Below are 144,179 nucleotides of genomic sequence, written 5' to 3' on the forward strand. Positions count from 1 at the left end.
GGGGAAGGCTTGTTTTTCAGACTGAAGGAAGGTGTATAGTGGTGTTCCCAGGGGTCAATGTTGTGGCCCCTGGTTTACTTGGGATACATTCATGATCTAGACTTGGGTGTGCAGGACAGAATTCCAACATTTGTGGAAAACACCGAATTTGAATATTGCCAAACATGAGGAGGATAGTGATACACTTCAAGAGGATATAGACAAGATGGTGGAATATAAAGATAATTGGAAGATGAAATTTAAAGCACTGTGTAGCGGCACAATGACACAGTGGTTAGCACCGCAGCCTCACAGCTCCAGCGACCCGGGTTCAATTCTGGGGACTGCCTGTGTGGAGTTTGCAAGTTCTCCCTGTGTCTGCGTGGGTTTCCTCCGTGTACTCCGGTTTCCTCCCACGTGCCAAAGACTTCCAGGTTGATAGGTAAATTGGCTGTTATAAATTGCCCCTCGTATAGGTAGGTGGTAGGGAAATAGAGGGACAGGTGGGGATGTGGTAGGAATATGGAATTAGTGTAGGATTAGTATAAATGGGTGGCTGACGGTAGGCACAGACTCTGTGGGCCGAAGGGCCTGTTTCAGTGCTGTATCTCTAAACTAAACTAAACAATTGTGAACTGTTTTATTTTGGCATGAAGAACGAGGAGAAGCAGTATGCGGTGCAGTTCGAAAGCGGGTGCATGAGCAGAGGGAACTGGGTTATATTTTTTAGTCCTTCATGGGATGAGGGCGACGCTGGCTGGGCTAGAAATTAATCCCTGAACCGCCGCCGTCCTTGCAGTGTAGTTGCAACAACTGTTCAGTTAAGGATAGACTTCCAGGATTTTGGACCAGCGACTGTGAGGAATAACGATTTTGTTCCAAGTCAGGATGGTGTGTGATTTGGAGGACGACTTCCACGTGTTGGTGTTCCCATGCATCAGCTGCTCTTCACCTTCTCGCTGGTAGAGGTCGGGGGTTTGGATTTATTGTCGAAGAAACCTTTGTGATTTGATAAATAACATCTTGCAAATTGTATAGAGTGCTGCCACTGTTGGTGGTGAATGGATTGAATGTTGAAGGTGGTGGTTGGGGTGAACTTCAAGCAGGCTGCTTTGTCCTGGATTGCGTCTAACCTCTTGAATGTTGTTGGAACTGTACCCATTCAGACAAGTGGAGAGCATTGCATCACACTCCTGACCTGTGCCTTGTAGATGTTGTAGAGGTATTACGGAGACAGGAGGGTGTTACTCGCTGCAGAATTCCTTGCCTCGGACCTGCTCTTGTAGCCACAGTATTTACATAGCTGTTCCAGATCAGTTGCTGGTCAAAGGTACCCCACAAGATGTTTATAGTGGGTGGGGGCCGGGGGGGTGCGGTGGTTCAGACACCGTAATGTCATTGAAGGTCACGTCGTAATGGTTAAATTCTCACTGGCTTGAACCACATGGCATATTGCCCTTTGTGTGGATGACGTGCCTTTCATTCAGTACAGGACCGCAAACACATTCTGTCTGAGTTGTTCTGCAAAGATTCAGTTCATGTATTTAGTGCAGCAAAGTATTTCAAGCTTCCATAGTAGGGTATGCAGTGGTGTAGTGGTATTATCACTGGAATAGTAACCCAGAGACCCAGGGTATTTCTCTGGGAACATGGGTTCGAATCCCACCACAGCAGAAGGTGTAACTTGAATTTAATTAATAAAGCTGGAATTAAAATCTAGTCCAACGATGGCCATGAAACCATTGTCAATTGTTGTAAAATCCCATCTGGTTCACTAATGCCCTTCAGGGAAGGAAATCTGCTGTCCTTACATGCTCTGGCCTACATGTGACTCCAGACCCACAGCAATGTGGGTAACGCTTACATGCCCACTGGAATGGCCTAGCAAGTCACTCAATTGCATCTAGCCGCTTAAAAGTCAATAAAAATGGTGAAACCGGACGGACCCCGCGGCAATGACCTAGGCACCGGAAACGACAACGGCAAACCCAGCCCTGCCGACCCTGCAACGTCATCCTTACTAACATCTGGGGGCTTGTGCCAAAGTTGGGAGAGCTGTCCCACACACTAGTCAAGCAACAGCCTGACATAGACATACTCACGGAATCATACCTGACAATGTCCCAGACACCGTCATCATCATCCACGGGTATATCCTGTCCCATCGGCAGGACAGACCCACCAGAGGTGGTGGTACAGTGGTATGCAGTCGGGAGGGAGTTGCACTGGGAGTCCTCAACAGCGACTTCGGACCCCATGATGTCTCATGGCATCAGGTCAAACATGGGCAAGGTAAACTCCAACTGATTACCTCCTACCGCCCTCCCTCAACTGATGAGTCAGTACTCCTCCATGTTGAACACCACTTGGATTAGATTAGATTAGAACATTACAGCGCAGTACAGGCCCTACGGCCCTCGATGTTGCGCAGACATGTGAAACCATCTGACCTACACTATTCCATTTTCATCCATATGTCTATCCAATGACCACTTAAATGCCCTTAAAGTTGGCGAGTCTACTACTGTTGCTGGCAGGGCGTTCCATGCCCCTACTACTCTCTGAGTAGCACTGAGGGTGGCAAGGGTACAAAATGTACTCTGGGTGGGGTAGCAATGTCCATCACCAAGAGTGGTTCGGTAGCACCACTACTGTCCGAGCTGGCCGAGTCCCAAAGGACATAGCTGCTGGAATGGGTCTGCGACAGGTGAGGGGGGAATCAACACGAGGGAAAAACATAACTGACCTCGTCCGCACCAATCTGCCTGCCACAGATGCTTCTGTCCATGACAGTATTGGTAGAAGTGACTACCGCACAGTACTTGTGGAGACGAAGTCCCGCCTTCACATTGAGGATACCATCCATTGTGTTGTGTGGCACTATCATCGTGCTAAATGGGATCGATTTCGATCAGATCTAGCAATGCAAAAATGGGCATCCATGAGGCGCTGTGAGCCATCAGCAGCAGCAGAATTGTACTCAATCACAATCTGTAACCTCATGGCCCGGCATATCCCCCACTCTTCCATTACCATCAAGCCAGGAGTCCAACCCTGGTTCAATGAAGAGTCCAGGAGCAGCGCCAGGCATACCTCAAAATGAGGTGCCAACCTGGTGAAACTACAACTCACTACTACTAGCATGTCAAACTGCGTAAGCACATTGCGATAGATAGAGCTAAGCAATCCCACAACCAACGGATCAGATCTAAGATCTGCAGTCTTCCCACATCCAGCCGTGAATGGTGGTGGAGAATCAAACAACTAATTGGAGGAGGTGGCTCCACAAATAACCCCATCCTCAATGATGGGGGAGCCCACCACATCAGTGCGAAAGATAAGGCAGAAGCATTTGCAACAATCTTCAGCCAGAAGTGCCGAGGTGATGATTCATCTCGGCCTCCTCCTGAAGTCCCCAGCATCACAGATGCCAGATTTCTGCCAATTCAATTCTCTCCGTGTGATATCTAGAAACGACCAAACGCACCGGATACTGCAAAAGCTATGGGCCCTGACAATATTCCGGCAATAGTACTGAAAACCTGTGCTCCAGAACTTGCCAGGCACCTAGCCAAGCTGTTCCAGTACAGCTACAACACTAACATCTGGCCTGCAATGTGGAAAATTGCCCAGGTATGTCCTGTACACAAAAAGAGCAAAGGAAGATAGTTGTCGTTCTTGAAGGTCAATCATCTGAGCTCCAGGACATCACTGCTGGAGTTCCTCAGGGTAGTGTCCTAGGCCCAACCATCTTCAGCTGCTTCACCAATGACCTTCCTTCAGTCATAAGGTCAGAAGTGGGAATGTTCGCTGATGATTGCACAATGTTCAGCACCATTCATGACTCCTCAGATACTGAAGCAGTCGTGTAGAAATGCAGGCTTGGGCTGTTAAGTGGCAAGTAAAATTCGCTCCACACAAATGCCAGTCAATGACCATCTCCAACAAGAGAGAATCCAACCAGCTCCCCTTGACATTCAACGGCATTACCATCCCTTAATCCCCCAGTATCAACATCCTAAGGGCTACCATTGAGCAGAAACTGAACGACAGTAGCCATATAAATACCGTGGCTACAAGAGCAGGTCAGAGGCTAGGAATCTTGAGGCGAGTAACTCACCTCCTGACTCCCCAAAACTGTCCATCATCTGCAAGGCACAAGTCAGGAGTGTGATGGAATACTCTCCACTTGCCTTGATGGGTGCAGCTCCAACAACACTCAAGAAGCTCGACACCATCCAGGACAAAGCAGCCCGCTTTATTGGCGCACCATCTACAAACATTCACTCCCTCCACCACCGATGCACAGTAGCAGCAGTGCGTACCATCTACAAGATGCACTGCAGCAATGCACCAAGGCTCCTTAGACAGCACCTTACAAACCCGCGACCTCTACCAACTAGAAGGACAAGGGCAGCAAATACATGGGGACACCACCACCTGCAATTTCCCCTCCAAGTCACACACCATCCTGACTTGGAACTATATCACCGGTTCTTCACTGTCGCTGGGTCAAAATCCTGGAACTCCCTTCCTAACAGCACTGTGGGTCTACCTACCGCAAATGGACTGCAGCGGTTCAAGAAGGCAGCTCACCACCACCTTCTCAAGGGCAATTAGGGATGGGCAATAAATGCTGGCATAGCCAGTGATGCCCAGATCCCATGAATGAATAAAAAAAATAGTAAAACATAATTAGACAGACTGAGTTGTATTTTAGGAGTCACGTTACATAGCACACAAACAAACGATTTGGAGCATCTTTTGCATTCATTCAGTTGATGTGAGCGTCGCTGGCAAGGGCAAAATTTATTGTCCACTTCAATTGACTTGGTGAGGTGGTGATGAGCTGCCTTCTTGAAATGCAGTGTGCATACGGTTTTCATGCAGTGCACCAGTTTCTTCCATTGCATCTTCCTGATCTCAGTCTGTTAGCGCAGATTTCTACTGCTTGTTCTCTCATGTTCTCGTCCAATTTCTATTAAATAGCAGGTTAGCTATTTGTCTGAATAACTTCGTATGAAGGAGCGTTCCATATTTTAATCTGTTCTCTGAAATATACATCCCTCAACATTTTTTCTCCAAGGTTTATTATTAAACACTTGTCGTTTATGTCCCTTGGCGTTTGGTCTCCCATAAGTGGAACTTTCTCTCCTCATGTACCTTGTCTATGTTTCATAACCGTAAAACAACAATCGAATCTCCTGTAAGTGTTCTCTCTTCATTAGAAAAGAAAAGGTTTCCCCTGTTCATATGTCCCAATTGCTGGAGCTTTTTAATTCTAGTGCGAGCCAACCAATGTTTCGGACTGCAGATAATGTAGTCTTCTATTCCGCCAAAACCGCTGTTCCTTAGCCATGAACTAGATTCCTCTCCCTGGCAACAGCCTGTGTTTGAACCAGGTTTTGAAATGCTTCTGTCATATTTGATCTCGAGATGAGCTACCAACCATCTATCCATTCCATCCCCAGGACAGCGTAATTCCACCACCGTCTCCGTGTTAATTTCCATCTGACATGTGGCTGCCCATTTGACCAGTCAAACCATATTCTCATGAAATCTGTTACCATCCACCACATTGTTTATTTTACTTCCACGTTTCCTATCATCTGCAAATTTTAAAATGATTTTCTGCATACCATCGTCCAGTACATCTAATACTTGTGATGCACCATAATATACATGCCTCCAGACTGAAAGGAAGCAGCATTTAATCACTATGCCCTACTTGCTATTCGTTAGACATTTTGTTTTCTGTTACTGCTATCACTATCCCTTTAACCGCTCGCCCTTCAATTTTGCACACGTGTCTTTGATTAGATATTTTGTGAAGCCGCCTTTGAATGTCACAATACACAATTCAAAATGTACTACAATCAAAATGTGGCAAATGTCATCGGAAATTGCATCACTGCCCATTAATCTTTGTTGACAGTGACATATCACCCAACTGCCTAGTCCGAAAATTTCTCGTATTTAATGTGGGATGGAGTTTAGAGATACATGTTTTCAATAGTTGAGACAATATATCATAAACGTCGGATATTTATATATAAACGGCAGGTGTGTATCTTAGATGATTTGGAGGCGTGTGAAAGTTATATGTAATGTGTGGATGTTGACTCTATGATTGTAATATCGTGTCTGACTGATGCGAGAACTTCTGTTATACGTGGAGAGGAGTGCAAGTGAATTAATAAGCATCGCACTGTTAGTTATCTGGATGTCACTGTTTTACTTCTCAATAAATGTAACTATGTTATTTTAAATGACTTCATGGGTGCCTTTCTTCGAGTTATTAATGTACTTATCTCTGTGTGCTATTTATAATTACATTTGTGCTTATATTAATCAGTTATGGATGTAATCACATACACAGCTGCAATGATCTAATTGAATGGCAGTACAGGCTTGCAAGATTGAATGATTATATCCTCTTGCTATGTTCCACACAGAATTAATAATCTATATTCTTCAGCGATGTTTAATGTGTGTGTGTGTGCATGTGTGCATAGATCTATTATATCTACATGTGTCTTTACATATCTGTTCGAATTGTATCTGCGTTGCTACAACTAAGTGGGATGAGAAAAATCAGTCCACTCTGCAAGAGCTGTCATCCGATGCCCGCTGTATCTTCCCCATACCCGTAACATGATCTATCTTGGGCAAGAGGAATGCTCAGCAACAGGTAACATATGTATTGGGTGCTGCTGGTCAGAAGGTGCATCCAGTTGCGGTGCAGCTGCTGGCTGATGAGCATACCTGATTTCTAAACTTGTGGGCATTAGGAGCGTTTCTATTGGTGCCATTTGTATTATTACCGTACCAACTGCATACAACTCCTGTGTTTCTATTTGTGTCTGCCTAAGATACCTTGCCGCATTGTGATTGGGATGTGTCAGCTGTGCATCAGTCAAGGCACCAGGAAGATTACGAATAGAAAGGACTAGCTGCCGAGAAAGAGTTCTTGTCATGCCCGCAACTTCTGAAAAAGACTTGTTTTCAACTCCCTCACCTCCTGACTGATTAAGTACAGAGAGTTTAGTTGCCTGTCATGTTGAGCAACTAGTGCATTTCTCACTGCCACAAAGCGAATCGCTTTCTCAGAAGTGGCAACATGGAATGATGTGGCAATTGTAACGCTGAAGACTGCGGAACAAGGACTGGAAGTGTTGCTGAAACGTCCCATCAGTTTGTTATGGTCTATCACACATGATGCTCATGACACCTTGTCTTCAGCTTCAGGGCTGCCCATTAGGCACCTCATTCTGTTTGCTTCAGAGAAAGAGGCACCGTAGAACTATAGAAAAATTACAGCACAGAAGGGGGTCACTCAGCCCGCCGTGTCCATGCTGGCTGAAAAAAAAGCTGCGCAATCTTGTCCCACGTTTCAGTACCTGATCCATAGCCTTGCAGCTTTCAGCACTTCAGATGCATTTCCAGGTATATTTTGAAACAATTGCTGGTTTCAGCATCCAGTACCGTTCCTGGAAGTGATTTCCAAAGACCCATCCCCATCTTGGTGAAAAATGTTTTCCTCATGCCCCCTTTAATCCTTCTACTTATTGCTTTCCCATCCTGGTATTTGACCTCAACGCTGGGCGAAACATGTCCTTCCTATCTACTCTACCTAGGCCCATCATAATTTTGTACACCTCAATTAAGTCACCCCTCAGCCTCCTCTGTTCTAAGGAAAACAGCCAATCTTTCTTCATAGTTGTATATTTCAAGCCCTGGCATTACTCTTGTAAATCTCCTTTGCAATCTCTCAAGAACAATGATGTACTTTCTGTAATGTAGTGACGAGAACTGTATGCAGTACGTCAGCTGCTGCTAACTAGCGTTTTCTCCAGTTCCAGCATTATATCCCTGCTTTTGTATTCCATACCTCGGCCAGTAAAGGAAACCATTCCATGTGCCTTCATCACCACTCTCTCTACCTGCCCTGCCACCTGCAGGAACGTTTGGACATGCACTTATCACTTCTTCTGCACACCTCAATATCCTCCCGTTTATTGTGTATTCCCTCGCTTTATTTGGCCTCTCCAAATGCAATGCCTCACACTTCTGTGGATTGAATTCCATTTGCTACTTTTATCGCCCACACAGCAAAACCATAGTTATCATTCTTGAATCTATGGCTAACCTAGTCACTATCAACTACACGGCCAATTTTTGTGTTATCTGCAAATTACCCAATCATGCCTCCCACATTTAAGTCGAAATCATTAGCATATACAACGAACAGCAAAAAACCTAACAATGAGCACTGTGGAACGCGACGAGAAAAAGGTTCCATTCACAAAAAAATAAAATCCGTCAAATACTACCCTTTGTTTCCTGTCCCTGACCCAATCCTAGATCCAACCTGTTACATTCCGCTATGTAACGTATGCTTCCATCTTACGGATCAGTCTGCCATGCAGGACATTGTCAAGTGCCTTCCTAAAATCCATGTAGACCACATCCACTGCACTACTCTGATCAATCCTCCTTATTACTTCCTTAAAAATAAAAACTCAGTTAAGTGAGAAAGGCATGACCTTCCCCCAACAAATCCATACGGACTATCCCTGATTCATCTGCGCCTTTCTAAGTGGCAGTTTATTCTGCCGTTCAGAATTCTTTCTAACAATTTACCCACCACCGAGGTCAGACTGTCCGGCCTATAATTATTTGCCTATCCCTCGCACCCTTCTTAAACAATGGTGCAACGGTCGCAGACCTCCAATAATCTGGTACCTCTCCTGTACCTATTAAGGATTTTAAGATAATGCTCAGTGCATCTGCTATTTCCTTCCTGGCTTCCTTTAACAACCTGGGATGCAATAAATCTTGTCCTGTCGATTTCGAGGATGTAAGACCCTCGAGCATTTCTCCCTCTTTATGCTTATCGCATCTTATATTCCATACTCCTCCTCTTTAACTACAAAGCCTTCATCAATACTCTGTTTGTGAAAACAGAGACAAAACAATCATTAGGAACCCTGCCCACATCTTCTGCACCAGTGCATAAGTTCCCTTGTACATCTCAGAAAGGCCCAACCCTTCTGTTAATCATTCTCTTGATGTTAATGTACTGATGAAACATCTTCAGATATTCCTGGGTTTTACCTGCCGATGATTTTTCATCTCCTCTCTTTGTTTTTTTTTTTCTAATTTCCCGTGTTTACTTCATCCCAGCACTTTGTTTGCTTCTCTAGGCTTTCTAAAGTGTTAATATTTTTGTGATCATCATGCGCTTCCTTTTCTCTCTTTACCTTACCATGCAAGCTTCTTGATATCCATGGAGCTCTAGATTTGGTAGTACTACCCTTTTTCTTTGTGGGGACAAGCCTACACTGTGCCTGTAGCCAGGCCACTTTCACCAGGCCACCTCTCAGTTTCCTAACATTAGCTTCCCTCAATTTAGAATCTGTACTCCTGTTTTGTCTTTCTCCTGGTCCAAGATTATGCTAAAACTACATGCATTATGGTCTCCATCTCCAAAATGGTCACCACTGCTACTTCATCCACTTTCTCAGCTTTATTACCAAAGACTAAATCGAGAATTGTGCCACCTCGCATGGGCTTGTTACTTGCTGTGGGGAAAAAAAAGTTCTCTTAAATGCAGTCCAAGAATTATATTCCTGCTGTGCCCTTCGCACAGTTTGTAGCCCAGCTGATATTTGGGTAATTGAAATCCCTAATTATTATTGGCCTACAGTTGTTGCACTCAGCAATTTGCCTCTGTATTTCCTCTTCTATCTCCATCTCAGTATTTGGGGCTCGATAGTACTCTCGTTGCAGTGTTGCTGCCCGTTTTTTTAAATTTCTGAGCTCCAGCCATGTGTCCTCGTGTGATAATTCATTTAGCATTTCAACCCTCCTCAAAGCTGTTAATGATGCCTTCACTAATAATGCTACACCCCCTCATCTTTTCTCTCGCTCCCTCCCTCCCTCCACCCTCCTGAACTCTATATCCAGAGATGTTGTGCTGCCCTCTTAAAGCCAAGTTTCCATTACAGCAACAATACCGCGTTTGCGATATGTGTCCACCTTTGCCCTCAGCTCATCGGCTTTGTTTGATATACCCCTTGCATTTAACTAAATACCCCTTAACAATTCCAAATTCCCGTGCTCGACACATTTTAACCATTGCTTCTTCTGTCTTTCAGAATCATTCGTTAATGTTCTGCCTCCTGTTCCCTGCCCTGAAATTTCCTGATCTAAGACTGGGCTCAGGTTCTCCCCCCACTCCCCCACCCCACGCACCCCCCGCTACGATCTTTAAACCATCAGCAACAGTGCTAGAAAACCTTCCTGCAAGGACATTCCTCCCAGTCCTGTTCAGATGCAGACCATTCAGCTTACTCAGTGCCCACATTCCCCAGAATCGGACCCAATGCCCCTGAAATCTGACATCTACCTCCTGCACCATTTCTCTTGCCAGGCATTTATCTGGTCTATTTTCCTATTTCTATATTTATTAGCACGTGGCCTTGGGAGTAAGCCAGAGATTTCTACCTTTGAGGTCCTGCTTGCTAATCTCGCACCTAATTCCCTAAACTCAGCCTGCAGAAGCTCATCGCTCATTTTTCCGATATTGCTGGTAGAAATGTGGATCACAACTTCTGGTTGTGCACAATCACCCTCCAGAATTCTCTGTTCAATCCATGACCCTTACTCCAGGGTGGCAGCATACCATTCTGGAATTAAGTATGCGACCATCGAAAAGCCTATCCGTCCCCCTAACTCTAGAATACCCTGTCACTATTGCCCTCTTGTACTTTCTCATCTCTCCTTGTACAGCTGAGCCACCCGTTGTGCTCTGGCCATGACTCTCACTGCATCCTGAGAGGAAACCTCTCTCAATCCTGGTTAGAACGTGGGATGCCCTCCGGAGACTCCAGTATTACCTGCCGTGACCGTTTTTTCTGTCTGACAGCCATCCAGTCCCTCGCTGCCTGTGCTCTCGTAAGCTCCGTGGTGCCTACCTGCTGAAGCAACGTATCCACATAATTCTTTGCCTTGTGGATGCACCAGAGTGACTCCATTCACTAGTCGAGTTCCAGAAACTAGAGTTCAAGCTTCTGCAGGCGGTGACACTTCCTGCAGATGTGTTCCTCCAGGACACATGGTGCTTCCACGACTTCCCACATGCCACAGGGGCCCATTCCACTTGGTCAAGTTTCCGTCAGTTATTATCTTGACAAACTAATTATTTTTAGCGTAACAAGTGGAATAACATACCACTTAATCGCCATTCTGCTTCTTTCTTGTACCATGGAGGCTGAAAAGGAATAAAAGAAAAGATAGATACCAAAGAGTACAGCTCTGGGCTCCACACTATAAGACGAATGTGATTGCACTGGAGAGGGTGCAGAAGAGATTCACCAGTGTGTTTCCTGAACTGGAGCATTTCAGCTATGAAGACTAACGTTGCTGTTTCTTGGAACAGATAAGGATTATAGGGGACATGATTAAGGTATACAAAATTATGAGGGACATTTACAGGATAGATAGCAAGGGACGTTTATCCCTTAGTGGACGTGTCAATAACCAGGGGGCATAGATTTAAGGTAACGGACAGGAGGTTTAGAAGGAATTTGCGGATTTTCTTTTCACCCAGAGGGTGGTTGGAATCTGGAATACACTGCCTGAAGTGGTGGTAGAGGCAGGAACCCTCATAACATTGAAGACGTATTTAGAAAAGCACTTGAAACGCCATAGCATAAAAGGCTACGGGCCAGGTGCTGCGAAAATGGGACGAGAATAGTAAGGTGCTTGATAGCCTGCACAGACATGATGGGACAAAGGGCCTGTTTCTGTGCTGTATACCTCTTTGACTCGATGACCTCCTTCCCCGAGTAAGGGAAATCTATCGCACACAACTCATAGACTCACTCTGTCCAAACAGCACTATTCTAACTAGTAATTATTAATAAATTACAATAATTAAAAAAAAGTTAATCGTACTAACCTTCTCACTTGCAAGTAGTTACTTGTTAGTTAAAAAAAAAACGTTTGTCACTCTGATTTATAAGGTATTTAGAGCCAACAACAGCCGTTACTTATCAAACAATCAGCTTACAAATTCTGCGTGATGTCAGTGGTAATATTTTCCCCCACTTTACAAACCAAGTACGCGCCGACACAGATACTGCCGGCTGCTGCTCCTCAGCTCTGATCTAAGTTAGGTAAGTGCCTCGAGCCCCGCTCTTTATTTCTACAGGTCCCGTCCTGGATCCGCCTTCTCCCCCGTCCACCGCCGAGTGCCGCTGCTGCTCCGGTCTAAGGGAAGAACACTGGCTGGAGCGGTTGTGATCAGTGCATTGTCAGAGGATCACAAACCCATCACCAATATCACCCGCGCCACCCCCGCCCCTCCCCCCCACGCCCACCCCACTTCAGCTTCCAGAAGGTGCAACGTGGGAACATGAGTGAAAGCACACCTTTCTTCCACTCCCACCCAGGTTGTGCACCGTCCTACCTACCTGAATGAAACTCCTTTTCGTCCTCTAAAGCATTGACCTGTCAGAAGAAAAAAAACAATGATGTTTCAGGTTAATTGGACACTTTGCAAGTGTTTATCTGCTCGTACATGGTTTAAACATACAGCTAGTGACACTCACCTCCCTCTCTCCAAAAGCTATTTGGCTACCAGTCATTTAAGATGCAATCTCCTGGCCCTGACTTTGTAATCGATGTCTGTCGTCAGCAAGGCCAGACAACCCCAGTGAATGAAGACTCCAGGAGATGATGCTGCTTGAAGAGAAATGCAAATATATATCTTAAACCCCATGAATAACTCCAGAAACCCTGGCAGATCGCATTTTTTTTCTGACAGTTTCGTGATCCATGATACATTGCCGTTAGCAGAGACATCCTCTGCGATCTCCTACCACATCAACGTGCGAACTTTCCAAAGTGCCTTGTACGTATCATTACCGATAATGTGGTGCCACCTCGCTTCCATCTAACCTAGATGTATGTTAAGGTCTGCATCACTAAAATTCTCAGACCTCTTCTTCTCATCTGCTTTCTGCAATTCCGTCTTCTTTGCACTAAGCAATTAAATGAATGCTTTTCAATATACTTTATTTTTACTCATTTTACTTAGCTCGCCTTTCCTATTTATTTTTAAAGTTTTTACATTTTTATTAAAGTATAGGAAATGTTGCACAAAATTTTGAAACATTTACAAGAGCTTAGAAGAGTTCAGAAGTGCAGAAAACCATTCTATTATAGAGGAGTTCCCGGTCTATGAGCTGAATACTAACTGAATGACTAATTGACCTGAAGGAGCATGCCTTGATCGATTGACATCGTATGGCGTCGTGGTTTCTCCAGCAATGTGCCTCGTTGCGGGGCCTTACAGATCGAGTCAGTGGACAATGCTACAGCAGTAGTGGAAGTTTTAACTGCAGCCAACGAACCAGGTATGTTCATATCTTTCTGTGCAGTCCGTGTTGCATGCAACCGCTTCACCACTGACCACAGATTCCAAACCACTTTCTCTACACTCTCTTGTATCTCTCGTTATCATTGTACACATATCTATAGCTCTATCTACCTCTATTTTTACATACGTATTTTTCCATCTCTCTCTCTCTCTCGTTCTCCTGTTATCTCTCTGTACCACTCTCTCCATTTATTTTAATCTTTCTGCACCTGTCACTCATCATGTTTCTCCACCTCCGCATCGATCTTGCTCCATTACATCCCTGACCATATTTTTGTACTGTTGGTTCACTTACTGGTTTGCGCTCTGCCTGGCTCTGTCATTGTCTGTTTGTGTACTCCTCTCGTTCCTCTATCTTTCTGCTTCTCTGATTTCTCCCTCTCACCGCAATGGTTCTTACTTTCTTAGGATGACCATTTCTTTATCTCGGTAAGTTTCTCTCACTTTACATCAGAATCTTTCACCACTTCATCTTCTGTCTCTTGCTCGTTTTCGCAGTTTATTGTGTTTTCTCTTCAATCTCGGTACCTTGCAGGTGTGGGGCAGCCATGTCCTGCATTTCTGGCTTCTGGTTCTCGGACTCTGCATCTGGTTCCAGCTCTCCCTCTTGTTGTTTTCTTCTATCAATTTCTTTTTTAAAAAGTCTATCTCTCATTTCATGATCACAGAAGAACATATAACATAGAACATTACAGCGCAGTACAGGCCCTTCAGCCCTCGATGTTGCGCCGACCTGTGAAACCATCTAAACATACACTATTCCATTTTCATCCATATGTCTATCCAATGACCACTTAAATGCCCTTTGTGGCACAATGCGTAGGGCTCTCTCCTCTGAATCACAAGATTGTTGATGGAGCATAGAATCTTAGCACCTTTGAGCACATTCTTCCACTCAGAAAAAATGTTGGGTCCCGACCCCAGTTTTCCATGTTGCCCGACATCTATGCAATCTTCCCAGAGGCAACCAATTAAGATCACTTGCCGAATAAAAGGAAGCAATGGCCAAAGGGGTTAGCGTCCTCGGCCAGAAGGCAGAAAACCTCCCACAAAAACGTACCCTGCCGCGAAAGGCCATCCCCGTTGAATGGAGCTTCTGGCTCTGAAGGCTGCCTGGCCTGCTGCTGGAAGGCCGCCACTTATTACCGACGCACTTCTGGCCCGAGGAGCACCCTGCACGCAGACTGAAAACTCCAGACCGAGTCGGGAGAGTGCACTTAAATAACCCTTCAAGGGCCCGACCTTCATCCCAGTCCTGCAATCACTGCACTTTTCGTGGTATCCTGTGGTTGTCCAACCTGCTACAGCACCGTTTTGACGTGATATCTCTCGCGTTTTCGAATCCGCACCCAGCTCGGGCTCCAGACCACCTTTCACGGGTCCGTGAATATCTGGCCCAAGTTTCCTGGACACACTCGACATGAAGCTGAGTGGAAACGGGAGAAACAGAGACAGTGGAAGCAAGGGATGGTCCTAGTGGCATGTGTCTGAAGTTTACCAGTTCTCGGATGGTGGAGATGATGCCAGTGGGCAGGTGAAACAGCAGACATAGCAGGGAAGTGCGTTGGGACGCCTGCACAATGTGCTCCACCAGAGAGGTTATCCAGTAACGGACTGTGAGGCAGTTAGGTTGGCCGCCATACGGAGGCACACAACGGATTATAATTCATAAAACCCTCCTAAGGATTATTGTAGAGATCCGCAGGCAATCTTTCAGAGGGCAGAATGGGCCACACCACGTGCGGAGGCTGCACGCTGAACGAAGGGTGCATCCATGCTGCCGCCCAAGCAACCATACACTAAAGAGCGGGTGGCGAGCATGAATGCCAGCTTCAACGGCACCAGTAATGCACGCAGATGGGTGTCACCTCCATACCACGGGGATTATCACCCCTGGTAAGTAAAGTGGGTTGTGCTTACCGTTCTGCATCTCTCTGAGGTTTCTGACCACCCTATCAGCCCTGATTGCTGCCAGTGGTTCTATTGGGGCCTCAGAGCTGCCAGGCCTCTAATTGGCCAGGCAGCGTCAGAGCCTTATATTATTGGGTGTCGGACCCACAGGTGGCCTAATAGGAGTCCACTCGAGGCAGGGGTTGGCTCGGGACCACTTTTTCGCTCAGCATTAGGGCCAATAAGCCCGTGATAAAATCCAGCCTGCCAGGCACTGAGCTCAGCGGTGGCCACGGGCGACGCAGGTGCAATATGAGCAGGAGACACGGTCGGCAGACATACTGGGCTTGGAGCACAGTGTGGAAGCAGGAGGAGGAGGTGCAGCATTAAATAGAGCAGGGGACAGGGACCTAGGACATATATAGCGTCGAGCTCGGTGGTGGTGCACCAATTAACAGAGCGGGAGATAGGGACTCGGCACTCACAGAGCTCAGCAATGGTAGCAGTAGCAACAACAGCAATAAGTAATGTGGGGCACCGTGCCCCCGGCCATATAGAGCACGAAACGCAGTGTTGGCAGCAGCAATGCATAGTCTAGAAGACATGGACCCCAGACACACAAAGCAGAAACATGACCCAAAGGACGTGAGTGAGATGTATTTGAGTGGCACTACCAGACGTGTTGGACACCAAGCATGGCCACTTCACCGATGTGTTTATTTACATCATGACATAATCGTGAAATTACTTCACCACGCTATTAACGTGCTATATAAATACATTACACTTCCTCCCTTTTCAAACAAAAGTAATTCTCTATACAATGAACGACCTTTATCAATCAAGGTTAGTAATAGATCCATGAAATCTTTCTGCTATCCTTGCAGATTTTGTGTAGAGTCAGGTTTTGGACAGATTGGTATAGGTTCGGAACGTAGACAAGATCGACTTCCTTTCTTTTAAAAAATTACTTCAGGCACTTAAGTCTGATCTCATGATCAAGTGACCCGTGTTCATGCTAAGTTTCATCCTTTACAGTGATCATGTCATCTACATGGAGAATTCGAAATGGATGGTTCGACCATGACCACAATTGTTTCTATATTTCTGGCAGATAATAGATGGCTAACAATTGATTCTAGGTCCTTGGCTAGACCAGGCCAATGAGCACAATGTCTAGCTGTCTGGTTCGTACGACCTATTTATGTGTGTTCAGTATGGAGTTCTGCCAGAATCCTATCTGCCAGAGCACTTGCAATCTGTACAAACAAGCCACACACCTAAAATGCTCACTCTATTTTTAGCTGCACAGATGCTCCCTGACCTGTTGACTATTTCCTGCATTTTCTTCAGTTTCCTTCAGATGCACCATTAGCATCACTTGCACTGCAACTCCACATCCAGATATATCAATAGATAACCTCAATTTTATCTTAAATACGCATGTGCGATCTTCAGGACACTTCGCATGGTGTGGAGGACAGCATATGCGGAAGTCTTGCGAGCCAGAGCAACTTGGATTACGGGTTTTTATGCTTGAACGCTGGCTGGAGTTACTATGGACCTCCGCCATGCCGAGAACTAAATGGACGCTCATTCCTGGAGGTAGCCATGCCACAGCTTAAAAATGTGCAGGCTGAGAGGAAATAGGTCAGTGCTGGAAGGGCAAGGAAACACTGCAGTCAAGCCAGGGATCCCATGACTGCATATCGCTCTCCACCTATTTTTCAGTTCTGGTTACTTGTGAGCACAATGGCTTCTCTGTTCTGCCACGATGGTATGTTGCAGGCCCTGCGCGAGGATTACGGATGGCATTTTGCTGCAAAAGTATATTCCGCGGGCAAGGATTAACGGTTCGATGCCGTGGTCCAAATTGGTGCCAATAATGGAGGTGGTTAGAGCGATGAAAATCTGCAGGCATAATGTAGGTTGCTAGAAGAGGGAAGTAAAAGCAAACCATCAAAGGTATAAATCTCCCGATTACTCACAGTACCACGCATGAGTAAATAGAGAAATAGGAAGATAGAGCTGAGGAGAGATTGTGAGGGGGTGGGGGTGGAGGCTTTAGATTTGTAATGCATTGAGACAGCTTCTGGGGGGAGGGGGGTGGGAGGAGAGCTGGGACCTGTACAATGTAAATAGGTTGTCCATCGGCAGGACCAGGACCAATATCCTCAAAGAAAGTTTTGCTGCTGCATTTGGAGAGGGTCCAAACTAACTTGAAAAGTGGAAGATTACCTGAGAGTAAATTAAGAAAGGAGAGAGAAAAAGTTGGAATTAGAAAGCTGAAAATTAGCCAGCGTGTATGGTAGGCTGATGAAAAAAAGGCTATAGAATAGAAAACAAGTGAATTTGAAAGTGCTAATCGGTATATGTTTCAATTACTTGATTGTACGCAATAAGACAGATGAGCTTAGAGCACAGTTTGAGATGTGGGAGAAAGATATTATTACTATTACTGAGAAATAGCTGAAAGAAGAACATGAAAAACTTTTCAACATTCCTGGTCACACGCTTTTCAGACTGGATGTTGTGGTTTATTTAGAGGTGCAGCACTGAAACAGGCCCTTCGGCCCAACGGGTCTGTGCCTACCAACAACCACCCATTTATACTAACCCTGCAGTAATCCCATATTCCCTACCATCTAACTACACTAATGGCAATTTACAATGGCCAATGTACCTATTACCTGCAAGTCTTTGGTGGTGGGAGGAAACCGGAGCTCCCGGCGAAAACCCACGCGGTCACAGGGAGAAATTGCAAACTCCGCACAGGCAGTACCTAGAATTTAACCCGGGTCCCAGGAGCTGTGTGGCTGCGGTGCTAACCACTGTGCCACTGTTCTGGTTGTTAAAAACAAAGGAGGCTATGCAGTGATAATAATAATAAATAAAAACAAGAAATGCTGGAAATACTCAGCTGAAGAAGGGTCACTGACCTGAAGCGTTAACTCTGCTTCTCTCTCCACAGATGCTGCCAGACCTGCTGAGTATTTCCAGCATTTCTTGTTTTTGGTTCACATTTCCAGCATCCGCAATATTTTGCTTTTATCACAGTAATAATAAACATGTTTTATGTATTAAAGAAACAACTAAAGCTGTGAGGAAAGATGATATGGTAGAAGGATCATCAAATCAGGCCCCATGGGATCACGAAGATCACAAAAATCAAAACATGACAATCACACTACTGGAAGTATGCTGTGGACCCACAAACAGTACAAGGGATCTAGAAGAGCAAATGTGTGGGTAATTATTTGAATTGTGCGAAAATCATAAAGATTATAACGACACTAATATTAATGGAATATAATTAGTTGAAAGGCACAGAGGGTGCATAATACTTAAACTGCATGCAGGAGAACATTTAGCTCGTACGTAGAAAATCCAACAAGAGGGGTGGGGAGGGTGCGGGTGGGGTGGGGCGGGTGGGGCGGTTTTGGACTGAGTTTCAGGGACTGAAGTTGGGCAGCTGGAAGTAGTATCCGCCGGTGGACATTTTGATGGACGTGATCATAATTCAGTTAGATTCAGGTTAGTTATGGAAAGCGACAAAAACAGACAGCAATAAAAGTTCTTCATTGATGAAACGCAATTTTAACATAGCTACAATTTGATTTGCGTGAAGTACTCTGGAAACCTCAACTTGAAGGCAAACTGTGCCAGGTAAATTTGAGGCGATCAAAGAAGAGATAATGAGTGTTCAGAGAATCTATATTCCCTTGAAGTAAAAAGGGTGTCCTCTGGATGTCAGGGTATTAAATAAGAGGACAACATGAAAAAAGAAAAGCTGTTGAGAAATATCGAGGGCCCAGTGGTGCAGAAGAGTGAGAAGTATGAAATGCACAGGGGTGAAATTAGCAAGGAAATTAGAAAAGATTATCTTTATGCTTCCACACCGTTACCTCTGGTGCCCTCAAGTATCTGTCATAGAAAATTGAAACATAGAAAATAGGAGCAGGAGTAGGCCATTCTACCCATCAGGCGGCTGCGCCATTCAAAAAAGATCATGGCTGATCGTCTAATTCAGTACTCTGTTCTTGTTTTCTCCCCATATCCCTTGATTCCTTTGGCATTAAGAAGCATATCTATCGATTTTTTTGAATATCCTTATTGACTTGGCCTCCGTTGCTTTCTGCAGTAGAGAATTCCACAGGTTCGCCTCCTTCTGTGTGAAGAATTTTCTCCTCATCTCGGTTCTAAATGGCATACCCGTATGCTGAGGATGTGACCATTGGTTCTTGACCAGCCATCGGAAACATCCTCTCTCCACCAGCCAGTCTCGTCCAGTTAGACATTTCTAGGTTTCTATGAGACACCCTGCCATTCTTCTGAACTCCAGTGAAAATAGGCCGAGTCGACCCAATCTCTCCTTATATGTCAATGCTGCCATCCATGGAAGCAACCTACTAAATTTTCGTTGCACTCCCTCCATGGTAAGAACATCCTTTCTCAGATAAGGAGACAGAAACTGCACACTCTACTCCGGATGTGGCCTCATCAAGGCACTACAACTGCAGTAAGACATCCTTGCTCCTCTACTAAAATCATTTTGCAATGAAGGTCAACATACCATTCGCCTTCCCAACTGCTTACTGCACCAGAATGTTTTCCATCAGCCAACGGTGTACAAGGACACCCAGGTCTCGTTGCACCTTCCACTTTACCAATCTTTCACCAGTCAGATAATAATCTACCTTTCTGTTTTTACAACCAAAGTCGATAACCTTACTTTTACCCACTTTATACTGCATCTGCCATGCATTTGTCCACTCGCCAAACTTTTCCAAATCAAATTGGAGCCGCTTTGCATCCTCCTCACAGCTCACAGTCCCAACATCACCCCCCCCCCACGCCCCCGCAACTCCACCCCCCCCCTCCCCCCCACTTCCGCCCATCTTTCTCTCATCTGGAAACTTGGAAATGTTGCATTTAGTTCAATTACCGAAGTCATTCATACATAATGTGACTAGCTGTGGCCTAAGCACTGATCCCTGCAGTCACCCACTAGTCACTGCCTGCCACCCAGAAGAAAGGCCTGTTTATTCCTAGTCTCTGTTTCCTGTCTGTCAGCCAATTCGCAATCCATTCCAGTATATTACACCCAATCCCATGTGCTTTAAGTTTGCACACTAACCTCTTATGTGGGATCTTATTAAAAGCCTTCTGAAAATCCAATTACACCGCATCCACTGCTTCTCCCTTATCTATACTAGTACTTACATCCTCAAAAAACTCCAGTAGATTTGTTCAGCATGATGGCCTTTCGTAAACGCATGCTGACTTTGTCCAATCCCGTTTATGCTTTCCAGGTGTAGTGCTATCACATCCTTTTTAATAGATTCTATCTTATTCCCCACAACTGATGTAAGGCTAACTGGACTGTAATCCTCTGTATTTATTTTTTTCTCTCCCTCCTTTGCTTTTTTAAATAGTGGGGTTACATTTCCCACCCTCCAATCTCTAGAAACTGCTCAATATTCTATAGAATTTTGGAAGATGACAACCAATGCATCGAGTAATTCCAGGCCGGCTTTCTTTAGTACTCTGGGATGCTGATTATCAGGCCCTGGGGATTTGTCAGCCTTTAACCCCATTAATTTCCCCAGCACGATTTTTTTACTAGTACAGATTTCCATCAGTTCCTCGCTCTCCTTAGACCCTGGGTTTGCTAACATTTCTGGGAGATTATTTGTGTCCTCCTTTGTGAAGACAGAACCAAAGTATATGTTTAATTGTTTTGCCATTTCTTTGTTCGCCATTATAATTTCCCCCGTTTCTGTCTGTAAGGGACCGACATTTATGCTCACCAATCTTTTTCTCTTCACATATTTATAGAAGCATTTAGAGACAGTTACTATGTTCCTCGCAAGTTTACCCTCATACTCGATTTTCCCCTGCTTAATCAACCTCTTTGTCCTCCTTTGCTGACTTTTAAGCTGCTCCCAATCGTCTGACTTGCTACTTGACAACACAAAGGTTGGTGGAGTTGCGGATAGTGATGAGGATTGTCAAAGGATACCGCAGGATATACATCGATTGGAGACATGGGTGGAGAAATGGCAGATGGAGTTTAATCCAGAAAAATGTGAGGTAATGCATTTTGGAAGATCTTATACAGGTGGGAAGTATACAGTAAATGGCAGAACCCTTAGGAGTATTGACAGGCAGAGAGATCTGGGCGTACAGGTCCACAGGTCACTGAAAGTGGCAATGCAGGTGGATAAGGTAGTCAAGAAGGCATACGGCATGCTTGCCTTCATCGGTCGGGGCATAGAGTATAAAAAAAAAGAAAGTCATGCTGCAGCTGTACAGAAACTTAGTTAGGCCACACTTAGAATATTGCATGCAATTCTGGTCGCTATACTACCAGAAGGACGTGGAGCCTTTTGAAATTGTACAGAAGAGGTTTACCAGGATGTTGCCTGGTCTGGACGGCATTAGGTATGAGGAGAGGTTGGATAAACTCGGATTGTTTTCACTGGAACGACGGAGGTGGAGGGGCGACATGATAGAGGTTTACATGGACAGAGATAGTCTGAAGCTTTTTCCCAGGGTGGATGAGTCAGTTACTGGGAGGCATAGGTTTAAGGTGCGAGGGGCAAAGTTTAGAGGGGATGTGCGAGGCAATTTCTTTACCTGGAGGGTTGTGAGTGCCTGGAACTTGCTGCCGGGGGAGGTGGTGGAAGCAGGTACGATGGCGGCATTGAAGAGGCATCTTGCCAAATACGTGAATGGGATGGGAATAGAGGGATACAGTCCCCATAAGAGCAGAAGGTTTAGTTTATGCAGGCATCAAGATCGGCGCAGGCTTGGAGGGCCCAATGGCCTGTTCCTGTGCTGTACTGTTCTTTGTTCTTTGTTCTTGATCTTGCAATATTATATGCCTCCCCTTTGGATCTAATATTTCCCTTGATTTCTTTTGCAAGCCACGGTTCAGCCACCTATTTCGTTTATTTTTTTTTTCGCCAAACAGGAATGAATAATTGGTGCAATTCATGCACACGTTCTCTAAATATTATGCGTTGCCCATCCGCCATCAATCCTTTATATAAAGTTCCCCTATCTACCGTAGCCAACTCGCACTTCATACCTTCGTAGTTTCCTTTATTTAGATTCAGGACCCTAGTTTCGGATACATCTACTTCACTCTCCATCTTCATGAAGAATTCGATCATGTTATGGTCTCTCCTACCCAACAAGATTGTTTATTAATTCCTTCTCATTGCACAGTACCCAGTCCAGGATAGCCTGTTCTCCAGTTGGTTTCTCAACGTATTGGTCTAAAAATACATCACGTACACACTCCAGGAAATCTTCCTCCACAGTATAATTGTTAATTTGCCTTGACCAATCTATGTGGAGATTAAAGTGACCCATGATTACATTTGTACTTTTATTGCATGTGCCTCTAATTTGCTGTTTAATGCCATCCCTTACATCTTCACTACTCTTTGGGCCCTATGAAAACCCCACCAACGTTGTCTGCCCCTTGGCTGTTCTTTGCTCCACCCATACAGATTCTGCATCATGACCTTTCTGAGCCAATATTCTTCCTCACTATTGCAGTGATTTCCTCCGCTAATAACAACACTATCCCACCTCCTTTCCCTTTTACTCTGTCCTTCATAAATATTAAATACCCCTGGATGTTCAGTTCATATCCTTGGTCACACTGCAGTCGTGTCTCCATAATCGCAAATATATCAGAACCGTTTATATCTATGTGCACGGTTAATTCATCTACCTCATCGTGAATGCTCCGCACATTAAGACACATTGCATTTTCACTTGTCTGTTTAACATTATTAGTCATCTTACCTTTATTTTGCACTATGGCACCATTTGTTTCTCGCCCTTGTTTTCTCTGCCTTCCACTTTTGCTTCTTACCTTTCTGTCTTTCATTTCTATCCATGTTTGCCCCTCTCCCATCTCTCTGCTCGGATTCCCATCCCCCTGTCAGACCAGTTTAAACTCTCCCCGACAGTACTAGCAAACACCCACCTCCTCCCCCCCGCCACCTCCCAGAGGAAATTCGTCCCGGTCCTGCCCAGATGCAACCCGTCCAACTTTGCACTGGTCCCACCTTCCCCAGAACCAGCCCCATTGTCCCAGGAATCTGAATCCCTCCCCACTACATCATTTCTCCAGCAACGAATTCATCTGACATAGCCTTCTCTCACTAGCTCTTGGCACTGGTAGTAATCCTGATATTACTACCTTTGATGTCCGACTTATTAATTTATGTCCTAACTCCCTATCTTCAGCTTGTACGACCTCATCCCCTTTTATTTATGTCGTTGGTACCGATATGTACCACGACAACTGACTGCTCGCCCTTCCCCCTCAGAATGCCCTGCTCAGAGACATCCTTAACCCAAACACCAGGGAGGCAACATACCAACGTGGAGTCTCTTTTGCTGTCACAGAAATGCCTGTCTGTTCCCCTTACGATTGAATTCCTGATCACTATAGCCCTACCAATCTTCTTCCCCCACTCCTGTGCATCAGAGTGACCCATTGTGCCATGAACTTGGCTCTTTCTGATCTGCCCTGAGTCATCTCCCTCAACAGTATTCTAAGCAGTATATCTGTCGAGAGGGGGATGGCCACAGGGAACTCCTGCACACCTGCGTTCCTCAACTCTGCCTGGTGGTCACATATTCCCTTTCTGCCTTTGCAGCATTTGCCTGCGGTGGGAACACCTCGCTAAACGTGCTAGCCACGACCATCTCAACATCGTGGATGCTCCACAGATAAATCACCCGCAGCAACATCTCCGTAATGTGGTTAGCCAGTAGTGCAGATGGACACAGTCCCTGCACACATGGTCGTGAGGGACACTGGAAGCGTCCCTGATTTTCCACATAGCGCAGGAGGAGCATATTACGGATGAGAGCTCCCCTGCCATGACTTACCTTCATATTACTCAGTTACTCCCTTTAATTATCCAATACTAATTAAGCTATGGGCCTTGTTCGATTCCAAACTCTACCCACAGCAATCAAAAGTCCTTACCTTTGCTTTTGAAGCTAATGAACTGCAGTAATATAAATTGTAGAACAAGTAGAAAAAAACTGACCTGAACCTACTTAATAATCAGCTGCTTCCCTACACGCCGCGTCCTGCTCCCCTGAGTCAGTACAATCCTTCACAATCACATGACAGCCTCATTATGTTCGAAAAACACTATTCGAATTAGTAATTATTACTAAATTACACTAATTAAAGCAAAACATTAGTCGTACTAACCTTATCACTTACAAGGTAGCCATTTGAGAGTTTAAAAAAAAATTCCCCCTGATGTTTAACCTGTTCTTTTACCCCTCTTATTTCTTGCCTACATGCTGCCTCAACGACATCATGAAAATATACAGCACTACTTTTCACACTTCCGCTGACAGCAATCAAGTCTGTCACATCACCACTTCTGTCAACTCATGTAATGTTGCTGAAACGTCAGACGACTTATCTGGCATCCAGTACTTGATGAGCAGGGATGTCTTCCAATTTAATATTGGAAAGGCTGAAGCCATAGTTTTTGTCCCTGCTCCAAACTCTGTTCTGTAGCTACCTACCCCATTCCTCTCCCCGGCAACAATCTGAGGTTAAGCCTTTCTATTTGCAACGTTGGTATCACAATAGACCCGGAGATGAGCTTCTGAAGTGATACTTGCTCCATCGCGAAGCCAACATATTTTCAGCTTCATAAAATTGCCCTAATTTTCCTCTGTCTCATCTAAACTGCTGCTGCACCCCTCATTCACCATTCATTCATCCCGTCCTTATTCCGAGATTTGACTAATGTGGACAGAGACTCAAAGCATACACATGCAAAACAAAATACAGCGGGCAGGCTAATGGTAAAAAAAAAGACTGATGGGACAAACTGAAATAAATCAATAAGAAAGAAAGAAAAAAAAAGAAAAATAAATAAAATGAAAAAGCGGGGCCGTGATGTAGCAGCGAGAGCGGCGGCAGCGAGAGCGGGAACAGGCTAGAAGAGCCGGGAGATAAAAGGAGCCGAAGCTGGAGACCAGAAGCAGCAGCGAGAGCGACCGCAGCGAGAGTGGGAACAGGCGAGAGGAGCCAGGAGATAAAAGGAGCCGAAGCCAGAGACCAGAAGCAGCAGCGAGAGCGCTCCGTTCTGTTCTGTTCTGTGGACCTGCTTCACCAGCAAAAATTGAAGTGTGACGTCACATGAAACCTGGTAAGTGATTGGTGGGTATTTCTTTCTTCCATGAGAGCAGCGGGAGCGGTGAGAGCGCGAGCCAGGGGCAGCCGGGCAGGTAAGTTGAGGTAGAATGTATTTACCTCGTGATTCGGCAGACGCGGACACGGGGACTGCAGGGTAAGTGAACTTAAATACTCGGGCAGTGGCTAAACCCAAAACACTACACTTGTAGTGTCTCCCACCCATCCTCCTCCTCTACCACCAAAAAAGGGAATCTTGTGTGGAGGGTTTGGTAAGGTAAGGTTTTCCTTTATTTTTCTTTTAATATCTTTTATCAATTTAGAGCGGAGAGGATGGTAGCTAGGACAGTTGCATGCTCCTCTTGCAGGATGTGGGAGGTAAGGGTCACTACTTGTGTCCCTGCTGACGTCACCTGTGAGAAGTGCACCCAACTCCAGCTCCTCACAGACCGCGTTAGGGAACTGAAGCTGAAGCTGGATGAACTTCGGATCATTCAGGAGGCTGAGCGGGTAATAGAGAACAGTTATACGGAGGTAGTGACGCCTAGGTTACAGGATAAAGGGAGCTGGGTGACCGTCAGGGAGGGAAAGGGAATAGACGCACAGTGCAGGGATCCCCAGTGGCCGTTCCCCTCAATAATAAGTATACCGTTTTGGATATGGTTGAGGGGTACGACCTACCAGGGGAAAGCCACAGCGGCCAGGTCTCTGGCACTGAGCCTGTCTCTGTGGCTCAGAAGGGAAGGGGGGAGAATAGGAGAGCGATAGTGATGGGAGATTCAATGGTTAGAGGAACAGACAGGAGATTCTGTGGTCGCGAACGAGACTCCCGGATGGTATGTTGCCACCCGGGAGCCAGGGTCAGGGATGTCTCGGATCGAGTCTTCAGGATTCGGAAGGGGGAGGGGGAGCAGCCAGAAATCGTGGTACACATCGGTAACAATGATATAGACAGGAAAAGGGATGACGACCTGAAAAGCGAATATAGGGAGCTAGGTTGGAAGCTAAAAGGCAGGACGAGCAGAGTAGTAATCTCAGGATTCATAACGGTGCCACGTGCTAGTGAGGCTAGAAACAGAGAGCGAGTGCAGCTGAACACGTGGCTACAGAGCTGGTGTCGGAGGGAGGGCTTCAGATATGTGTCTCATTAGATTACCTTCTGGGGAAGGTAGGACCTGTACAAGAAGGATGGGTTGGATCTGAACTGGAGGGGCACCAATATACTGGGAGGGAGGTTTGCTAGAGCTCTTCTGAGGGTTTGAACTAGTTTGGCAGGAGGATGGGAACCGGAGCTACAGATCAGTGGATGGGGTAGCTGTTGAACAGGCAGATACAGAGTGCAGAGAGTCTGTGAGGAAGGTTAGACAGTTGACAGGGCAAAGTTGCAGCCAGTATGATGGGTTGAAGTGTGTCTATTTTAACGCAAGAAGTGTCAGGAATATGGGTGATGAACTTGGAGCATGGATCAGTACTTGGAGCTACGATGTTGTGGCCATTCAGGAGATTTGGATATCACAGGGGCACGATGGGATTTTGTATGTTCCGGGGTTTAGATGTTTCAAAAGGAATAGGGAGGCAGGTAAAAGAGGTGGGGGAGTGGCATTGCTAATTAGGGATCGTATCACAGCTGCAGAAAGGGAGGTCGTCGAGGAGGGCTTGTCAATTGAGTCAGTATGGGTGGAAGTCAGAAAGACGAAAGGAGTGGTCACTTTATTGGGAGTTTTCTATAGACCCCCCCAATAGCAACAGAGACACGGAGGAACAGATTGGGAGGCAGATTTTGGAAAGGTGCAGAAGGAACAGGGTTGTTGTCATGGGTGACTTCAACTTCCCTAATATTGATTGGAACCTCTTTAGTGCAAATACTTTGAATGGAGCAGATTTTGTCAGGTGTGTCCAGGAAGGTTTCCTGACTCAATATGTAGATCTGGCGACTGGAGGGGAGGCTATGTTGGACTTGGTGCTTGGCAACGAACCAGGTCAGGTGGCAGATCTATCGGTGGGAGAGCATTTTGGTGATAGTGATCACAACTCCCTGACCTTTACTATAGTCATGGAGAGGGATAGGAGCAGACGAGATGGGAAAATATTTAATTGGGGATGGGGAATTACAATGCTGTTCGACAGGAATTGGGGAGCTTAAATTGGGAACAGATGTTCTCAGGGAAATGCACGACAGAAATGTGGATGTTGTTTAGGGAGCACTGGCTGCGACTGCTGGATGGGTTTGTCCCGATGAGGCAAGGAAGGGATGGTAGGGTGAAGAAACCTTGGATGAAAAGAGATGTGGAACAGCTAGTCAAGAGGAAGAAGGAAGCTTATTTAAGGTTGAGGAAGCAAGGATCAGACAGGGCTCCAGAGGGTTACAAGGTAGCCAGGAAGGAACTGACGAATGGACTCAGGAGAGCTAGAAGGGGACATGAAAACATCTTGGCGGGTAGGATTAAGGAAAATCCCAAGGCGTTCTACACTTATGTGAGGAACAAGAGGATGGCCAGAGTGAGGGTAGGGCCGATCAGGGTTACTGGAGGGAACTTGTGCCTGGAGTCGGAGGAGGTAGGGCAGGTCCTTAATGAATAGTTTGCTTCAGTATTCACTAGTGAGAGGGACCTTGTCGTTTGTGAGGACAGCGTGAAACAGGCTCATATGCTCGAACAGGTTGATGTAAAGAAGGAGGATGGAGAGTGTCAGAGAGTGTCAGAGAGTGTTAGAGAGTGTCAGAGAGTGTCAGAGAGTGTCAGAGAGAGTGATAGAGAGACTCTGAGAGTGATAGAGAGTGTCAGAGAGTGTCAGAGAGTGATAGAGAGTGATAGAGAGTGATAGAGAGAGTCTGAGAGAGTCAGAGAGTGATAGAGAGTGTCTGAGAGTGTCAGAGAGTGACAGAGAGTGATAGAGTGTGTCTGAGAGTGTCTGAGAGACAGGATTTATGATTATTTGGAAAAGCATGGTTTGATTAGAGACAGTCAGCATGGCTTTGTGAGGGGCAGGTCAAGCCTCACAAGCCTTATTGAATTATTTGAGGATGTGTCAAAACACATCGATGAAGGAAGAGCAGTGGATGTGGTGTATATGGATTTTAGCAAGGCGTTTGATAAGGTTCCCCATGGTAGGCTCATTCAGAAAGTAAGGAGGCATGGGATCCGGGGAAATTTGGCTGTCTGGATACAAAATTGGATGGCACATAGAAGACAGAGGGTGGTAGTAGATGGAAATTATTCAGCCTGGAGCTCGGTGGCCAGTGGTGTTCCGCAGGGATCTGTTCTGGGACCTCTGCTCTTTGTGATTTTTATAAATGTCATGGATGAGGAAGTGGAAGGCTGGGTTAGTAAATTTGCCGATGACGCAAAGGTTGCTGGAGTTGTGGATAGTGTGGAGGGCTGTTGTAGGTTGCAACGGGTCATTGACAGGATGCAGAGCTTGGCTGAGAAGTGGCAGCTGGCGTTCAACCTGGAAAAGTATGAAGTGATTCATTTTGGAAGGTCGAATTTGAATGCAGAATACAGGCTTAAAGACAGGATTCTTGGCAGTGTGGAGGGACAGAGGGATCTTGGGGTCCACGTCCATAGATCCCTCAAAGTTACCACCCAAGTTGATAGGGTTGTTAAGAAGGCATATGGGAGTTGGCTTTCATTAACAGGGGATTGTGTTTAAGAGCCGCGAGGCTATGCTGCAGCTCTGTAAGGCCCTGGTTCGACCACGCTTTGAATATTGTGTTCAGTTCTTGTCGCCTCATTATAGGAAGGACGTGGAAGCTTTAGAGAGGGTGCAGAGGAGATTTACAAGGTTGCTGCCTGGACTGGGGGGCTAGTCTTATGAAAAGGCTGAGGGAGCTCGGGCTTTTCTCATTGGAGCGAAGAAGGATGGGAGGTGACTTGATGGAGGCGTACAAGTTGATGAAAGGCATAGATAGAGAGGATAGCGACAGACTCTTTCCCATGGCGGAAAGGGCTATCACCAGGGGGCATAATTTTAAGGTGATTGGAGGAAGGTTTCGGGGAGATGTCGCAGGTAGCTTCTTTACACAGAGAGTGGTGGGTGCGTGGAATGCACTGCCAGCGGTGGTAGTAGAAGCAGATATATTAGGGACATTTAAGCGACTCTTGGATAGGTACATGGATGATAGTAGAATGAAGGGTATGCAGGTAGTTTGATCTTAGAGTAGGTTAAAGTGTCGCCACAACATCGTGGGCCGAAGGGCCTGTACTGTGCTGTACTGTTCTATGTTCTATGTTCTATGTTCTATGCTCTGAAATTATTAATCTCAGTGTTCAGTCCGGCACGCTGTTGTGTGCCTAACCAGTTAATCAGATACTGTTCCTCGAGATTGCATTGATGTTCACTGGAAAACTGCAGCAAGTCCAGGACAGATGGGAAGGTGTGTGTGTGTGTGTGTGTGTGTGTGTGTGTGTGTGTGTGTGTGTGTGTGTGTGTGTGTGTGTGTGTGTGTGTGTGTGTGTGTGTGTGTGTGTGTGTGTGTGTGTTCGAATGGAAAGCAAAATAAATCCCACGGTCATGAGCATTCCCTTCTCATGTTTAGTTATTTTTCTTTTTCTTATTTTTTTCATTTTGTTTTATTTTAGTTTGATGCATTATGCTATTGTTTAGCCATGTGCCTGCCCAGTGTTATTTTTTCTGTTTGTGCTTTGGGCCACAGCTATTCATTTTTTGTCCATTAACAACCCCTCTGCAATAACGCTCTGTCTTTCACCGCACCGTTAACGTACCGTTTGTCTTTGCTCCATGTCCTTCTGGTCAGTTATGAGCTGTGACACTGTCCTATCAACTCCTTTCCTTGTGTTATCTCGTGCCCCACCCCTGCTTTATTTGCTTAAAGCCTATTACATTTCTAACCTTTGCCTCTTCTTATCAAAGGTCACAGATCTGAAACGGTAACTCTGCTTGTCTCTCCTCATATGCTGCCAGTCCTGCAGAGTATTTCCAACATTTCTTCTTTTTATTTCTTTGCCGCCCCACCTCACTTTGTTTCTTGAAGATACTGTTACAGTCTACCTCTTTGATCAAGCTCTTAGCCGTCTGACTTAATAGTTCCTTTTGTGGCTCAGTGTCACATGCCAGTTTATAATGCTTCTGCAAAACACCTTGGGACGTTTTACCACAATAAAGTCAATGTATAGTTATAAGTTGTTGTCATTGTTATGAAATTAAAAAGGTCATTAGGAAAGCAAATGGAAGGCAGGAAATATTGGCAAGTAAAATGAGGCAAACACAAAAATTGTTTATTGATACTTGAAGTGCAAGAGGGAAAATAAAGAAAAAGTTGGGCCAATTAGTGACCAACACGTTAATCTCTGCGTGGTTGAGGAACAGGATGTCATTGCCGTGCGTAATGAATACATCACTGTTCACAATAAAGAATAGAGACATTGCAACCAGAGAATTGGAGTGAGAAATATTAGATCGAATTAACAAAGTGGGACAACAAACATTAAGAGTGTTAACATCTTGGAAAGTAGCCAAATCTCCAGGCCCTGAACATTTGTAACACAGCTGATAAGGAAAGCAAATGAAGAAACAACAGAGGAGTTTTGCATCATTTAGAATTCTAATTGGCGAGAGCTGCAAGGTCAGAGGACTTCAGAACAGCTAATATTTTACCAATATTTAAGAATGGAGACATTGATAGAATGACTAATTATAGGCACGTCAGCCGAATCTGGGTGATAGGCAAATTCTTGAAAAAATTCTGCGAGGCGTGATAAATCTTCATTTAGAAAGCGATGGTTGAAACAAAAACAGTCAGCGTGGATTTTCCAAGGAAAAATCATGACAGACTAAGAAGGTTGATTTTTGTTTTTGAAGAGGTAGCAGGGAAGGTTCATGGGAATAATGCATGCGATGCAGACTATGTGTTTTCAGCAAGGCTTTTGATAACATAGAACATAGAACAGCACAGCACAGTACAGGCCCTTCGGTCCACGATGTTGTGCCGAACCTTTAACCTACTCTAAGTTCAAACTAACTACCTAACCTTCATTCTACTATTATCCATGCACCTATCCAAGAGTCGCATAAATGCCCCTAATGTATCTGCTTCTACTTCTGCCGCTGGCAGCGCATTCCACGCACCCACCACTCTTTGTGTAAAGAACCTACCTCTGACATCTCCCCGAAACCTTCCTCCAATCGCCTTAAAATTATGCCCCCTGGTGATAGCCATTTCCACCCTGGTAAAAAGACTCTGGCTATCCACTCGATCTATGCCTCTCATCATCTTATACCCCTCTATCAAGTCACCTCTCATCCTTCTTCGCTCCAATGAGAAAAACCCGAGCTCCCACAATTTTTCTTCGTAGGACATGCCTTCCAGTCCAGGCAGCATCCTGGTAAATCCCCTCTGCACCCTCTCTAAAGCTTCCACATCCTTCCTATAATAAGGCGACCAGAACTGAACACAATATTCCAAGTGTCGTCGAACCAGGGCCTGATAGAGCTGCAGCATAATCTCGTGGCTCATAAACTCAATCCCCCTGTTAATGAACGGCAATAATACGCCTTCTTAACAACCCTATCAACTTGGGTGGCAACTTTGAGTGATCTATGTACATGGACCCCAAGATACCTCTGCTCCTCCACACTACCAAGAATCCTATCTTTAAGCCTGTATTCTACATTCAAATTCGACCTTCTAAAATGAATCACTTCATACTTTTCCAGGTTGAACTCCATCTGCCACTTCTCAGCCCAGCTCCGCATCCTGTCAATGTCCCATTGTAACCTACAACAGCCTTCCACACGATCCACAACTCCAGCAACCTTCGTGTCATCGGGAAACTTGCTAACCCAGCCTTCCACTTCCTCATCCATGTCATTTATAAAAATCACAAAGAGCAGAGGTCCCAGAACAGATCCCGACGGAACACTACTGGTCAACGAGCTCCAGGCTGAATAATTTCCATCTGCTACCACCCTCTGTCTTCTATGGGCCAGCCATTTCTGTATCCAGATAGCCAACTTTCCCTGTATCCCATGTCTCCTTACTTTCTGAATGAGCCTACCATGGGGAACCTTATCAAACGCCTTGCTAAAATCCATATACAGCACATCCACTGCTCTTCCTGCATCTATGTGTTTTGTCACACCTTCAAAGAATTCAATAAGGCTTGTGAGGCATGACCTGTCCCTCACAAAGTCATGCTGTCTGTCTCCAATCAACCTATGCTTTTCCAAATAATCATAAATCCTGTCTCTCAGAATCCTGTACAATAATTTGCCCACTACCAACGTAAGACTGACTGGTCTATAATTCCCAGGGATATCCCTATTCCCTTTCTTGAACAAGGGAACAACATTTGCCACCCTCCAATCATTGGGCACTACTCCAGTGGACAGTGAAGACGCAAAGATCATCGCCAAAGGCGCAGCAATCTCTTCCCTCGCTTCCCGTAATATCCTTGGCTATATCCCATCTGGCCCGGGGACTTTTCTGTCATCATGTCATTCTAAATTTCCAGCACATTCTTCCTCTTCACTTCAACCTGTTGGAGCATTTCAGCCTGTTCCACGCTTTCCTCACAAACGACCAGGTCCCTCTCACTAGTGAATACTGAAGCAAAGTATTCATTTAGGACCTCCCCTACCTCCTCCGACTCCAGGCACAAGTTCCCTCCACTATCCCTGATCGGCCCTACCCGCACTCTGGACATCCTCCTGTTCCTCACATAAGTTTTTCCTTAATCCTACCCGCCAATACTTTTTCATGTCCCCTTCTAGCTCTCCTAAGTCCATTCTTCAGTTCATTCCTGGCTACCTTGTAACCCTCTAGAGCCCTGTCTGATCCTTGCTTCCTCAACCTTAAGTAAGCTTCCTTTTTCCTCTTGACTAGCTGTTTCACATCTATTGTCATCCAAGGCTCCTTCACCCTACCATCCCTTCCCTGCCTCATTGGGGCAAACCTATCCAGCAGTCGCAGCAAGTGCTCCCTAAACATCCTCCACATTTCTGTCATGCATTTCCCTGAGTATATCTGTTCCCAATTTCTGCTCCCCAGTTCCTGCCTAATAGCATTGTAAGTCCCCCTCCCCCAATTAAACATTTTACCATCCCGTCTGCTCCTGTCCTTCTCCATGACTATAGTAAAGGTCAGGGAGTTGTGATCACTATCACCGAAATGCTCTCCCACCGATAGATCTGCCACCTGGCCTGGTTCGTTGCCAAGCACCAAGTCCAACATAGTCTCCCATCTAGTCGGCGACATATTGAGTCAGGAAACCTTCCTGGACACACTTGACAAAAACTGCTCCATCCAAACTATTTGCACTAAGTAGGTTCCAATCAATATTAGGGAAGTTGAAGTCACCCATGACAACAACCCTGTTACTTCTGCACCTTTCCAAAATCTGCCTCCCAATCTGTTCCTCCATGTCTCTGTTGCTATTGGGGGGTCTGTAGAAAATTCCCAATAAAGTGACTGCTCCTTTCGTCTTTCTGACTTCCACCCATACTGACTCAGTAGACAAATCCTCCTTGACGACCTCCCTTTCTGCAGCTGTGATACTCTCCCTGATTAGCAATGACACTCCCCCACCTCTTTTACCTCCTTCCCTATTCCTTTTGTAACATCTAAACCCCGGAACATCCAACATCCATTCCTGCCCCTCTGATATCCACGTCTCCGTAATGGCCACAACATCGTAGCTCCAAGTAGTGATCCATGCTCTAAGTTCATCACCCTTATTCCTGACGCTTTTGCGTTAAAATAGACACACTTCAACCCATCATACTGGCTGCAACTTTGCCCTGTCAACTGTATAACCTTCCTCACAGAAACTCTGCACTCGGTATCTGCTGTTCAACAGCTACCCCATCCACTGATCCGTAGCTCAGGTTACCACTCCCCTGCCAAACTAGTTTAAACCCTCCCGAAGAGCTGTTGCAAACCTCCCTCCCAGGATATTGGTGCCCCTCCAGTTCAGATGCAACCCGTCCTTCTTGTACAGGTCCCACCTTCCCCAGAAGGTATCCCAATGATCCACATATCTGAATCCCTCCCTCCTGCACCAGTTCTTTAGCCGCGTGTTCAGTTGCACTCGCTCTCTCTTTCTAGCCTCACTCGCACGTGGCACCGGTAACAATCCCGTTAATACTACTCTGCTCGTCCTGCCTTTGAGCTTCCAACCTGACTCCTTATATTCGCTTTTCAGGTTCTCATACATTTTCCTGCCTATGTCATTAGTTCCGATATGTACCACGACCTCTGGCTGCTCCCCTTCCCCGTTAAGAATCCTGTGGACTCGGTCCGAGGCATCCTTGTCCCTGGCACAAAGGAGGCAACATACCATCCGGGAGTCTCGTTCGCGACCACAGAATCTCCTGTCTGTTCCTCTAACCACTGAATCTCCTATCACTATCGCTCTCCTTTTCTCCCCCCTTCCCTTCTGAGTCACTGGGCCAAGCTCAGTGCCAGAGACCTTGCCAATGTGGCTTTTCCCTGGTAGGTCGTCCCCCTCAACCGTATCCAAAACGGTATACTTATTATTGAGGCTGACGGCCACAGGGGATCCCTGCACTGTGCGCCTATTCCCTTTCCCTTCCCTGACGGTCACCCAGCTACCTTTATCCTGTAACTTAGGTGTCACTACTTCCCCATAACTGCTCTCTATCAGCCCCTCAGCATCCTGAATGATCCAAAGTTCATCCAGCTCCAGCTCCAGTTCCCTGACGCGTTTTGCGTGGAGCTGGTGTTGGGTGCACTTCTCACAGGTGAAGTCAGCAGGGACACCAGTGGTGACCCTCACCTCCCACATCCTGCAAGAGGAGCATGCAACTGTCCTAGCTTCCATCCCCTCTGCACTAAGTTGACAACAGAGATTTTTTTAAAAAGGAAAACCTTACCTTACCAAACCCTCCACACAAGAGTCCTTTTTTTTTGTTCGGGGAGGAGGATGGGTGGGAGACACTACACGTGTTGTGTTTCGGGTTTAGTCCCACGTGATAAGCTTATCAGGAAGATAAAAGCGCAAAGGATCCAAGACAAAGTGGCAAGTTGTATTCAGAATTGGCTTCTGGGCAACAATCAAATTCTAATGGCCAATGGGTGTTCCATTGATTGCACCGCTGCTTCTAGTGGGGTTCTTCAAAGCTCAGAAATAGGTCGCTTGCTTCTAATGGTACATATCAATGAATTGCTGTTGAATGCAGGGAACATGCTTCAGAAGTGTGTGGACGGTACAGAAATTGACTGTGTGGTTGATTATGAAGAATAAAAGCTGCGAATGCTGGAAGAGATCAGGTCACTATTCAGATGATCGGAACATTTTCAATTCAGTTGCCTGCAGCAAAGTGTGAAGTCATCCGTTTTGAGAAAGCTGAAAAGCAGCGGGATGCACAACAAATGGCAGGATACTGAGAATTACAAAGGACCAGAGTGCCCACAGACCCCGGAAAGTGGCTGAACAGGTACATATGTTGGTGATGAAGGTATGCACGATACTTCCTTTACTAGCAGAATCTAAGAATATAAGGGCAGCAGGTTTGTCTGGAAATGTATAATACACTGCTTGGGCTCCAATTGGAGAACTGTGTGCAGTTTTGATCACCCCAGTCTCGGAAAGATGTGATTGCCCGAGATAAAATACAGAGAACATCTAAGAGGATGTTGCTTGGACTGTAGGTCTAGATAAAGTGGATCAGTTGGCCCTATTCCTCTTGGTCGGGTGTGCCCTAACATGTGACTTAGATTTAAGGCAAGATATAGGGGGATAAGGGGCTCCGTGAGCATTTTTTCACTCAGAGGGTGCTGGGTATCTGGAAGCCACTGTCTGAAACGTTGATAGAGGGGAAGAAAAGACTCAAAGAATTGTAAAAATATTTGGATTTACACTAAAATGCTTTAACCTACAACGTTACACACCATAAGCTGTGAAGTCAGATTAGGCTGGAAAGCTCCTTGCCAGCTGGTACATACTGCATGTACCGAATGGCATCCCCTGTGCTGTAATATTGTGTGGTACTATGATTTAGTTAAATTGTGCCTTTAACATTATGTAATATTCCAAGTAGCTTCACTTAAGCATTAAAAGCTAATATGACTCTGAGCCATAGAATGAGGTATTAGGTAAGACAGCAAAACCTTGGTTAAAGAGGTGTTTTTAAGGAGTATATTCCAAGAAAAAAGTGAGGTATGCATGCAGAGAGATGTAAGGAGTATAGTCCAGAGGTTGGGGCTGAGAGAACTGAAGGCACGGCTACAAATTGTGGAGAGATTCAAATTGGGGATGCTCAAGTGGCTATAATTAGATGAGCGCAAATAGCCCAGAAGTGTGTGGGGCTGGAGTGTATTACAGAGACAGGAAAGGGCGAGACCATTGTGAGATTTGGAAACAAAATGAAAATGTTCAAATCAAGACGTTGCTTGACTATGACACAATGTAGTCAGCGAGCAGAGGGATGTCTTGCGAATGTTTTGTTGTGAATTAGTACCAGTAAAGCAGTTTTTTGGATGGCCTTCGTCTTCCAAGGTCTGGAATGTGGGAGGCCAGCCCATCTAGAGATAATAAATTCATGAAAAGGTTTACAAAAGCAAACAATATTGGACAGGGGCAAAGTTGGGGCAGGTTTTGGAAGTGGAAATAGGAGTATAGTGAAGTTGCAATTATGTGTTTGGATACTTTCTCAGGGTCAGATACGTGATTGCAAATAGACTGATTTCATCTCAGACAGTTGCCAGGAAGAAGGAAGGAGTCAATAGCTTGTTAACACCGCTTGCGTGCAGGGCAAAAGCAATTGTCTCAGTCTCCCAATATTTAATTGAACAACATGTCTGTTCATCCAGTCCGAGATTTCGGATAAGCAGACTGATAAGTTAGCAAAAGTGAAGGAGTTTAAAGGGCTGGTCGTGAGGTAGTTAGGTACCATGAGTGTATAGGCGAAAATTTTAAGTGTGCTTTCAGAGGGAATCACTGAGGGGCAGCATGTAGATGAGAAAAGGGAGGGATCAAGGAAACATTTTTGGGTGACACCAGACCTAATGGAATCAGAAGAAATGCCACTGCAACTGATTCTTTGGATATAATTAGATAGGTACGAATGGGATAAGGTGAGAGCAGTCCTACTCAGGTGGATGACAGTGCACAGGAGTTACAGGAATATGTTGTGGTCAAGAGAGTTAATTGCTGCTGACAGGTCGAGAAGGACAAAGAGGGAATGTTTAACATAATCACAGTCATATATGATGTCATCTGCAACTTTGAAAGGAGCGGTTTTGGTACAGTGGCTGGGCTTATGACATGGGGTTCTGGGGAAAATAGAAAAAAAAGAATTGGCAGGTGATAACAAGTTAAAGGACATTTAAAATTAAATGGATTAGTTTGCAAGTGTGGTGGGAAACGGGCTTTTTTTTGAGAAGGTGGTGATGACAGCACATTTGAAAGAGAAATGCATAATAGCTGAGGAGAAGGGACCGTTAACAATATCAGCTAACATGGGGACGAGGAAGTGACTTGGCCCCGTCAATCTGAGTAGCCCTCAAGCTGAAGTTCAGGGTATGTCAGTTTTAGTGCCGATCCCGACCTGTCGCCCACTCAACCTTCTTGGCTGGGCATGTCCAGATGTGAAGAAATCCCACACCACTAAGCTTCAGACTCGTGGAGAGAGAGAGAGACCGCAGTGACTGGAATGTAAGGGAGACAGACTCAAGGACGTGTCTCAAAAATAATATTTATTTATTGAAAAGAAATTCATGCACGAAGGTTTCCATGATTGTCAGCATTTTACTCGTGTAAAAACAAGTTTTTTTTTCTTTTCGAGCAGATATGGGGAGCGGAGTATCAAACTAGTCGGGGTGGAGGAGATATTGTGACTGATGTGTCCCCTCTTGGCCATGTGAGTGTGCTGTGGCACAATGCCTTACAACTTTATATCCAGTTCTCTAAAGGTCACCTCTTACCCGTGGCACACACTCTCTTTGGTGTGTCTGACTCCTCATGTCAGTGCACTGCCAGGCGTCCAATTATTTCCCACCTCTTGTCTGACACTCGCAGTTCTTTGGCATCGTACTCTCCTGAGGACCTTTTCCTTCCACTTCTCTGGCAGTCACCTCTTGCTGCGTGCCCACTGGACCTTTGTCATGTTTAGTCCTTTGACTCCTCTGTCAGGCAGTAATAGTGCCGTTTCTTATGCACAGTGCCTCCTCCAATTCAACACAATCACTCGCCCCACCACAATCCCGCCCACCCACCCTCGACACGTCGCTGGAGTTATTTTAAGATACGGAACGATTCTTGGTCTCTTAGATATAAATATTGCGTGCATGGACGTTAAAAAAGAAACAGACGCCTCTGTGCTGCTGGCAGTGTTTTGGTTTATGGCTTAATTGTATAATTGCTTTAAGTGGATATTTCACCGCACGCTTGACCTGTTCTCCGAACTTAGACTGAGTCATGCCATAAATGAATGTATTTGTGCAGCAATTTAAATTCATCAGCATCTGTCCAACTTCTCGAAAGATTTTTAAAGAATCATTGTAATGTGCAGGACTTGTTCCTGTAGTATGATGATGCAAGAATTGTATGACAACCACAGAAGTACAAAGCTGCCGGATACCTGAAGAGCAAAATCACAGACTTCCTTCTGCTGTCCATCTCTGGGTCACTGCGAGTCTCTGCCTTGATCTGAAGCCTCAGTCTCTTGCGGACTTCACTGACCACAAGAATATGTCTGACGGTCAGAGCTTTGAGCAACAGAATGAAACCGAATGGGAGCAATGGGTTTAGAAAGCTATCAAACCAGCTATATCGCTGCCATATAGGATCAACATAATAGCTTGGCTTTCTGGAACAGAACCACGGCACATTGTCAATTAACTTTCTGGGTGAAAAGGTAAAGTAGAAGGGGACTCTCTTTAAACAAAGCAGAATGCAGGTCGGTGCTGGAACCGCAGTTGCAGTTTTTTTTGTACATTTTTTTCTTTTCAGCTTCTGGCAACAAATCGTGACAAATCGATCAAAGGTAAAATTGATAGTGAACCAGGCAGAACAGTCTCTCGATGCACTAATCAAGACAGAGATAACACAACATACATGGGTGACGTCCAGGAAAGATCCTGAGCAGTCATATAAATTGATCTTCCTCAGTACGACTTCAGAGATAATTAGAAGTAGATCCGCCATCGCCATGGCAATCAAGTAGCAAGTGGTGCAGCTAGAGAGTCTGCATTTACCCCGGGACACAATTACAATCGCCACTAAATTAGGTGTAAGAGAGAAGGGAGAAAAGTCAAGAAATATCTGATCAAACGTTCTCAATGACTGCACCCAGGCAGTTGAGGCTGGATTTTTGAAACAATGCGGGTTAGTTTGGATCGAGTAAGCAAAGAACAAAGAACAAAGAACAATACAGTACAGGAACTGGCTATTTGGCCCTCCAAGCCTGCGCCAATAATGATGCATGTCTAAACTATAACTTTCTGCACTTCCGGGGTCCGTATCCCTCTACTCACATCCTATTCATGTATTTGTCAAGACGCCTCTTAAACGTCGCTATCGTACCTGCTTCCACCACCTCCCCCGGCAGCAAGTTCCAGGCATCACCACCCTCTGTGTAAAAAACTTGTCTTGCACATCCCCTCCACATTTTGCCCCTCGCACCTTAAACCTATGTCCCCTAGTAACTGACTCTTCCACCTTTTGAAAAAGCTTCTGACTCTCCACTTTGTCCATGCCACTCATAACTTTGTAAACCTCTATCATGTCGCCCCTCGGTGGTTCCAGTGAAAACAATCCGAGTTATCCAACCTCTCCTCATAGCTAATACACTCCAGACCAGGCACCATCCTGGTAAAACCCTTCTGTACCCTCTCCAATGTCTTCACATCCTTCTGGTAGTGTGACGACCAGAATCTCATGCAATATTCCAAGTGTGGCCTAACTATGGTTCTATGCAGCTGCAGCATGATTTGCCAATTTTTCTATTCTATTCCCCGACCGATGAAGGCAAGCATGCCGTATTCCTTCTTGACTATCTTATCCACCTGGGTTGCCATTTTCAGTGATCTGTGGACCTGTACGCCCAGATATCCCTGCTTGTCAATACTCCTAAGGGTTCTGACATTTACTGCACATACTTCCCACCTGTATTAGACGTTCCAAAATGCATTACCTCACATTTTTCTGTATTAAACTCCATCTGCCATTTATCCGCCCAAGTCTCCAACTGAAATATATCCTGCTGTATCCTCTGATAATCCTCATCACTATCCGCAACTTCTCCAACATTTGTGTCATTGCAAACTGACTAATCGGGCCAGCTACATTTTCCTCTAAATCATTTATATATACTACAAACAGCAAAGGTCCCATCACTGATTCCTGCAGAACACCACTTGTCACAGCCCTCCATTCAGAAAAACACCCGTCCACTGCTACCTTCTGTCTTCTATGACCGAGCCAGTTCTGTATCCATCTTGCCAGCGCACCTCTGATCTCGTGTGACACCACCTTTTGTACCAGTCTGCCACGCGGGACCTTGTCAAAGGCTTTGCTGAAGTCCATGTAGACAACATCCACTGCCCTTCCTTCATCCATCATCTTCGTCACTTCCTCAAAAAACTCGAGCAAGTTAGTGATACACGACCTCCCCTTCACAAAAACATGCTGCCTCTCGCTAATAGGTCCATTTGTTACCAAATGGGAGTAAATCCTGTCCCGAAGAATCCTCTCCAATAATGCCCCTACCACTGACGTAATGCTCATCGGCCTGTAATTTCCTGGATTATCCTTGCTACCCTTCCTAAACAGTGGAACAACTTTGGCTCTTCTCCAGTCCTCTGGTACCTCACCTGCAGCCAGTGAGGATACAAAGATTTCTGTCAAGGCCCCAGCAATTTCCTCCCTTGACTCCATCATTATTCTGGTGTAGATGCCATCAGGCCCTCGGGACCTATCTATTTATTTATTTATTTAGAGATACAGCACTTAAACAGGACCTTCTGCCCACCTAGTCTGTGCCGATCATCAACCACCCATTTACACTAATCCTACACAAATCCCACATTCCTACAACATTCCCAATATCCCCCTACCACCTACCTATACTAGGGGCAATTTATAATGTCCAGTTTACCTATCAACCTGCAAGACTTTGGGTGAACACTGATGCATTTTTCCCCACATTATCCGCATATACCCTAATGTCATTTGTATTTAAAATCTGTCAGCCTCTGCTTTAAACATACTCAATGCCTGAGCGTCCACAGCCTTCTGGGGTAGAGTATTCCAAAGATTCACAACCCTCTTCGCAAATAAATTTCTCCTCATCTGTGTCCAAGTGGCTCCTCCCTTTTTTTGAATTGTGTCCAATGGTTCTCGACTCCCCTAGCAGGAGAAACATCTTAACTGCATCTAGCCTGTCTATCCTTTTAAGTATTTAGTAGGTTTCAATAAGATCACCCGTCATTCTCTCGAAACTCTGGAGAATAAAGGGCCTGTTTCACCAATCTCTCTTCATAGGATATTTCTGCCATCCCGGGAACAAGTATGGTGAACCTTAGGTGCACTCCCTCTATGGTAGTAATATTCTTCCGAACGTCAGGGGGCCGTAACAGCACACATTACTCCAAGTGTGGTCTAAACAAGGTTCTATAATATTGAAACCTGACTTCACTAATCCTGTACCCAAAACCACTTGAGAGAAACACTAACATATCGTTAGCCTGCTTACATGCTTGTTGCAGTTGCATGTTAGCTTTCAGTGACTGATTAATAAAGACACCCGGGTCCCTTTGTACATCTACATTTAATTATCCCTTACCATTTAGGAACTAGTCAGCACATCTGCACCTCCTACCAAAATTGATAACCTCACATTTTTTCCACATTATGTTTCATCTGCCAAGTTTCTCTTCTCTGTGAAGAACAACTCCAGCTTCTCCAATCTATCCACATAATTGAAGTCCCTTATCCCTAGAACCCTGCTCGTGAATATTTTCTGCACCGTCTCCAATGCCCCCAAATCGTTCCGAAAGTACGGTGTCCAGAATTGGACACAATACTAGTTGAGGATGAAGCAGTGTTTCATAAAACTTCATCATAACTGCCTTGCCATTATACTCTAAGCCTCTATTTGCAAAGCCTGGGATCCCATATGCCTTTTAACCACTTTCTCAACTAGCCCTGCCACCTTCATTTTGTGCACAGATATCCCCAGGTCTCTCTGTTCCTGCACCCACTTTCTTCTTTTCTTACTTTCTCATGACAGAGAGGGACAGGAGGAGAGGGAGGTCTAGAAAGAAGGAGGGGGAGAGAGTGCAAACAAACAGGAAACACATATGGGAACACCACCACCTGAAAGTATCTCTTCAAGTCACACACCATCCTGACTGAGAACTAAATTGCCGCTCCTTCACTGTGACTGGGACAAAATCCTGGAACTCGCTTCCGAACAGCATTGTGGGTGTACCTACTCCACATGGACTGCAGCGGTTTAAGATGGAGACTCAACACAACCTTCTCAAGGGGCAATTAGGAATGGGCAATCAATGCTGGCCTGGCCAGTAACGGACACATCCAACAAATGAATAAAGAAAATTAAAATGTGACACCGTTTCACTTCAGGAGATATTAGACGAGACGACCAAAAACTTGGTCAGAGGTTGGTTTGAGGGAGCGTCTTTAAAGAGGAAAGAGAGTTTGTAAGCCGGAGAGGTTTAGGAAAGGAATTCCTGAGTTAGGGTCTTGGCAGCTTGAAGGGACGGCCACCAATAGTGGAACGATTCAAATTGGGGATGCTGAAGAGGCCAGAATTAGAGGATCGCCGATACTGGTGGATTGTTGAGCTGGAGGAGTTGCAGAGAAACGGAGGGGCCATTTGTAGAAGACAATTCCAAAATTCCACCATCCTCTGTGTGTAGAAGTCTCAATAAATTTCACCCTTGAAAGGGTTTTCGACTAATTTTCGAATTTTCGAATGTGCCCTTCCTCCGAGACTCCTCCCATCAGTGAGAAGAGTTTCTCTCTATCTACCCCATCAGTTTCCGGTATTGTCTTGTAAACTTTGATCAATTCACCCCTTACCCTTCGAAATTCCAGGGATACAGAGTAAAGCTCCGTCTAAACTGTCCCATCAAATGCTGCCAAGTCAAGTACAGCCTGGAGTTATCTACAGAGCAAATCTCTGTCCTCTCTGTTCTAGCAAACACTCGCAGGGCAGCTACAGTGTGGGTTAGATACAGAGAGAATCTGCCTCTATATCTGCCTCTCTTTCCCCTCCTCCAGCCAGATGGAGAGAGTAACAATGAGAAAGACAGGGAGAGATATAGAGCGCGAATAACAGAGAGAGGAAAGGATAGCAACGGGGAGAGATTACCAGAGAGAAAGACGAAGAGATTGGGATGGGGAGTGTCGGTCAGTGTTCCTGCAAAGCTGTGTGCAGCAGCCTGGCAGGTAACACGCAGGTCCTGTTCCATGATAAATAACACACATCTTCAAAGTTTCTTAAAAATTTAAAGTGACTGCGCACGGGACAGAAACTTTCCGTGCACAACTACATTTTCTGGGAACATTAAAGCCAGCTGTAGCTCAGTGGGTAATAATCTTGCCTCTGAGTCATACGTTTGTGGGTTCAAGTCTGAACACAAAATCTAGGCTGATGCCACCCAACAGAAAGTCAGAACAGACCAGTGAGACTCAGAAAAGGAAACTTGTGTTGAATTTGTGAGCCTCACTTTCTGTAATGTTTTAGTGTTTGGTTAGAATTTCACCCAGTGAAATTTTGCCCCTGTGGGGTGAGAGTTATCTGACTGGAGATTGTAACATCGTATTGCAACATGAAGGTACCGTGCGTACTGAGTATAACAACATTTCCAGCGTCACATCATATAAAATACTTTGCTGGGTGTGGGATCAGGGTTCGATATTTCCAGAACACTGAGGTAAACTCAAACTTTTAATCAGCCCTGGGAGGAAAGTAAACCTTGAGACATTCAAACAGTAATCAATGTCAGATTTGATCAATTATTAGGGATTAATCAATGACAGTATACAAAGCATACAGAATATGCCGTTAAATAGCGGGATACGGGTTTCTTACCAGCCTGCAGAAGGAAGTGCACCCTCTGCAGTTGTGGTATCACCAAAAGCAGCCAACTTAAAATGGCAAAACAGGCATAGACAGAGACAGACACACACACACACGCACACAGAGAAGCACACGCATGCACACAGGCACACACATATGGAAAAAACACATGCACACACACAGACACAGAAACACACACACAGACACACAGACAGAAACACGCAAACAGAACCACAAACACAGAAACACACAGACACACAGAAACACACATGCACACAGACACAGCTACGGCGACAGACACACACACAAACAGAGTGCCCAAGGGACAGAGAGTGTCAGAAGAATATTTCAATTTCCAAAAGCCATCCGAGAAGGTCAATCTTAGATTTAAAATAGAACAATTGATTTAGCATCAATAGTCGTTTACAGAAGACGGTTCCAAACGAACACTACCTTTAGTCTGTGGAGCGTTTTCCTAACTTCACTCCTGAAAGGTCTGCCTCGAATTTGAAGACTATACTCACTAGACCAAGACTCCCCGAAAGATAAAAACATAAAAACGGACTGCAAAAGTTTCTACATGAAAAGGATACGTTTGACTGAGACAAATATGTGTCCATTACAGGCAGAGTCAGGAGAATTTATAATGGGGAACAGAGAAATGGCAGGGAAGCTAAATGATGACTTTGTGTCGGTCTTCACTGAGGATGATACAAGAAATTTCCCAGAATTAGAGATCCAAGGGATTAGGGACAATGAGGAATTGAAGGAAATTAGTATTAGTAAAAAGGTTGTATTGGAGATATTGATGGGGTTGAAGGTTGATAAGTTCCCAGGACCTGATATTCCACATCACAGAGTGTTGAAAGAGGTAGCTATGGAGATAGTGGATGCATTGATGATCATCTTAGAAAATTCTATAGTTTCTGCAACGGATCCTGAAGATTGAAATGTAGCAAATGTCAGCCCACTATTTAAGAAGGGAGGGAGAGAGAATACAGGGAATTACAGACCTGACAGCCTTATATCTGTCATTGGGAAAATGCTAGAATCTCTTCTAAAGGATGTGATAAATGGATACTTGGATAACAATGATCAAATCGGGCATATTCAACATGGATATGTGAATGGGAAATCATGTTTGACGAACCCGTTGGAGTTTTATGCGCATGTTGCTAAAAGAATTAATAAAGGTGGACGTGGTGTACTTCGATTTTCAGAAGGCTTCTGATAAAGTTTCCCACAGAGATTGGTTCGCAAAATGAAAGCACATGGGATAGGAGGTAGTTTACTGGCATGGATACAGGAATGGTTAACAGGCAGAAGACAGAGAGGAGGAATAAACAGGTCATTCTCGCATTGGCAGGCAGTGAACGCAAGGATCAGTACTTGGACCCCAGCTGTTCACAATATACTTCAATAATTTGGATGTGGGGCCCAAATGTAATATTCCCAAGTTCTCAGATGAAAAACCTTGGGAATGCGAGTTAAGAAGAAGCAAAGCGGCTTCAAGGGTTTTGGACAGACTTAGTGAGTGGGCAAGAAGGTGGTGGATGGAATACAATGTGGAAAAATGAGAGGCTATCCGCTTTGGAAGGAAAAATAGATATGCAGAGTATTTCTTAAATGGTAAGAGATTTGAAAGTGTAGATGTACAAAGCGACCTGGGTGTCCCCGTCAATAAGTCACTGAAAGCTAACATGCAGGTGCAACAAGCAATTAAGAATGCTAATGGTATGTTGGTCTTTATCGCAAGAGGATTTGAGTACAGGAGTAGTGAAGTCTTGCTTCAATCGTATAGAACCTTGGTTAGACCGCACCTGGAGTACTGGATGCGGTTTTTGTCCCCTTACCTTAGGAAGGATATTATTGCCATAGTGGGAGTGCAACAAAGGTTCACCAGATTTGTTCCCAGGATGACGGGACTGTCCCATGAAGAGAGATTGGGGTAACGAAGCCTGTACTCTCTAGAGTTCCAAAGAGTGAGGGGCAATCTCATTGAAACCAACAAATACTTAAAAGGTAGATTCAGGCAAGATGTTTCTCCTGGTTGAGGAGTGCAGAACCAGAGGACACCACTTCAAAATATGGGTGATGCCACTTAGGAGAGAATTGAGGAAAACTTTCTTTACTCAGGGGTTGTGAATCTTTGGAATTCTCTACTTCAGAGGGCTGTGGACGCTCAGTCATTGAGTATGTTTAAATCAGAGATTGACAGATTTCTAAATACCACTGACATAAAGGGGTATGGGGATAGTGTGGGAAAAAGGCATTGAAGTGGATGATCAGCCATGATAGTATTGAATAGAGTATTGAGCAGGCTCGATGGGCTGAATGGTCTAATCCTCTTCCTATGTTCCAATGCTGCTGAAATAGTTTCTCCCAAACTACCCCATCAGTTCCCCTTAATATCTCAACAACTTTGATCAAAGCACCTTGATCCTCCAAAATTCCTGGGAATGCATCCCTAGGTTGTGTAATATCACCTCGCAATTTAACCCTTCGAGTCCAATTATCATTCTGGTAAATCTACACTGCATTGAAATGGATATGGTCCCCTCAGGTCTCTTTGGACCTCTAGTGTTTCTCGCTTTTCACCAGTTATAAAGTACTTCGTTCTGGTTGTCGTTTGCTGATATTGAAATCTATCTACCACAGTTTTGCCCATTCACTTCAGATATTAATATCTCTTTGCAATGTTATGCTTCCAAACTAAACTGCTAACTATGATGCCTATTTTTGTGTCATTGGCAACTTGGGTATGTGGCATTCTATCCCATCAGCTTAAATCGTTCTTAAATACAACAATACTTAGACACACATGAGCTTTGTCCGAGCAGACAGGAGTGAATCATTCCATTATGGAGGTTTTTTGAATTTCAGATTTATGTATTTTTTTGTTGAAAAAACAGAATTCAAATTCACAGTAGCCCAGTGTGGGATTTGAACTCCTGCTTTTTCAATCATCAAGTCAGGCCTTCAAATGAAAACCCATAAAAAGAGATTAATTTTCCTACTCACGCAAAAACATTTTTGTTTCAGATTTCCAGCATCCGCAGTATTTTGCTTTTAATTTTCCTACTGCTGTTGTCGGACTATCTCAGGATTTGTATATTGTTCCTTTCTCCTCTTCTTCCATGTGCCTGAAGTGTTTGAAGTTTGTCAGACATTGGTAAACTACTTCATAAACTACCTATTCTGTACATACCTTCAAGTCTGTGTATCTGCAAGGGACACAATTCAAATTCTCACCTTATTGCATCAACCAAAACCTGCAGGTACATTCAATCTCCCCGATTTCCTGTCTTTGCAAAGATAGCTCACACTTCCACTATGCAGGAATGTCTGAATGGAAACAGCTTTTGACACATTTCCCAACATGTTTGCTAACACTTTTCAGGATGAAGCTAAATTCAATTTCGAGATTACAAGCCCCAAGTTGAATCTTTAAGATGTAAAAAAGTGACACAAATGAAATGCCAGATCTCTCTGTCCCTGCACCCATTATAATTTAGATCCGTTTAGTTTATATCACTTCTCCTCAGCCTTCCTTCCAAAATGCATCATTTTACATTTCTCAGCATTGAAGTTAACCTGCCATGTGTCTGACGTCGAAGACTATTCCCTTCCCTGTTTATTACATTACAGAAGGCACAATATTGAAGTTATGCCCTGCAAACCCAAGTCCAATTCATTAATATATATCAGAAAGATCAATGGTCCCAATCCAGACCCCTGGGGGATACCACTGCACCACCGTCTCTTCTCCTTTTTCCTACCCGTGGAGGCAGAAGATGCAGACATGGTTCTTAATGAAGACTTTGCGACTGTCTTCACAAAAGAGGGGACGGTGCAGACATTGTAGTCAATGAGGAGGTGTTTGAAATATTGAATGGGATAAACAGTGAGAGAGGAAATATTAAGGAATTTAGCATCTTTGAAATCTGATAATTCACCAGGCTCAGATTGTTAATAGTTGTAAGGGCGGAAATAGCAGAGGCTCTGACCATCATATTCGAATCCTCTCTGGTTACAGTCGTGATGCCAGAGGACTGCGCATGTTGCACTGTTGATGAACAAGTGAGAAAGTAATAGACTGAGTAATTACAGGCCACCCAGCCTAATCACAGTGGAGGGAAAATTATTGGGCATAGGGGAATGATTGATTACTTTCTAGTACTGTGTGTCCCAGTGTTTCTATGTCTGTGTCTGTCACATTTTAAGCACCACCATTACATTGGTGAGGAGTCCATCTCTGAAATAGATTTCCCCGTGTTGTCGTAACATAAAATGGGCACCGAGAATCAGCCTAACATGGCTGACTAATGTTTGTGGATTTCCACAGACGTTCTGAGAGGGGAGTGACAGACAGAGAGACAGAAAGGGAGACAAAGAGAGAGGCACAGACCGAGACACAGAGAGTGATAGCAGGATATTTGTCGTAGGACAAAGGAAGAGAAGGAGGCCATTTGGCCCCTCCACCCTGTTCTGCCATTCAATGAGTTCATGGCTGATGTGTGATCTAACTCCGTGTACCTATCTCTGCCCCTTGATACCTTTGGTTAACAAAAATCTATCAAACTCAGATTTAAAAATTTACAAGTGTCTCAGCATCAATTGCCGTTTTTGGAAGGGAGTTCCAAACTGATACCACACCTGGTGTGTTGAAGTGTTTCTTCATTTCACTCCTGAAAGTTTATTAGACTACATTTAGATTTTTAGACTATGCCTCTATGTTCCTGACTCTGCAACCAGTCGGAAATGTTACTCTCTGTCCACGCGATCAGTTTCCCTTATTATCTTCAAAACATTCATCAAATCACCCCATAACCTTCTAAATTCCAGGGATACACAATAAAGCTCCAGCTGCACTGTCCCATTAAACATTCCCAAGCCAAGCACAATGTTGGGTGTGACACAGAGTAAATTTCACTCGAGTCTGTCCCATCACACACTCCGAGGGCAGGAACATCATGGTGTGGATACAGAGTGAATCTCACTCTACACTGTCCGAAACAGACACAGAGAGAGACAGAAAGAGGGAAAAAGAGAGACATAGACTGACAGGTTGACTGAGAAAGAATGAAGGATATTTAACAGGGGAAAATGGAAGAGGAGGATGCAATTTAACCCCACAACCCTATTCGGCATTCAATGAGATCATGGCTGATCTGTGATCTAATTTACACCATATAACCTGCCTTTGCCCCTTATCTCTTAATAACTTTGGTTAACAAGAATCTATCAATCAAAGGTTTAAAAATTAACCAATAAGCAAGCATGCAATTTCCACAACCAATATCACGAGTGTGTGATGGCTCCCACAGGGGAGTAGCTTGCAGGATGTTAAAAATGGAGGCTATTCCTTCTGGATCATCAAAAGTGTCTGCTTGGGCCCCAACTTCATCGACATTTCTTCCTCTCCCAGTGTTTTGTCTCTCCATCCCTATCTCGAAAATGTTTGTGCACACAGCAGTAAAGGATTACATCAAATTAATATGTCTTGCATTCTACCTTTCAGTCCACCTCAGCAATCGCTCTCTCTCCAACCTTGTCTCTCTATATAGCACTCTCTCTGCCTTCATATATAACCCTCTCTCCCTTTGTCTCTCTCCAGGTGTCAGAGATAGCAGGAGGGAGAGACAGAGAGAGAATGTTAAAGGAACTGTACTCTGTTCCTTCGCTGTGCTGAACCTGCTCTCGGAGTGTTTGATGGGCTACATTAATCGGCCTTGTACAGTCCTGTATCAGGCTGTAAAGAAGCTGAACATCTTCAGTACACAACGGGTCAATGGCAAAGATTCGCTCCTGTCTACTACTGGGGAGAGAGACTGACCTGAACATCAGGGTAGCGTTTGACTGAGTGTGGCATCGAGGAGCCCGAGTAAAACTAAAGTCAATGGGAATCAAGGGGAACGCTCTCCACTGGTTGGAATTATACCGCGCACAAAGGAAGATGGTTGTGGTTGTTGGAATTCAATCATCTCAGTCTCAGGCCTTCACAGCAGGAGTTTATCAGGGTAGTGTCCTCAGCCCGTTCATCTTCAGCTGAGATCCCAGCAGAAATGCCGGATATACTGAGCAGGGCAAGCAGCATCCATGGAGAGAGAAACAGAGGTAGTGATTCAGCTCGAGGTTTCCAGATTTCCAGCACCAATAGTATTTTGCCTCAGATAATGATGCAATCCAGAGCCACATGCACCAAGGCCCGGACAACATTCAGGCTTGGACTGACCAGCGGCAAGTGACATTCACGTCACCCAAGTGCCACGCAATGACCATCTGCAATAAGTGTGGCACAGTGGCACAGTGCTTAGCACCGCAGCTTCACAGCTCTAGCGACCCGGGTTCAATTCTGGGTACTGACTGTGTGGAGTTTGTGAGTTTGCAAAAGACTTGTAGGTTGATAGGTAAATTGGCAATTGCAAATTGCCCCTCTTATAGGTAGGTGGTAGAGCAATATAGGGACAGGTGGGGATGTGGTAGGAATATGGGATTAGTATGAATGGGTGGTTGATAGTCGGCACAGACTGTTTCAGTGTTGTATCTCGAACTAACTAAGAAAGAATTCAACCACCTCCCCTTGGCATTCAACGCATTATCCCAACACTGAATCTCCCAGCATCAACATCCTGGGAAAACATTGACATCAAACTTAACTGAATTCAATTCATCAAGTTTTTTCACCATCTCTCTGAGACAGAGAGACACAGATAAAAAATGTGAGGGGACCTTGACAGAACCTCAGTAAATTGTTCCAACAGTTGCTAACGATAGATATCAAGGATTATATTAGAGCAAAGGAAAAGGCATAAAAAGTTAGCCCCTTTATAACTGTATCCTTTAGTTTAGATTGCCTCTCCTGCTTCTTCCTACCTGTGGAGGTGGATGATGTGGGCATGGTCCTGAATGAATACTTTGTGTCTGTCTTTATAAAGAGGGGAAATGATGCAGTCATTGTAGTTAAAGAGGAGGGTGTGAAATATTGGAATGAATAAACAGAGTGTGAGGGGAAATATTAAGGTGTTTGGCAGCTTTAAAATGGATAAATGGTCAGGCCTGGATGCATTGGAATCAGCTCAGAGAAGGTTCACTGGGCTGATTCGTGGGATGAAGGGGTTATCTTTGAGGAATGGTGGAACAGGTTTGGCCTGTACACATTGGAGTTTAAAAGAATGAGAGGTGATCTTATTGAAACATACAAGATTCTGAGGGTCTTTACAGGGCGGATGCTGGAAGGATGTTCCCCTTGTGGGGGAGTCCAGATCAAGGGGGCAGTTACAGAGTGGGGTTAGATACAGAGTAAATCTGCTTCTATATATGCCTGTTTTTCTCCTCCTCCATCCAGATGGAGAGAGTAACAGTGAGAAAGACAGGGATAGATATAGGGAGAAACAGAGAGGGAATGAGAGCAATGGGGAGAGATTAGCAGAGAGCAAGAGCAAGAGATTGGGATGGAGAGTGTCGGTCAGTGTTCCTGCAAATCTGCGTGCAGCAGCCTCAAATGTCCCACACAGATCCTGTTCCACAATAAATAGCACACGTCTTCAAAGATTCTTCAAAAATTTCAAGGGACAGCTGATGGAAAAAAAAAAACTGGACACGCACCAAATCGAAATTTTCACGGGAACATTGTAGCCTACTGCGGAATACAGGTTTCTTACCAGAGTGCATAAGGAAGTGCAACCTCTGCAGATGTGGTGAAACCAAAAGCAGCTGACTTCAAATGGCAAACTGATGTATGTGGAGTTTTACCAAGTGTCTGAGGTAGGAGAGAGAAACAGGGATAGACACACACACACACACAGAAACACACAAACAGAGAAACAGAGTGACTCAGGGACAGAGGGCGAAAGAGGAATATTTCAAAAGGCATTTGATGAGATCAATCTTCGATTTAAAAATGACAATTAATTCAGCATCAATGTGCGTGTGCAGAAGGCACGTTCCAAACTATTACCACCTTTTGCCTGGAGTGGCGGATTAACCCAGGTCACTCCTGCTGTGCAAGAGCTCTCTACGATTCTATGGTCCTATTCTGAGAGAGAGAAAGAGCAAGAGAGAGAGAGATAGATATAGAGGTGGTTTGAGGGAATGAGAGAAAGAGGTGGGCTGAGGGAGAGAGGGACAGAGTGAGGGACGGAGAGAGACACACACACAGGGAGAGAGTTACTAAACATCCCAAAGGGATGGAACAGGATCGAGGGACGAACGGCCACCACCTGTCTTCCTAAAGGCAATATTAATATTACACACTGAAACAAACAAGGACGTGATGATAATATTGAGAAAATAAAATTTAATTAATTAACAATAGTTTCTCCTTTAAGATTACTGATCCGATCGCTTTTGGATTCGAGAGGGTGCAGAGGAGATTTACCAGGATGCTGCCTGGACTGGAGGGCATGTCCTGCGAAGAAAGATTGAGGGAACTAGGGCTTTTCTCATTGGAGCGAAGAAGGATGAGAGGTGACTTGATAGAGGGGTACAAGATAATGAGTGGCATAGATAGAGTGGATAGTCAGAGAATTTTTCCCAGGGAGGAAAGGGCCATCACCAGGGGGCATAATTTTAAGGTGATTGGAGGAAGGTTTCGGGGAGATGTCAGAGGTAGGTTCTTTACACAGAGAGTGGTGGGTGCGTGGAATGTCCTGTTCTGTGTTCTAAGTTCTAATGCAACACTCTCTCTCTCTCTCTCTTTCTCTGTCTGATCGGCCCTACCCTCACTCTGGCCATCCTCCTGTTCCTCACATAAGTGTAGAACGCCTTGGGAATTTCCTTAATCCTACCCGCCAATACTTTTTCATGTCCCCTTCTAGCTCTCCTAAGTCTATTCTTCAGTTCCTTCCTGGCTGCCTTGTAACCCTCTAGAGCCCTGTCTGATCCTTGCATCCTCAACCGTAAGTAAGCTTCCTCTTCCTCTTGACTAGCTGTTCCACATCTCTTGTCATCCAAGGTTCCTTCACCCTACCATCCCTTCCCTGCCTCATCAGGACAAACCTATCCAGCAGTCGCAGTAAGTGCTCCCTAAACAAACTCCACATTTCTGTCGTGCATTTCCCTGAGAACATCTGTTCCCAATTTATGCTCCCCAGTTCCTGCTTAATAGCATTGTAATTCCCCCTCCCCCAATTAAATATTTTCCCATCCCGTCTGCTCCTGTCCCTCTCAATGACAACAGTAAAGGTCAGTGAGTTGTGATCACTATCACCGAAATGCTCTCCCACCGAGAGATCTGGCACCTGGCCTGGTTCGTTGCCAAGCACCAAGTCCAACATAGCCTCCCCTCTCGTCGGCCTATCTACATATTGAGTCAGGAAACCTTCCTGGACACACCTGACAAACACTGCTCCATCCAAAATATTTGCACGAAGGAGGATCCAATCAATATTAGGGAAGTTGAAGTCAGCCATGACAACAACCCTGTTACTTCTGCACCTTTCCAAAATCTGCCTCCCAATCTGTTCCTCCGTGTCTCTGTTGCTATTGGGGGGTCTGTAGAAAACTCCCAACAAAGTGACTGCTCCTTTCCTGTTTATGACTTCCACCCATAATGACTCAGTAGATAAACCCTCCTCGATGACCTCCCTTTCTGCAGCTGTGGTACTATCCCTGATTAGCAATGCCACTCCCCCACCTCTTTTACCTCCTTCTCTATTCCTTTAGAAACATCTAAACCCCGGAACATCCAACATCCATTCCTACCCCTGTGATATCCACGTCTCCGTCATGGCCACAACATCGTAGCTCCATGTACTGATCCATGCTCTAAGTTCATCACCCGTATTCCTGACACTTCTTACGTTAAAATAGACACACTTCAACCCATCATACTGGCTGCAACTTTGCCCTGTCAACTGTCTAACCTTCCTCACAGACTCTCTGTACTCTGTATCTGCCTGTTCAACAGCTACCCCATCCACTGATCCGTGGCTCCGGTTCCCATCGCCCTGCCAAACTAGTTTAAACCCTCCCGAAGAGCTCTAGCAAACCTCCCGCCCAGGATATTGGTGCCCCTCCAGTTCAGATGCAACACGTCATTCTTGTACAGGTCCCACCTTCCCCAGAAGGCATCCCAATGATCCACATATCTGAATCCCTCCCTCCTACACCGGTTCAGTAGCCACGTGTTCAGCTGCACTCGCTCCCTGTTTCTAGCCTCACTGGCACGTGGCACCGGTAACAATCCTGAGATTACTACTCTGCTCGTCCTGCCTTTCAGCTTCCAACCTAACTCCCTGTATTCGCTTTCCAGGTCCTCATCCCTTTTCCGAGCTATGTCATTGGTTCCGATATGTAGCACGACCTCTGGCTGCTCCCCCTCCCCCTTAAGAATCCTACAGACTCGATCCGAGACATCCCTGACCCTGCCACCAGAGAGGGAACATACCATCCGTGAGTCTTGTTCGCGACCACAGAATCTCCTGTCTGTTCCTCTAACCATTGAATCTCCTATGACTATCGCTCTCCTATTCTCCCCCTTCCCTTCTGAGCCACTGAGCCAGGCGCAGTGCCAGAGACCTGGCCACTGTGGCTTTCATCTGGAAGGTATCCAACCGTATGCAAAATGGGGGATTACAAAATAGGGAGATTCTGCCCCTCCAACTGACACACGCCTTCAAATTAATACATGCCCTCAATCTAAAACATACCCTCAAATTAAGAAAGACCCTCAAATTAACACAGCACCTGAAACTAATTCAGTCACTCAATTGATTACTTCCCCCTCCTCCCATCTCATACCATTCCTGAAGGTAATACAGCTCCTCAAACTAATACATTCACTGAAACTAATGCAGGCCCACAAAATAATGCAACTCCTCAAACTAATACAGTCAGTCAAACTGCCTCGAATACTAATGCAGCCGCTCAAACTAATGCAGCCGCTCAAACTAATGCAGCCGCTTAAACTAATGCACCCTCTCAAACTAATGCAGACTCTCAAACTAATGCAGATTCTCACACTAATGCTTTGCTACAAACGAATAGAGTCGTATAGGTAACGGAATCAAAGAATATCAGGGGTAAATGGGAGAGTGGAATTCCAGACAGCAACAGATCAGCCATGACCTTATTGAATGGTGGAGCAGGCTCAGTGGGCCGAATGGTCTACTTCTGCTCCTAATTAGGATGGTCGTATAGTCGTACCTCCAACTAATACAGCCCCACAAACTAATGCACACCTTCAAACTGATGCAACCCCACAAACTAGTACAAAGTACTGCAAACTCTCCAAGTAATACATCCTCTGAAACTAATACAGAACCTCAAACTAATACAGGCCTCAAACGAATACAGCTCTCAAAACAATGCAGCGCTCGTACTAATGCAGCCCCTCAAACTAATGCAGCCCCCTCAACTAATACAGTTCCTGAAAGTAATAGAGCATCTCAAACTAGGGCGGCACAGTGGCGCAGTGGTTAGCACCGCAGCCTCACAGCTCCAGCGACCCGGGTTCAATTCTGGGTTCTGCCTGTGTGGAGTTTGCAAGTTCTCCCTGTGTCTCCGTGGGTTTCCTCCGGGTGCTCCAGTTTCCTCCCACAAGCCAAAAGACTTGCAGGTTGGTAGGTAAATTGGCCATTATAAATTGCCCCTAGTATGGGTAGGTGGCAGGGAAATATAGGGACAGGTTGGCATGTGGTAGGAATATGGGATCAGTGTAGGATTAGTGCAAAACGAGTGGTTGATGGTCGGCACAGACTCGGTGGGCCGAAGGGCCTGTGTATACTAAAACTAAACTAAACTAATACAGCCCTCAAACTAATTGTCCCTCAAACGAATACAGCCCCTCAAACTAATGCATGCTCTCAATCTAATGCGGACCCACAACTAATTTAGACACACAATCTAATACAGCCCTTCAAAGTAATACAATTCTTGAAAGTCATACAGCAACGCAAAAGAAAAAGTCAATATTCACATCACAGGACAGCTGCAAGGTGATTGGTTGATGAGTACCTGCTGTTAAGGAAAAACTCTAAACAGCTGCGTAAGTAACCAAAGTAAAGAGAAAGGTGTACTAACGTTTTTTCCGGGAATGAAGGTCCCTTACATAAAAAGTCTAATGTTTTGGGTGATTTAAGGGAGCAGATTCAGGGTAAGTCATGGCAGGGCAGCTCGTCAGCGTGGAGTGCTCCTCCTGTGCAATGTGTAATGTGGAAAGTCAGGTATACTTCCAGTGTCCAGGCCGAATACGTGTGCAGGAAGTGTCTCCACCTGCAGTTACTCTCAATCTGCGTTTCGGATCTGGAGAGGCGGCTGGGGACACTGTGAAGCATCCGCAAGACTGAGACAATCCTGGAAAGCAGGTACATGGAGGTGGTCACAATGCAGGTAAAGACCGCTGTGGCAGAAAGGGAATAGGTGAACGCCAGGTAGAGTAGAAGAACTAGGTAGGTTGTGCAGACGTTCCCTGGGTCCATCTCCCTATCTAATAGATTTTCCGCTTTGGACACTATTGGGGAAAATAGTTTCTCAGGGGAATGCAGCAAGAGCCACGTCTGTGGCATAACGGGTGGCTCAGCTGCACAGGAGGGGAAAAAAAAGAACAGGTGAGCTACAGTGATAGGGGATTCTATCGTAAGGGGTACAGATAGGCGTTTCTGTGGCCGCAAACTTGACTCCAGGATGGTATGTTGTCTCCCTGGTGCTCGGGTCAAGGATGTCACGGAGCAGCTGCAGAATATTCTGAAGAGGGATGGTGAACAGTCAGAGCTCGTGGTTCACATTGGTACCAACGGCATAGGGAGTAAGAGGGATTAGGTTCTGCAAATAGAATATAGGGAGCTAGGTAGCAGATTATAACACAGGACCTCAAAGGTTCAATCTCTTGATTACTCCTGGTGCCACGTGTTAGTGAGTATAGGAATAGCAGTGTACAACAGATGAATGCGTGGCTGAAGAGATGGTGCAGGAGGTAGCGCTTCTGCTTCCTGGGATCACTGGGTGTGTTTCTGGGACCTGTACAAGTTGGACGGGTTGCAACTGATCTCGAATGGGACCAATATCCTTGCTGGGAGGATTGTTAGTTCTGTTGGGTTGGGGTGGGGGTGGGGAGTGGGAGGTGGAGTTAAACAAATTTGGGAGGGTGATGGGATACAGAGTGGATGTACAGTAGGCTGCAATGCACAGTCAAATATTGATGTGGAACCAAGTTAGTCTGGAAGGCAAAGAAAATATCGAACTTTTTTGCATCTATTTTACCGCAAGGAGTCCTGCTGCTAAGGCAGATGAACTGAGGACGTTGATTAACAGTTGAGAATATATTATTGCTATCACAGAGACACGGTTGAGGGAAGGGAAGGACTGGCAGCTCAATATTGCAGGGTATAGAATCTTCAACCGTGACAGGGGAGGGTGTAAAAGAGGAGGTGCCATTGCACAGTTGATCAAGGAGACAATTACTGCTGTAAGGAGGGATAATATCTTAGACGGTTCCTCAAATGATGCCATATCGGTGGAACTGGGGTAGTCTTAGTGCAAAAGGCTTAAAGGGAGCAGAAAACGTACAGTGCATACAAAAGAGCGTTTTGAGCCAGCACGGAGAAAGTCCTACAAGAGAAGGGGCGGCATTGGACCTAATCCTAGGGATTGAAGCCAGACAAGTGGTAGAAGTGTCAGTAGGTGAGCATTTCTGGGATAGTGACAAGAACTGTGTAAGATTTAAGGTAGTTATGGAAAAAGACAAAGAGGGACCGGAAGTAAAGGTACTGAAGTAGGGGAAGGCCGATTTCAATATAATAAAACAGGTCCTTGTAAAGACCTATTCGTGATTCAGTCATCTTGATCCCCACATGTACCGCTATCGGAATGTCATGGGATATATTTAATATTTCCCAGCGATACTTGGGTAGAACCGCTATCTGGTGAACAAACTTCTTCATGCGCAGGCCTGTGAGGATTTCTCCACATCCTCATAAGAATCCCATGTTTAATATAGTAGCCTTCCTATAATCCCTTTACTTCAGCTTCATTCAGAGCCAATTTGCCACTTTACTTAACTTTAGATTGGCTTGCTGACACTTGATCAGAGAAGACATACTGAACTATGGCATCGGATGATCCAAATCCACAAAGAAATTTTCAAATAGCTGAACACCTGTCTGTGGTGACAATTTTGCCTCCAACAAAGGAAATTGTTTATCCATTGCTCGGGTCATTACACATGAAGGAAACATTCCTGTAAACATGTCCTGCAACTGCTCTGTCCCTTTGACTTCACTTGCTCTTTCTGTAACGACTGGAGAAGTTACTACCATTGCTCCAGCCAAATCATTCCCCAGGAGTAGGTCAACTGGATCTACAGGTAAACTATGGACAACTGTTATGATTACCGTTCCAGACATTAGGTCACACTCCAGGTGCGCCCGATACAATGGTACGGATACATACTCCCCGCTGAAACCATTCCCTAAAAACCTATCTTTCAATGCGCTGTCTGGTGGAAAAGCCATTTCATTCACCTGCAAAATAGTTTAGGTGACTTCTGTATCCCGAAGTAAAACAATCGGTTTACTTGCCTCACTTGAGGTATAAGGAATTTTTTTTTGTTTGTTTTTCCTTTTGAATTAGTTTATGGACATGAGATAAGACATTCTCTAATACCAATCAAATAAAGGTTTTGGAACAGATTCAGGAATGTTCTGTACTAGACTATGTATATGTGTTCTGGAATAAAGCTCACGAACGCTGCCAATGTGTCTCAGGAACACCTTGAAGCATCCCAAACCGCTATGAAAAAATGGGCAGGCAAGAATGCTAAAATGCCAAACGTTTCAACGAGGTTATGAAGTATAAGTCTTGCTACCTTCACAGGGTGAACCATTAAAAGCACCATCAGTAGTCCTTAAAGGGTGCTCAAAAGCAATGTCCTGTTTGAGAATTAGCAGTAACATTATTCCCCTGCGTATTGATTATGATGTCCTGTTTTACAATTAACAGGAGAATTATTCCCCTGTCTATTGATTATCATTCCATGCTTTATAATTAACAGTGACATTATTCTCATGCGCATTGATTATCATCCCCTGTTTTATAATTAACAGAAACATTATTCACCTGTGTATTGGTTCTATTGTCCTGTTTTATAAGCCACCGTAGCAATACGCTGTGTATTGACTATCATGTCCTGCTTTATATTAACAGTAACACCATTCCCCTGTGCACTGATTATCATGTTGTGTTTTATAATTAACGACAATATTATTGCTCGGTTTATTATCATGTCCTGTTTTACAATTGACAATAAAATCATTTGTTCTTGCATTTATTGCCAAGTCCTGTTTGATAATGAACAGTACATTATTCTCCTGTGTATTAATTTTCATGTCCTGTTCTATATATAAAACTAACTTTTTCCCCCTGTGTATAGATTCTTATTTCCTGTTTTATAATCCACCGAGGCATTATTCCACTGTGTATTGATTATCATGTCCTGTTTTTAGTTTAGAGATACAGCACTGAAACAGGCCCTTCGGCCCACCGAGTCTGTGCCGACCATCAACCACCCATTTATACTAATCCTACACTAATCCCATATTCCTACCACATCCCCACCTGTCCCTATATTTCCCTGCCACCTACCTATACTAGGGGCAATTTATAATGGCCAATTTACCTACCAACCTGCAAGTCTTTTGGCATGTGGGAGGAATCCGGAGCACCCGGAGAAAACCCACGGCGACACAGGGAGAATTTGCAAAGTCCACACAGGCAGTACCCAGAATTGAACCCGGGTCACTGGAGCTGTGAGGCTGCGGTGCTAACCACTCCACCACTGTGCCGCCACTGTTTCATAATTAACTCGAACTTTATTCCCATGTGTTTTGTTTATCATGTCCTGTTTTATAATTAACAGCACCATTATTCCTTCTTGCAGTGATTGCCAAGTACTCTTTGATAATTAACAGTCTCGTTATTCCCCTGTGTATTGATTATCATGTCCTGTTTTATATCTAAGAGTCACATTATCCCCCTGTGCATTAATTATCATGCCCTGCTTTACAATGAACCGAAACATTATTTCCCTGTCTGTTTTTTCTTCTCTGCTTTTATAATTAACAGTAATATAATTCCCGGTGAATTGATTATCATACCATGGCTTACAATTAACAGCAACATTATTACCCTGTGTATTGATTGCCACGTCCTGTTTTATAATATACAGTAACATTATTCCTCTGCATATTGTTTATCATGCCCTGTTTTACAATTGACAGTAATATAATTTCCAGTGTACTGATTGCCCACGTCCTGTTTTATCATTAACAGTAACATTATTCACCTGCGCATTAATTATGATGTCCTGTTTTATAATTATCTGCAACACTATTTCCCTCTGTGTTGATTGCCATGTCCTGTTATCTAACTAACAGTAATATTATTCGCCTGTGTAGTGATCATCAACCCATGTTTTGTGATCAACAGCAATATTATCATTATTCGACTGTGTTTAGATTATCATGTCCTGTTTTATAATTCACTGTAACATTATTCGCCTGTGCATTGATTATCATGTCTTGTTTTCTAATTAACAGTAACATTATTTCACTGTGTATTGATTACCAAGTGCTGTTTTGTAATTAACAGTAACAATATTCCCCTGTGCATTAAGTGCCATGTCCTGTTGTATATTTTTAACAGTAACATTATTCCACTGTGCACTGATTGTCCTGCCCTATATTGTAATTAACAGCAATGTTATTCCCTTTTAATTATCATGTCCTGTTTTATAATTGAAAGTGACATTATTCCAACTTGCATTGTTTGCCATATACTGTTTTATACTGAACAGTACCATTTTCCCCCTGTGTATTGATTATCCCTTCCTGTTTTAAAATTGACAGTCATATTATTCCCAGGCATTGATTGCCATGTACACTTCGAAAATTAGCGGTAACATTATTTCCCTGCACAGTGATCATCATGCTCTGTTTTATAATTAACAGTAACATTAATTGCTGCTCCATTTATTGCCATGTACAGTTTTACAATTCTTCTTTTACTTCTTCTTTGGCCTCCTTGTCTCGAGAGACAATGGGAAAGCGCCTGGAGATGGGCAATGGCTTGTGGAGCAGCGCCTGGAGTGGCTATGAAGGCCAATTCTAGAGTGACAGACTCTTCCACCGGTGCTGCATGTAGAATTGGTTTTCGGGGCTGTTGCGCAGTTGGCTCTCCCCTTGCGCTTCTGTCTTTATTCCTACCAACTGCTTAGTCGTTTTGACTCGCCAGACTTTAGCCTCGCCTTTATGACTGCCTGCCAGCTCTGGCGATCGCTGGCAACTGACTCCCACGACTTGTAATCAATGTCACAGGACTTCATGTCGCGTTTGCAGACGTCTTTAAAGCGGAGATATGGACGTTGGTGGGACTGATACCAGTGGCGAGCTAGCTGTTCAATGTCTTCTTGGGGATCCTGCCATCTTCCATGCGGCTCAAATGGACAAGCCATCTCAAACGCCACTGGCTCAGTAGGATGTATAAGCTGTGGATATTGGTCGCCTCAAGGACTTCTGTGTTGGAGATACGGTCCTGCCACCTGATGCCAAGGATTCTCTGCAGGCAGCGAAGATGGAATGAATTGAGACGTCGCTCTTGGCTGACACACGTTGTCCAGGCCTTGCTGCCGTCGAACAAGGTACTGAGGACACAGGCTTGATACACTCGGACTTTTGTGTTCCGTTTCAGTGTGCCATTTTCCCACACACTCTTGGCCAGTCTGGACATAGCAGTGGAAGCCTTTCCTATACGCTTGTTGATTTCTGCATCGAGGGACAGGTTACTGGTGATAGTTGAGCCTAAGTAGGTGAACTCTGGAACCACTTCCAGAGCGTGGTCACCGATATTGATGGATAGAGCATTTCTGACGTCCTGTCCCATGATGTCCGTTTTCTTGAGGCTGATGGTTAGGCCAAATTCATTGCAGGCAGCCTCAATCCTGTCAATGAGTCTCTGCAGACACTCTTCAGTGTGAGATGTTAATGCAGCATCGTTATCAAAGAGGAGTTCCTGATGAAGACTTTCCGTACTTTGGTCTTCACTGTCAGATGGGCAAGGTTGAACAACCTGCCACCTGATCTTGTGTGCAGGATAATTCCTTCTTCTGAAGACTTGAACGCATGTGACAGCAGCAGAGAGAAGAAGATCCCAAACAGTGTAGGTGCAAGAACACAGCTCTGTTTCACGCCACTCTGGATAGGAAAGGAGTCTGATGAGGCATCGCTGTGGTGAATTGTGCCTTTCATATTGTCATGGAATGAGGTGAAGATACTTAGTAGCTTTGGTGGACATCTGATCTTTTCTAGTAGTCTGAAGAGACCACGTCTGCTGACGAGGTCAAAGGCTTTAGTGAGATCAATGAAAGCAACGTAGAGGGGCATCTGTTGTTCATGGCATTTCTCCCGTAGCTGACGAAGGGAGAACAGCATGTCAAGGGTGGATCTCTCTGCTCGAAAGCCACACTGTGCCTCTGGATAGACACGCTCAGCCAGCTTCTGGAGCCTGTTTAAAGCGACTTGAGCGAAGACTTTCCCCACAATGCTGAGCAGGGAGATTCCACGGTCGTTGCTGCAGTCACTGCGCTCACCATTGCTCTTCTCGAATGTGATGATAATGGCATTGTGCATGTCCTGTGGTACAGCTCCCTCGTCCCAGCTCAGGCAAAGCATTTCATAGAGTGCTGAGAGAATCGCAGGCTTAGCACTCTTGAATATTTCAGGGGTAATGCCGTCCTTCCCAGGGGCTTTTCCACTGGCGAGAGAATCAATGACATCACTGAGTTCCGATTTTGTTGGCTGTCTGTCCCGCTCATCCGTGACTGGCAGAGACCGGGATGCATTGAGCGCCGTCTCAGTGACAACATTTTCTCTGGAGTACAGTTCTAGGTAGTGCTCCACCCAGCAGTACATTAGCTTGCGTTGGTCAGTGATTGTGTCCCCTGATTCAGATTTGAGGAGGCCATCGTCTTGATGGTTGGCTGTGGTGAATTCCTAAAGGAAGAGTGCTAAATTGGGGGAAGGCCAACTATACCAAAATTCGGCAGGAGCTGGGAAATGTAGATTGGGAGCAGCTGTTTGAAGGTAAATCCACATGTGATATGTGGGAGGCTTTTAAAGAGAAGTTGATTAGCGTGCAGGAGAGACATGTTCCATGAAAATGAGGGATAGAAATGGCAAGATTAGGGAACCATGGATGACAGGTGAAATTGTGAGACTAGCTAAGAGGAAAAAGGAAGCATACATAAGGTCTAGGCGGCTGATGAAAGACGAAGCTTTGAAAGAATATCGGGAATGTAGGACCAATCTGAAACGAAGAATTAAGAGGGCTAAAAGGGGTCATGAAATATCTTTAGCAAACAGGGTTAAGGAAAATCCCAAAGCATTTTATTCATATATAAGGAGAAAGAGGGTAACTAGAGAAAGGATTGGCCCACTAAAGGACAAAGGAGGAATGTTATGCTTGGACTCAGAGAAAATGGGTGAGATTCTAAACGAGTACTTTGCATCGGTATTCACCGAGGAGGGACATGACGGATGTTGAGGTTAGGAACAGATGTTTGATTACTCTAGGTCAAGTCGGCATAAGGAGGGAGGAAGTGTTGGGTATTCTAAAGGGCATTAAGGTGGACAAGTTCCCAGGTCCGGATGGGATCTATCCCAGGTTACTGAGGGAAGCGAGAGAGGAAATAGCTGGGGCCTTAACAGATATCTTTGCAGCATCCTTAAACACGGGTGAGGTCCCGGAGGACTGGAGAATTGCTAATGTTGTCCCCTTGTTTAAGAAGGGTAGCAGGGATAATCCATGTAATTATAGACCGGTGAGCCTGACGTCAGTGGTAGGGAAGCTGCTGGAGAAGATACTGAGGGATAGGATCTGTTCCCATTTGGAAGAAAATGGGCTCATCAGTGATAGGCAACATGGTTTTGTGCAGGGAAGGTCATGTCTAACCAACTTAATAGAATTCTTTGAGGAAGTGACAAAGTTGATTGATGACGGAAGGGCTGTCGATGTCATATACATGGACTTCAGTAAGGCGTTTGATAAGGTTCCCCATGGCAGGCTGATGGAGAAAGTGAAGGCGCTTGGGGTCCAAGGTGTACTAGCTAGATGGATAAAGAACTGGCTGGGCAACAGGAGACAGAGAGTAGCAGTAGAAGGGAGTTTCTCAAAATGGAGACGTGTGACCAGTGGTGTTCCACAGGGATCCGTGCTGGGACCACTGTTGTTTGTGATATACATTAATGATTTGGAGGAAAGTATAGGTGGACTGATTAGCAAATTTGCAGACGACACTAAGATTGGTGGAGTAGCAGATAGTGAAGTGGACTGTCAGAGAATACAGCAGAATATAGATAGATTGGAGAGTTGGGCAGAGAAATGGCAGATGGAGTTCAATCAGGTCAAATGCGAGGTGATGCATTTTGGAAGATCCAATTCAAGAGTGAACTATACAGTAAATGGAAAAGTCCTGGGGAAAATTGATGTCCAGAGAGATTTGAGTGTTCAGGTCCACTGTTCCCTGAAGGTGGCAACGCAGGTAAATAGAGTGGTCAAGAAGGCATACGGCATGCTTTCCTTCATCGGACGGGGCATTGAGTACAAGATTTGGCAGGTCATGTTACAGTTGTATAGGACTTTGGTTCGGCCACATTTGGAATACTGCGTACAGTTCTGGTCGCCACATTATCAAAAGGATGTGGATGCTTTGGAAAGGGTGCAGAGGAGGTTCACCAGGATGTTGCCTGGTATGGAGGGCGCTAGCTATGAAGAGAGGTTGAGTAGATTAGGATTATTTTCATTAGAAAGACGGAGGTTGAGGGGGGACGTGATTGAGGTGTACAAAATCATGAGAGGTATAGACAGGGTGGATAGCAGGAAGCTTTTTCCCAGAGTGGGGGTTTCAATTACTAGAGGACACGAGTTCAAAGTGAAAGGGGAAAAGTTTAGGGGGGATATGCGTGGAAAGTTCTTTACGCAGAGGGTGGTGGGCACCTGGAACGCATTGCCAGCGGAGGTGGTAGATGCGGGCACGATGGAGTCTTTTAAGATGTATCTAGACAGATACATGAATGGGCAGGAAGAAAAGAGATACAGAAGCTTAGAAAATAGGCGACATGTTTAGAGAGAGGATCTGGATCGGCGCAGGCTTGGAGGGCCGAAGGGCCTGTTCCTGTGCTGTAATTATCTTTGTTCTTTGTTTGTTCTAAAAGCTTTCTTAATGCCATCATACATTCCTCTGATGTTTCAAGTGTTAAGGGCCAGCTGAATATGACTGCATTGGTGCTGCCAATCGTCATTAGCGCAGAACAGCCAGTTTTATAACTAACAGTAACACCGTGCATTGGTTGTCATGCCCTGCTTTCTCATTAACAGTAACATTATTCCCCAGCATATTGAGTGCCTTGCCTGTTCCTTAATTATCTGATACAGTAATCGCCTGTGCAATGATTATCAAGTCCTGTCTTACAATTATCAGTAACCTTTCTTCCCCTCTGTATTGATTATCAGTTCCCTTTTTGTCATGAACAGTGATATAGTTCCCCTATATAATGATTATCTTTTCCTGTTTCATAGTTAGCAGTAACTTTATTCACCTGCATACTGATTATCATGCGCTGCTTTATAATTAACAGTAACATTGATTTACTGTATATTGATTAGCATGTCCTGTTTTATAATTAACGGTAACATTATTCTCCTGTGTATTTATGATCATGTCCTGTTTTATAATGAACAGCAATATTAGTCCCCTGTTTTTTATCATGTCGTGCTTTATAATTACCAGTAACATTATTCATTCGTGCACTGATTGCCACGGCTTGTTCTATAATTCACTGTAACGTTATTCCCCCGTGTATTGATTGCCAAGCGCTATATTTAATGAACAGTAACATTAATAACCTGAGTATTGATGATCATATCCTGTTTTATAACTAAGTGTAACATTATTCCCCTGTGTATTTATTATCAGGTCCTGTTTTATAATTAACAGCAATATTAGTCCCCTGTTTTTATCATGTCCTGTTTTATATATAACAGTACCATTATTCCCCCATACATGGATTAACATGTGCAGTTTTATAATTGCCAGTAACATTAATCCCCTGTGTATTGATTATCATGTCCTGTTTTATAACTAAGAGTTACAGTATTCTCCTGTGCACTGATTATCATGCACTGTTTTATCAATAACAGCAATATTACTCCCTTTTAATTATCATGTCCTCTTTTATAATTGACGGGAACATTGCTCCCCATTGTATTGATGGCCATGCACTATTTTATAATTAACAGTAACATTATTCCCCTGTGTATTGATTATCATGTTCTGCTTTATATTTAACAGCAACATTATTCACCTGTGCATTGATTGTCATGCCCTGTTATATAACTAATCGTAATATTATTCCCCTGTGCATTGATTTCCATGTACTGTTTTACAATTAACAGTAACATTAATCTGCTGTGTAATGATTATCATGTCCTGTTTTATAACTAAGAGTAACATGATTCACCTGTGCACTCATTTCCTTCTCTTGTTTTATAATTAAGACTAACATTATTCCCCTGTGTATTGCTTATCCTATCCTATTTTATAATTTGCAATACATTTAATCCCTGTGCGTTGATTGCCTTGCCCTGTTTTATAATTAACACTAACGGTATTACCCTGTGCATTGATTATCATGACCTGTATTTTAAATGACAGTTACAATATTCCCCTGTGTATTGATTATTATGTCCCGTTTTACAATTAACAGTAACATTATTCCTCTGTGTATTGATTTTCATGCCCTGTTTAATTATTACTACTGACGTTATTTGCATGTGTACTGATTATCCTGTCCTGCTTGATAATTAGCAGCATCAAAATTCCCCTTTACATTGATTGCCATGTACTGTTTTATAATTAACAGTACCATTGTTCCCCAGTGTATTGATCATCATGTCCTGTTTTGCAATTAGCAGTAACATAAACCGCCGTGCCTTGGTTGCCAAATATTGCTTTATCATCCCCTCTAACGTTATTCCCATGCCTATTCATTGTCATCTCCTGTTCTATTATTAACAGGAACGTTGTAACTCTGTCCACTGATTATCATGTCCTGTTTTATAACTAAGAACAACGTTATTCCCCTGTGTTTTAATTATCATCTCCTGTTTGATGACAAAGAGTAACATTATCCCCCATGTCTTGATGATCATGCCCTGTTTTATAATTATCCATAACATTATTCCTCTGTTTAATTTATTGTCATGTCCTGTCTTATAATTAACAGTAACATTAATGCGCCGTGCATTGAATGCCATGTCCTGTTTCATAATTAACAGTAACATTATTCCCCTGTGCATTGGTCGTCATGTCCTGTTTTATAATTAGCAGCAATATATTCCGCTGCTTTGATAATGCCCTGCTTTATAATTAACATTAACATTATTTGCCTTTGCATCGATTATCATGCCGTTTTGTAATTAACATTAACATTATTCGCCTGTGTATCGATTATCATGTCCTGTTTTATAAGTCGTGGTAACATTATTCCCCTGCACAATGATTATCGGGTCCTGTTTAATAATTAACATTAACAATATTTCCCTGTGTATTGATTATCATGCCCTGTTTTATAAGTCGTGGTAAAATTATTCCCCTGGTCACTGATTATCTGGTCCTGTTTTATAATTAACATTAACATTATTGTCCTGTGTATTGATTATCATGCCCTGTGTTATTACTGAGAGTAACATTGCTCTCCTGTGTACCGATTATCATGCCCTGTTTTATAACTAACCGTAACATTATTCCCCTGTGTAATGGTTATCAAGCCCTGCACTGAAGTTAACAGTAACAGTATTCCCCTGTGCATTGACTGCCATGCCTTATTTTATAATTAGCAGTAACATCATTGACCTGTGCACTGATTGTCATGCCCAGTGTTATAATTAACAGTAACCTTCTTCCCTTGTGCACTGATTGCAATGTTCTGTTTTATAATGGACATTAATATTATTCCCCTGTGTGCTGATCACCATGTCCTGTTTTATAATTAATAGAAACAATGTTCCCTTGTGTATTGATTGTCATGTCATGTTTTCTAATTATCAGCAACATTATTCCCCTGTGCACTAATTATCATGCCCTGTTTTACAATTAACAGCAATATTATTCACTTTTAATTATGATGTCCTGTTTTATAATTGGCAGTAACATTATTCCCCCTGGGATCGTTTGCCATATTTAAAATTAGTAGTACTATTTTCCCCCTGTGTATTGATTATCCCATCCTGTTTTCGAATCGACAGTAATATTATTCCCCAGGCATTGATTGTCATGTACACTTCTATCATTAGCAGTAACGTTATTCCCCTGCACAGTGATTATCATGCTCTGTTTTATAATTAACAGTAACCTTATTCCCCTGTGGATTGATTGTCATGTCCTGTATTATAATTAACAGTAACATTATTCCCTTGTGTACCGATTGTCAATGTTCTGTTTTATAACTAAGAGTAACATTATTTCCCTGTGTATTGTTTATCATGTCCTGTTTTATGACTACGAGTAGCATTATTCCACGTGTCTTGATGATCATGCCCTGTTTTATAAGTAGCTGCAGCATTATTCCCCTGTGTATTGATTATCATGTCATGTTTTATAATTAGCAGTAACATTATTCCCCCGTGCACTGATTCTGAGGTCCTGTTTTATAATTGACAGTGAACATATACCCCTGTGCACTGATTATCGTGTTCTGTTTAATAATTAAGAGTAACATTGCTCCCCTGTGTTTTGATTATCACGCCCTGTTTTATCAATAACAGTAACACTATACCCCTATGTATTGATTATCACGCCCTGTTTTATCAATAACAGTAACACTATACCCCTATGTATTGATTATCACGCCCTGTTTTATCAATAACAGTAACACTATACCCCTATGTTTTGATTATCACGCCCTGTTTTATCAATAACAGTAACACTATACCCCTATGTATTGATTATCACGCCCTGTTTTATCAATAACAGTAACACTATACCCCTATGTATTGATTATCACGCCCTGTTTTATCAATAACAGTAACACTATACCCCTATGTATTGATTATCACGCCCTGTTTTATCAATAACAGTAACACTATACCCCTATGTATTGATTATCACGCCCTGTTTTATCAATAACAGTAACACTATACCCCTATGTATTGATTATCACGCCCTGTTTTATCAATAACAGTAACACTATACCCCTATGTATTGATTATCACGCCCTGTTTTATCAATAACAGTAACACTATACCCCTATGTATTGATTATCACGCCCTGTTTTATCAATAACAGTAACACTATACCCCTATGTATTGATTATCACGCCCTGTTTTATCAATAACAGTAACACTATACCCCTATGTATTGATTATCACGCCCTGTTGTATCAATAACAGTAACACTATACCCCTATGTATTGATTGTCATGTCCTGTTTTATAATTAACGGTAGCAATATTTCCTTGTGCATTGATTATCATGCCCTGTTTTATTACTAAGAGAAACATTGTTCCCCTGTGTATTGATTATTATGCACTGTACTGTTGTTAACAGTAACAGTATTTCACTGTGCATTGGCTGCCATGCCTTGTTTTATAATTAACAGTAACATTAGTCCCCTGTGCACTGATTATCATGCCCTGTTTATAATTAACAGCGAGATTATTCCCGTTTTATTATCATGTCCACTTTTATAATTGGCAGTCGCATTATTCGCCAGGCATTGATTGCCATGTACACTGATATAATTAGCAGTAACATTATTCGCCTGCACATTGATTATCATGCTCTGCTTTATGATTAACAGAAACCTTATTCCCCTGTGTATAGATTGCCACGTCCTGTTTTATAATTAACATAACATTAATCCCCGTCCATTTATTGCCATGGGCAGTTTTACAATTAACAGTAACATTATTCACCGTGCATTGGTTGCCATGTCCTGCTTTATCATGAACAGTAACATTATTCCCCTGCGTATTGAGTGCCTTGCCTGTTCTTTAATTATCTGTCACATTAATCGCCTGTGCAATGATTATCAAGTCCTGTCTTATAATTATCAGCAACCTTTCTTCCCCTCCCTATTGATTCTCAGATAGCTTTTTGTCATGAACAGTGATATAGTTCCCCTATATAATGATTATCCTTTCCTGTTTCATAGTTAGCAGTAAGTTTATTTCCCTGCATACTGATTATCATGCGCTGTTTTATAATTAACAGTAATATTATACCCTTGCGTATTGATTAGCATGTCCTGTTTTATAATTCACGATAACATTAATCCCCCATGCAGTGATTGACGCATACTGTTTTATAATTAATAGGAGCAATGTTCCCCTGTGTATTTATTATCATGACCTGCTTTAAAATTAACAGTTGCATTAATCCCCCATGCACTGATTGCCATGTCTTGTTTTATGATTAACTGTAACATTATTCCCAAATGTATTGATTGACATGTCCTCTTTTATAACGGACATCAATATTATTTACCTATATATTGATTCTCGTGTCCTATTTTATGATTAACAGTAACATGAATACGCAGTCCATTGATTGCCACGTCCCGTTTTATAATAAACTGTAACAATATACCCCCGTGTATTGATTGTCATGTATTTCTTTGTAATTAACAGTGACATTTATACCCTGGGTATTGATTATCATGTCTTGTTTTATAACCTAAGAGTAAAATTATTCCCCCGTGCATTTAGTATCATGTCATGTTTTATTATTAACAGAAATATTAGTCACCTGTTTATATCATGTCTTGTTTTATAATTAACAGGACCGTTATTCCCCCCGTGCATTGATTAACAACAACAGTTTTATAATTACCATTAACATTAATTCCCTGTGCATTGATTATCATTCCCTATTCTATAATTAACAGTAACATTGTCCCCTGTATATTGATTATCACTTCCTGTTTTATAATTAACAGTCAAATTATTCCCCTGTGTATTGATTGTCATGTCCTGTTTTGTAATGGACATCAATATTATTCCCCTGTGTATTGATTGTCATGTCCTGTTTTATAATCGACAACAATATTATTCCCCTACAACAAAAACAAGAAATGCTGGAATCACTCAGCAGGTCTGGCAGCATCTGTGGAAAGTGAAGCAGAGTTAACGTTTTGGGTCAGTGACCCTTCTTCGGAACTGACAAATATTAGAAAAGTCACAGATTATAAGCAAGTGAGGTGTGGGTGGGGCAAAGAGATAACAAAGGAGAAGGTGCAGATTGGACCAGGCCACATAGCTGACCAAAAGGTCACGGAGCAAAGGCTAACAAGATGTTAATGATGTGCTGAAAGACAAAGCATTAGTACAGATTAGGGGTTAATGCACTGATTATTGAACAGCAGCAAGTGCAAACCTGAAAAAAACCTGAAAAAAAAAACAGTGGGTAAGCAAACTGAACAAACTAAGATGAAATGAAATAAATGCAAAAAAAAGGATTGTAAAAAATGTAAAAAAGTAAGTAAAAAGAAGAAAAATGGAAGAAAAACTATCTAAAAATGAAAGTAAAATGGGGGGCTGTCATGCTCTGAAATTATTGAACTCAATGTTCAGTCCGGCAGGCTGAAGTGTGCCTAATCGGTAGATGAGATGCTGTTCCTCGAGCTTGCGTTGATGTTCACTGGAACACTGCAGCAATCCCAGGACAGAGATGTGAGCATGAGAGCAGGGGGGAGTGTTGAATTGGCAAGCAACCAGAAGCTCAGGGTCCTGCTTGCGGACTGAGCGGAGATGTTCCGCAAAGCAGTCACCCAGTCTGCACTTGGTCTCCCCTGTTTATTGATTGTCAATTCCTGTTTTATAATTAACAGAAACATTAATGCCCCGTCCATGTGTAGTTTTATAATTAACAGTAACATTATTCCCCAGTGCATTGATTATCATGCCCTCTATTGTAATTAACAGTAACATTATGCCCCTGTGCACTAATTTCATTGTCCTGTTTTATAACTAAGAGAAACATTATTCCACTGTGCATTGATCATCATGTCCTATTTTATCATCAACAGTACATTTAATCATTGTGTATTGATTGTCATGTACTGGTATACAATGAACAGTAACATTATTTCCCTGCGTACTGATTGTCGGGTCCTGGTTTATAATTAACTGAACATGCATTGCTTTATAATTAATAGTAACATTATTCCCCTGTGTAGCGAATATCGTGTCCTGTTTTATAGCCAAAAGTTACATTATTGCCCTTTACTTTGATTATCATGTCCCGTTTTATAATTACCAGTAACATTATTCCCCTGTGCACTGATTATCATGTCTTGTTTTATATTTGACAGTAAACTTCTACCCCTGTGTGTTTATTGCCATGTCCTGTTGTATAATTTACAGGAACATCATTCCCCTGCATCTCGATTGCCATGTCCTGTTCTATAATTAATTTAAAAGCTAGTCTAATGATGGCCATGAAACCATTGTCGATTGTTGTAAAAATCCATCTGGTTCACTAATGTCCTTTAAGGAAGCAAAACTGCTGTCCTTACCTGTTCTGGCCCACATGTGAATCCAGACTCACAGCAATGTGGTTAACTCTTGCATGCTCTCTGAAATGGCCGAGCAAGCCACTCAGTTGTACCGAACCGCTACGAAGTCAATGAAAAGGAAGGAAACCAAACGCACCAACTGGCATCGACCTCGGCACTGGAAATGACAACGGTAAACCCAGCCCTGCCGGCCCTGAAAGGTCCTCCTTACTAACATCTGGGGGCTTGCACCAAAGTTGGGTGAGCTATCCCACAGATTAGTCAAGCAGCAGCCTGACATAGTCAGACGCAAGGAATCATACCTTACAATGTCCCAGACACTGCAATCACTATCTCTGGGTATGTCATGTCCTACCAGCTGGACAGACCCAACAGAGGTGGCGGGAAAGTGGTCTACAGTGATGAGGGAGTTGCCCTGGGATTTCTCAACATTTACTCTGAACCCCATGAAGTTTCATGGCACCAGGTCAAACATGGGTAAGGTAACCTCCTACTGATTACCACCTACCGCCCTCCCTCAGCTGATGAGTCAGTATTACTTCATGTTGAACACCAGTTGGAGGAAGCACTGAGGGTGGCAATGGCACAAAATGTCCTCTGGGTGGGGGACTTTTATATCCATCACGAAGAGTGGCTCCGTAGCACCACTACTGACCGAGCTGGCCGATTACTAAACGACATAGCTGCTAGACTGAGTCTGCGGCATGTGGTGAGGGAACCAACACGAGGTAAAAACATACTTTACCTTGTCCTCACCAATCTGCCTGCCGCAGATGCTGCTGTCCATGACTTTATAGGTAAGAGTGACCACCGTACAGTCCCAGTGGAGACGAAGTCCCGCCTTTACATTGAGGATACCGTCCATCGTGTTGTGTGGCACTATCACTGTGCTAAATGGGATAGATTTCAAACAGATCTGGCAATGCAAAACTAGGCAACCATGAGGCGCTGTGGGCCATCAGCAGCAGTAAAATTGTACTCAAAAAAATGTGTAACTTCATGGCCCGGTATACCACGCCCCTCCCACCCCCCCCCCCCCCCCCACCCACACCCCACCTCCCCACTCTACAATTACCATCAAGCCAGGAGACCAACCCTGGCTCAATGAGGAGTGCAGAAGTGCATGCCAGGAGCAGCACCAGGCATACCTCAAAATGAGGTATGAATGAAGCTAAAGCCCGTGACTACTTGCATGCCAAACTGCATAAGCAGCATGCAAAAGACAGAGCTAAGCGATCCCATAACCAACGCATCATATCGAAACTCATCCAGTCGTGAATGGTGGTGGGAAATTAAACAAATAACTGGGGTAAGTGGCTCCACAAATATCCACATCCTCAATGATGGGGGAGCCCAGCACATCAGTGTGAAAAATAAGGCAGAAGCATTTACAACAATCTTCAGCCAGAAGTGCCGAGTTGATGATTCAACTCAGCCGCCTCCTGAAGTCCCCAGCATTACAGATGCCAGACTTCAGCCAATTCGATTCACTCTGCGTGACATCAAGAAACGACTGAAGGCACTGGATACTGCAAAGGTTATGGGTCCTGACAATATTCTGGCAATAGTGCTGAAGACATGTGCTCCAGAACTTACCTCACCCCTAGCTGAGATGTTCCAGTATAGCTACAGCACTGGCATCTGCACTGCCATGTGGAAAATTGCCCAGGTATACCCTGTACACAAAAAGCAGGACAGGTCCAACCCGACAAATTACCGCCCCGTCAGTCGACTTTCAATCATGAGTAAAGTGATGGAAGGTGTCATCAACAGTGGCATCAAGCAGCATTTAATTAGCAATAACCTACTCACTGATGCTCAGTTTGGGTTCCGCCAGGGGCACTCAGCTCTGACCTCATTACAGCCTTGTTTCAAACATGTACAAAAGAGCTGAACTCAAGAGGTGAGGTGAGAGTGACTGCTCGAGATATCAAGGCAGCATTTGACCGAGTATGGCATCAAGGAGCCCCAGCAAAACTGGCGTCAGTGGGAATCAGGGGGAAAACACTCCGCTGGTTGGAGTCATACCTAGCGCAGAGGAAGGTGGCTGTGGTTGTTGGAGGTCAATTATCCGAGCTCCAGGGCATCACTGCAGGAGTTCTTCAGGGTAGTGGCCTAGGCCCAACCATCTGCAGCTGCTTCATCATGACAAAGTCATGGTCAGAAGTGGGGAAGTTCGCTGATGAGTACACAATGTTCAGCGCCATTTGCGACTCCTCAAATACTGAAGCAGTCCGTGTAGGAATGCATCAAGACCTGGACAATATCCAGGCTTGGGCTGATAAGTGGCAAGTAACATTTGTGCCGCACAAGTGCCAGGCAATGACCATCTCCAACAAGAGAGAATCTAACCATATCCCTTGACATTCAATGGCATGACCATCGCTAAATCACCCAATATCAACATCCTAGGGGCTACCATTGACCAGAAACTAAACTGGGGTAGCAATATAAATACCGTGGCTGCAAGAGTAGGTCAGAGGCTAGGAATCCTGCGGCGAGTAACTCACCTTCTGACTCCCCATTGCATATCCACCACCGACAAGTCACAAGTAAGGATTGTGATGGAATACTTTCCACTTGCCTGGATGGGTGCAGCTCCAACAACACTCAGGTAGCTCGACACGATCCAGAACAAAGCAGCACGCTTGATTGGCACACCATCAAGAAACATTCACTTCCTCCACCACCGACGCACAGTTGCAGCAGTGTGTCCCATGTACAGGATGCACTGCAGCAACGCACCAAGACTCCTTGGACCGCATCTTCCAAACCCGCGACCTCTACCACCACGAAGGACAAGAGCAGCAGATGCATGGGAACATTACCACCTGCAAGTTTCCATCCAAGTCACACACAATCCTGACTTGGAACTATGTCACCTTTCCTTCACTTTTTCTGGGTCAAAATCCTGGAACTCCCTTCCGAACAGCACAGTGGGTGTACCTACCTCACATGGATTGCAGCGGTTCAAGAAGGCAGTTCACTGCCACCTTCTCTATGGCAGTTAGGCATGGGCAACAAAGGCTGCCAAAGTCAGTAACACCCACATCTCATGAATGAATAAAAAAAAACAGTGACACTATTCCCCTGTGTATTAATTATCATGTCCTCTTTTTTAATTAACAGTAACATTATTCCCCTGTGTATTGATTACCATGCCATGTATTGTTGTTAACAGTAACAGTATTCCCATGTGCATTGATGGCCATGCCCTGTTTTATGATTAACCATAACATTATTCCCCTGTGCACGGATTATCATGACCTGTTTTATAATTACAGCAATATTATTCACTTTTAATTATGATGTCCTGTTTTAGAATTGGCAGTAACATTATTCCCCCTTGGATCGTTTGCCATATTCTGTTGTTTAATTAATAGTACCATTTTCCCCCTGTGTATTGATTATCCCTTCCTGTTTTAAAATTGACAGTTATATTATTCCCCAGGCATTGATTGCCATGTACACTTCTATAATTAGCAGTAACATTATTCCCCTGCACAGTGATGATCATGTCCTGTTTGATAATTAACAATAACATTATTCCCCTGTGTATAGGTTATCATGTCCCAGAATATAGAACATGGAACATAGAACAGTACAGCACAGTACAGCACCTTCTGCCCACGATATTGTGCCGACCATTTAACCTACTCTGAGATCAAACTACCTACATACCCTTCATTCTACTATCATCCATGTACCGATCCAGGAGTCGCTTAAACGTTCCTAATATATCTGCTTCTACTACCACCGCTGGCACTGCATTCCATGCACCCACTACCCTCTGTGTAAAGAACCTACCTCTGACATCTCCCCGAAACCTTCCTCCAATCACCTTAAAATTATGCCCGCTGGTGATAGCCCTTTCCACCCTGAGAACAAGTCTTTGGCTATCCATTCTGTCTATGCCTCTCCTCATCTTGTACACCTCTATAAAGTCACCTCTCATCCTTCTTCGCTCCAATGAGAAAAGCCCTAGCTCCCTCAACCTTTCTTCATAAGACATGCCCTCCAGGCCAGGCAGCATCCTGGTAAATCTTCACTGCATACTATCTAAAGCTTCCACGTCCTTCCTATAATGAGGCAACCAGAACTGAGCACTATATTCCAAGTGCGGTCTAACCAGGCCTTTATAGAGCTGCAGCATAACCTCACGGCTCTTAAACTCAATCCCCCTGTTAATGAAATCCAACTCCCCGTACGCCTTCTTAACAACCCTATCAACTTGGGTGGCAACTTTGGGGCATCTATGGACGTGGACCCAAGATCCCTCTGTTCCTCCACACTGCCAAGAATCCTGTCTTTAAGCGTGTATTCTGCATTCAAATTCGTCCTTCCAAAATGAATCACTTCACACTTTTCCAGGTTGAACTCCATCTGCCACTTCTCAACCCAGCTCTGCATCCTGTCAATGTCCCGTTGCAACCTACAACAGCCCTCCATACTATCCACAACTGTAGCAACCTTAGTGTCATCGGCAAACTTACTAACCCAGTCTTCCACTTCCTCATCCAAGTCATTTATAAAAATCACAAAGAGCAGAGGTCCCAGAACAGTGGTGCAGTGGTTAGCACTGCAGCCTCACAGCTCCAGGGACCCGGGTTCAATTCTGGGTACTGCCTGTGCGGAGTTTGTAAGTTCTCCCTGTGTCACCCTCCGTCTGCATGGGTTTTCGCTGGGTGCTACGGTTTCCTCCCACCGCCAAAAGACTTGCAGGTGATAGGTAAATTGGCCATTGTAAATTGCTGCCAGTGTTGGTAGGTGGTAGGGAATATGGGATTACTGCAGGGTTAGTATAAATGGGTCGGCACAGACTCGGTGGGCCGATGGTCCTGTTTCAGTGCTGTGTATCTAAATAAAATTAAATAAAAATAAAACGAATCCCTGTGGAACAACACTGGTCATCGAGCTCCAGGCTGAATACTTTCCATCTACTACCACCCTCTGTCTTCCATGGGCTAGCCAATTCTGTATCCAAACAGCCAACTTTCCCTGTATCCCATGCCTCCTTACTTTCTGAATGAGCCTACCATGGGGAACCTTAACAAACGCCATGCTAAAATCCGTATGCACCACATCCACTGCTCTTCCTTCATCAATGTGTTTTGTCACATCCTCAAAGAATTCAATAAGGCTTGTGAGGCATGGCCTGTCCCTCACAAAGCCATGCTGACTATCTCTAATCAAACTATGCTTTTCCAAATAATCATAAATCCTGTCTCTCAGAATCCTCTCCAATAATTTGGCCGCAACCGACGTAAGACTGACTGTTCTGTCATTCCCAGGGTTATCCCTATTCCGTTTCTTGAACAAGGGAATAACATTTGTCACCCTCCAATTATCTGGTACTACTGCAGTGGTCAGTGATGACGCAAAGAGCATCGCCAAAGGCGCGCAATCTCTTCCCTCGCTTCCCGTAGTAACCTTGGGTATATCCCGTCATGCTCCGGGGTCTTATCTATCCCCATGTCTTTAAAGATTTCCAGCAAATCCTTCTTCTTCACATCAACCTGTTCGAGCATATCAGCCTGTTCCACGCTGGACTCACAAACGTCCATGTCCCTCTCACTATTGAATACTGAAGCAAAGTATTCATTAAGGACCTCCCGTACCTCCTCCGACTCCAGGCACAAGTTCCCTCCACTATCCCTGATCGGCCCTACCCTCACTCTGGCCATCCTCTTGTTCCTCACATAAGTGTAGAACGCCTTGGGATTTTCCTTAATCCTACCCGCCAAGACTTTTCCATTGTCCCTTCTAGCTCTCCGAAGTCCATTCTTCAGATCCTTCCTGGCCACCTTGTTACCCTCTGGAGCCCTGTCTGATCCTTGCTTCCTCAACCTTAAGTAAGCTTCCTTCTTCCTCTTGACTAGCTGTTCCACATCTCTTGTCATCCAAGGTTCCTTCACCCTACCATCCCTTCCTTGCCTCATCGGGACAAATCTATCCAGCAGTCGCAGCAAGCGCTCCCTAAACTACCTCCACATTTCTGTCGTGCATTTCCCTGAGAACATCTGTTCCCAATTTAAGCTCCCCAGTTCCTGCCGAATAGCATTGTAATTCCCCCTCCCCCAATTAAATATTTTTCCCATCCCGTCTGCTCCTGTCCCTCTCCATGATTATAGTAAAGTTCAGGGAGTTGTGATCACTATCACCGAAATGCTCTCCCACCGAGAGATCTGCCACCTGGCCTGGTTCGTTGCCAAGCACCAAATCCAATATAGCCTCCCCTCTAGTCGGCCTATCTACATATTGAGTCAGGAAACCTTCCTGGATACACCTGACAAAAACTGCTCCATCCAAACTATTTGCACTAAGGAGGTTCCAATCAATATTAGCGAAGTTGAAGTCAGCCATGACAACAACCCTGTTAGATTAGAGATACCGCACTGAAACAGGCTCTTCGGCCCACCGAGTCTGTGCCGAACATCAACCACCCATTTATACTAATCCTACACTAATCCCATATTCCTACCAAACATCCCCACCTGTCCCTATATTTCCCTACCACCTACCTATACCAGTGACAATTTATAATGGCCAATTTACCTATCAACCTGCAAGTCTTTTGGCTTGTGGGAGGAAACCGGAGCACCCGGAGAAAACCCACGCAGACACAGGGAGAACTTGCACACTCCACACAGGCAGTACCCGGAATCGGACCCGGGTCCCTGGAGCTGTGAGGCTGCGGTGCTAACCACTGCGCCACTGTGCCGCCTGCACCTTTGCAAAATCTGCCTCCCAATCTGTTCCTCTGTGTCTCTGTTACTATTGGGGGTTCTGTAGAAAACTCCCAATAAACTGACTGTTCCTTTCCTGTTTCTGACTTTCACCCAAAATGACTCAGCGGACAAACCCTCCTCGACGACCTCCCTTTCTGCAGCTGTGATACTATCCCTGATTAGGAATGCCACTCCAACACATCTTTTACCTCCCTCCCTTTTCCTTTTGAGACATCTAAACCCCAGAACATCCAACATCATTTCCTGCACCCTTGATATCCCGGTATCATTCCCTGTTTATAATTAACCATAACTTTATTTCTCTGTGTATTGTTATCATGCCCTGTATTGTAAATAATTCTAACAGTATTCCCCTGTTCATTGACTGCCCTGTCTTGTTTTATAATTAACAATAACTTTATTCCTCTGGGCACTGAATATCATGCCCTGTTTTATAATCAAGAGTAAGATTGTTCACCTGTGTATCATCGTGTCCTGTTTTATAATTAACAATAAATTTAATCCCCTGTGTGTGAATTGCCTTGTCCTGTTTTATAACTATGAGTAACTTAATTCCTCTGTGCATTCATTATGATGTTTTCTTTTATAGCAAATAGCAACACTATTGACCTGTGCATTGATTACCATGTCCTATTTTATAACTTCTTTCTTTTTCTTTTGGGCCTCCTTATCTCGAGAGACAATGGATACGCGCCTGGAGGTGGTCAGTGGTTTGTGAAGCAGCGCCTGGAGTGGCTATAAAGGCCAATTCTGGAGTGACAGGCTCTTCCACAGGTGCTGCAGAGAAATATGTTTGTCGGGGCTGTTGCACAGTTGGCTCTCCCCTTGCGCCTCTGTCTTTTTTCCTGCCAACTACTAAGTCTCTTCGACTCGCCACAATTTAGCCCTGTCTTTATGGCTGCCCGCCAGCTCTGGCGAATGCTGGCAACTGACTCCCACGACTTGTGATCAATGTCACACGATTTCATGTCGCGTTTGCAGATGTCTTGTAGACGTATTTTATAACTAACAATAGCTTTAATACCTGTGTGTTCATTGCCTTGTCCTGGTTTGTGTAAAAAAGTAACATTATTCCCCTGCGTTTTTATTATCATGTCTTTTTGTACATCTGAGAGTATTGTTATTCCCCTATGTATTGATTGCCATGCCTATTTTTATAATTAAAAGTAACATTACATCGCCTGCACAATGATTATCATGTCCTGTCTTATAATTATCAGACATCTTTGCCCCCCTCTGTATTGATGATCATGTCCTGTTTTGTAATGAACAGTGACATTGTTCCCCAATATATTGATTATCCTTTCCTGTCTTCTAGTTAGCAATAACCATATTCCCCTGCATACTGATTATCATGCGGTTTTTTTTACAATTCACTGTAACATTATTCCCCTGTGATCTGATTCCCATGTCCTGTTTTAAAATTACCAGCAATGTTATTCCCTTTTAATGATCATGTCCTGTTTTACAATTAACAGCACCATTTTTCCACTGTGTATTCATTTTCATGTCCTCTTTTACAATTAACAGAGCATTATTCCTATGTCTACTGATTATCATGACCTGTTTTATAACCTAGAGTAACATCATTCCCCTGTGGACAGATTTTCATGTCCTGCTTTATAACTAAGAGTAACATCATCCCCTATATATTGATTGCCATGTCCTGTGTTATACTTAACTGTAACATTAATTGCCTGTGCAAAGAGAATCCTGTCCTGTTTTAAAGTTAACAGTGACATTATTCCCCTGTCTATTTATTGTCATGTCCTGTTTTGTAACTAACAGTAATATTATTCCTCCGTGCATTGATTGCCAAGTCCTGCTTCATAATTAACAGCAACATTCTTGCCCTGCGTATTGATTGCCATGTCCTGTACTATAATTAACAGGTACTTTATTCGCCAGCTACAGTAGAAATGCCGTGAACAACAGATGCCCCTTTCCGTTGCTTTCATTGATCACACCAAAGCCTTTGACCTCATCAGCAGAGGTGGTCTCTTCAGACTACTAGAAAAGATTGGATGCCCACCAAAGCTACTCAGTATCATCACCTCATTCCATGACAATATAAAAGGCACAAATCAGCATAGTGGCGCCTCATCGGACCCCTTTCCAATCCTGAGTGGCGTGAAACAGGGCTGTGTTCTCGCACCGAACCTGTTTGGGATCTTCTTCTCCCTGCTGCTCTCACATGCTTTCAAGTCCTAAGAAGAATGAATTTTCCTCCACACAAGGTCAGGTGGCGTGTTGTTCAACCTTGCTCGTCTAAAAGCAAAGACCAAAGTATGGAAAGTCCTCATCAGGGAACTCCTCTTTGCTGACAGTGCTACATGAACATCTCACACTGAAGAGTGTCTGCAGAGACTCATCGGCAGGTTTGCGGTTGCCTGCAATGAATTTAGCCTAACCATCAGCCTCAAGAAAACGAACATCATGGGACAAGACGTCAGAAATGCCCCACTTATCAATATTGGCGACCACAGTTCACCTATCTCGGCTCAACTATCACCAGTAACCTGTCTCTTGATGCAAAATTAAACAAGCGCATGCGAAAGGCTTCCTCTGCTATGTCCAGACTGGCCAAGGGAGTGTGGGAAAATGGTGCACTGACACAGAACACAAAAGTCTAAGTGTATCAAGCCTGTGTCCTCAGTATCTTGCTCGACAGCAGAGAGGGCTGGACAACGTACATCAGCCAAGAGCGACATCTCAATTCATTCCATCTTCGCTGCCTCCGAAGAATCCTTGGCATCAGGTGGCAGGACTATATCTCCAAGACAGAAGTCCTCGAGGCGGCCAACATCCCCAGCATATACACCCTACTAAGCCAGCGGTGCCTGAGATGGCTTGGCCATGTGAGCCGCATGGAAGATGGCAGGATCCCCAAGGACACATTGTAAAGCGAGCTCCTCACTGGTACCAGACCCACCGGCCGTTCATGGTTCCGCTTTAAAGACGTCTGCAAACGCGACATGAAATCCTGTGACATTGATCACAAGTCGTGGGAGTCCGCTGCCAGCGTTCGCCAGAGCTGGCAGGCAACCATAAAGGAGGGGCGAAAGCATGGCGAGTCGAAGAGACTTAACAGTTGGCAGGAAAAAAGACAGAAGTGCAAGGAGAGAGCCAACTGTGTAACAGCCACGACAACCAATTTTATCTGCAGCACCTGTGGAAGAGTATGTCACTCCAGAATTGGCCTGCATAGCCACTCCAGGCGCTGCTTCACAATCTACTGACCACCTTGATGCGCTTACCAATTATCTCTCGAGACAAGGAAGTCAAAGAAAAAAAAATTCCCCTGAGTATTGATTGCCAGGTCCTGTTTTATAATTAAGAGCAGCATTAATCTCCCGTGAATTGGTTGCCATGTACTTTTTATAATTATTAGTAACATTATTCTGCTGTGTGCATATTATCATGTCCTGTTTTATAATTAACAGTAACATTATTGCCCTGTGTATTGATTATCATGTTCTGCTTTATAATTAACAGTAAACTGATTCCTCTATGTGTTGATTGTCATGTACTTTTTTTTAATGTTATTAACAGTAACATTATTTTCCAGTGCATTGATTACCAAGTCCTGTTTTATAATTATCAGCAATATTTGTCCCCTGTTTATATCATGTACTGTTTCATAATTAACAGTATCATTATTACCCTGTGCATTGATTAACATGTACAGTTTTATAATTACCAGTTACATTACTTCCCTGTGTATTGATTGTCATGTCCAGCTTTTTAAGTAGCAGTGACATTATTTTCCTGTTGATTGATTGCCTTGTCTTGTTTTATAATTCACTGAAACATTATTCTCCTGGGCACTGATTACCATGTACTGTTTTATAAGTACCAACAACTTTATTCGCTTTTAATGACCATATCCTGTTTTACAATTAACAGTAAAATTATCCCCGCCCCGCGCTCCCTCACCCCCCGCATTGATTGCCATTTCGTGTTTTATAATTAACAGTACCATTTTTCCACTATGCATTCATTCTCATGCCCTGATTTATAATTAACAGGAACATTATTCCCCTGTGCATTGATTATCATGTCCTGCACTATAATTAACAGGTACTTTATTCCCCTGAGTATTGATTGCCAGGTCCTGTTTTATAATTAAGAGTAGCATTAATCTCCCGTGAATTGATTGCCATGTACTTTCGATAATTATCAGTCACATTATTCCCCTGTGTACATATTATCATGCCCTGTTTTATAACCAAAAGTAACATTATTCCCCTGTCTATTGATTATCATGTTCTGTTTTAGACTTAATAGCAAACGTATTCCCCTGTGTGTTGATTGTCATGTCTTTTTTTTTCCAATTAACAGTGACATTATTCCCCGGTGCATTGATTTTCAAGTCCTGTTTTATAATTTTCAGCAAAATCAGTCCCCTGTTTTTATCATGTCCTGTTTTATAATTAACAGTATCATTATTCCTTCGTGTATTGAATAACATGTACAGATTTACAGTTACCAGTAATACAAAGAACAAAGAACAAAGAAAATTACAGCACAGGAACAGGCCCTTCGGCCCTCCAAGCCTGCGCCGATCCAGATCCTCTATCTAAACATGTCGCCTATTTTCTAAGGGTCTGTCTCTCTTTTCTTCCTGCCCATTCATGTATCTGTCTCGATACATCTTAAAAGACTCCATCGTGCCCGCATCTACCACCTCCGCTGGCAACGCGTTCCAGGCACCCACCACCCTCTGCGGAAAGAACTTTCCACGCATATCCCCCCTAAACTTTTCCCCTTTCACTTTGAAATCGTGTCCTCTAGTAATTGAATCCCCCAATCTGGGAAAAAGCCTCTTGCTATCCACCCTGTCTATACCTCTCATGATTTTGTACACCTCAATCAGGTCCCCCCTCAACCTCCGTCTTTCTAATGAAAATAATCCTATTCTGCTCAACCTCTCTTCATAGCTAGCGCCCTCCATACCAGGCAACATCCTGGTGAACCTCCTCTGCACCCTCTCCAAAGCATCCACATCCTTTTGGTAATGTGGCGACCAGAACTGCACGCAGTATTCCAAATGTGGCCGAACCCAAGTCCCATACAACTGTAACATGACCTGCCAATTCTTGTACTCAATACCCCGTCCGATGAAGGAAAGCATGCCGTATGCCTTCTTGACCACTCTATTTACCTGCGTTGCCACCTTCAGGGAACAGTGGACCTGAACACCCAAATCTCTCTGGACATCAATTTTCCCCAGAACTTTTCCATTTACTGTATAGTTCACTCTTGAATTGGATCTTCCAAAGTGCATCACCTCGCATTTGCCCTGATTGAACTCCATCTGCCATTTCTCTGCCCAACTCTCCAATCAATCTATATTCTGCTGTATTCTCTGACAGTCCCCTTCACTATCTGCTACTCCACCAATCTTAGTGTCGTCTGCAAACTTGCTAATCAGTCCACCTATACTTTCCTCCAAATCATTAATGTATATCTCAAACAACAGTGGTCCCAGCACGGATCCCTGTGGAACACCACTGGTCACACGTCTCCATTTTGAGAAACTCCCCTCTACTGCGACTCTCTGTCTCCTGTTGCCCAGCCAGTTCTTTATCCATCTTGCTAGTACACCTTGGACCCCATGCGCCTTCACTTTCTCCATCAGCCTGCCATGGGGAACCTTATCAAACGCCTTACTGAAGTCCATGTATATGACATCGACAGCCCTTCCCTCATCAATCAACTTTGTCACTTCCTCAAAGAATTCTATTAAGTTGGTAAGACATGACCTTCCCTGCACAAAACCATGTTGCCTATCACTGATAAGTCCATTTTCTTCCAAATGGGAATAGATCCTATCCCTCAGTATCTTCTCCAGCAGCTTTCCCACCACTGACGTCAGGCTCACCGGTCTATAATTACCTGGATTATCCCTGCTACCCTTCTTAAACAAGGGGACAACATTAGCAATTCTCCAGTCCTCCGGGACCTCACCCGTGTTTAAGGATGCTGCAAAGATATCTGTTAAGGCCCCAGCTATTTCCTCTCTCGCTTCCCTCAGTAACCTGGGATAGATCCCATCCGGTCCTGGGGACTTGTCCACCTTAATGCCCTTTAGAATACCCAAAACTTCCTCCCTCCTTATGCCGACTTGACCTAGAGTAATCAAACATCTGTTCCTAACCTCAACATCCGTCATGTCCCTCTCCTCGGTGAATACCGATGCAAAGTACTCGTTTAGAATCTCACCCATTTTCTCTGAGTCCAAGCATAACATTCCTCCTTTGTCCTTTAGTGGGCCAATTCTTTCTCTAGTTACCCTCTTTCTCCTTATATATGAATAAAAGGCTTTGGGATTTTCTTTAACCCTGTTTGCTCAAGATATTTCATGACCCCATTTAGCCCTCTTAATTCCTCGTTTCAGATTGGTCCGACATTCCCGATATTCTTTCAAAGCTTCGTCTTTCATCAGCCGCCTAGACCTTATGTATGCTTCCTTTTTCCTCTTCGCTAGTCTCACAATTTCACCTGTCATCCATGGTTCCCTAATCTTGCCATTTCTATCCCTCATTTTCACAGGAACATTTCTCTCCTGCACGCTGATCAACCTCTCTTTAAAAGCCTCCCACATATCACATGTGGATTTACCTTCAAACAGCTGCTCCCAATCTACATTCCCCAGCTCCTGCCGAATTTTGGTATCGTTGGCCTTCCCCCAATTTAGCACTCTTCATTTAGGACCACTCTCGTCTTTGTCCATGAGTATTTTAAAGCTTACGGAATTGTGATCACTGTTCCCAAAGTAGTGCCCTACTGAAACTTCAAACACCTGGCCGGGCTCATTCCCCAACACCAGGTCCATTATGGCCCCTTCCCGAGCTGTACTATTTACATACTGCTCCAGAAAACCCTCCTGGCTGCTCCTTGCAAATTCTGCTCCATCTAGACCTCTAACCCTAAGTGAATCCCAGTCAATGTTGGGAAAATTAAAATCTCCTCTCACCACCACCCTGTTGCTCCTCCATCTTTCCATAATCTGTTTACATATTTGTACCTCTATCTCACGCTCGCTGTTGGGAGGCCTGTAGTACAGCCCCAATCATTGTTGCCGCACCCTTCCTATTTCTGAGTTCTGTCCATATTGCCTCACTGCTCGAGTCCTCCATTGTGCCCTCCTTCAGCACAGCTGTGATATCCTCTTTGACCAGTAATGCAACTCCTCCACCCCTTTTACCTCCCTTTCTATCCCGCCTGAAGCATCGATATCCTGGGATATTTAGTTGCCAATCATGCCCTTCCCTCAACCAAGTCTCAGTAATAGCAATAACATCATACTCCCAGGTACTAATCCAAGCACTAAGTTCATCTGCCTTACCTACTACACTTCTTGCATTAAAACAAATGCACCTCAGACCACCAGTCACTTCACATTCGTCATCTGCTCCCTGTCTGCTCTTCCCCTTAGTCACACTGACTTCATTATCTAGTTCCTTACAGGCTTTTGTTACTACCTCCTTACTGTCAACTGACCTCCTCAATTGGTTCCCATCCCCCTGCCACATTAGTTTAAACCCTCCCCAACAGCGTTAGCAAAAGCACCCCCAAGGACATTGGTTCCAGTCCGGCCCAGGTGTAGACCGTCCAATTTGTAATAGTCCCACCTCCCCCAGAACCGGTCCCAATGTCCCAAAAATCTGAACCCAACCTTCCTGCACCATCTCTCAAGCCACGCATTCATCCTGACTATTCTTTCATTTTTACTCTGACTATCACGTGGCACTGGTAGCAACCCTGAGATTACTACCTCTGATGTCCTACTTTTTAACTTGGCTCCTAACTCCCCAAACTCTGCTTGTAGGACCTCATCCCGTTTTTTACATATATCATTGGTGCCTATGTGCACAACGACAACTGGCTGTTCACCCTCCCCCTTTAGAATGTTCTGCAGCCGATCTGAGACATCCCTGACCCGTGCACCTGGGAGGCAACATACCATTCGGGAGCCTCGTTTTCGACCACAGAACCGCCTATCTACTCCCCTTACAATCGAATCCCCTACGACTATAGCCCTTCCACTCTTTTTCCCGCCCTTCTGAACAGCAGAGCCAGCCACGGTGCCATGAACCTGGCTACTGCTGCCTTCCCCTGGTGAGCCATCTCCCTCAACAGTATCCAAAACGGTATACTTGTTTTGGAGGGAGATGACCGCAGGGGACTCCTGCGCTGCCTTCCTGCTCTTTCTCTGCCTTTTGGTCACCCATTCCCTTTCTCCCTCAGCAATCCTAATCTGCGGTGTGACCAATTCACTAAACGTGCTATCCACGACCTCCTCAGCATCGCGCATGCTCCAAAGTGAGTCCATCCGCAGCTCGAGAGCCGTCATGCGGTCGAACAAGAGCTGCAGTTGGACACACATCCCGCACGTGAAGGAGTCAGGGACATCAGCCATGTCCCTGAGCTCCCACATTGAGCAAGAGGAGCATGACACGGGTCTGAGAACTCCTGCCATTTTTAATCTTAAGCTTAACTTAGTTAAATGAAAAAGGAACGAAAAGTTTTTACCAATCACAATAAAACCAGAGAAATAGAAAAAGCCTGACCTTATTTTCACCCCACCGAGTCCTTTTTTTTGGTTAGAGGAGGAGGGCGGGTGGGAGACTCTCCAAGTGTGGTGTCTCGGGTTCAGAAGCCGCCCAAATATATAGTGTTTTACTTACCCAGCAGCCCCCTGGCCTCCGCCGAAAACAAAAGGAAATTAAGTTTACTTTCAAACTGACCTTCCCAGCTGCTCACTCGCTCGCACTCTGCTCCCGAGAAAGCTGCTTCCCAGCTGCTCACTCGCTCGCACTCTGCTCCCGAAAAAGCTGCTGCAATGTTATTTCCCTGTGTACTGTTCGTCATGCCATGGTTTGTAATTCACATTAACTTTATTCCCCTGTGCATTGATTGCCATATTCTATTTTAGAATTCACTTTAACATTATTCCGCTGTGATCCAATTACCATGACCTGTTTTATAAGTACCAGGAACTTTACTCCATTTTAATGATCATGTCCTGTTTTACAATTGACAGTAACATTATCCACCCCCTTGCATTGATTGTCATGTACTGTTTTATAATTAACCGTACCATTTTTCCACTGTGTATTCATTTTCATGTGCTGATTTATAATTAACCGTAACATTATTCCCATGTGTACTGATTATTTAGTTTAGTTTAATATAGAGATACAGCACTGAAACAGGCCCTTCGGCCCACCGAGTCTGTGCTGACCATCAACCACCCATTTATACTAATCCTACACTAATTCCATATTCCTACCACATCCCAACCTGACCCTATATTTCCCTACCACCTACCAATACTAGGGGCAATTTATAATGGCCAATTAACCTATCACCCTGCAAGTCTTTTGGCATGTGGGAGGAAACCGGAGCACCCGGTGGAAACCCACGCAGACACAGGGAGAACTTGCAAAATCAACACAGGTGGTACCCAGAATTGAACCCGGGTCGCTGGAGATGTGAGGCTGTGGTGCTAACCACTGCACCACTGTGCCGCCCTATGTCCTGTTTTATGATTAAGAGGAACATTCTTCCCCTGTTTAGTGATTATCATGTCCTGTTTTGTAACGAAGAGTAACATCATTCCCCTGTGTATAAATTTTCAAGTCCTGTTTTATAACTAAGAGGAGCATCATTCCCTGTGCATTCATTGCCATGCTCTGTGCTATACTTAACTGTGACATTAATCACCTGTGCAATGATTATCAATTCCTGTTTTACAATTAACAACAATATTATTTCCCTGTGTAATATCATGTCTGGTTTAATAATTAACAGTGACACTATTTCCCTGTGTATTGATTATCATGTCCTATTTTATAAATATCCGTAACGTTATTGCTCTCTGTATTGTTGTTCGTGTCCTATTTAACTATTGACTGTTACATAATCCCCATTGATCTCATCTCCAATTCATGTTAAATATATCCCCTTGTGTATTTTTGTGAAGCCCATTATGAGAATGAACTATAGTAATATAACATCTAAATATCAAACCAATTTAACTATTTACAGAGACGTCAAAACTGTGTGCAAATTAATATTATAGAATCAAGACTGTTTATATTCTGTGTATTTGTCACATTGAATTGAATAATTGATTGTAAATTTAATACTGAGTGTATTCGTTAACAAACACAGCTTAACAATCAGCAGTAATGTCATTCTCCTGTGTATTGTTTATCATATCCAATTAGCAAATAATTGCAAATGTATTCCACTCTGTATTGACAATCAAGCTCAATCCATTATTTAGTTGTAATTTCATTCCCCTGTGAATTTGGTTGTTATGGCCAACGTAACACATAACTAGAACAATATTCCCAGTGTATTGTTGTGAAGTCCAATTCATCAATTACATTCCTCTATGTGTTGTTATCAACCCCAATAAAACAATTGACGTTAAATGTTAATACATTGTTTTAGTTATCAAGGTAAATATAAAAATTAAGTGTAAGCATATGCCACGTGTTTTATGTACCAGTCTCAATTTCACAGTTAATTGTAACTTTCTTCTTCTGTACCTTGGTTCTTATGCCTGCAATTACGTTCAACATTATTTCCCGGTGTTTTGGCCTATGTATTCGCAAAAGGTGCAGGCGTAAAACCAGTGCATTACCTGTCAATGTCAAAATCAATTTAATGTACTCCCTGTATTCTGCTTTATTTATTAGGTGAAAATTAACAACTTACTGATCTTTATTGTCCTGTATATTAGTTACCATCATTAATGTAACAATTAGCTGCATAATAATTTCCCAATGTATTGGTTAACATCACCAATGTAACAATTAGCTCTCACTTTATTCTCCAGCGTAAGTCCAAGAAAACAAATATCACGAAGTGTAAAGCCTTTGCATTAGCTATAAAAGCCAATATAGCAAGTAAATTCAACATTTCCCACAATGAAATATGTACCTTGTGCAATTTTTCATTTTAATGTACCTTTATTACCCTTTTGGTTCGGTATCATATCCAATTCAATACTTAACTTTAATATTATTCCTCTTCATATTGGTGATCGTGTCTGTCTGAATAATTAACGACAATGTTATTCACCTATCTATTGTTTTTATCTCCAATTTAACAATTAACTGTAGCTCTATTCCCCAATGCGTTATTTATCATGCCCAAGTGACTGTCAACTGTTAAGTTCCGACCCTATGTATTGTTTATCTTGCTCAATTTGCAAACTAAATTTATTCCCATGTTTATTGATTATCAAGCACAATATAACAATTTACTCTAGTCTAGCACCACATATTTAATCATCCAGGCCAATAACACAATGGTGTTTAACTTCATGAGTAGTGTAAATTTCTTATAGTTAATTTACTAATTAACTGTAACTTCATTCACATCTGAATTGGTTATTCTATGCAAGTTGGCAATCAAGCGTAATTTTATTTCCCCATGCATGGTTTATCAAGTCAAATTTTAAAAAAATCTGCAGATATTCCCTTGTGCATTTTTATTTGGTGAAATGAAACAAGTAACTGTAATGTTAAACCCCTGTATTATCTATCAATGTCAATATAGCAATTAACCACATTTGCTTTTGCCGGGTACATTGTTCAGCACTTAATCACTTAATTTGATAGTGTATTGATTATTATCTCTGTTTTTAATGTATTCGTCAGTACAATTGGATATAATGTCAAATTTAAGAAAATGCTGTAACTTTATACTCCTGTGCATTGTTATGAATTCAAAAATCTAATTTAATTGTTACTTAAAACACTGTGTATATGCTACCAAGGCAAAACTTACAATTAAATGCATCTTTTTATATGGCACATTATTTTTCAGGTGCAAGGTAGCAATTAACCACAAATTATTTCCATTGTGTTTTGCTTCTCAGGTTCATTAACAAAATACTGAAACTTTATTCCCTTGTAAATTATCAAACTCAATATAACAAATAACTGTAAATGGAAGAGCTTTGCGGAAGTTAATAAGTCCAAAATTGCAAATGAATGCCACAGTTTGTCCAATGCAATGTTTATCAGTTGCAATTTAACTTTTCATTCTATCTTTGTTCCAATGTGTATTGAATATCACGTCCAATGTAACATTTACCTATAAATTAGTACCGTGTGCTGTTTATCATGCTGATCTTAACAAGTAACTGTGACGTTACCTGCGACCTGCACATTGGTTATCATCTCCGATTTAACAATTAACTGCAGCTTTATTCCCCCCAAACATTGGTAATCATGTTCATGTAACGACTGCAGTAGCTTCTTTTTCCGATGCACGATAATGCTCAATTTACTAATTATTTGTAACTTGATGGCCCATTGTATTAACTGCCAAGTTACAGTAACGTACTAAAATTGAACAATTAACTGCAACTTAATTAGCCCATATCCAATTTTAAAAAAAGCATTCACTTTATCCCGCTGTATTGTTTGCAAGCCACGTATAGTAATTAACTGTAAATTTCAACAAGGTGTATTTGCTACCAAGGCCAATCTAAGAATTAAATGCACCACTTTAACGGGTGCATTGTTTGTCATGTGCAAGGTAACAATTAGTTTTAACTATATTACTTTGTCTATTGGTTATTTTGTCCATTTTAGTAGTTCATTGCCACTGTATTATCCTTTGTATTTGTTAACAATCCCAATTTAACAATTAACAATTTCCCTGTGCATTAACTCTCATGTCCTCTTTAAAAGCTAACAGCAACTTTATTCCACTTTGTACTCATTATCGAGCTCAATTTTAGTAATTTACTGTAACTTTGTTCCCGTGTGGATTGGTTGTCATTTCCAATTGAAAAATGGGAAGCAAAGAATTCCCCAGCGCATCGTTTATCATTTAAAATTTTAAGAATCTCTGTAACTTTATTTCACTGCGCATTGTCATATCCAATATATTGAATAATGTTAATTTAAGCACTATGAGCTAGTACATAAGGCCTACAGGAAAATAATTAAATAAATGCGAAGTTAAAGCTAGTGCAACATTTATCAGGTGCAATTTAATTATTTACAGTAACTTGATTCATCTGTGTATTGGTTACCAATCCCAATTCATTAATTAACTGTAACTTTATTCACAGTGGATTTGCTGTCATGACTAATTTAACAACAACCTATACTTATTCCACTGATTTCAAGCTCAATCTAGAGCAATACACTGTAAATTTAAGTGCTATGCATTGGTCATCAAGGTCAACATAGCAATTAAATGCAAGATTTTACGCAGCACATTCTGTATCAGGGCCAAATTAGCAGTGAACTGCATCTTTTATTTATTTTTTTTGCCTATTTCTCATGTCCATTTTAACAATGAACTGTAACTTTATGCCAATGTGACTAGCTAACGGTGCCCAATCTTAGAATTCACAGTAATGTTGTTCCCCTGTGCCTTGGTTATCAAGTCCAATATACTTATTAACTGTAAATATATTCCCTGTCTATTGTTATAAATCCTAACATAACAATTAGCCATGAATTTCAGCACCTTGGGTTGAATCTTATTCAACTGTCAACGTGGGTTCCCTGGCAGGATAGGGGGGTCAGGGGTGGGGTGTTGGTGGTTGTGAGGGGCGTGCAGAACATTTCAGTGGCTATGCACACCTCCCAGGCTGACAACAGGAATGTTGGGCCCGATCATCCCGGCAGTGGCGGGGATCTGTGGCATCACCCCCACCACTCAGCAATGGGACCTGACTTCAAATATTTAAATAACTTCCAATGCAATAGTTCAGAATCTTACTGGCTATTCGGGATCAGCCATGTGATGGGTGGCACACACGCACCTTTACATTCCCATGCAGGGAAAGCTGGTGCCACCAAAGTGGGGAAAGGGGGAACTGAGGATTTTTTGTATGATGGCAGGTGGGATGGGGTGAACGTTGCATTCGTAGTGTAGTGGGAGGGGAGGGGGTGTCCTCAGCACCTTGTTCAGTTGGGGGAAGAATAGGGTAAGCTGCATGTGTTTTTCGGGGTAAGGTTCAACTCTGCGCTCTCTGTGCATGTTGGGTAGTATTTTTAAAATGGCACTCGTGCCTGTGCAGAGACAGCTAACGCCGTTAGGTTTGTCGCAGAGGCCGCCTCGCGAGGCAGACTCGGAGGGCGGAGTTCCGGAGGGGTGAGCACATAAAAAAAACTTACCACGGGGATTCTCGGAGCAGACTCGGAGGGCGGAGTTCCAGAGCGGTGAGAATAAAACTGAAACAGTGACGTCACATGAAAGCTGTGACCTGATTGGCTGGTAGGGAATCAGTACCGAATTTGAAAATAAAACTGATAAAAATTGATTAAAACGCTAATTAACTAATTAATAAGTAGAGTAACTAAACCAGAGGGAGGAGATTACTGTATTTAGAAAGCATTTAATATTTATTGTAGAAATCTAGCACTAGGGACCACATAGTGAAGTGTATCATAACTTAGTAAGGATTTAGTAAGTATTTATTTATTTTATATCAATTAAATAATTAGTGATAGAAATGTCAGTTAGAGGGGTGAAATGCTTCAGCTGTGAGATGTGGGAAGTCCGTGACGCTTCCAGCGTTCCGGGCGACGACATCTGCAGGAAGTGCACCCAGTTGCAGCTCCTCACAGACCGCATGGATCGGTTGGAGCGGCAACTGGATGCACTTAGGGGCATGCAGGAGGCGGAAAGCGTCATAGACAGGAGTTTTAGAGAAGTGGTAGATGGATGACCACTAGAAGGGGCGGGCAGTCAGTGCAGGAATCCCTGTGGCTATCCCTCTCTCTAACAGGTATACCGTTTTGGATACTGTTTAGGGGGATGGCCTATCAAGGGAAAACAGCGGCAGCCAGAGCAGTGGCACCACGGCTGGCACTGTTGTTCAGCAGGGAGGGACAAAGCGCAGAAGAGCAATAGTTATAGGGGACTCTACAGTCAGGGGCACAGATATGCGCTTCTGTGGACATGAAAGAGAATCAAGGAAGGTATGTTGCCGCCCTGGTGCCAGGGTCAAGGATGTCTCTGAACGGACAGAGGGCATTCTGAAGGGGGAGGTTGAACAGCCAAAGGTTGTGGTACACATCGGTACCAATGACATAAGCAGGAAGAGTGATGAGGTCCTGCAGGGGGAGTTTAGGGAGTTAGGTAGTAAGTTAAAAAACAGGACCTCGAGGGTTGTAATCTATGGATTACTCCCTGTGCCACGTGCCAGTGAGGAGAGAAATAGGAAGATAGTACAGCTGAACACGTGGCTGTGCTGCTGGTGTCGAAGGGTGAGTTTCAGATATCTGGACCATTGGGCTCTCTTCAGGGACAGATGGGACCTGTACAAGAAGGACGGGTTGCATCTAAACTGGAAGGGCACTAATATCCTAGCTAGGTTTGCTAGCGTCACTCGGGAGGGTTTAAACTAGTGTGGCAGGGGGGTGGGAACCACAGCAGTAGGACAGCTAGTGAAGTAAATGAGGAGGACATAGTAAATAAGGCCAGTAGGATTAAGAGGAAGAGTAGGCAGGGAGATGTTGCTGAGCAAAGAGGGACTGGTGGTCTGAAGTACATTTGTTTCAATGCGAGAAGTATAACAGGTCAGGCAGATGAACTTGGAGCTTGGATTAGTACTTGGAAATATGATGTTGTTGTTGTTACAGAGACTTGGTTGAGGGAAGGGCGGGATTGGCAACTAAATGTTCCAGGCTTTCGAAGATTCATGCGGGATAGAGGGGGATGTAAAAGGGGTGGGGGTGTTGCATTACTGGTTAAGGAGAATATCACAGCTGTACTGCGGGAAAACACCTCAGAGAGGTCAAGCAGTGAGGCAATATGGGTGGAGCTAAGGAAAAGGAAGGGTGCAGTCACGATGTTGGGGATTTAATACAGGCCTTCCAACAGCCAGCGGGAGGTAGAGGAGCAGATATGTAGACAGATTTTGGAAAGATGTAAAACTAACAGGGTTGTAGTGGTGGGTGATTTTAACTTCCCCAATATTGACTGGGACTCACATAGTGCTGGGGGCTTGGATGGGGCAGAATTTGTGAGGAGCATCCAGGAGGGCTTCCTGAAACAGTATGTAGATGGTCCAACTAGGGATGGGGCCATTCTGGACCTGGTATTGGGGAATGAGCCTGGCCATGTGGTCGAGGTTTCTGTGGGGGAGCATTTCGGGACCAGTGACCATAATTCCCGAAGTTTTAAGGTACTTGTGGATCAGGATAATAGTAGTCCTCGGGTGAAGGTGCTGAATTGGGGGAAGGCTAATTATAACAATATGAGGCAGGAACTGAAGAATTTAGAATGGGGGCGGTTGTTTGAGGGTAAATCAACATCTGACATGTGGGACTCTTTCAAACGTCAGCTGATTAGAATGCAGGACCAGCATGTTCCTGTGAGGAAGAAAGACAAGTTTGGCAAGTTTCGGGAAGCTTGGATAACACGGGATACTGTGAGCCTAGTCAAAAAGAAAAAGGAAACATTTGTATGGGCTGGACGGCAAGGAACAGCTGAAGCACTTGAGGAATATAAATACAGTAGGAAGGAACTTAAGCAAGGAGTTAGGAGGGCTAAATGGGGTCATGAAAAGTCATTGGCAAACCGGATTAAGGAAAATCCCAAGGCTTTTTATACATAGATAAAGAGCAAGAGGATAACCAAGGAAAGGCTTGGCCCACTCAAGGACAGAGATGGGAATCTATGTGTGGAGCCAGAGGAAATGGGTGAGGTGCTAAATGAGTTCTTTGCATCAGTATTCACAAAGGAGAAGGAGTTGGTGGATGATGAGACTAGGGAAGGGAGTGCAGATAGTCTCAGTCATCTCATTATCAAAACGGAGGATGTGTTGGGTGTCCTGCAAAGCATTAAGGTAGATAAGTCCCCAGGGCCTGATGGGATCTACACGAGAATACTGAGGGAGGCAAGGGAAGGAATTGCTCAGGCCTTGACAGAAATCTTTGCATCCTCATTGGCTACAGGTGAGGTCCCAGAGGACTGGAGAATAGCCAATGTCGTTCCTTTGTTTAAGAAGTGTGGTAGGGATAATCCAGGAAAGTATAGGCCGGTGAGCTTTACGTCAGTGGTAGGGAAACTATTAGAGAGGATTCTTGGGGCAGGATTTACTCCCATTTGGAAACAAACAAACCTATTAGCGAGAGACAGCATGGTTTTGTAAAGGGGAGGTCGTGTCATATTAATTTGATTGAATTTTTTTGAGGAAGTGACGAAGATGATTGATGAGGGAAGGGTGGTGGATATTGTCTATATGGACTTTATTAAAGCCTTTCACAAGGTCCCGCATGGCAAACTGGTGCAAAAGGTGAAGTCACACGGGATCAGAGGTGAGCTGGCAAGATGGATACAGACATGGCTCAGTCACAGAAGGCAGAGTGTATCAGTGGATGGGTGTTTTTCCGAATGGAGGGATGTGACTAGTGGTGTTCGGCAGGGATCAGTGCTGGGACCTTTGCTGTTTGAAGTATATATAAATGATTTGGAGGAAAATGTAGCTGGTCTGATGAGTAAGTTTGTGGATGACACAAATGTTGGTGGCGTTGTGGATAATGATGAGGATTGTCAGAGGATACAGCAGGATATGGATCGGTTGGAGACTTGGGCAGAGAAATGGCAGATGGCGTTTAATCCAGACAAATGTGAGCTCATGCATTTTGGAAGGTCTAATGCAGGTGGGAGGTATGCAGTGAATGGTAGAACCCTTAGGAGTATTGACAGACAGAGAGATCTGGGCGTACAGGTCCACAGGTCACTGAAAGTGGCAACGCAGGTGAATAAGGTAGTCAATAAGGCATACGACATGCTTGCCTTCATCGGTCGGGGCATAGAGTATAAAAATTGGCAAGTCATGTTGCAGCTGTACAGAACCTTAGTTAGACCACACTTATAATATTGCCTGCAATTCTGGTCGTGGAAGCTTTGGAGAGGGTACAGAGGAGGTTTACCAGGATGTTGCCTGGTCTGGGGGGCATTAGCTATGAGGAGAGATTGCAAAAACTCGGATTGTTTTCACTGGAACGACGGAGGTGGAGGGGCGACATGATCGAGGTTTCCAAATTTATGAGCGGCATGGACAAAGCTGTTTCCCAGGGTGGAAGAGTCAGTTACTAGGGGACATAGGTTTAAGGTGCGAGGGGCAAAGTTTAGAGGGGATATGCGAGGCAAGTTTTTACACAGAGGCTGGTGAGTGGCTGGAACCTGCTGCCAGGGGAGGTGGTGGAAGCAGATGCGATAGCGACGTTTAGGAGACATCTTGACAAATATATGAATGGGAAGGGAATACTGGGATATGCGCTCCGGAAGTTCAGAATGTGTTAGTTTCGGCTGGCATCAACATCGGCGAAAGATTGGAGGGCCGAATGGCCTGTTCCTGTGCTGTACTGTTCTTTGTTCTTTGTTCTTTTGAAATGATGGGTGGGGGGCCTGTCCTGCATGTTCAAATGAACTTCCATGCTGAAGATTACAACAGCATGGCAGCGCGTGGCCCATACGTGTGTGCTGCCTTTTTTATTGCAGGCTGCGTTCCCAGCGGTGGGGAAAGATAATTCGGCTTCATGTATTATTTACTAAGATCAATATAACAATAAAATATATCACCACCCTATGCTGTATTTATGACATGGACGAGAATACTTAACTGTCACTTTGTTCCTGTTGCATTGGATAACACGTTCAATTAAAAATTAACTTTAGAATTGTTCCACTCTGTAATGGTGAAGAAGACAGATGTAACAAGCAACTATATCTTTATAGCCAGTGTATTGAATGTAATGTAAAAATTAACAATTATTCCCTTGTGCAGTCATTATTAATTTAGATTTAACAGATATCTGTAATATTGTAGCCCATGAACGCATCATCAAGAGCAAGTTAGCAGTTAACTAATTGCATTATTTAGCATACTCATGGCGCTTAAATTTTGGGGCACCTGATATTGGTTTAGAGTTGGATGTTCTTATCGAATTTCGATGGGAGGTTGGTGGGGTGGGAAGGGGCTGGAGGCGGGATGGGGGGTTAGGACCATAACCTCCCTATTGAAACTTACTGTTTTTGGAGCAATGATAGGCTGAATACAACCTTCCAGTCCAGAGGCCACAGGGGATTGACCAGAAGCAGGGAGGGCCTCTGCCACACGGGGAGCTCACCAGGAAAGCGAGGAAGTCTCCCTGTGGGCTTTGGATGGCCTCCTCCTTGAGCAATGTGTGGCCCATGGAAGGTTCGTGGCACCAAACAAAACACTTCACTGTACCCCATCAACCTGTAGTCAATGCCCACCCTCCGTCCTCCCACTGCTGAATCCAACCACATTGCACCCAGCGACACTCCTTCACATACCTGAGCTCTGGGTCTGGGTGTCTGGTGTCTGCAGTACCGACAGTGGCCACCGATTGCGATGGGGCTGTCAACACTACTGAGCAGCTTGCCCTGTGATTGGCAGGTAACTCTTCAAGGCAGGATCCCATTCTTCAAATGGACAGGGATCCAGGCATCGGACTGGTAAGTAAGTTAGGAACATGACATTGCTCTGGGGCGGCTCCAGCTGGCCAAAGCGGGATTCTGCCCGCTTTTTTGAGACAACGCTGGGACCCCTGCCATGGGCCTAAAATACAGCGCATTATATTCAATTGAAAGGTCATTCAAATTAATGGTCATCAAGCCCATTTTAACAATTAACTGCGACTTTATTCCCCATTTTTTCTTCAGCAGCATATTGGTTATTATTTCCAATTGATCAATTAACTGTAGTATTCCCATGTGTGTTGGTTATCAAGCCCAATTTATCAGTTAACGGTCCATGTGAATGCCTTGTATTCGTTATCACGGCCAATATGTATAAAAACAATCAATGAACCAACAAAAATAAAACTGGGAATATAAATGTAAGGGGAGCAGAGGTTCTGATCTAAGATTATCGAACTGAATATTGAATCCAGAAGGCTGTAAAGTGCTCATTTGCAAGATGAGGTGCTGCTGTTTGAGCTTACGTTGAGCTTCATTGGAACTCAGTAGCACGCCAAAGACAGAAATGTCTGAGTGGGAGTAAGGTGGAGTTTTGAAACGTCATGCAACAGGAAACTTGGTGGCACTCTTGCAGACTGAACATATGGTTTCACCAAGGTGATCACCCAGTCTGTGTTTAGTCTCCATAATGACAAGGAGAGACATAATAAGTAATAATTACTATATCCTATATATGACACTGATAGAAGTGCAAGTAAATGGGTGTTTCAGAGGCCTGAGATGGTGGGAATGGACGCGCGAAAAGGGTAGGTGTTGCATCTCCTCCGTTTGTCTGTAGGGGTGTGATAGCTAAGGGGGAAGGAGTTGGGGTGACTGAGGAGTAGACCAGGGTGTCACAGAGGCAGCAGTTCTTCCACAATGCTGAAAGAAGAGGGGAGGGAAGATACCTTTGGTGGTGGCATCCTGCTAGTGGTGGAGGATGTGGAGAAGGACTATCGATTCAATACAGAATCTGGCGGGGTAAAGCTTAGGACAAGAGGAACCCCACCATGGCTCTGGGAGGGAGGGGAAGGGGTGAGAGCAGAAGTGCATGAAATAGATTGGATATGGTGGACGGGCATGCTCGGTTAAGAAAAAAGGAAGACATCTTGGAAGCGCTCGTATGGGAGGTCATATTGCCTGCACAGATGCGATGGAGACAGAGAAACTGGGAGAATGAGATGGAGCCCTCGCAGGAGGTGGGGTGCGCAGATGTGTAGTCCATGTAGAAGTGGGAGTCCTTGAACCTAGAGTGAATATTTGTCGATTTTCCATCCCTACAAATGGATCCAGTGAAATCGAGGAAGGGAAGGGTCAGAGATGGACCAATGTGAAGGTGGGGAAAGGTGTAAATTGGGAAAGAAGGAGTCATGACATTTTCCAGTTCAGGTGGAGAGCAGGTAGCGTCACCAATACAGACATCAATGTGCTGGAAGACGAGGTGAGGGAGAGGGGCTGTGTAGGACTGGAATAAGGAATGTTCTATCGAAACTACTATAAGGCAGACGTAGTTAGGACCCAGGCGGGTAGCGACAGCAACACCTTCTATGTGGAGGAGTGAGTGGAGTTGAAGAAGAAGTTATTCAATGTGAGAACAATTTCAGCCAGGAAGAGCAGGCTAGTGGTGGAGGTTTAGTCTGGCCTCCATTCTAGCAACTGGCGGAGAGCAGACCATCCTGGTGGGGGATGAAGGTGTTAAGTGGTTTGATGTCCATGGTGAATAGGACAAGGTGAGGGTCAGGAAACTGGATACTGTTGATGTGATGGAGGTCATCAGAAGAGTCAATTATGTAGATGCCAAAGTACTGGACAAAGGAATTATAAATGTTGGCGAGATTGGAAGAAACCAGTTCAGTACAAAGGAATAGAGGGAAACATGTCTACCAGCAGGTCGTGTTTGTGGGCTTTGTGAAGAAGGTAGAGCCAGGCTGTACGGCTTGCATAGCTGAGTTTGGAGGCCATGGAGGTACGATTGCCTGAGGAAATGAGGTCAATGGCAGTCCCGAAAACAATGGATGACGTTTAGTAATGGGGCGTTGTCCCAGGGGAGATAGGAGGAAGTCAGATAGTTGGCCTCTGCAAGGTAGAGGTCACTATGCCAGACAACATCGGTGGGTTTGATGAAGAAGTTTGGGCTGGTCATGCGAGAATTTAGTGCCACAATTTCAGAGGGAGATAGGTGAGAGCAAGTGAAGGGAGCAGTGAAATTGAGATGGTCAATGTCACGCCGAAGTTCTCACTGACAAGATCGAGGGAGGATAATCCGCCAGAAGGAGGGTTCAGGTGTCGAGAGAATAAAGGAGACTTTGTTCACTGTGTATTGGGTATCACACCAAATTTAGCAATTAACCATAACATTTTCCACTGTGCATTCATTATTATTTCAAATTTAGCAGCTAAGTATGGCATTGTACGCTGTGCACTCATTATCGAGAACAATTTAGCAAATAAATAATTTGATTTGCTAGTCCTTCTGTTTCATTCAATTGGACAAGTAATGGAAATATTTTTCTCCAGCGTAGTGTTATCAAGCCCCAATTAAAAGTTAACTGCAACGTCATAACATGTGTATTATCTATAATGTGCATTTTAACAATTGACTGTATCTTTATTTCCCTGCACTTTGGCTGTATTGATTAATTTAACAATTGGCTGTAACTTTATTGAATTGTGCAGCAGCTGACTTGATTGATGTAACAATTAATTGTGACTTTATTTCACTCTGCATCTGTTAGCAACCCAAAGTTAACGATACAATGTGAAGAATGTGCTTTGGTATAAAGCCCAACATAAGAATTAACTGCAGCTGTATAACTTCTGTATTCGCTTTCCAAACAGAAATTAACAATAACAGTATTTTCATATGCAGATTGTCAAGTTGAACTTAAACATTCAGCACTTTTATTAGCCAGTGTATTTGTGCAATTCAATTTCACAATTGAGTATATCATTATTCTGCACTTTATTGGGTGTCAAACTCAGCTGAAAAATCAACAGTAACTTTATTTTTCTGCGCATTGGTTACGGTATCCAATTTACTAATCTAGTGTTAATTAATCACACTATTTATTAGTTGTCATTTTCGTTAATTTAGCATATTTTGATTCCCATTTGTGACGGTTGTCATGACCAAGGTAAACATTAACTGTAACCTTATACTTTATATGCTATGAATTCCAATTTATCAATTAAAAGTTAGTTTATACCAATGTGTATTGTGAAGAAGCTGACATAATAACTTCCCCAAAATATAAATCTTGTGTAGTAGTTATCAAAAACAATAGAAACACTGGGATGTCACTTTTCACCGTGGGCATTATTTATCACCTGCAATTAAAAAAAAATAACTTTAGCTCTGTTCCCCTGTGCATTGTGTCGCATGTGCAATTTATCAAATAATTGTAATATTAAACAGGTTTTAATTAGTTATCAAAGCAACAATAACAATTAAATACAACTTCATAGCGATGACATCATTTAGAAGATGTAAATCGTCATTTAAGTGCAACCTTATTTCACTGCCAATTGATTGTTATGCTTAAGGTTATATTTAACTGTAACTTTATTCCCAGTGTATCCGATATCATGACCAATTTAACAAATAACTGCAGCTTTGTTCGTCTATGTCTTGGATAACATGTTCAGTTTAACAATTAACTACACTTTTAACCTGAACCCGAGACACGACACGTGTAGTGTCGGTCACCTGCCCTCCTCCGCTAATCAAAAAAAAAGGACTCGGTGGTGTGTCGAGAAGGTAAGGCTTTTCCTATTTCTCTTTTTTGTTTACCGTGTGATTGGTAAAAACTTTTCATTCCTTTTTCATTTATCTAAGTTAAGCTTGAGATTAAAAATGGCAGGAGATCTCAGGGCCGTGTTACTCTCCTCTTGCTCAATGTGGGAGCTCAGGGACACGGCTGATGGCCCTGACTCCTTCACGTGCGGGAAGTGTGTCCAGCTGCAGCCCTTGTTAGACCGCATGACGGCTCAGGAGCTGCGGGTGGACTCACTTTTGAGCATCCGCGATGCTGAGGAGGTCGTGGATAGCACGTTTAGCGAATTGGTCACACCGCACATTAGGATTGCTGAGGGAGAAAGGGAATGTGTGAACAAAAGGCAGAGAAAGAGCAGGAAGGTAGCGCAGGTGTCCCCTGCGGCCATCTCCCTCCAAAACAGGTATACCGTTTTGGATACTGTTGAGGGAGATGAATCACCAGGTGAAGGCAGTAGTAGCCAGGTTCATGGCAACGTGGCGGGAAAAAGAGTGGAAGGGCTATAGTCATAGGGGATTTGATTGTAAGGGGAGCAGATAGGCGGTTTTGTGGTCGAAAACGAGACTCCCGAATGGTATGTTGCCTCCCAGGTGCACGGGTCAGGGATGTCTCAGATCGGTTGCAGAGCATTCTGAAGGGGGAGGGTGAACAGCCAGTTGTCGTTGTGCACATAGGCACCAATAATATAGGTAAAAAACGGGATGAGGTCCTACAAGCAGAATTTAGGGAGTTATCCGCCAAGATAAAAAGTAGGACCTCAGAGGTAGTAATCTCAGGATTGCTACCAGTGCCACGTTATCTAAGGGTGGGTCAGGAAATTTGCGGATGACACTAAGGTCGGTGCAGTTGTGGATAGTGCCGAAGGATGTTGTAGGGTACAGAGGGACATAGATAGGCTGCAGAGCTGGGCTGAGAGATGGCAAATGGAGTTTAATGCGGAAAAGAGCGAGGTGATTCACTTTGGAAGGAGTAACAGGAATGCAGAGTACTGGGCTAATGGGAAGATTCTTGGTAGTGTAGGTGAACAGAGAGATCTTGTTGTCCAGGTGCATAAATACCTGAAGGTTGCTACCCAGGTTAATAGGGCTGTTAAGAAGGCATATGGTGTGTTAGCTTTTATTAGCAGGGGGATCGAGTTTCGGAGCCACGAGGTCCTGCTGGAGCTGTACAAAACTCTGGTGAGACCGCACCTGGAGTATTGCGTGCAGTTCTGGTCACCGCATCATAGGAAGGATGTGGAAGCTATGGAAAGGGTGCAGAGGAGATCTACTAGGATGTTGCCTGGTATGGAGGGAAGGTCTTAGGAGGAAAGGCTGAGGGACTTGAGGTTGTTTTAGTTGGAGAGAAGGAGGAGGAGTGGTGACTTAAGAGAGACATATAAGATAATCAGAGGGTTAAATCGGGTGGATAGTGAGAGCCTTTTCTTCGGATGGTGATGGCAAGCACGAGGGGACATAGCTTTAAGTTGAGGGGTGCTAGATATAGGACAGATGTCAGAGGTAGTTTCTTTACTCAGAGAGTAGTAGGGGCGTGGAACGCCCTTCCTGCAGCAGTAGTAGACTCGCCAACTTTAAGGGCATTTAAGTGGTCATTGGATAGACATATGGATGAAAATGGAATCATGTAGGTCAGATGGTTTCACAGGTCGGCGCAACATCGAGGGCCGAAGGGCCTGTACTGCGCTGTAATGTTCTAATGTTCTAATTCGAATAGTCAGAGTAGAAATGAAAGAATAGTCAGGTTGAATGCGTGGTTTGAGAGAAGGTGCAGGAGGGAGTGGTTCAGATTTTTGCGGCATTGGGACCGATTCTGAGGGAGGTGGGACTATTACAAATTGGCTGGTCTATACCTGGGCCGGACAGGAGCCAATGTCCTTGGGGGTGCTTTTGCTAACGCTGTTGGGGACGGTTTAAACTAATATGACAGGGGGATGGGAACAAATGAGGACATCAGTGGACAGTAAGGAGGTAGTAACTAAAGCCTGTAAGGAGCTAGATAATGAAGTCAGCGTGACTAAGAGAAAGAGGAGGCAGGGAGCAGATGATGAACGCAAAGGGACTGGTGGTCTGAGGTGCATTTGTTTTAATGCAAGAAGTGTAGTAGGTAAGGCAGATGAACTTAGGGCTTGGATTAGTACCTGGGAGTATGATGTTATTGCTATTACCAAGACTTGGTTGAGGGAAGGGCATGATTGGCAACTAAATATCCAGGGATATCGATGCTTCAGGCAGGATAGAGAGGGAGGTAAAAGGGGTGGAGGAGTTGCATTACTGGTCAAAGAGTATATCACAGCTGTGCTGAAGGAGGGCACTATGGAGGACTCGAGCAGTGAGGCAATATGGGCAGAACTCAGAAATAGGAAGGGTGCGCTAAGAATGTTGGGGCTGTACTACAGGCCTCCCAACAGCGAACGTGAGATAGAGGTACAAATATGCAAACAGATTATGGAAAGATGGAGGAGCAACAGGGTGGTGGTGATCGGAGATTTTAATTTTCCCAACATTGACTGGGATTCACTTAGTGTTAGAGGTCTATATGGAGCAGAATATGTAAGGATCATCCAGGAGGGTTTTCTGGAGTAGTATGTAAATTGTCCAACTCGGGAAGGGGCCATACTGGACCTGGTGTTGTGGAATGAGCCCGGCCAGGTGGTTGAAGTTTCAGTAGGGGACTACTTTGGAAATAGTGATCACAATTCCGTAAGTTTTAGAATACTCATGGACAAAGATGAGAGTGGTCCTAAAGTAAGAGTGCAAAATTGGGGGAAGGCCAACTATACCAAAATTCGGCAGGAGCTGGGGAATGTAGATTGGGAGTATCTTTTTGAAGGTAAATCCACATTTGATATGTGGGAGTCTTTTAAGGAGAGGTTGATTAGCGTGCAGGAGAGACATGTTCCTGTGAAAATGAGGGATAGAAATGGCAAGATTAGGCAACCATGGATGACAGGTGAAATTGTGAGACTAGCGAAGAGGAAAAAGGAAGCATACATGAGGTCTAGGAGTCTGAAGAAAGACGAAGCTTTGAAAGAATATTGGGAATGTAGGGCCAATTCGAAACGAGGAATTAAGAGGGCTAAAAGGGGTCATGAAATATCTTTCGCAAACAGGGTTAAGGAAAATCCCAAAGCCTTTTCTTCATATATAAGGAGCAAAAGGGTAACTAGAGAAAGGATTGGCCCACTCACGGACAAAGGAGGAAAGTTATGCGTGGAGTCAGAGAAAATGGGTGAGATTCTCAATGAGTACTTTGCATCGGTATTCACCGAGGAGAGGGACATGACGGATATTGAGGTTCGGGACAGATGTTTGATTACGCGAGCTCAAGTCGGCATAAGGAGGGAGGAAGTGTTGGGTATTCTAAAAGGCATTAAGGTGGACAAGTCCCCAGGTCCGGATGGGTTCTATCCCAGAATACTGAGGGAAGCGAGAGAGGAAATAGCTGGGGCCTTAACAGATATATTTGCAGCATCCTTAAACACGGGTGAGGTCCCGGAGGACTGGAGAATTCCTAATGTTGTCCCCTTGTTTAAGAAGGGTAGCAGGGAAAATCCAGGTAATTATAGACCAGTGAGCCTGACGTCAGTGATAGGGAAGCTGCTGGAGACGATACTGAGGGATAGGATCTATTCCCATTTGGAAGAAAATGGGCTTATCAGTGATAGACAACATGGTTTTGTGCAGGGAAGGTCATGTCTTACCAACTCAGTGGAATTCTTTGAGGAAGTGACGAAGTTGATTGATGAGGGAAGGGCTGTACATGTCATATACATGGACTTCAGTAAGGCGTTTGATAAGGTTCCCCATGGTCGGCTGATGGAGAAAGTAAATTCGCATGGGGTCCAGGGTGTACTAGCTACATGAAAAAAGAACTTGCTGGGCCACAGGAGACAGAGAGTAGCAATGGAAGGGAGTTTCTCAAAATGGAGACGTGTGACCAGTGGTGTTCCACAGGGATCCGTGCTGGGACCACTGTTATTTGTGATATACATAAATGATTTGGAGGAAAGTATAGGTGGACTGATTAGCAAGTTTGCAGACGACACTGAGATTGGTGGAGTCGCAGATAGTGAAGGGGACTGTCAGAGAATTCAGCAGAATATAGATAGATTGGAGAGTTGGGCAGAAAAATGGCAGATGGAGTTCAATCAGGGCAAATGCGAGGTGATGCATTTTGGAAGATCCAATTCAAGAGTGAACTATACAGTAAATGGAAAAGTCCTGGGGAAAATTGATGTGCAGAGAGATTTGGGTGTTCAGGTCCATTGTTCCCTGAAGGTAGCAACGCAGGTCAATAGAGTGGTCAAGAAGGCATACGGCATGCTTTCCTTCATCGGACGCGGTATTGAGTACAAGGGTTGGCAGGTCATGTTACAGTTGTATAAGACTTTGGTTCGGCCACATTTGGAATACTGCGTGCAGTTCTGGTCGCCACATTACCAAACGGATGTAGATGCTTTGGAGAGGGTGCAGAGGAGGTTCACCAGGATGTTGCCTGGTATGGAGGGCGCTAGCTATGAAGAGAGGTTGAGCAGATTAGGATTATTTTCATTAGAAAGACGGAGGTTCAGGGGGGACCTGATTGAGGTGGACAAAATCATGAGAGGTATAGACAGGCTGGATAGCAAGAAGCTTTTTCCCAGAGTGGGGGATTCAATTACTAGGGGTCAGGAGTTCAAGGTGAGAGGCGAAATGTTTAGGGGGGATATGCGTGGAAAGTTCTTTCTGCAGAGGGTGCCTGCAATGCATTGCCAGCGGAGGTGGTAGACGCGGGAATGATAGCGTCTTTTTAGATGTATCTAGACAGATACATGAATGGGCAGGAAGAAAAGAGATACAGACCCTTGGAAAATAGGCGACATGTTTAGATAGAGGATCTTGATCGGCGCAGGCTTGGAGGGCCGAAGGGCCTGTTCCTGTGCTGCAATTTGCTTTGTTCTTTGTTCTTTGTATTTGCTTTCACGTCCGATTTCGCAATCAACTGCAAACTTATTGTCTATTGGTTATCATTCCTCATTGAACTATTAACTGTACTTTCATTCCCCTGAACATTGGCTATATTATCTAATTCAACGATTAGCTCCAACTTAATTTTGTGATGGTTGTCATGAGCAAAGCAAACATTATTTTAAATGTTTTAATCGATGTTTTGGCTAATATCACCGCTTGACTAATTTTGAATGCATTTATCGTGTGCATTGGTATAACGCCCAATATAAAAACTGACTACAATGTTATAAATGTTGTTTTTGTTAGCAAAGCAATTTTTCAATACACAGTATGTTTTACAGTGTGTATATTATCAAGGTCATTTCAAAAGTTCAATAATTTTAATTGCAAGTGTACTGATCGTATTTAATTTATAAATTAACTTTAACATTAACCCCGACTGCTTCTCACACTGAATTTAACAACTTCAGTGCCTGTGTATTGTCCAATTTATCAATTAAATGCTAATATGTTCCACTGTATAGTGGTTAGCAACCCCAAAGCTGCACATTTAAAGCTAGATGTTTTCGTTATCAAAGCCAAAATTGCAATGACATATACCTTTTTAACTGAATGCAATATTTATCAGGTGCAATGTATCAATTTGCTGCAAGTTGATTCCGCTATGTAATGTTTATCATGTCAAACTGAACAATTGTTCGGAGTTCCGAAGAAGGGTCACTGACCCGAAACGTTAACTCTGCTTCTCTTTCCACAGATGCTGCCAGACCTATTGAGTGGTTCCAGCATTTCTTGTTTTTATTACAACTCAAACTAACACAGACCCACAAACTAATACATACCCTCAGACTAATACAGCCCCTCAAAATCATACAATCCCTGAAACAAATGTAAACCCTCCAACTCATTAAGGCCCTCAAACTGATGCATCCGCTTAAACTAGCACTTTACCTCATAGTAAAACAGCATCTTCAACTAAATCTTCCTCTCAAACTAACACAGTCCCTCAAACTGATGCTGCATCTCAAGGTAATACATTACTTCACATTACGACAGACTCTCTACCTAACATCGCCTCTCAAATTAATACAGCCACTCAGTCTAATGCAGACCATCAATTTAATCAGCCACGATGAAAGGGATTTTACATTTTTCATATTTTCCACTTCTGAAGAATGGACTCAGACCTGGAACGTTAAGCCTGCTTCTCTCTGTACAGATGCTGCTAGACCGGCTGAGTATTTCCAGCATTTCTTGTTTTTATTTCAGCTTCACAGCACTGCAGTATTTTGCTTTTATTTCAGTGTTTAATTCACTGCCACTTCTCTCCCAGGGATCTCTACCTTGAAGAAGTTCTGTTCTTCTCTCCGATGGGATTTTCATTTGTCTCTTTTACCTTGTTCAACTTCATTGCTTTCTATTTCCGTCCTGGTGTTTGATAGCCACATCTCCTTCCTCAGTGACTATCTCCGGCTCCGACTTATTCCACATGGATTCCAACTGAAGTTTCATTCTTCGTGTTTTGAATCCACCCAGGATTACAAGTATCTCCGAGAAATACAATGTTCTTCGGACTGCTGTTCTCGCCGCTTCCTGAAATCCACACTCAGTGCTATGCACCATCATATGTACACACAGCACCTCTCTCTCCAGAAGCACCGCCTCACCTTATCGCAAAGCTGTGCTACTCCACAGTTTCCTTTCACCCTTCGTCTCATCCAACGCATTAACAAAACACTTTTTTTCCTCCTTTCAGGTGTTAAGGAACGCACGTTCCAGCAGCTGATAGGAACTAATGCCCCTCCAAGACCTTCCCCTCTCTGACGCTGAACGTTCTGCAATCAGCATAGGACTCAGTTTTAACACCTTACGACCCCACCTCAATGAATTCCGTGCTCCGCATGATGTTGAGCTCTTCTTCCGTCGCCTTCGCATCCAGGCTCACTTCTTTGATCAGGAGTCCTCCTCCCGACCATCAGACCCATTCGCCCGCCTCCAGCATCCCCCCCCCACCCCTCTTTCTGGCCTCTTACTCGCTCTTGATCTTTTCATTGATGTCGGCGAGACATCAGTGTCTCAATTTCTCTACCCCCCCTCACTCACTCTAACCTGCCCCACTGTTAGATCTAACCCCCGGCACTGTCTTCAAACCTGCAGGTAAGGGTGGTGTTGTTGTCTGGCGCACCGACCTCTACCTTACAGGGACGCAGCGCCAACTCTCAGACACTCCTTCCTACCTCTCCCTGGACCATGAGCCCAACACCGAACATCAAGTTACTGTCCACAGAACTGTCACTGATCTCATCTCCTCTGGAGATCTTCCCTCATAGCTTCCAACATCATAGTCCTGCAACCCCAGACAACCCGCTTCTATCTCCTTCCCAAAATCCACAAACAGGACTGTCCTGGCAGACCCATTGCTTCAGACTGTTACGACCCCACTGAACTTATTTCTTCCTATCTTGACTCTACCCTTTCTCCCCTGGTCCAGTCTCTTCCCACCTGCATCCGTGACTCTTCTGATGCCCGACGTCATTTTGACAATTTCTAGTTTCCTGGCCCTAATCGCCTCCTCTTCACTATGGACATCCAATCTCTCTGGACCTCCATTTCCAGCAGGACGGGTTGAGGGCTCTCCGCTTCTTTCTTCAACAGAGGCAAAACCAGTCCCCATCCACTTGCCACCCTCCTCCACCTAGCTGAAGATGTTCTCACATTGAACAACATCTCCTTCAACTCCACTTACGTCTTCCAAGTAAAAGGGGTTGCTATGGGTACCTGCATGGGTCCCAGTTATGCCTGCGTTTTTGTGGGATATGCTGAACATTCCTTGTTCCAGTCCTACTCAGGCCCCCTACCGCTATGCTTCATGACAGTGCCATTGCCTTTTGCTTGACCTGCCTGGAACTAGAAAACTTTATGAACTTTGTTTCTAATTTCATCCCTTCTCTGTCCTTCACATGGTCCATCTCGGACACTTCCCTCCCCTTCCTCAACTTCTCTGTCTCCATCTCTCGCGATAGGCAGTCCACGAATATTCATTATAAGCCCACCGACTCCCACAGCTACCTCGACGACACTTCTTCACACCCTGCCTCCTGTAAGGACTCCATTCCATTCTCCCAGTTTCTCCATCTCCAATGCATATGGTCTGATGATGCTACCTTCCACGACAGTGCTTCCGATATGTCTTCCTTTTTCCTCATCTGAACAGCCCCCAGCCCACACTGTGGTTGACAGGGCCCTCACCGTGTCCGGCCCATTTCCCCCACCTCTACCCTCACCCCTTCCCCTCCATCCCAGAACCGCGACAGGGTTTCCCTTGTCTTCACTTTCCACCCCACCAGCCTCCAGATCAAAAGGATCATCCTCTGCCAACTCCGCCACATCCAGCGTGATGCCACGACAAAACGCCTCTTCCCTTCCCTTCCCATGTCAACATTTCAAAGGGATCGTACCCTCTGCGACACCCACGCCACTCCTCCATTACCCCCACCACCTCGTCCCTTTCCCACAGCACCTTTCACTGCAATCGCAGGAGGTGTAATACCTGCCCATTTACCTCCTCTCCCCTCATTATCCACGGCCCCAAACATTCCTTTCAGCTGAAGCAGCGATTTACTTGGACAATCTTTCAATTTAGTATATAGTTTAGTAGGGTAGGCGGTAGCGTAGTGGTAGTATCACTGGACTAGTAACCCAGAGACGCAGGGTATTCTTCTGGGGACATGGGTTCGAATCCCACCATAGCAGAAGGTGGAATTTGAATTTCATAAATAAATCTGGAATTAAAACCAGTCGAATAATGGCCGTGAAACCATTGTCGATCGTTCTGAAAACCAATCATTTTCACTAATATCCTTTAGGGAAGGAAATCTGCTGTCCTTACCTGGTCTGGCCGACATGTGACTCCAGACCCACAACAATGTGGTTAACTCTTACATGCCCTCCGAAATGGCCGAGCAAGCCACTCAGTTGTCCCTAACTGCTACAAAGTCGATAAAAAGGTATGAAACCGGACGGACCACGCGGCTTCGACCTTGGGACCGGAAACAACAACGGCAAACCCAGCCCTGTCGACCCTGCAAAGTCCTCCTTACTAACACCTTGGGGCTTGTGCCAACGTTCGGAGAGCTGTCCCACAGACTAGTCAAGCAACAGCCAGACATAGTCATACTCACGGAGTCATACCCTACAGACCCTACAATGTCCCAGACACTGCCATCACCATCCCCGGGTACGTCCTATCCCACTGGCAGGACAGACCCAGCAGAGCTGGTGGCAAAGTAGTATACAGTAGGTGGGGAGTTGCCCTGGGAGTCCTCAACATCGATTCCGGACCCCATGAAGTCTCATGGCATCAGGTCAAACTTGGTCAAGGTAACCTCCGACTGATTTCCACCTACCTCCCTCCCTCAGCTGATGACTCAATAATCCTCCATGTTGAACATCACTTGGAGGAAGCACTGAGTGTGGTAATGGCACAAAATCGACTCTGGGTGGGGGATTTCAATGTTCATCGCCAAGGATGGCTCGGTAGCACCACTGCTGACCGAGCTGGCCGAGTCCTAAAGGACATGGCTGCTCGACTGGGTCTGCGGCAGGTGGTGGGGGAACCAACACGAGGGAAGAACATACTCGAACTCGTCCTCACCAATCTGCCAGCCGCAGATGCATCTGTCCATGACAGTATTGGTAGGAGTGACCACCACACAGTCCTTGTGGAGACGAAGTCCCGCCTTTACATTGAGGATACCGTCCATCGTGTTGTGTGGCACTACCACCGTGCTGAATACGATAGATTTCGAACAGGTCTAGCAATGCAAAACTGGGCATCCATGAGGCGCTGAGGGCCATCAGCAGCAGCCGCATTGAACTCAACCACAATCTATAACCTCATGGCCCAGCACAGGATTCTTAAGGGGGAAGGGGGAGCAGCCAGAGGTCGTGGTACATCTCGGTACCAATGACATAGCTAGGGAAAGGGATGAGGACCTGAAAAGCGAATATAGGGGGTTAGGTTGGAAGCTGAAAGGCAGGACGAGCAGAGTAGTAATCTCAGGATTGTTACCGATGCCACGTGCCAGTGAGGCTAGAAACAGGGAGCGAGTGCAGCTGAACACGTGTCTACAGAACTGGTGTAGGAGGGAGGGATTCAGATATGTGGATCATTGGGATACCTTCTGGGTAAGGTGGTACCTGTACAAGAAGGACGGGTTGCATCTGAACTGGAGGGGCACCAATATCCTGGGCGGGAGGTTTGCAACAGCTCTTCGGGAGGGTTTAAACCAGTTTGGTAGGGGGATGGGAATCGAGCTGCAGATCAGTGGATGGGCTAGCTGTTGAACAGGCAGATACAGAGTGCAGAGAGTCTGTGAGGTAGGTGAGACAATTGACACGACAAATTTGCAGCCAGTATGATGGGTTGAAGTGTGTCTATTTTAACGCAAGAAGTGTCAGAAATAAGGGTGATGAACTTAGAGCATAGATCAGTACTTGGAGCTACATTGTTGTGGCCATGGCAGAGACGTGGATATCACAGGGGCAGGAATGGATGTTGGATGTTCCGGGGTTTAGATGTTTCAAAAGGAATAGAGAAGGAGGTAAAAGAGGTGGGGGAGTGGCATTGCTAATCAGGGATAGTACCACAGCTGCAGAAAGGGAGGTCATCGAGGAGGGTTTATCTACTGAGTCATTATGGGTGGAAGTCATAAACAGGAAAGGAGCAGTCACTTTGTTGGGAGTTTTCTACAGACCCCCCAATAGCAACAGAGACACGGAGGAACAGATTGGGAGGCAGATTTTGGAAAGGTGCAGAAGGAACAGGGTTGTTGTCATGGGTGACTTCAACTTCCCTAATATTGATTGGAACGTCCTTAGTGCAAATAGTTTGGATGGAGCAGGTTTTGTCAGTTATGTCCAGGAAGGTTTTCTGACGGTAGTTTCTTTACTCAGAGAGTAGTAGGGGCGTGGAACGCCCTGCCTGCAACAGTAGTAGACTCGCCAACTTTAAGGGCATTTAAGTGGTCATTGGATAGACATATGGATGAAAATGGAATAGTGTATGTCAGATGGTTTCACAGGTCGGCGCAACATCGAGGGCCGAAGGGCCTGTACTGCGCTGTAATGTTTTATGTTCTATGTTCTATAACCCTGTTTCGTGAGATAGATTTGTAGTGTAACTCTGTGTGTGTGTGTGTGTGAAAGATTGGTGGTGTAAAACTGAGAGTTGCTGAAACCGTGTGTATGTGAGGGTGACAGGTCATGTATCAATGAGTGTGTGAGTGAGATATGTGCTGTAACCCACTGTACGTGCGTGTGTGTGCGAGAGAGAGGGGAGGTGGTGATGCAAAACCTTTGTTTGAGAGGAACTGTCTTGTAAACGTGTGTGAAGGAAAATGGTGGTGTTAACCTCTGTGTGTTAAATAGACTGGTATCGCAACCATGTGGATGTGAGAGGGAGGGCGGGACTTGTGGTGTAACCATTTGCGCCTATGTCAGCCGAGTGGTGTAAAACTGTGTGTCTGAGAGACTGGTGGTGTTACCTTCCATTTGTGAGAAAGTGAGAGTGCTGCTGGAGCAGTCTGTGCATGAGAGAACATTGTGGTACAATTTGCCGAGTATGAGGGAGCATGCTGGTATATCCCTTTGCTTGAGACTGAGACCAGTGGCGTATTCCTGTGTCTGTGAGAGTGAGTGATTGGTCGGGTATCGCTCTGCGTGTGAGAGAAATACTGGTGGTGGAAGATTCTGTTTGTGCGAACGATAATGGTGGTGTAAGCCTTTGTGTTTGTGAGAGTCAGCTGGTGTAACCTTCTGCCTGTGAGAGAGGCCGTTGGTGCAAAGATGTTTGTGCAAAAGAGACTGGTTGTCTAACATTTGTGTGTGTAAGAGAGGGGACTAGTCACTGTCTGCGTCTGAGAGAGGATCCCAGTCTAACCCTTCGTGTGTGAAGAACTGTTAGTGTAATACCCTGTGTGTGAGATTGAGTGGTGCTGTAACCCTGTTCATTTGTGAGGGACAGATTTATGGAGTAAGCATCTGTGTTTGAGACGCTGGTTGTGTAACCCTCTGTGCGGGAGGGAAACTAGTATTGTAACTTCCTGTGTGCGCATATGAGAGACCGGTTGTGTAATGCTCTTGTTTGTCAGAGAGACTGGTGGCATAGTCTTGGCTCTATGAGAGTGAGACTCTGGTGTTGTACCCTTGTGCGTGCAAGAGACATAGTGGTGTTGCAGCATCTGTGTCTGTAAGAGACTGGTGGTGTAACTCACGGTGTGTGAGAGAGACTGGCGGAATAATTCTTTGTGTTTGCGAGAGGTATAAATACTGCAACGGTATTATCTGAGTGAATAAAAGAGAATGGTGGTGTGACCCACGTGCGTGACAGAACTAGTGGTGTAACAGACTGTGTCTGAAAGAGAGAGAGAGACGGGTGGTGTAAAACTCGACGTGTACGTGAGAGACTGGTGCTGTCCACGCTGTATCTGTGTTAAATTGCTGGCGCAGCCTTCTGAGCTGGAACGCTGTGTGAGGGAGAGAGTCCAGTTGTGCAACACTCAGTGTGGGAGGAACTGTACTGTAAACGTTTGTGGGGGAGACTAATTGTGTAACCTTCTGTGTGTGAGAGAAAGAAAATTGTAGTTCAATGCTCTGTGTGAGAGAGAATAAAGGTGCAATTACTTGTGTGTGAGAGGGAGAGACTGATGCTGTAGCCTTCTATGTGTGAGAAAGATAGGTGGTGCAACCCTCTTTGTGTGAGAGAGACATGTGCGATAGCGCAATGCTTGTGAGAGAGACTGCATGTATAATAATGTGCTTGTGAGAGAGATTGGTAGCGTAACTGTGAGCGATAAAGGCATTTGGTTTAACTGTCTGTGCATAAGAGAGAGACTCGTGATGAAAGCGTGAGTGTGCGGGACTGGCGGTGAAACATAAGGTGTGTTAGAGAAAGTCTGGTGCGGTAATCCAGGGACTGCGGGAGAAATTGGTGATATAACCCTCTGTGTGTGGGACAGACCGGTGGTGCTACACTCTATGTGTGTGAGAGAGGATGGTAGCGCAAGCCTCTGTGAGAGAGAGACCTGTTGGTTTAACACTCTGTCTGTGCGACTGACTGGTGTTGCAACACTGTGTACATAACAGAGAAGGACTGGTGGTGTAAACCATCTTGTGTGTGAGGGTCTGCTGGTATAGAATCATAGAAAGTTTCAGGCACAGAAAGAGGCAACTTGGCCCATCGTGTCTGTACTGGCCGAAAAAGATTCACCTATTCTAATCCCACCTTCAAGAATTTGATCCGTAGCCCTGCAGCTTACGGTACTTGCTGTGCATATCCTGACTAATGTTGAATGAGATGAGGGTTTCTGCCTCAACTATGCTTTCAGGTAGTAAGTCCATGACTACCCTCTGGGTGAAAAAGCTTTTCCTTTTCTACTCTCTAATTTTTCTACCAATCACTTTAAATCTATGACTCCACGTCACTGACCTCTCTGCTAAGCTGAATATACCCTAAACCTCCACTGTATCCAAAGAGCAAAGAACAAATAAAATTACAGCACAGGAACAGGCCCTTCGGCCCTCCAAGCCTGCGCCGATCCAGATCCTCTATCTAAACATGTCGCCTATTTTCTAAGGGTCCGTATCTCTTTGCTTCCTGCCCTTTCATGTATCTGTCTAGATACATCTTAAAAGACGCTATCATGCCCGCGTCTACCACCTCTGCTGGCAACACGTTCCAGGCACCCACCACCCTCTGCGTAAAGAACTTTCCACGCATATCCCCCCTAAACTTTTCCCCACTCACTTTGAACTCGTGACCCCTAGTAATTGAATCCCTCACTCTGGGAAAAAGCTTCTTGCTATCCACCCTGTCTATACCTCTTATGATTTTGCACACCACAATCAGTTCCCCTCTCAACCTCCGTCTTTCTAATGAAAATAATCCTAATCTACTCAACCTCTCTTCATAGCTAGCGCCCTCCATACCAGGCAACATCCTGGTGAACCTCCTCTGCACCCTCTCCAAAGCATCTACATCCTTTTGGTAATGTGGCGACCAGAACTGCACGCAGTATTCCAAATGTGGCCGAACCAAAGTCTTATACAACTGTAACATGACCTGACAACTCTTGTACTCAATACTCCGTCCGATGAAGGAAAGCATGCCGTATGCCTTCTTGATCACTCTATTGACCTGCGTTGCCACCTTCAGGGAACAATGGACCTGAACACCCAAATCTCTTTGTACATCAATTTTCCCCAGGACTTTTCCATTTATTGTCTCGTTCACTCTTGAATTGGATCTTCCAAAATGCATCACCTCGCATTTGCCAGGCTCCTCACAATGATTTCAATCACATTTCCCCTCACCTTCTTTGTTCCAAGGAGAACAACCCCAGCCTATCCAATCTTTCCTCAAAGCTGCATTTTTCCAATCATGGCAACATCTTCATAAATCTCCTCTGTACCATCTTTTGTTCAATTCCATCCTTTCTGTAATGAGGTCACCAGAGCTGCACACAGTAACCAAGTCGTGGCCTAACCATTGTGTTTTACAGTTCCAGCATAACCCCCCTCCTCCTTTATTCTATACCTCGGCTAATAAAGTAAAGGATTCCATATGCCTACTTAACCACGTTATCGACCTGCCCGGCTACATTCAGGGATCTGTAGCCATTCACTCCAAGGTCCCGACTTCGTCTGCACTTCTTAGTGTTTTCCCATGAATCGTGTATTCCTTTGCCTTGTTTAACTTCACCAAATGCATCACCTCACACTTCTCCAAGTTGAATTTAATTTACCACTTTTCTGACCACCTGACCAGACAATCAATATTGTCATGCAGCCTGCAGCTATCTTCCTGGCTAGCGACCACACGGTCAGTCTTTGTGTCGTGCGCAACCCTCTTGTTCATGCCCTCGACATTAAGTCCGAATTGTTAATAAACACCACCAAAAGCAGAGGACCCAGCACTGAGCCCTGAGGAACACCACTGGAAACAGCCCTCTAGTCACTAACACTGTCATCATCAATTACACTTTGTTTCCTGCCACTGAACCAATTTTACATCCACCTTGCCAGCATTTCCTTGGATCCCATGAGATTTTATTTTTTTAACCAGTCTGCCATGTGAGACCTCGTCAAAAGCCTCGCTAAAGTCCATTCAGACCACATCAACTGCACCACCCTAAAATATTTTCCGTCTTACTTGCTCAAAAATTCGATCAAGTTGGTCAAACAAGATCTTCCCTCAATAAGTCCATACTGACTATCGAGTGTAATCTGTGTCTTTCTAAGTGGCACTTTATCCTGTCTCTCAGAATCGATTCCATTAATTCGCCCACTACTGATCTTAAACTGAATGGCCTGTAATGATTCGTTCTATCCTTCATTCCCTTTTTAAAAAGAGGTAAAAGGTTATCAATTCTCCAATCCTTCGGCACCACACCTGCATGCAGTGAGGACTGCAAAATGATAGTCAGATCCTCTGCTATTTCCTCTCTTACTGCTTTTAACAACCTAGGTAACCTTTCATCTGGCTCTGGTAATTTATCAACATTCAAGGATGTTCATCCTATTAATACTTCCTATCTCTATCTGTTTATCGCATTGAATATGTCACACTCTTCCTCCTTAACTACAATATTTGCCTCGTTTTTTGTGAAGACAGTCGTAAAATGTTCATTAAGGACCATATTTTGCTTCTACACCTGGGTTACCTATTCGATAGTATGGGCCATACTCTCTCCTAGGTTATCCTCTTGTGTGTGAGAAGTCTGGTGGTGGAACTTTTCATGTGTGAGAGGGACTGGCGGTGAAACCCCTTTGTTTGTCGAAACTGGTCATGTAATCCGATGTCTGTGAGGGTAAAACTGGTGTTTTATCCCTCTGCGTGTGAGAGACAGTCTTGTGTTGTAACATCTGTGCCTGTTAGAAATTCTTGGTTTTATCCTTTCCATGAGAGAGAAGAGAGCGACGGATGGTATAACGTTCTGTGTGTGAGAAATTTGGTGTTGCAACACCCTGTGTGTTCGAGAGACTGCTGGTGTATGTGAGATGGAGAGACATGTGGTCTAACCCGCTGACTGTGAGAGACAAGTGATGTAACATTCTGTGAGATTGACAGAGAGATGCTGTATCCGTCTGCAGGGTAACTTTTTTTTTAACTTTCTGTGAGAGACTGTTGGTGTAATCCAACCCTGTGTTTGTGAGTTGACTGGTACCACACGAAAATGTATGAAAGAGAGGCTGCTGAAGCAACCCGTTGTGTGTGAAAGAGACTGGTGGTGTAGCCCAGTGCGTTGGAGAGAGTTTAGTGGTGTGACTCTATGTTTGTGTGAGACAGATGTTTTCATACACTGTGTGCGAGAGAGAGAAGCCTGCAGCAACCCACTGATATTGAGAGATTCTATTTCTGTAACCCTGTGTTTTCGAGGGAACTGCTGCTGTAACACACTGCATGTGAGATAGACTGACAGTGCAAACCTATGTGTGTGAGAGATCGGTGATGTAACAATCCGTATGTGCGAGAGAGACAGATGGTGTGAACCTTTGTGTGTTAAAGAGTTTGATGGTATAATGTTCAGTGTGTTGGAGAGACTGGTTGTGTAAGCCTTTGTGTGTGAGGGAGATTGGTGTTCCAAGCCTCTGTTGTGAGAGAGACAGTTCATGTGGCACTCTGTCTGTGAGAGAGACGTGTAGGGTCACAGTCTGTATGTGACAGAAACTGGTGGTGTAGATTTCTGGGTGAGAGTGGGAGACTGGTGATGTAACACTGTGTGTGAAATAAATTGTTTTGTAAACGTGTGTGACAGAAGATGGCGTTGTAATTCTCTACTGTCAGAGAGAGTGGCGATCGAACCGTGTCTGTGTGACAAAGAGGAGAACGGTACTGCAACCCTCTGTGAGTGAGAGAGACTGATGATATAACATTCTTTTCATCAGCGAGTCTGGTGGTGCAACCCTCTGTCTGCAGAAAAGACTGGTTGTGCAACCTTTTTTATGTGAGTGAGAGCCTGTTGCTGTGTGAGAGAGAGTTGTGCAAAATGCAATGCACGTGAGAAAGATCCCTCGTGTAACTCTTTCTGTGTATGAAAGACTGGTGGGGTAACACTTCATGCCTGAGTGAGATATGTGGCGCAACTTTATATTTCTGACAGAAAATGGTTATGTACCATCTGTGTGTGAGGGAACCTGCTGCTGTAACCTGTGTCTGTGAGAGTGAGATACTGCTGTGTAACCCTTTGTACATGTGAGAGACTGGTGGTGTAACACATGTGTGTGAAAGTAAGAGCATGGTGGGCTGCATTTTAACTCAACCTCCCCCCACCCCAATAGCAGAATGGAGGCAGAGGTGGGGAGAGGAGGGCTTAAAGTGGAGTGGGAGGCTGGGGTGGTGGTAGTGGTGGGGAATGGGGAGGCGTTTGCGGCCTGCTCAGAACTCCGCTACATATTTATGTGGGGTGGTGGTGGCGAAACACGGCTTGTCCACCCCAGGCCAATCAAGACCCGTAAGTGCCAAATTCCCTGGCACTTAAGGGCCTTCGCTCACCGCCATGGTATTTTTTGCGTGGCTGGGGGGCCGCTGAGGCTAAAGAGAACCCGCCTGATGAAACTAGGCGACCATTTGCGGACTGGATGTGCCTTTGTGATTGTGCATTTGTGCCCCACTGTGGGCTGCCTCCAAAACCTCAACGGTGACCAGTGGTGTTCCACAGGGATCCGTGCTGGGACCACTGTTGTTTGTGATATACATAAATGATTTGGAGGAAAGTATAGGTGGTCTGATTAGCAAGTTTGCAGACGACACTAAGATTGGTGGAGCAGCAGATAGTGAAGGGGACCGTCAGACAACACAGCAGAATATAGATAGATTGGAGATTTGGGCAGAGAAATGGCAGATGGAGTTCAATCCGGGAAAATGCGAGGTGATGCATTTTGGAAGATCCAATTCAAGAGTGAACTACACAATAAATGGAAAAGTAGTGGGGAAAATTGATGTACAGAGAGATTTGGGTGTTCAGGTCCATTGTTCCCTGAAGGTGGCAACGCAGGTCAATAGAGTGGTCAAGAAGGCATACGGCATGCTTTCCTTCATCGGACGGGGTATTGAGTACAAGAGTTGGCAGGTCATGTTACAGTTGTATAGGACTTTGGTTCGGCCACATTTGGAATACTGCGTGCAGTTCTGGTCGCCACATTACCAAAAGGATGTAGATGCTTTGGAGAGGGTGCAGAGGAGGTTCGCCAGGATGTTGCCTGGTATGGAGCGCGCTAGCTATGAAGAGAGGTTGAGTAGATTAGGATTATTTTCATTAGAAAGACTGAGGTTGAGGGGGGACCTGATTGTGGTGTGCAAAATCATGAGAGGTATAGACAGGGTGGATAGCAAGAAGCTTTTTTCCCAGAGTGAGGGATTCAATTACTAGGGGTCACGAGTTCAAAGTGAGTGGGGAAAAGTTTAGGGGGGATATGCGTGGAAAGTTCTTTATGCAGAGGGTGGTGGGTGCCTGGAACGTGTTGCCAGCAGAGGTGGTAGACGCGGGCACGATAGCGTATTTTAAGTTGTATCTAGACAGATACATGAATGGGCATGAAGCAAATAGGTACAGACCCTTAGAAAATAGGCGACAGGTTTAGATAGAGGATCTGGATCGGCGCAGGCTTGGAGGACTGAAGGGCCTGTTCCTGCGCTGTAATTTTCTTTATTCTTTGTTCACTTTGTCTCCCAACGCACAGCACTCCTCCTGTCCCCTAACTGACCCCCCCCCCCCTTTGCTTCACCAGGGCCCGACCAATTGTCCCCAGTGATGACATTACAACATAACTTTATTTCCAGGGCTGTTCGTACCAACCTCCTGAAGCTCTGTGTAGTCCTTGCAGGGGTCACTGCTCCTGGTAGCGCCCATAGAACGAAGATCTGCCTGCCCGCTGTGCAGTCAGCAGCTCCGTTCGGTGGGGCTCCTTACCTCCATGAGGTGGAAGTCTCGTCCAAGACCAATTAAGTGCCTGGAGAGCGTAAGCTCTGGTCGAAATCCCCGGGACGGCGTAGGCAGGCTCGCCATCAGGTGTTTTGCCCAGTGGACAGCATCCCTCCCCTCTCCCCCACCCCCACCCCCACCCCCTGCCCAATGATAAATTCTGCCTGTGGTTTTTCTGGGAATCACCCCCACTCCACCTGCCTCCACTTGCTGTTTAAAACCTGCTGTGTGATTGAGAGCCAATTGGCAGCTGTTGCTGCACTGTGAACAAAGCACAACTTCTCCTCACGTCACAGGATGCTCATCGAACATTGATGGCACTGCCCCTCATCCCTGTGCATGATCCACAGGCAGGTTGGCAGGAACAGTGTCTCTGCTTCATGTCCCTACTATCTGACTTTTGGCTCCTGTATAGAGCAGCTCTGTGCTAGGATAATTGACATTAGCCTGACATGTAATGTGGTATGAAGTTCAGTTGAAGTAAAAGGATTACTTCTAGTTCACTGCTGCATAGTATTGATGCAGAATTCTACATAAGGACACTTGCTTTCTGGTTTGCTGTAAACAAGTTTTGTCTTTTGGTTCCTCTCTCTGGCCTGCTTTTTATGCTAAAGCTGTGTTGTTTCTTACCTCCAGGAAGGAGGCACAATGGTCTCTTCACATGGCGATGGCATAATGGCCCAGGAGGTGCCAACTTAACACCTTCTGTGTTTAAAGAGAAGGTATTCAATTCTGAAATACGTTTGGATGTGTGTAGGTTGCGTGCAATTGATATCTTTGAGCTTTGAGATTTTTCCTTTGTCCCTGTCAGGCAGTTTGAATATACAAAGGCCAAGCCATTTTTCTTTGGTGGCCATTTTAGAGCATTGCTTAATTTTAAAGGACATTTATTAAAAGGCGAAGTCATTTCTGTAACTTAAGATTTTGTTCATAATATTTGTATCAATTAATTTCTTTCCTTCATGATAAACGTGTGAGTGCGTGAGTGTGACAGATGGTGTAATCATCAGTGTGTGAAAGACATTAGTCGTATAAAACTTTCGCTAAAGAGTCAGTCTCTGTAACATTTGTCTGTGGGAGAGAGTGATGGTCTAACGCTGTATCTGGGAGTGGAGGGAGAGAGGTGGTGAAACCCTCTTTTTCTGTTAGAGACTGGTGTTGCAAAACTCAAAGTGTGTGTGAGAGAGTGACTGGTTTGGTAAAACGCTGTGTGAGAGAGAGACTAGTAGATTCACCATCTGTGTGTGAGAAAACTGGCTGTGTAATGCTCTGTGCATGTGAGAGACTGATAGCATAATCCTGTGTCTGTGCAAGAAAGATACCTGTGGTTTATCCCTGTGTCTGTAAGAGACCTGTGGTGCATCACTCTGTATGTGTGAGTGATACAGGATCTGTATCTGTCTGCCAGTGAGAGAAGACTGGTGGCGGAACCATCTATTATTGTGAGAGACTGGTGGTAGAACCAGTCGTGTCTGAGATTGGCTGGTGGCGTAACTTTCTGTGCATGTGAGTGACTGGTGGTGTAACACCATGCATGCAAGGAAAGCTGGAGATGCAACTTTGTGTGTACAAAGGAGTGGTGGTTTACTCCTCCAATGTGCGAGATACTGGTACTGTAACTTTCTGGGTGTCAGAGAGATTGGTGGTGTAAAGCTCTGCGTGTGAGCGACTGACTGGTTGTGAAAGTGTGTGTGTGTGTGCGTGTGTGTGTGAAGGCCTGGTGCTGTAGCTGAGAGGGATTCCGGTGTTGCAAAGCTGTTACTGAGAGAGATTGATTGTGCTATCCGCTGCGTGTGGGAAAGGTTCGTTGCATAAAAGTGTGTGAGAACAATTGGCGGTTTAACTCTCCGCTTATGAAAGTGACCAGAGGTGTAACACTCTGCGTGTGAGAGAGACAGGTGGTGTAACCCTCTCCATGTGAGAAAGAATGTTGGTGTAACCCTCTGTCTGTGAGAGGAACGCATAGTGTAACCTTTTGTGTGTGAGAGACTGGTCATGTAAACATTTTTATGTGGGATAGACAAGCGTTGTAACCATCTGTGTGGGAGAGATATGGTGGTGCAAAACTTTGTCTGGGAGAGGGAGGTAGAGAGGTGTTGAAACCCTCTTTGTCTGTGATAGACTGGTGGTACAAAACTCAGTGTGTGTGGGAGAGAGAGACTGGTATTGTAATCCACTGTCTGAGAGGGAGACTGGTGCTTTAACCCACTGTGTGAGAGACTGCTGGTGTAAACCTCTGGCTGTGAGAGTCTATCGTATTATCCCCACTTATTTCTAAATCTGCTTTCAATTCATCCCTCTATTTCTGAATACTGCGTAAATTAAGCTATAGAAACCTTAATTCATTCGTTTTTACCAGTCTTCCCAACTCTGACCTCATTTATTGCTGCACTCTTACGTTTGGGCACTCCTTCCTGTCATACTACTATTATCCGTATTGCTACACGTCACAATTGCCTTGACCTTGCCCCTTAACTTTATAAGTTTCCCCTCAATTGAACCCACCGCGCCACGTTTAGTTGGAAAGTATTGAAAAGTTTAATGAATTTTACAAAGGGTAATGAATCTTCATAAACTATTGTAAACGACGATACATGGTTATGGAGACTTATTCAGGAAGGCAATGGGTTACAAACAGTTATAAAGGTTGATCAAATATTATGAAGAATTAAAAGCAATTTAAAGTTTTAAGGAATCATCAATTATGATAAAAGATTCTAAAATATTTTAAAGGAATTTAAGGTGTTATAAATTATTGTAAACGTTTGCAAAATGTTGATTAAAGTGCTTCAAAGAACTTTTTTGCAAAGCAATAAAAACCATTATGAGTGGTTATAAGATGTTGTAAACTATTCGAAGTTACTATAAAGAATTAGAAAAGATCATGAATTGTTTATGGGATTAAAGGTATTTGGAAGGTTTCGAAAGGCATATATAGATTTAAAAAAACATTAGAATCAATCACAACAGCTTATGAAATTTTCGTTAAGCTCGAAGATTCGGAGAGGAACTCTCATGGAATCAGGACAAACATTGGCAAGGTAATCTCCTACTGATTACCAAATACTGCCCTCCCTCAGCTGATGAGTCAGTACTCCTCGATATTGAACACCACTTGGTGGGAAGCACTGAGGGTGGCAAGGGCAAAGAATGTATTCTGGGTGGAGGTTTTCAATGTCCATCACCAAGTGACTCGCTAGCACTACTGCCGAGTAATAAAGGACATAGCTGCTAGACTGGGTCTGGGGCAGGTGGTGGGGGAACCAACACGAGAGAAAAACATACTTGACCTTGTCCTCACCAATCTGCCTGCCGCAGATGCATCTGTCCTTGTGGAGACGAAGTCCCACCTTCACATTGAGGATACTGTCCGTCGTGTTGTGTGGCACTATCACCGTGCTGAATGGGATTGATTTAGAACAGATCCAGCAATGCAAAACTGGGCACCCATTAGCCGCTGTATGCCATCCGCAGCAGCAGAATTGTACTCAACCACAATCTGTAACCTCATGGCCCGGCATATCCCCCACTCTACCATTACCATCAAGCAAGGCGATGAAACCTGGTTCTATGAAGAGTGCAGGAGGGCATGTAAGGAGCAGCACCAGGCTTAGCTCAATGTGACGTGTCAACCTGGTGAAGCTACAACCCAGGAGGACTTGCGTATCACACTGCATAAGCAGCATGCAATAGATGGAGCTAAGTGATCCTATAACCAACATTCCAGATCTAAGCTCTGCAGTCCTGCCACATTCAGACATGAATGGTGGTGAACAATTAAACAATTGACTGTAAGAGGTGACTCCACAAATATCCCCATCCTCAATGATGGGGGAGTCCAACACATCAGTGTGAAAGATAAGGCTGAAGCATTTGCAACAATCTGCAGCCAGAAGTGCCGAGTTGAAGATCCATCTCGGCCCCTTTCTGAAGTCCCCAGCATTGCAGATGACAGAATTTAGACAATTCGATTCACTCCATGTGATATCAAGAAAAGACTGAAGGCACTGGTTACTGCAAAGGCTATGGGTCCTGACAATATTCCGGCAATAGTACTGAAGACCTGTGCTCCAGAACTTGCCGCACCCCTTGCCAAGCTGTTCCAGCACAGCTACAGCAGTGGCACCTACCCAGCAATGTGGAAAATTGCCCAGCTATGTCCTGTACACAAAAAGCAGGACAAGTCCGACCCGTCCAACTATCACCCCATCAGTCGACTCTCAATCATTAGCAAAGTGATGGACGGTGTCAGCAACAGTGCTGTCAAGCAGCACTGCAGAGCAATAACCTGCTCAGTGAAGCCCGGTTTGGGTTCCGCCAGGGCCACACAGTTCTTGACCTCATTAGAGCCTTCGTTCAAACATGGACAAAAGAGCTGATCTGAAGAGGTGAGGTGAGAGTGACTGCCCTTGATATCAAGGCAGCATTTGACCGAGTATGGCATTAAGGAGCCCTAGCAAAACTGGACTGAATGGGAAACAGGGGGGAAACTCACTGCTTGTTGGAATCATACCTAGTGCAAAGTAAGAAGGCTGTGGTTGTTGGAAGTCAATCACTGCAGGAGTTCCTCAGGGTAGTGTCCTAGGCCCAACCATCTTCAGCTGCTTCATGAGTGACCTACCTTCAATCATAACTTCAGAAGTAGGGATTGTCTCTGAAGATTGCACAATGTTCAGCACCATTCACGACTCCTCAAGTACCGAAGCAGTTCGTGTAGAAATGCAGCAAGACCTGGACAATATCCAGGCTTGGGCTGATACGTGGCAAGTTACATTTGCATCACACAAGTGCCAGGCAATGACCATATGCAACAAGAGAGAATCTCACCATCTCCCCTTGACATCCAATGGCATTATCATTACTGAATCCCCCACTATCAACATCCTAGTGGCTACCATTGACCAGAAACAGAACTGGAGTAGCCTGATATATACTTTGGCTACAAGAGCAAGTCAGACGCTAGGAATTCTGCGGCGAGTTATTCACCTCCTGACTCCCCAAAGCTTGTCCACCATCTACAAGGCACAAGTCAGCAGTGTGTTGGAATACTCTCCGCTTGCCTGGAAGGGTGCAGCTCCAGCAACACTCAAGAAGCTCTAAACATCCAGGACAAAGCAACCCACTTGATTGCCACACCATCCACCAAACATTCTGTCCCTCCACCACCGATGTACAGTGGCAGCAGTGTGTACCATCGACAAGATGCATTTCAGCAACGCACCAAGGCTCCTTATACAGCATCTTCCAACCCACGACATCTACCACCTCGAAGGACAAGAGCAGCAGATGCATGGGAGCATCACTACCTGCAGGTTTCCATGCAAGTCACACACCATCCTGACCTGGAACTATAACGCCGTTTCTTCACTGCCGTAGGGTCAAAATCCTGGAACTCCCGTCCGAGCAGCACTGTGGGTGCACCTACCTCACATGGACTGCCGCGGATTAAGAAGGCAGCTCACCACCACCTTTGGAAGGGCAGTTAGGGATGGAAAGTAAATGCTGGCATAGCCAGCGACGCCCACATCCCATGAGACAAAAAAAAAGCGGGAGGTTCAGCGGCAAATCAAAAATCGAACAGTGACGTCACGTTCGATGGAGAGCGAAGGGAAATAGAACGCTGGCCGGGGTGAATAGACCAGTAAGCTTCACTTTATTCTAAAGTATTCAATTCTAAAACAACATATGATCGATTCATTAGGTTGAAAACTACAAACTAAGGCAGAATAAATCCTTTACCGCATTTTTAAGAGAGAGAGGGGAGATAATAGTCGGGAGGGCAGTGCCTCAAATGAAGTGCTTGGCGAGTAAAATATTCCTCGTTCCAATAAGAATATAGTCACAGAACAAGATAGCTGAAATGAGGTACTAAATAGATTGTTTAGAGATAAAAGTAGTAGATGGATTTAATTTCAGAACATGGATGGGCAACTGTGACCTGTTGCATGCATTGTCAGCGCCATGTGGGAACTCCATGTGTCTTGGGTATCACGTGTGTAGGAAGTGTCTCCAGTTGCTTCAGCTCCAGCTCAGTGTTTCCGAGATTGAGGGGCAGCTGGAATCACTGAAGCGCATCAGGGAGAGGAAAGTTTGCTGGCCACTACATAAGAAGAGGTGGTGACTCCACAGGCAGTAAGAGTTCAGGATTTTAGGTCGGTGGCCCTCGAGAAGATTGGGAAGAGGCAGGAAGTGCAGGAGCCTTTGGGGTATGTGCCACAGTCAAAGGTAGCTCTGAAGACTGCTGAGAATGATGACACCTTGAAGGAGTGATGCTTAACCTTTAGCGCCAATGGACAAGGGACTGCGCAGCAGGAGAATCAACGTGCAGAAATACAGCTAATATAGCCGATTATACAGTTAGGGTACCGATAGGCATTTCTGTACCAATGATCTTGAGGCCGGAATGGCCCAGGGTAAAGAACATCACTGAGAGGGTGCAGGATATTCCGCAGGGGGAGCGGAGTGAGCCAGAAGTTGCAGGACATGTTGGTACCAACTACATAGCAAGGCCCTGTATTGAGGCCCTACATTCGGATTTTCAGAGCTAGGGAGGAAGTTAAAGAGTAGGAGCTCAAAGATAGTCATCTCTGGAATACTCACAGTGCCACGTTCCAACGAGAATATAAATATGAATATAGGGAGCATCAGTGTGTGGTTTGAAGCATGTTGCAGGAGAGAGTGTTTCAGATTCTTGACGCATTGGGACTAGTTCTGGAGCAGGTGTCATCTATTGAAAAGTGATAGGTTGCATCTCAACAGGAATTGAATGAATGACTCGTGGGGAGGTTCTCTCGCGTGTTCAGGGAAGGTTTAAACTAAAGACAGGGCATTGGCACCAGCATATAGACGTAGAAAAGCAGGAATAAGGTGCATAAGGTGAGTGGGTAGACCAAAGTGCGTAGATTACTTTGAGAGATAGATCACGCTAAAGTAAGGAAAGGTAAGTTATTAGATGGGGGCAGAGCAGGGGAGGAAGTAATCATAGATACCCAAAATTGATGTGCATTATATGAATGCAAGGAGTGTAGTTCATAAGATTGGTGAATTACAGTCACAGATGTACATGGAGAATATGATGTTGTGGCTATAAAAGAGACGTGGTTAAAAGAAGGACGGGGCAGGTGGGAATTTTTTTTTGGATACAATGTGTTCATGAAAAATAGGAAAGGATGAAAGGAGGGATGTGGTATTGATTAAGAACATTACAATGTCTGATAGAAAGGATATCATAGAGGATACAAGGACAGAATCTATTTGGCTACAGCTACCGAACAGGAACATTGCAATTACTTTGTTCGGTGTAGTCCATAGACCATCATTTAGTGTAAAATCTGTAGATGAACAAATTTACAAGAAATTAAAGAGGCATGCAGGAATTACAGAGTAGTTATAATGGAGGATTTAATTACCCCACATAGACTGGAATTTGCTTAGCGTAAAGGGTCGAGAAGTGCAACAGCTCCTAGAGTGTGTTCATGACCATTTTCTTAAAACTATTCTCCCAGTCTAACAAGAGAGGAGGCATTGCTGAACCTGGTTCTTGAGAATGAGGTGATCCATGTGGATCTACTTTCAGTTGGAGAACAGTTAAGGGAGAGTGTAGCAAAATATGTCGGCTGGCTTTTGGAAGAGAGAAAGAAAAATCCAGAGTAAGAGTAATTAACTGAAGGAAGGCAACTTCAATGGGGTAACAATGGATCTAGGCAGAATATGTCAGAAACAAAGGTTGGCACGAATAAGTGTAGCTGAACAAGGGGCTATGTCCAAAGAGTGGCACAGTGGTGCAGTGGTTAGCACCGCAGCCTCGCAGTTCTGGCGACCTGGGTTCAGTTCTGGGTACTGCCTGTGTGGAGTTTGCAAGTTCGCTTCGTGCCTGTGCGGGTTTCCACGGGGTGCTCCGGTTTTCTCCCACAGCCAAAGAATTGCAGATAAATTGGCCATTATAAGTTGCCCCTTGTGTATGTAGGTGGTAGCAGAATGGTGGAGATGTGGTCGATTATATGGGGTGAAGGCAGGACTGGTATAAATGGGCGGTTTCTGGTCGGCACGGACTAAATGGGCCAAAGTGCCTGTTTCAGTGTTGTGTCTGTAAATAATATTAAACAGATAGTTTAGGCCCAGTTAAGGTATATTCCCTGGTAAGGGAATGGCAGGACAAGTAAATACAGAACAGCCTGAGTGACAAACGAGATGAAGAAGAAAAGGTGTGCTGATGGCAGGTAAACAATACAATGGTGATCCAGGTTGAATATAGGAGGTTCATAGGCGAAGTGAAAAAAAATTAACGAAAGCAGCAAAGAGAGAGGATGAAATGAGACTTGGAGGAAACGTCAAAGGGAATCACAAAGTCTTCTATGGGCATAGAAATCGAAAATAAAACATGGGCAAACGTGGTGTCGTGCCGATTAGGGAAAATGTGATTTACACATGGAGGCGGGGGAATAGTTGAGCTGTTACATGGAAACTTTGCATCTGTCTTTACCAAGAAAGAAGATGCTACTGAGGCCACGGTAAACATGTAGGTTATTAATTCACAAGGAGGAGTAAAAATTGATAAGGCTTTGCTATTAGATAGACTGGCTATGCTTAAACTTGATAAAGCACCAGGACCGGATGAAAAGCATCCAAGGATACTGAGGGAAGTGAGATTGGAAATTGCAGACGCATTAGTCATATTTTTCCAGTCTTTCCTAGACTGGTTGTGGCAGAGGAGGGGAGAATTGCAAATGTTACACCTTTGTTCAAAAAAGGGTGCAAAGATAAATCCAGCAACTACAGACCAGTCAGTTTATCTTCAGTGGTGGGGAAACTTCTCGAAAAATTAATTTGTGACAGAATTATTCGTCACATGCGCAGTGTGGGTTAATTAAAGAAAGATGGCATGTATTTGTTAAGGGCACATTATGTTTAACTAACTTTCTTGAACTTTTCGAAGGGGTAACTGAGGTGATGGATTAGAACAATGTTGGTGATGTGGTGTACATTGACTTCCAAAAAGCATTTGATACAGTGCCATATAATAGACTTGTGTGCAAAGTTGTAACTCTCTCTCTGCTCCCATTCACTGCATTCACCGAATTCACTCTGTTTCTGTTCATCTCTGTCTCCCTCGTTCACTCTGTATATGTCTGCATGTCTCTTTCGCTGTATCTGTCCTGCCTCTGTCTCTCTTGTCCTATCTATCTCACACTGTTTACCTAATTTCTCTTTTTCTATCTCCCTCTTTCTCCTCTTCTCTGTATCTATCCCTAACCTCTGTCTACATCACTATATCTCATTATCTCTCTCTCTTTCTCCCCCTCTCTCTCACTATCCTTTTGTATATCTAACTCCCTGCCGCTCTAAATATCCATATCTCAATCCCCTTTCTTGTCTCTCTGACCTTTTCCATCTCTGTCCCAGTCTCTCAATATTCATGCTCTCTCTGTTTCTCTTCCTATCGACCTATTAATGTAACAGTTAACTATAGCTTTGTGCCAAAGTACAATCGTTATCAAGGCAAAAATATAAATTAAATTATCAGCCAGCTTATTCGTTATATTCAATTGCACATTGCTCCATCATTGGTGGCTTCGCCTTCAGTTTCATCGGTCCCCTGCTCTGTAATAATCTCCTAATACCTCGCTACTTCGCTGTCCTTCTTTAAGGCATTCTCGAAACCACCGTCTTTGACCATGCATTTGACGTCTGACCAAAGATGTGGTTTCTTGGCTCCGTGTCACATTTGGCTTTGCAATGATCATGTGAAGCAATTTAGGACGTTCTATTACATGAAAGATGTAATGTCAGTACAAGGTGATGTTACCAAAGAAGTAATTGTGACTTTAAACTTCTGTATATTGCCTATAATTTCATATTGAACACTTAGCTATTACCTTAGTCACATATATATTGATTTTCAAGTCCAATCTAGTCTTAATCTGTCGGTTTGTACTACTAGATGTGCATTATCAAGAGCAATTAATTCAATTTATTTCATTATCCAGATTTGCGTTATATCCAATGGGACAATTAATTATAATGTTATTCCTTATCATGTACACTTCAACGCTTACATATTGCTTTTGCTCCCCCTGTCTATTGGGTATTGTGCTCACTTTCTGAATTAACTGTTATGCTAGTCCTGTATGTTGGTTATCATTGTCAATTTAAAAAAAATCAAATCAAGTGTTCCCCCCTGTGTATTTGTATGTATGTCCAATGCAATTTTAAGTTTAACTTTGTTCAGCTGTGATTTGAGTTGTCCTTGCAATTTAGCAAGTCACTGCAAAATTATTCCCCTGTGTACTCGTAATCAAGCACAATTTAATAGCAAACTGCATGCTTCTCGCCCTGTGGATTTCCAATCAAACCATGTTAGCAATTAACTGTAACTTAGTTCCCCTGTTTATTGCTTACAAAGCTACTCTAATGATTAACTGTAACTTAATTATACGTTCAGGGATTAACGTGCAATATTTAACAATTAACTGTACACTTATTCCCCTTTGTATGTGTTGTCATTTCCAATTTAACAACTAACTGTCTTTCTTCCCCTGTGTGCAGTTTTAATGGACCAATTTAACAGTTAACTGTACTATTGCACCCCTGTGAATTGGTAAACAAGTGCAAATGAACAATTAACTCTTAATGTGGATGCTGGATTGCTTATTAAATCTCTTTTTCAAAATAACTCATTTTGTTCCACTGCAAATGGGTTACCAATTTCAATTCAACAATTACCTTTCACTTTGCCCCCGTTGAATTTGTTATCAAACCAAATTGATTGAATAACAGTTACGTTAGACTTGTGGGTTGGTTATCCTGTTAAATAAAACTGTTAGCATTAACCTTATTACCAGGCACGTTGGTACTCATCACTGCGACGGTCACTGACCTACATTGGCTCCAGATCAGCCAAATATTCAGATTAAAAATTAACCTACATGTTTTTGAATCTCTCCACGGCCTCAGCCTTGCCCATCTCCGAAATCTCCTCCAGCCTCGACTTCCCCTGAGAACTCTGCGTTCATCTAATACTGAACTCTTGACTGACCCTAATAGTAATCACTCCACCATTGCTGGCCATACTTTCTGCGGCCCAGGCCCTAATCTGTGGGATTCATGACTCAACATCTGTCCCTCTCAATCTGACTTTCCTCCTTTAAGACGCTGTTTTAAACATACTTGTTTAACCAAGCTTTTGGTCGCCAGAATCGCTTTATGCGGCTCAGTGTGAAAATATGCTTTATGCACCTGTGAAGTATTTTAGGAAATTTTACGACATTAAAGGCACTATATAAGTACACAATGCTGTTGCAATCATGTCCAATTGAACCATTAACTTCAGTATTGCACAGCTTGTGTGTTGAATAGCACATACAATATATCAACTCACTCTGAAATTACTCCTTTGTGTACTAGTAAACATACTCGATTTAACAATTGACTGCAAATTTGCCCCTCTAGGTATTAGTTATCGCGTCCAAATCAACAAAATAACTTCATTCTGCCATAGTTCACTTATGTCACATTAACGTTATACCCCTGTGCTTTTGTTTTCTGAGCAAAATTAACAATTAACTGTAACTTTATAATTATCAAGAACACCGTAAGAAATAACTGTACACATATTACCATATGCACTGTTGATTTTGTCCCATCTACTAACTAACTAAATTTATTCCTCTGTCCATCCCTGGCAATGACGTCAACTGTCTGTGTGCAGGCGCTGGCGCCATTTTAAAGGGCGGCCAGCCTTACCACCCAATTTAACCTTTTATAGTCCTACCCCAAAATTAAATTAATAAGTTCCTAACGCCTCTTTCCCACTACCCAATTATGATACCTATTTGCCCTTTCCCCAAACAAAAACACTTAGGTTTACATCAGAACGGCACCTCTCAAACTATACAAAGTTCAACGTTCAACCCTTCCAACTATCCCTACACACATTATATATATTTCAAGCAGTCGCACCGGCCCACCCCCACGCTGCCACTCTCACACATAATGCGGAATCACACAGTGACAGCAGCCATAACTGACACTGAATTAATCCCCAACACGCCCACAGTAGAGTAATACAGTGACAGGGACAGTAACTGACACTGAATAAATCCTACACTCACACACAGTATGGAGCCAGACAGTGACAGGAATAGTAACTGGCACCTGTCCTGTTCCCCGTTAGCAGCCCGACAAAGCAACTTACTAAATTAATCCCATGCTCTCACCGACAGTGACAGTAAGTGTCACAAGGCCAGTTTCCTCCTCAACACAGAGAGAAAGCAACTGGCTGGATAAATCCTACACTTATATGCAGTACATTGCCAGACAGTAGCAAGAACACTTACTGATAACGAATAAGTTCCGGACTCACACATATACAGTGTAAAACTGTCATTGTGAGAGAACTGACAGTGAATAAATGCCATACTCACACAAAGTACAGTGTCAGGCAATGGCAGGGACAATAAATCAACAGAACAAAAATCCACATTCACACACAAAAATAAGATAGCCAGTGGCGTTGAAAGCAACTGAAATTGAAAAATATGCCACACGCAGTGTGTAGGGGATTGTCATTATGTCCAGGGGGAAGGGGTTCCTGGGGGGTATAACTGCTCCCGGTGAATTCCTCGATGGGCCATAATTTGTGCACGGGTGAGCACCTTACCCAAGACCACAGGGAGTGCTCCTCATGTTGCAAGGCATTCTCCCCGCACAAAGGAGGTAACCCCCACCGCTAGTAAGATCACTCACACTGACACTGAAAAAAAACGGCACACTCACAGAGTGGAAACATTGAGTGACAGTGACAGCAAGTTTTTTTTTTATTCCTTCATGGAATATGGGCGCCGCTGGCTAGGCCAGTATTTCTTGCCCTTGTGAAGGTGATGTGGAACGCCTTCTTGAGCCGTTGCAGTCCATATGGGGTTGGTATACCCACAACAAGGAAGTTCAAGGAATTTGATGTCATGACAGAGAAGGAACGGCGATATAATTCCAAGTCAGGATGGTGTGTGGCTAGGAGGGGAATGTGTAGTTGGTGGTTGTGGTGTTCCCAAGTATCTACTGCCCTGTGGATAGTGGGGGATTCAACGAAAGTAATGCCATTGAATGTCAAGGGGAAATGGTTAAATTCTCTCTAGTTTGAGATAGTCATTGCCTGGCAACTGTGCCATGCAAACGTTGCATGCCACTTATTAGCTGATGCCTGGATATTGCCCAGGTCTTGGGTTGGATTTTTCGACACAGACAATTTCAGTACCTGAGGAGGCGCGAATGGTGCTGAACATTGTGAAGTCATCAGTGTACATTTCCACTTCTGACATTAGGCTTAAAGGAAGGTCATTGATGACTTAGCTAAGGATGGTTAGGCATTGGACACTACACTGAGGAACTCCAGCAGTAATATCCTGGAGCTCAGATGACTGACCTCCACCAACACCCACCATCTTCCTTTGTGTTGGATACGATCATAACTGGTGGAGCACTTTCCTCCCGATTCCCATTGACTCCAGTTTTGCCAGGGCTGCGTGATGATATACTTGATCAAATGCTGCCCTGATGTCAAGGACAGTCTCTTTCACCTCGCATCTTGAGTTCAGCTATTTTGTCCATGGTTGAACCAAGGCGATAATGAGGTCAGGAGCTGTGTGGCCCTGGCAGAACCCAAACGGAGCGCCATTGAGCAGGTTATTGCTGAAAAAGTGTCACTTTATAGCACTGTCAACGACACATTCATCAATTTGCTGATGATCAAGTGTAGACTGATGGGGCAGTAATTCGCTGGGTTGGATTGTTCCTCCTTTTTTGTGTAAAGGACATACCTAAGCAATATTCCACATTGCTGGGTAGATGCCAGTGTTGTAGCTGTACTGGAACTGCTTGGCTAGGGAATCAGCACGTTTTGGAGCACAGGTCTTCAGTACTATTGTCAGAATGTTGTCAGGTCCCATAGCCTTTACAGTATCTAGTTCCTTGAGTCATTTCTTGATATCACGTGGAGGGAATTGAATTCGCTGAAGACTGGCATCTATGATTCTGAGGTTTCAGGAGGAGGCCGAGTGGCTTCATCCACTCGGCACTTCTGGCTGAAGACTTTTGCAAATGTTTTATCCTTATCCTTTACAGTGATGTGTTTGACACCCCCACAATTGCAGATGAGGATATTTGTGGAGCCACCACGTCCGGTTATTTGTTTAACTTTACACCACCATTCACGACTGGATGTGACCGGACTGCAGAGCTTAGATCTGATTTTTTGGCTTTGGGATAATTGAGCTCTGTCTATTGAATGCTGCATATGCTGTTTGGCACGCAAGTAGCCCTGGGTTGTAGCTTCGCCAGGTTGACACCTCATTTGTAGGTATGCCTGGTGCTGCTCTTGGCATGCCCTCCTGCTATCGTCATTGGACGAGGATTCATCCCCTGGCTTGATAATAATGGTAGCATGAGCGATGTGCCAGGCCATGAGGTTACAGATTGTGGTTGAGTACAATTCTGCTGCCGCTGATGGCCCACAGCTCCTCATGAATGCCCAGTTTTATTTTGCAATCTCTATTCAAAATCAATTTTATTTTTCATCGAGGCAGTGTCACACAATACGAAGTGATAATGAATCAAAAGCATGCGCACACACAATACAATGTCAGAGCGCGATAGCACCAGTAAGTGACACTGGTCCAGTTTCCTGCTCAGCACCAAAAGACAGATGATTGCTGATGCATCCTGCACTCAATCACAGGCAGTGAACTATACTGGGCCTGTTTCCAACTCAATAAGCAGAGACAGTTAGTTATTGAATAAAAAACAATCATATAACGTACAGTGCCAGAGAGCGATGTTGACACAAATTGACATTGGATAAGTCCCACACTCAAACACAGTGCATTGTCAGACACTCACAGGGACAGTAAATGACGCTGGATATATCTACAAATTTCCCTCAATACAGTATTAAACTCTGGCAGTGACATTCAATAACATTGAATAAAGAACATACTCACATAGGGGTATCCATAGGGACCGCATTGTGTTGCATTTGCGCGTACTGGAAGCTGTTCTTTGCAGACAGAAAGAAGACGTTCAAACATTGTGCCTGTTTCACTTGAAAAAATAAGTGACAGCCATTCGCTGGTTCATTCCTCAGGGCAATGCTTTGACCAAGCAGAATCATGCTGTTTGGTATAAATTTCAAACAAAGCATGGCAGTTAACGTAAACCGGTGCATTCTCCAAGGCAACCGCTGTAACAATCTGAGTTCACTTGCCAACTAATCATCACTCTCTTCTCATGTAGTTGTTGTCTTCCCTTACATTGGTTCTTCTTGCGTATTATACTGATGAGAAAAAGGCAAAAGCTTCGACAACATGCCTCTATTTTCAGCAACACTCAAGTTCAAAATAGTATTATATCAATAGCGACGGCTTATAAAGTTTCCAAAAATATTGTAAGCTGGAGGATCGAGAGAAGTTTAGAATCCAGCAAAGAATGACAAATAAATTACTAAAGAGAAAATAGAATATGAATATAAGCCAGCAAGGAATATAAATGCAGATTGTAAAAGCTTCTCTAATCTATGTGAAAAGAAAAGAAAAAAAGAGCAATGTGTGTCTATGACAGAGACAGAAAAAATTACAATGGGACATAGAGAAAAAAGCAGATAAGCTAATGTGTTATTTTGTGTCTGTCTTCAGGGAGGAAGATACAGGAGGTATCCCTGATGAAATAACTGAGATCTAAGTTTCAAGTAAGAATGAGGAACAGAAAGAAATTAGGATTTGGTCGCAAAAAAGTAGCATTACAGAAATTAATGAGACTGAAAGTTGATAAATCCCCGGTACACGATGATCATCATGCTAGCATGTTGAAAGAGATGGTTACAGAGATAGTGGGTGCCTTGGCAATCCTCTTTCAAAGCTCTATGAATTCTGTAATGCTGCCTGCAGATTGGAGGGTTGAAAATGTAACTCCACCGTTTGAGAAAGGAGGGAAAGACAAAACAATGAAATACAGAGCTGTGGGCCTGACGTCAGTAGGAGAAAAAAAGTACAATATATTATAAAACTTGCAATTACTGGTCACTTAGAAAATGATGGTCTGATTGGGTAAAGTCAATACGGGTTCATGAAGAGAAAATCATCTTTGACAAAGTTGTTAGAGTTTGTTTGAAGATGGTACCAGTGGAGTGGATAAGGGGGAGCCGGTGGATTTGGACTTGCAGAAGGTTTTTGATAAAGTCTCACATAGGAGGTTGCAAAGTAAACCTAAAATGCATGGGATTAGGGGTATTATATAAGCATGGATTGAGGAAAGCGTAACAGGCAGAAAACCGGGAGTAGGAATAAATTTGTCATTCGCAGGTTGGCAGGCTATGACCAGTGGGGTGCGCAAGGATTAGTGCTTGGGCCCCAGCTGTTCACAATCCATATTGATGATTTGGATGTGGGGACCAATTGCAAGATGTCCAAGTTTGCAGATGACATAAAACTTAGTGGAAATGTGAATTGTTTGGATGATGTAAAGAGACTTCATAGGGATTTAGACAGGCTGAGTGAGTGGGCAAGGATATGGAATATAATGTGGATATGTGCGAGGTTATCCACTTTTGTGGGAGGAACGGAGGTACAGAGTATTTCTTAAACGGTGAGTAATTGTAAAGTGTTGCTGCCCAAAGGGACATAGGCGCCCTTGTTCATAAGACACTGAAAGCTACCATGCAGGTGCAGCAAGCAATCAGTGAAGCAAAGAGTGTGTTGGCTTTTTCGCAAGAGGATTTGAGTACAGGAACAAATAAGTCTTGCTTCTATTGTATGGAGCATTGGAGAGACTGCGACTGGAACATTCTGTGCAGTTCTGATCCCCTTGCCTCAAGATGGATATATCATTCATAGAGGGAGTGTAGCAGAGATTCACCAGACTGATTCCTGGGATGGAGTGATTTTGCTATGAGGAGAGACTGAGGAGACTGTGCCTGTATTCTCCAGAGTTTACAAGAATGAGAAGCGATCTCATTAAAACATACAAAATACTTAAAGGGATAGACAGGGTAGATGCAGAAAGGAAGTTTCCCCTGGCTGTGGGTTCCAGAACCAGGGGACACAATCTCAGAATAAAGGACAAGCCATTCAGGACTGAGCTGAGGAGGAACTTCTTCGCTCAGAGGGTGTTGAAACTTTGGAAATCTCTGCCCCAGAGGGTGGTGAAAATTCAGCAACCTAATAATTTGAAGACAAAGATCGATAGATTTCCAGATGCTACTGACATCAAGAGATATGCATATGGCGTCGATGTAGACGATCTGCCATGATCTAGAATGGCGGCGCTCCTATGTTTCTACAATCCAATGACAGGGTCAGTAACTGACATTGAATACATTCCACATTCAAACACACGAAAGTGACAGATAATTACAGGGACAGTAACTGACAGTAGGCATCTATAATGCTAAATGCTGAATAAATTGTACTCATACACAGTGCAGAGTCAGACATTGGCAGGAGCAAAAACTAACATGGAATAAATCCCACACGCAACAGAGCATCAGACAGTGACAGAGTCAGTAACTGCCACTGAATAAATTCCACGCTTGCGCATAGCGCATTGTTAGACAGTGATAGGAACAATACCTGACACTGAAGCAATCCAACATTCAAACATAGTACAGGGCTACACAGTGACAGGGACATTACCTGACACTGAATAAGTCGAGAATTCAGACATAGCACACTGCCAGACAGCGACAGTAACTGGCACTGAATAAATTTCACAATTACACAGATGCGTTGTTAGACAGTGATAGGGACATTACTGGACATTGAATACATCCAACATTCAGACATAGTACAGGGCCAGATCGTGACAGGGACAGTAACGGATACTCAATAAATCCCACAGTCATGCACATAACAGTGGCAGCCTCTGACAGTGACTGTGAATGGCAATGGACCTTTTTTCCCATTCTACATGCAGAGCCAGCTAGTTTTTGAATAAATCCGGTAGCGTGCCAATGACTCACCGGAAAAGTAACTGAAACTGAATGTACCCCACGCTAACACATAATGCAAAGTCAGACAATGCCAAGTGGGGAAACTGACATATTCCACACTAACACACAATAGAGTCAGGTAACGACAGGGCCAGTCAATGACAATCGATATATTCTGCACACACAGACAGTACAGAGTGAAACATTGTCAGGAAGCGCAACTGACTTTGGGTAAGCCCCACCCTCACACACAAAACATTGTCAGACAGTGGAAGAGACAGTAGTCGACACTGAATAAATGCCACACTGGCACACAGTACAGTGATGGTCAGTGACAGGGAAAGTAAATACACACTGTGATGATTTGACACTAAACACCCAGAGATGGCTCGTTGCTGAATAAATCCCCTGTCACGCTCACTGGAAGTACAAAGAAAGAAATACAAAAATAAACCGCTCAATTATAAAAAAAAGAAGGGCGGCACAGTGGCGCAGTGGTTAGCACTGCAGCCTCACAGCTCCAGGGACCCGGGTTCGATTCTGGGTACTGCCTGTGTGGAGTTTGCAAGTTCTCCCTGTGTCTGCGTGGGTTTTCTCCGGGTGCTCCGGTTTCCTCCCACAAGCCAAAAGACTTGCAGGTTGATAGGTAAATTGGCCATTATAAATTGTCACTAGTATAGGTAGGTGGTAGGGAAATATAGGGACAGGTGGGGATGTTTGGTAGGAATATGGGATTAGTGTAGGATTAGTATAAATGGGTGGTTGATGGTCGGCACAGACTCGGTGGGCCGAAGGGCCTGTTTCAGTGCTGTATCTCTAATCTAATCTAATCTAAGATGATTGCTACACTTGCTTTCAACAACATGCAGGAAAATGTCACACAACACACACCTTCTACCTCACTGAAATACACATCTATGCAGGTTAGAACTGAAACTCACTAACACTGGCTGTATTGGAATTAACAGCTCATCACACATGGATGTTGGGTATCTACAAATTGTGCTAAACAACGACATTAGCAGACGCTCCCTATCCAACGATAAGTGCTGCTACAAAGTGTGAGCAAACCCTCATAAAATGGGATGAAAACAGAGACCATTGTCAAGCCCCTAAGGAAACAAACGCCGGTGAAATGGGCGATATTAACACTATCCGAATTTATCTTTAAAGATAACCTCTTTGGAGAACAAAGAAAGTCATCAGTTCAAATCATCAGCCATCAACACATCAGAACATTCTGGGGTCTGCAGTCACAGAGAGAATATTAAAAACCATCTTGAATTCCGGCATAAATTGAAGAGAGAGAGAGAGAGAGCTGAGACAAGTTAGCAACCAAACTGCAACAGAGAAATAAGCGGGTGAATTTTGAACAACTCCCCCATCTGCGAAAATTGAACTGATAACTACCTGCAACAACTGCCAGGGAACCTCAGCAGAAAAGTAAGGGCAAGGTAACAGGAAATCGTTAGAACTTAACTTCCAAGAGAATCCCACTTTCGTTCATGAAAACAGCAGGTTTATTCACGTTGAACTCTGAATATCTCCATTCCTTTACATTCTACCCGTCTTTTCTTCTTGAATATGCATGAGAGAGTAAATGCGTGTGTGGACGGAGCTGAGAACATTTTGGGTGATTATTGTTTAAGGAATATATATTCTTCTGTCTTCTGGTGAAGCCACACAGGATCAGAGGTGAGCTGGCAAGATAGATACAGAACTGGCTCGGTCATAGAAGACAGAGGGTATCAGTAGATGGGTGTTTTTCTGAATGGAGGGATGTGACTAGTGGTGTTGCGCAGGGATCAGTGCTGGGACCTTTTCTGTTTGTAGCATATATAAATGATTTGGAGGAAAATGTAGCTGGTCTGATTAGTAAGTTTGTGGACGACACAAAGGTTGGTGGAGTTGCAGATAATGATGAGGATTGTCAGAGGATACAGCAGGATATAGATTGGTTGGAGACTTGGGCGGAGAAATGGCAGATGGAATTTAATGCGGACAAATGTGAGGTAATGCATTTTGGAGGGTCTAATGCAGGTGGGAGGTATACAGTAAATGGCAGAACCCTTAGGAGTATTGACAGGCAGAGAGATCTGGGCGTACAGGTCCACAGGTCACTGAAAGTGGCAACGCAGGTTGATAAGGCAGTCAGGAAGACATACAGCATGCTTGCTTTCATCGGTCGGGGCCTAGAGTATAAAAATCGGCAAGTCATGTTGCAGCTGTACAGAACCTTAGTTAGGCCACTCTTAGAATACTGCGTGCAATTCTGGTCGCCACACTACCAGAAGGACGTGGAGGCTTTGGAGAGGGTACAGAGGAGGTTTACCAGGATGTTGCCTGGTCTGGAGGGCATTAGCTATGAGAAGAGGTTGGAAAAACTCGGATTGTTTTCACTGGAACGACGGAGGCGGAGGGGCGACATGATAGAGGTTTACAAAGTTATGAGCGGCATGGACAGAGTGGATAGTCAGAAGCTTTTTCCCAGGGTGGAAGAGTCAGTTACTAGGGGACATAGGTTTAAGCTGCGCGGGGCAAAGTTTAGAGGGGATGTGCGAGGCAGGTTCTTTACACAGAGGGTGGTGAGTGCCTTGAGCTTGCTGCCAGGGGAGGTGGTGGAAGCAGATACGATAGCAACGTTTAAGAGACTTCTTAACAAATACATGAATAGGAAGGGAATAGACGGACATGGGCCCCGGAAGTGCAGAAGGTGTTTGTTTCGGCAGGCATCAAGATCGGCGCAGGCTTGGAGGGCCGAATCACTAGAAGGCCGGCCACTGACTATTTATTTGGCCAACAAATCACTGGGGCTGAAACACTAATTTAAACAAAACACCATCTGCAGTCATTTGGGAGGTGATCAGTGGAACCTAGTCTCGCCATTTCTCACCTGTCAAAAGCGCTGCATTCCCCCAACCCTCACACAGTAATTTCAGAGTGGCAAGGACAGGAATGGCAGGAAGATATCCCGAACTCAGATTCAGTACTATGTCAGTGAGAGCAAAGGTCAGTAAATAAACCCCACACAAACAAAGTACAGTATCAGACAGTGACGGAGACAGAAACTGACACTGAAACAATCTCGTACTAAAGCACACTACAGACTCAGATAGTGACCAGAACTGTAATAGTCACTTAACGAAACACACACTCACACACAGTACCGTGTCAGATAATTTCGGACGCAGTAAGTGACCCCGTAAACAGTGCCGCAGTCACACACAGCACAGTGATAAAGACTGAGAGGGACAGCAGTTGATAGTGAATAAAATCCACACTCCCACCCAGTACAGAGTCATATTGTTACTGGGCCAATAACTGGCAGTGAATATATTTCACACTCACACACAATGCAGTCATGCAGCGACAGTAACTGACATTTAATAAACCCCACACTCACTTGTGAGCAGGACAGAAAATGACACTGAACAACCCTCAAATACACAGTAGAGGGTCAGAAGTGAGATTGGTGCTTTTTGTTACATAAGACATGCAGATGACAATGTTTTGATAAGAGCACAAACACTCAGACGCACACAAACAGACAAACACACACACACACGCGCGCACGCACACGCACACAGTGGGCAGCACAGTGTCGCAGTAGTTAGCATCGCAGCCTCACAGCTCGAAGACCCAGGTTCAGTTCTGGGTACTGCCTGTTCAGAGTTTGTACGTTCTCCCTATGACTGCGTGGGTTTCCGTCGGGTGCTACGGTTTCCTCCCACAGTCAAAGACTTGCAGGTTGATAGCTAAATTGGCCGTTGTAAATTGCCCCTAGTGTAGGTAGGTGGTCGGAGAATGGTAGGAATGTTGTAGGGGATATGGGATTAATGTAGGCCTAGTATAAATGGGTGGTTGTTGGTCGGCACAGACTCGGTGAGCCAAAGGGCCTGTTTCAGTGCTGTATCTCTCGATGACGTGCCCACACACACAGTGATATCAGAGAGTGATGGAGACAGTAAATGTCAATGGACCAATCACGCACTCAACTGCAACAAAGTCTCAGACAAAGGCCAGTGCAACTAAACTAACTGAATAAAGCCCACACTCATACTTGTTGCTGCGTCAGAAAGAGACAGGCACAGCAACTAACAGTGAGTAAAATCCCACAGTCACTGGGACAGCAACTGATACTGGGAAAAAAAAAAACTTAC

The sequence above is a fragment of the Heterodontus francisci genome, unplaced genomic scaffold (assembly GCF_036365525.1).
Source record: "Heterodontus francisci isolate sHetFra1 unplaced genomic scaffold, sHetFra1.hap1 HAP1_SCAFFOLD_218, whole genome shotgun sequence".
NCBI lineage: Eukaryota > Metazoa > Chordata > Chondrichthyes > Heterodontiformes > Heterodontidae > Heterodontus > Heterodontus francisci.